Genomic DNA, 135312 nt, shown 5'->3' with positions numbered 1-135312 from the left:
TTATATTTTGGTACATTGTGAGTTATATTTTGGACACTAGGAAAATAATTTTTGTTGCAAGGATATTTATTTATGGTGGTCGAAAAAAATGGGTAAAAAAAATGATAAATTGTTGTCCAAATTGTATGTGTTCAATGGATTTAACAGGTCATTTTCAGCCAGAAAATGTATACCTTATACACTTCCCATCAATAGTTTTGAGTTACATACGAGATGAACTATACTGCATAAAGCATGTTGCTGAGTGCATCCTTAAATAAACAATGTTCTTGGCTCAGAAGCTGATCATAGTTTTGTCGCAGAAATATACCCCACTTACCTGCAAATCTTTATAAAACTGTTACACATTGGTCAATGCTCCCTGATAATTGACTGCAACTGGAAAATTATCGAAGCTGGCAAGCTTTGAGTCCACATTTGATCTGTAAAACTTTATTCACAATTTGGCCTTGACTAACTGGGGATCTGATCATAGATGGTACAAAGTCCCATTTGATCTGCAGACATAACTTAATAGAAACACATTGAACACATGATTATGCTTTAATGGTTATCTGGCCCTACCAATAGCTGAGTGCGAGGACCTGATTAAATTTCACAAAAGGGGCAAAATGGTCTACTTTTTGATGATTTTTTTGAAAAAAAGGGTCCAAACTTAGATGAAATTGGACAAGAGTGGTGAGATATTTATAAGTCTAATAAAGGCCAAAGGTCCATGGTAATTGACCAACAGTCAAAACCCAACTGCTAACCAAGTTGTCTCATAAATCAAAATTAGACATGTTACTTTTTACACAATTTTCAATTTCATGGGACTTCACCTGGCCTTGACTAATTGAGGATCAAAGGTGGTAGCTATGTCCCATTTGATCTGCAATGTACTTAAAAATCTAAATTTTGCAAGTAGCGGGCCTTTGACGAGTCAAGTTAGCCATAAGTCCCCATTTGACGTGCAAACTTTAGTTTACACAATGTGGATGCTTCCTCATCAGCTGGAACTAGCCAACTGAGGACCTCGATCATCACAGTTGGCTCTTAAATCCAAACATTATACATAGCGGTCCTTTGACGAGTCATCATGGCCCTGATCAACTGGTGAGCCAAGTAAAGTTGACCAAAAGTGCCCATTTGACCTACAAACTTAACTTTCACACAATGTACACATGCGGATGCTTCCTGGTAATCGGACCCAAGCCAACTGAGGACCTGATCAAAATTGCCCATAAGTCACTAGTTGATTGCAAAACATTACATACTGGCCTATTTAACTGGGGAGCCAAGCAAAGTTGGCCTAAAGTCCCTATTTGACCTGCAAACTTTATTTTACATAGTGTACACATGTGGATGCTTCCTTGTCATGGTCTAAGCCAACTGAGGACCTGATCACAGTTGGCTCTTAATTCCCAGTTGATATGGAAAACATTATACATCTAGTCCTATCACGAGTCCTATCAACCATGAACCTAATCTAGGGGAAGTGAGCAAAGTTGGAGTTTGACCTGTAAACCTTTATGCACATTGTTACACATGTGATGCTCACTGACGTTGACCATCTGGTGATATGGGAGCTGATAAAATTGACCTGTAAGTCATCATTTAAACTGCAAAACGTTAACCTGGCAAACTGGGGCTTATCAAACAACTTTAGCACAAAAGTTCCCATTTGCCTTACAATCTTCTATACAGTATACATACTGTTAGACACAAGTCTACTCCCTGGCCCTGACCAACTGGGCAGGTAATTAAGTTTTTCCTATTAAGTTCCCATTTGACTTGCAGAACCATACACTGCTTTACACACAGTATGCTTCCTGGCCATGGAGTTAACTGTTAACCTATATAAAGGTGCACCTCTTCCAAAGCACAGCCCTTCATCAAGGAAACCAGTAAGTGGGTTATATGAATAAGAAGCAACCACATTTTACGCATGTCAGTACCTGAAAAGATTTCATCCAAAATTGCGGAGTGTGATGAACATGATTAATTTCACTCATAACAGGTTGAAAATTCACTAAAAATCCAGTGGATTTGTCTTTCTAATTTGGTTTCTAATGAAATCTTTGACTGTTGTCCACCTTTTAGTACGACCCTTCAGGTCTGCATCCATCTTGCAGTACTTCATTATTTTTCTTTACCGGGCAGTTGGCGTGAGCGTAGTTCTTCTTTAAAGTGTCTGTGTATTGCTTGTTTTTCTTCAGCTGTCCAAGATTGTCTGATACTCCTTTTCTTTCTGCTGGCACCACGGTCACTTTCCTTGTTTGCAACTTGGTCACTCTTCTTTCTGCTTTGCTGCGGCATGCTCATACCTTTAATAGTGAATTAGACAAATAAGTAGGGAAACACAATTAATGTTTCAGGTTCAATGACAGATTTTAAAAAACTTAACCAAATGCAGAAGATGGTAGCTGAGAGAAGAGTGGAATGGTTATATTTTGATTTTTTTTTAAAGTTACAATTTACATTACTTTTAGCTAGTTCTTCATTTAAAGCTGTCTGCATTAGGAGTGCCATTTAGCCAGAATTCAAACTAAGCGAATGCTAAAATTCAAATAGTGACACAAGGATAATCACCTGTTGAGGGCATCTGGAATAATCAAAGTAAGGATAAACTAGATGGAACTTCGACTGCGCGCATTCGAAAATGATGCCTCCGTCATAGAGCAAGTTTACAAACCAAAACAGAAGAAATTTTTCAAATTCGAATTTCATTGTAATCCATTAACAGGTTCTCAGAATATCGTGATTACAAGCAATTTCTCATATACATATATGACCCTTTGATCTTTGACCTCATGACCCTAAAATCTACTCAGTTCATTGGCTCTGCAAGATGTCCTGAATTAAATAGTAATCCATCTGTCAGTTCTAATGATAAAGCTGTTTTTGCATACATAATGAGCCCATGACATTTGACCTTTGACCTCATGACCCATAAATCTACTCAGTTCATTGGCTCTGCAAGATACATACATGACCTAAGTTTGGCAGGAATCCATCAATCGGTTCTTGAGATAACGCGATCACGAGCTGTTTTTCATACATAATGAGCCCTGTGACCTTTGACCTTTGACCTTGTGACCCCAAAATCTTATCAGTCCATCGGCTCTGCAAGATACATACATGACCAAAGTTTGGCAGGAATCCATCAATCGGTTCTTCAGATAACGCGATCACGAGAACGGGACGGACGGACGGACGGACGGACAACCCGAAAACATAATGCCTCCGGCTACTTCGTAACGGAGGCCTAACAAAGGATATAACAAAGTAATTCATTCACACCTTCATTTTCTTTGTCTGACATCTCATCCATCAAAACAGCATCATCGGGCCTGTTCACTTCGTTGTCAGGATCATCATCAACATCTGGATCTATGTTGCATTCTGAAAAACAAAAACAAACACAGATTTAACAAGAGCAGGTGAAAAATAACATACATGTACATTATAATCTTTGCAAGGGTAAGTTCATAGCAGACAGCTGTGGATAGTCATCCCTGTTTTGCTTTTCATGTAAACAGCACAGCTGGTACCACAACTACTCTTCAATACAAAGTGTATTTAGAGAGACAATTCTGCAAGTGTCATCATTTTTTTAAAACACATGAGTATCCAAAATATATCAAAATATGCAAATTAGCTCATTAAATGTCATGATTATGCAAATAATGCAATGAAAAGCATCACACAACATCTTGGCACCTCAGTCTGTCACCCTACCAGGTTTCAAATGAATCAGGTATAGCGTTTAGCCTGCAGAGCATTTTTTTTAAGGTTAACCTAAATTGCATTGCAAATAAGCTAATTGAAATTCATGAATATGCAAATAATACAGCTCAAAGCAACACATGATATTGTGGCACCTCACTCTATCACCCTACCAAGTTAGAAGTAAATCGGGCATAGCGTTTAACCTGCGGATCATCCTACCAAGTTTTGGAGTAAATCAAGCATAGCGTTTAGCCTGCGGAGCATTTTTAGAAGGGTTAACCGAAAACGTTAACCGAATCGGTTAATGGAAAGACGGACATAGATAATTTGGATTAGTATGTGCCACCATGAACGTTCAGTAAGGCGACACAAAAATCAAATCACATATTCAAGTATTTGAAATGTTGGCAGCTTCCCATATATTGTATCTCGGATCAATTCTTATTAAAACTGGAGGTACTAATGAAGACATCCCAGTTTGCTTACCAAAAGCATGGAACTTCACAAACTGAAGGATATAGCAAGCATACAAAACTAAGGAAATTATACAATATAAAAACTGTGTTGTATGAGAGTGAAATGAATGATTGAGATGTAACATAAAAGTTTTCTGGCCTAATGTAATCTCAAACTAGAAACCGTTATGATCTCACTAACCAATCAGATATCACTTCAGATAAAAGTAGAAGGAAATGAAAATGGTATGGCATATTCTCAGCCATTCTATCTAGCACAAAACATAAAAAATAGTCATACCTTCATCTGCATCTACACGAACATCATCCAACGTCTTTCCTGCCATTGCCTTTAGGTCTCCCTTCTCCATGCTGAAGAGTACTTTAGAAATCTTTGCTACTTGCAGTGACGCATCTGGCAGGCGGTAGTAGGCTCTGTGGGTTCTTATGTCATGGCCCATGAAGGTGGCTAAAATGTCCACTTCATTATCCTTCAAATTCATGATCTGAGAGCTGATAGCAATGTGCTTCCTGAGTTTTGTCAATCTAAGCTGATCTGGATACTTTGCTCCACACTTTTGGGCATGATTTCGCACTGTATCAGTTGCTCTCAAGTGGCCTCTTCCATCGGGGTTTGCAAACAAGTAGGGATTTCCATCATTGACTACTTGTGACCTTTTCTCCATCAACAAGTCAATGCTGCCTTTCATGTCATCTGTTAGCAAAACGGGTACAGTGTTATTGCATTTCCCATTAATCTCCACCCTCCATACCACATTGCACAACGCCTTTTCCCATTTGGTTAGGCCTTCACCAAATATTCCACCTTCTCCTTTTGTGATACACTTGTAATCACTGAGGGGCATCTTTGAAACTTCTCCCGGACGCTTCCTGTTGAAAACACACACCTGGGTCAGGGTAACCTCAGCCAACTGTTTCCATCTGTCAAGGGTCTCATCACTACTGCAGCTGTTCAGCTTCTGTTTTCCCTCTTTTGTTTCTTTTCTCACATAATTGGACAGTGCAACAACATCTGTTGTCAAAGGAAGCAGCCTTGATGTATTTCTCTTGTTTACTTTTAATGTACGCAGTGCATGTGTGCTTACTTCTGCTTCCCACTTGAGAGTATATGATTTGATGAACTGTTTGCATTTCTTTTCCAAACCAGCATCTGCTTGCAACAGAGCATTTCCCATAAGGACTTTGGCAGCCGTCACCAGTGTATATCCGACTTTCAGTGCCAGGCTAGGTGTTGTGTACAAATGTGTATCCTCATTAAATCCTGCAGCCTTCCTAGTTGCAGCTATGACCTCATTAAATTTGGTAGGACAAATCAAATCTACTAATGAAGCCGATGGGTGATCATTCAATTTTCTGTACTCACGAACCAGTCGTGCAAGTTCACGCAATTTTTGCCGTATATATGAATACTGGTCTTTGTCATGCCCATGCTTCAATGTCAGCCTCTCTGCTACTTGCTGCATTAATCTATCTGATTTCACAACTCTCAATATATCATCATCGACTCCCATTGATAATATCATGTGCACCTTTGGGCTTACTCCTGATGGGCCTGGAAGCATCATTCTACCAGTTTGAACATGTAAGGTTCTTTTTTCTTCTTGGGTGGTTCACAGGTCTCATCCTCATCCTCAACATCTGGTCGCAATTTACATCTATGAACATGCCTGTACAAATCATCCTTGGAATAGAAAGCATAACAATGACTACATGGCAAATATTCTTCTGGATCCACATCATATTTCGGTCTGTATGCAACAATCAAGGTACCTTTATTTTCTTGAAGGACTTTGACATTGTGACGATAGTTTCCGTAATTTCTCATTTTAGCTAGCAAGTTTGCCTTTTCTTTCATGTCTTTAGTTGCAATCCATTGCTGAACCTCAGTCTCGTTGACATGTTGTGGTGTAAGCAGATGCCTCGGCAGTTTCTTTTGTGGTTGACTACAAAATTTACAGTACTGAGGTTTGTCCCACTTTCTACAGTTGTTGTTTGAAGTGGTCATCACATTAATACTGCAACTGGAGCTTGAGACTTTTGCACTTTGAACACTTGCAGAGGCATGGGCAGGTGAGGTATTAGGTACTGAATGGTCAACAGGCATGGCTTCACTCTCCTTATTATCACTGACAGAAACTGCCACAGAGTTACTTTGACGTCCACGTACAAACCGAAATGGAATGAAATCAGCCTCATCACTGCTACTACCTTCTGGATCAGATTCGGCTTCATAATCACTATCGGAATCATCTCCAGATGGTTCAGATGCGACAGGAGTGTCGTCATCTCCAGATGGTTCAGATGCGACAGGAGTGTCGTCATCTCCAGATGGTTCAGATGCGACAGGAGTGTTGTCATCTCCAGATGGTTCAGATGCGACAGGAGTGACGTCATCTCCAGATGGTTCAGATGCGACAGGAGTGTCGCCATCTCCAGATGGTTCAGATGCGATAGGAGTGTCGTCATCTCCAGATGGTTCAGATGCGACAGGAGTGTCGTCATCTCCAGATGGTTCAGATGCGACAGGAGTGTCGTCATCTCCAGATGGTTCAGATGCGACAGGAGTGTCGTCATCTCCAGATGGTTCAGATGCGACAGGAGTGTCGTCATCTCCAGATGGTTCAGATGCGACAGGAGTGTTGTCATCTCCAGATGGTTCAGATGCGACAGGAGTGTTGTCATCTCCAGATGGTTCAGATGCGACAGGAGTGTCGTCATCTCCAGATGGTTCAGATGCGACAGGAGTGTCGTCATCTCCAGATGGTTCAGATGCGACAGGAGTGTTGTCATCTCCAGATGGTTCAGATGCGACAGGAGTGTTGTCATCTCCAGATGGTTCAGATGCGACAGGAGTGTCGTCATCACCGGTCCAGTGAACATTTGAGCCAGATGGTGCAGCATCCAGAACTCCCACCTGAAATTATCGGAAACGGAAACAATTCATGAGTTTAGAAATTAAGAATTAGCCATAATATGCAAAAGTTTTGCATGCATTTCAATTTCGCGAGCAAGACAATTCACAATTTTTTTTAAATGCATTTTCGAACATCAATTGGTAATATTAACAAATCGCTAAATTTGAATGCCACTACAATGGCCAATTGCCACTATCCATGGTGTGTAATTCCAAACTCAATCAAAGACATAAAACTTTGATTCTGTAGTAAGATGAGATTCATTTTTAAACAAGTCAACGCAAAGCGTAGCATCCCTCGCAGGGTACAAATGGCCTATATACGTCAGAACAAGTTACCTCCATTGGACTATATTATTATATTTCTAGGCAAGGATTTTCACATATATAATTACCGGTAGGTGTTTTTGCATATTTAATGAGCTATGACCTTTCACCTTTGACCTACATACTCAGAAATCGAAATTAGGCTGTACATGTATTTTGATACCATGTACCTTCATATCAAATTTCATTAAAATCCGTCAAACATTACTCAAGTTATCGAATGGAAACCAGATTTGCATATTTAATGAGCTATGACCTTTGACCTACATACTCCGAAATCGAACTTAGACTTTGTTTTAATACCATGAACCTTCATATCAAATTTCATTAAAATTCGTCAAACATTACTCAAGTTATCGAATGGAAACCAGATTTGCATATTTAATGAGCTATGACCTTTGACCTAGGTACATACTCCGAAATCGAACTTAGCCTGTATTTTGATATCATGTACCTTCATATCAAATTCCATTAAAATTTGTCAAACATTACTGAAGTTATCGATCGGAAACCAAATTTGTTACGAACGGACGCACGCACGGACGGACGCACGCATGGAAGGAAGGACGGACGGCAGCGTTACTATATCCCCTCCGACTTCGTCGGCGAGGGGATAATAAAAGTTTTATTTTTTTTTAAACCAAAAAGTGCGACAAAAGGCAGATTTTGGCACTTTTGGTCACAATAAAAAAAAAAAAACTTACATAAAAATATCAAGATGAAGAATCTACAAACTAACGGTAGGTAAGAATGACCACAATTTTGACCAAGTTGTGGTAATTCTGACCAATAAATTGCGTAGCTATTGAGCAGCACTTTTGGTCAAATTTGAGGTCAGATATGGAACTTATGACTTCTTTCCTTTCCCCAAAAATTGTACTTTCATGATCTTTGCATAATGTTTTGCACACTTTGAACGTTGGCACCCCCCTTTAACATATTTAAACTGATTTTTTGTCGTACAGTGGAATCTCTTTTACACAAAATCGAGCTAAAACATGACATTTATTTTTAACTGTCAAGGTACCTTTATTTACCACTAATCTATGAGACAGGGCATCTAAAGATCTTAAATTGATTTTTAAATTATCAAAATGAGCAGAAATAGAATTTACTTGAGCCCGGGGTCAATTAACGTACTCTCCTATCCCACCTTGGCCTCGCAAGTCGTTTTTGGCTTGCACCTTCTCATTTTTTAACCGATTTTTTAAAGAAAGGTGTCGAAATGCTTGGTATGATATGCCCTCTAAATGAGCAGAAACCTTAAGGATTTTGACCCCCTGTATAGCCCACCACTATTATAAAGTGCACCTACTTCTGAAATCTGTAATGCACTTGAAGTATCTGCTTGGCCGAAATCGAACTTAGCCTGTATTTTATATCATGTACCTTGATATCAAATTTCATTAAATTCTGTCAAACATTACTGAAGTTATACAGTAGGCTTGCGGTTGCACCATGTGAGAGAGAGAGGATTGAAGTTATCGATTGGAAACCAAAATTGTTATAGGAAGGACGGACGGACAGCAGCGTTACTATATCCCCTCCGACTTTGTCGGCGAGGGGATAATAAAGCATTACTACAAGATATCAAGAATCCAAGAAATATAATTCAGCATCATACAAAGGTAGGACATGTAAACATGATACAGCTGAACCTCGGAGCGGAACCTCTTTAACACAAAATCAGTAGGACCACAATATTTTGTTTGTGTTATAAGGATTTTGTGTTATCCACTTAAAATTGCATACAAAATACATGGTTCGGCCAGATATTTACTTTGTGCTATCAGGGTTTTTGTGTCAACAGATTTTGTTTTTATAAAAAGGTTTCACAATTCACATTGTACATCGCATTTTCCCCTTTTTCATGACATTTGGGCTTTGATCACATATCTTGCAGGGAGGGTCAGGTGAAAAGTTTATAGATTATTTTTGGCTAATTACGTTGCAAATTCAATAACCAGAACGTCAATGATGTAGCGCTCATCCGCATCTCGCAACAACAAATATCATAAATTTTATGTGGTACACTTTTGAACTGGTCAAAAAATAAAAATTTGATGCCCTGGAAGGGTTTGTGATTTTTAAATTATTTTTGGAATAAATTTGGCAAACCAAATCAAAATCGGTCAAGAAATGAGGGAGAAGAAGCAATTTTTGTTATTTTTGGAATAAATTTGCATAAATTACCATAAATATTAATGGAGAACAATTTCAAAATTCTGTGTAGAAGTTTAGTGTACCAAAGTTAGCTCTACGATATAAAGCAAACCAAATCAAAATCGGTCGAAATATGAAGGAGAAGCAATTTTTGTTATTTTTGGAATAAATTTGCATAAATTACCATAATTAATTAATGGAGAACAATTTCAAAATTCTGTGTATAATTTTAGTGTTCCAAATTTAGCTCTACCAAATAAGGCAAACCAAATCAAAATCGGTCAAGAAATGAGGGAGAAGCAATTTTTGTTATTTTTGGAATAAATTTGCATAAATTACCATAATTAATTAATGGAGAACAATTTCAAAATTCTGTGTAGAAATTTAGTGTACCAAAGTTAGCTCTACCAGATAAAGCAAACCAAATCAAAATCGGTCGAGAAATGAAGGAGAAGAAGCATTTTTTGTGATTTCGAATCAATTTGCATAAATTAGCATAGATAATGAATTTGACGATTCTGTGTCGAATTTTTAAATTCCCGTCCTAGCCCTATCATATGAAACAATCAGAATCAAAATCGGTTGAAAAATAACGAAGAAGAAGCATTTTGAAAACTGTAGACGGACGGACGAACGGACGACGGACGCCACGCCATGGCATAAGCTCATCGGGCCCTTTGGGCCGGATGAGCTAAAACAAGACTTTTAGAGTTATATAGACAATTAGAATTTTGACAATTCTATAGCGACAGAACATCACCATGTTTGAGTTTCTCTTGGACCCGAGAGAAAACACGCTGTAGGATATGGAGCAATGTAATGCACACACTAATGCATAACTGACATTTTGGAAATGAGGTTTTCTTGGGCATATCTACTACATGTATGTCATTAAGAGGTGGTCCAACTCAGGGAATATCCTTAAACATGACATTAATAATAACACTGCCCAATTATTATAAGGACCATTCTAATTAATGGTATAAACCTGTCGCTACGTACAGATGAAGATGAATTAGATGAAGGATAGCCTATGTGTCTAAGTATAAGATACAAATTAGAAAGAAATGGTACATACCGGTACCTGTCGCCATGGCATATCCAGCATCCCATAGTCGTACCTGATTTCTTCTCCAATTTTGATATTGGATAAAGTATACAAGCAGAGATGTATCATTCCTGAGAGAGAGAACTTCTTCATAATGGAGTTGGGTCTTTTGTGGCAGTCGTTGATATATCGAGCAAGGCAGGAGTTAGGGCATGTGGCGTCGATCCTTTTGACCAAAACATAAGGAAAGAAAGTAAATTTTGATAGATTTTCTTAAAATTATTTAAAGGGGTATTCACAGATTCTAACATGCTCTTATTTAGAACATTAATCAGCAGGTAAACACAATGAAACCTTGTTTAATACCAGTTGATTTCGATTTACATGTAGCATTTGTGAGTTAAGTAAACCCAAACTGTGTAAAAACACTGGACCACAGGTTATTATGTTTTACTACTCTTGAATACAAGAAAAACTCATACAAAGTGTTGTTCTGTCAACAAAAAAACAACAAAAATTTTACAAGTCGACCTTAGTATTTCTTGTTATTCAATGTTGTAGTGCACATTACAAAAGGTGTCATTGCTGGTCAATTTGGTCACGCTATCTTGGTTTTGAACCACTGACCGATCGCAACACAAAACCTAGATGGTATACCATAATTCAAACAGTTGCTTGACCCGAAACTTGAACCATTAATTAACCAATGGTTAGTTATATGCACTATGCAAGTGAATTTGTGATGTTCTTCATAATCAATAACAAATTGTGAGGATGTAGAATTCCATTTCACTGGTGATTTCTAACTGCTACTCCTTGCATTGAAAAATAACTTTCAATTATTCAAAAGTGGAGAGTCACACTCATTAAATTCATGTGTAATATATCCACATTTGCCTACACATTTTGATGCAAACCATTGATTGTTGATATTTGCCTAATTAGCTACACATTTTAATGCAAATCATTGATTGTTGAGATTGGCTTCTTGGCAGCTCCCAATGCTGAAATTGTGTTGAATCAACAACTGGCTATATAATAATAACAAGATTACTTTAAATTAGTTTAAAAACTTACAGCATATCTTTCCCATTATGTCTGTACTCAAACACATAGGTGTTATCAACATCATCTGTTTCAGCAGCTGTATCAGGTCTGTGTACCCCTCTATATTCCAATAAGAAATCGCCTTTGGAGAAATCTCTGGTTGCAAAGAGACCATAACCTGTGCAGAAGACAACACATGAAATCCTTATTTAATCCAAAGGTAGATTGGGGCAGAGCAGATATGAGTTATTCAGGTAATAACACTTCCTTATTTTGCCTGGGTGAAACCCGGCATAGATCTTATGCAGGGTGCAAAATAACCGAAGGCATCAAAGGCAATTGCCGTCGGTGCCACTACCAGTTGCCTTGATGCCCCAGAAGTTACCATATTGTTTTGCTATACTTTTAATATTTTTGCCTTCTAAATTGATGCGCCCTTTAATAACTGCCTTAAAATGGTGTGCCCTTCAGACTCCTTATTTTGCACCCTGATCTTATGCTATGAAGGGTGTTTAGTCTTCTCGATCTTCTCCTCCTTCTGAAGACTCTTTGTATAACCACCTCTAGCATAAAAATTGCAAAACTACAGAGCTCATACTGTAAAAGGATTTAATTTTGTGAGGGTATAAAATTCGCGAAATTAAATCCCTCGCAAAATTTACATTAAAACTAACAGTAAATTTTCTGTATTCGCAAATTTAAAACTCTCGCCAAATCCTGCTTTTTCTAAATTCGCGAAAAAAAAACAACCTATGAAATTAAATCCTTTTACAGTATTTGGCATACGCATAGCCCCTTGACCCCATGGGGCAAGGGGCACGGTCTACAGAGGGCAAAATGTCATCTATGCCGACCGCATTTTGGTATGCCAAGCTGGACACGTCAGCAACTTGCACACTCTAAGAGCACGGTTGGCATAGGACATTCTTCAAACACTTTGTCTAGCGGCTTAACATAAATGTATATAACTTGGATAAGAGTTTATAAACAAAATGTCATTAACCATTTTGTTCATTTAATTTTGGAGTTTAATTGAAGTGATTTCGGAGAGGACATTTTTTGACGGAATGCGTCACAAAATTTCAAATCAATGGAGCACATTACCAAATAACCAAATATATTCATGTTTTTTAGTTATTAACTACCGTGCTTCAGTTTCTATTATGGACTAGTAGGTGATACCTAAATGTTGATTTTGACAGAGTTTTATTCACACAAATATTAACATTCATGCACATACCAGTAGGTACATATTTTTGTTATTTATCAAAGATGTCAAACAGATCTTTGTACCTGTAGGTAGTGCTACTGGTGGCCTATAAGTTGGCATAATGGTAATACCATTTTTGAGGAAGTCCATATATTATTTTTATGGATCACATTGTGGACTTCAGCAACAGCGAAAAAAATACACGGGGGCTCGGGGTGAATTAGCCCCCGAAAGATGTACCCTGATTGTAAAACAACCCTTAACGTATACATTAGGGGACAAACCTAAACATAGATGTAAGGAAGCAAACCAAAACATGGACGGTGGAAACAAACCAACACATCGATGAAAGGAAGCAAAACTTATACATGTGTCAGGAAACAAACCAAAACAATGTAAGAAAACAAACCAAAACTAAAACATCAATTTAAGGGAGCAAACCTTCACGTCTGTGTTGGGGGACAAACCAAAACATGGATGTAAGGAAACAAACCAAAACATTGATATAAGGAAACAAACCAAAACATGGATGTCAGTAAACAAACCAAAACATGGATGTCAGTAAACAAACCAAAACATGGATGTAAGGAAACAAACTATGGATATAAGGAAACAAACTATGGAAATAAGGAAACAAACCAAAACATGGATGTCAGTAAACAAACCAAAACATGGATGTCAGTAAACAAACTAAAACATGGATGTAAGGAAACAAACTATGGATATAAGGAAACAAACTATGGAAATAAGGAAACAAACCAAAACATGGATGTCAGTAAACAAACCAAAACATGGATGTCAGTAAACAAACTAAAACATGGATGTAAGGAAACAAACTATGGATATAAGGAAACAAACTATGGAAATAAGGAAACAAATTATGGATATAAGGAAACAAACCAAAACATGGATGTCAGTAAACAAACCAAAGCATTGATATAAGGAAACAAACCAAAACACAGATCTAAGTAAAGTTGGCCAAAAGTCCCCATTTGACCTACAAACTTCAGTTTACACAATGTACACATGAGGATGCGTCGATCCTGGTCATCTGACCATGGACCTATTACGGATGGACATTCATCGTTTTCTTAACAAATTCATTGTGATTGTCTACGTCAATGTCGTCTCAATAACATTCCGTAAATGTTTCTTCACTTTGATCTCATCATGGTCGCCGCCAAAAAGCCGGGACAGAATCAAGATAGTGATTTTACACATGTTAATCTACATGCGCAGAAGATAATAACTCGCCTAAATCATGGAAAATCGATGTGCAGTTCTGGCCTATAATCGGAAATTGTTATTCCATATACTGTGTTCTATTTTTGAAAAACATGTTGATATTACCAGATAGGTTTTGTTTGGATTGTTTGTGATTTAAAATCCCGTTTTCCCCAATTTCCTCATAATATTCCAGAATTATAACACACGGGGCTTATAAAGATCATAGCCTTCTAATTGTTTTATAGGGTCATGGGTGTGTGCGAAAGTGTGCGAATCAGTAATAATACATTTCATATCACCAAAATCGTCTGCTTTTCAACTTTGCTGCTCCCCATTGGGGATGTTTTTATTGAAGACATACTCTTACAGAGCACACCATCCAAACAAAACCCAAGAGAGGGAAACTGCTCCTTTGTCAATGCCCGAAAATGCTTACGCAGTCGTTATTGTTAAAACAGCCGAATGTTCTCATTAAGATGCACATAATCAGAAGGCGGTGACTATCATTGGATCAAAGAAAGAATCACGTTGAATGTCCATCCGTAATAGGTCCATGATCTGACCCAAGCCAACTGTGGACCTGATTAAAATTGCCCATAAGTCAATAATTGATATGCAAAACATTACACATTGGCCTATCATGGCATATAAGTTTACCTGGAAACAGAGCAAACCTTGGCCTAAAGTCTCTATTTGACTTGCAAACTTTAGTTTACACAATTTACACATATGACTGCGTCTTTATCATCTGGTCCTAGCAAACTGAGGACCTGATCACAGTTGGCTCTTAAGTCCCCAGTTGATATGCAAAAATAAAAATATGGCCACAAAGCAGCAAAAAAATAGAAAAAAAAGTGGGCTAAAAATGCAATAAAAAAAGGAATTTCCACGAGCGCATAATAATAATAATAATATTAAGCTTTTATATAGCGCTTAAATACAAATGTCTCTAAGCGCTTTACAAATATACTATTAGCCCGGTCATAGGATTCAGTGCTTGCCCGCACACACTGTGCACGATCTCCACTCCCTGGGGAGCATTCCAGCCAGGCGTTACTTGATGCTCAAAAAACTGTTTGACAAACAATGACGGCCGCATCCTACTGCTGGGTACCCATTTAACACCTGGGTGGAGAGTAGCAAGTGCAGGTTAATATCTTGCCAAAGGATATTAGTGCATCTCCAGTCAAGCGCCTTAAACCACTCGACCACGACACTCCCGCATAACTTTTTTAGACTAAACCAAAAAACAAACAAAAATGCATAGCGCTTTGGGTTTTGAACCTGTGGAACTTGAGACGAACCTCTTTTTTTTTTGCCTAAAAAAACAACGCATCAATGAAGATTCAGAGAACTTCCAAAAAACACGAAGAAATTAGGAAACAAACCAAAATAACGAAGTTTTGGAACCAAACCAAAACATATATGAAGTTTTAGGAAATTAACAAACCAAAATATAGATGAAGATGAAAATGGCATTAAAGGGACAATGCCAGTGATAAAAAAATACCAATGTATTGGTTGATGTATTTCTTCTGAAACCCTGACTGATCCTGTGATATTTGACACCACTTCTTTGCCACTTGCTCTGGGGAAACCCGCCTTCTTGATCGTTCCTGTATAATACATGCAAGTCAATGATTTGATGAGGTATTGATTCAAGTCAAGATTAACTGCAACCAAGATAGAGATCTTCGATATGATCTACATGTACACCTACATGTACTTTCAACATGCAAAAGTTTCAGAAATTTCTCACAGATGTAATGCTGATATTGCCTGGACTTCATCTATTCTATGGACTATTGCCATACTGACCTGAGTAGACCCATGTTCAATTATAATCCCACCTTAGAAGCTCTTTGCTGGAAGACAATTCTAGTTACAAGCAGTTTTTGCTATTATTACTGTTTTGGTAGTTTCTCTTGTGATTATGCTTCAGTTCATTTGCAGATCTTTGTTAATCACACACCTCATTTGACACTTGAAAATATCTGGAATTCATTTACGTCAGAAAAGGCTGACATTTTGATGCTTGTGTTTTTTTTTGTTAGGATCAAAATGGGATTTTGATCCCACCCTCTAAATTCAAGTTCATTCCAGTGTAAATTTAGGTGGGACTATAATGGGGTTAGTACAGTATTTAGTAACATCCAAAGTGATGGGACAGCAGAACTCTAATGAAACTGAATCATATTTAATCAGCTTTTTGAAAGCAATTTCTCAGTAATACAGCAGGAGATCAAAATGGCAATGTTTCATCACCAGTCAGTATAAGTTTATCAAATAAACAGAAAGCTTAAGGTAACGGACTAAACTACCCAAAGCATATGGTCGTTCGTCAAAGCCTAACAGTACTTATAGTTTCAGTGAAACTTTCTGTGAAAGATTTAAAGGGCGGTGACAACAAATTTAAATATTACAGTTATACTTTTGCAAGTCATATGGTTCTTAAAATAATTAAAGTGAAGAGCATTAAAATGTTGGTCAGTCATGAAATGCTCTATACATTTCAATACCTATAATTAAAAATAATAAAGCAGATGTTTGAAGTGCATGTTATGCATTCTATACACCAACCCGTCGAGCGTTTACTGTATTTGGCCCTCTGTTGACGGAACCACAACTGAATCAGCACGGTACATTTTGATTCTGCAAATTAATACGTGATTGCACATTGCAATAGATCAATTGTGTTGTATTATGTATGCATCAATCCCATGAAAGGATATGAACCCCCTCTCTCGGGACACAGCAGTTTGACAGCGGGGACACCACAGTAATAATGGCTTGGCCGGATTGGTGTAAACAAAAGGAATACACACTTAGTTGTCATTAAACCTTCACACTAGACCATGCTTATCATATTTTGTTTGTGACTGAATGACCAATAGGGTAGAGCATTTCCTTAAAGAGAAGGTTGAGTTCTGGGAAGAGGTAAAATATAATTTGTGAGCGTTATCATTGTGGAAGAACATCAGATTAAACATGTTCCCTGAAAAGCATGGCTCTTCAAATGCCTTCATATTCTAAATATGACATAAAATACGTAAAAATCGGGGGGTAGGTTTTTTTCGCCATGTGCTCGTGTAGTCCCATATACATCATTCTGTGTACAGTGATTGTAACTTTGCCAAGCTTTGGCCAAATGTCTCATCATTTTGATGATTCCAGAACCTTGCAATACACACGAATACTTATATACTAGATGATCAACCTTTTCTGATAGATTCCACACCGTTTCTTTCACAATGCAATCACATGACCAGAACTCAACTTTATCTTTAAGGGAGCATGTTATTCAAAAATATTTTCTAGAATAATAAATGTGACCCAACGCGGGTAAATGAGGCTGATGATGATGTGCGTTGACCAACTTCAGATTTTGTTAATACCTGTAATGCATTCTCCACAAGTCTAGGATCATTTTGATACCAAAATCATTAATTTATTACATTCCTTTCCAGAGTTATGATAAATTTCAGATTGCTTTTCTGGAATGCCTTGAATTGGAAATTCAAAGTTATGTGCTCTTGAGAGTTAAAGGGGCATTTGACAATATCTTCATATTTTTATCTTGGGTTTATCAACTGATTACACTCAAAATGTGATGAAATTCAAAAATCTATGAAGAAAAAAAAGCACAAACATGACAACCCCCCCTGGAAAATGAAGAAAATCCACATTTTGGTAAAAGCACACTGGGGATGAGGCTAATTGACATTTTCACGTCGTAGTCGCTTTAACACTTTTAAATACCTAAACGATCATTTTTAAAAGCGTACATCTTTTAATGGTCAAGGATTACAACAGATGGTGCAGAATTCAGCACCCTTGTAATTAATTGGTGTCGACTCCGATAAATAGAAAAATGAAAGAAAAGTTGTAATTCTCGGGAAAGGAATTGGAGATGCAAGTCAAATTTGGCATATATTCATTTCACATGATATAAACACATTAAATCAAAATAACATGTTGTTATAATTCAAAATGATTAAATTATGCCGACATCCACCTCATTTGACTGTGTCGAGTCACAAATGATTGACAAAATTATGCAGAAATCACTTTTGGCCTTTAATTTCAAAACAAGCAGTGTACAAAATCCCATTTATCATAAATGCTCCCTTAAGTAATGCATCTCAAGAGCATGTAGCCTCACCCCATGATTGTACATAGCAGACTTGAGTTATAGCATGTCCCTGCAAATTGTTTTTCAATTCATATGGTAATTATTTTCAAACAAATGTTCAATGAATACAAAAACAAACTTACCATGATTTCGAACAAGTTACAGGAAGTATCTGCAACAAGAAAATAGAAAATAAATATCACTGTGGATTCTGGGGTGATGAGAACCTCAGTTGGCTAGGACCAGATGTTGAGGAAGCATCGTGTACTAGAGCCATACGAAACACCCAGAAACCCCGAATGTCCCCGGACCGACCTGGACCAAAACCCAAGTCGGGTAAGGATTTTTAGTCAAATTTACAGTCCTGTCCGGGTCGGGGCAAACATTTTCGGGGCAGTCCATGGGCGGGTTGAATTTGCATTCGGGTAAATTTTGATTTTTAAACAAAATTAGTCCAAACTCAATATAACCACCCCAAAACTAAATAAAAACCATCAGCATTTCACAATGGATGTATTCCGTTGAAATTGTTGTAATTTATTTTTTTGTTGAATATGCTTATTTCAGAATAAAAACTGCCTATTACAGAATGTAAATTGTGATTTTACGCATAATTTTCAAAATAGACATACGTTTACGGGCCGTGACAAAAATCAGGGGTGTGATTGAGGGTTGGAAAAAAATCCAGGAAGATCCAAATATAGAGCGAAGCGAGCATCCTCACCGCCGGGGTCCAGGAAAGGGGTAACCCCACCCCTTTTATGGATTTTACTAGACATTTGGAGAGGCTTTAAACACTTTTAAGAGAAAGAAATTAAAAAATCAACACCAACAAAATCCACAAAAACAAAAATCAAATTTCAAAATCCAGAAAACCAGAGAAATCACACCCCTGCAAAAATGCCCGGTCCAGTCCGGTCTGGTCCAAGAAAAAAACTTTCTGGGTAGGGTGAAAAATTACGGGTCGGGGCTGATGAAACTGGGGTAGTGCCGGGTCGGGGTAGAAGAAAGTCTTGCCCCGCAGGGCACTAATGTGTACATTGTGTAAACTAAAGTTTACAGGTAAAATGGGAACTTTAGGCCAACTTTACTCAGCTCACCAGTTCATCAGGACCATGATGACTCGTCAAAGGACCACTAAGTAATATATTTGTATTTAATGTTTTGCTTAGCAACAGTAAAGTTGGTCAAAAGTCTCCATTTGACATGCAAACTTCAGTTTACACAATGTACACGTGAGGATGCTTCCTGGTCATCTGACCCAAGCCAACTGAGGACCTGATTAAAATTGCCCATAAGTCACCACTTGATATGCAAAACAGTATGATTTGCCAATCATGGCCTATATAATAATAACTCTACTGGGGAACCTAGCAAAGTTGGTTGGCCAAGTCCCCATTTGACCTGCAAACTTTAGTACACAATTAACACATGTTGATGCTTCCTCATCATCTGGTCCTAGCAAACTGAGGACCTCATCACAGTTGGCTAGTAAGGCCCAAGTTGATATGCAAAACATTATACCAGGGCTTTTCAACAACCGCGGGCTGCAATCGTGTGAACCAGGTTCAAGGGGAAATATCTTTGTGCAACTTATTTTCAAGCCAAATGTATTTTTTGCCATTTTCTGTCATAAAAAGGGGGCATGCATACGAGTAGTATTGCAAATACCAAAAATACATGGATGTCGATTTAATGAACATGAAATTTGCATATTATTGATTGATAGCTTTAAAACTATTTTGTCATGAAGGTCTCGCGGGCTGCACAAAATGGTCCCGAGGGCCGCAGGTTGAAAAGCCCTGCATTATACATAGCGGTCCTTTGACGAGTCATCATGCCCTGATCAACTGATGAGCCAAGTAAAGTTGGCCAAAAGTCCCCATTTGACCTACAAACTTCAGTTTACACAATTTACACGTGAGGATGCTTCCTGGTCATCTGACCCAAGCCAACTGTGGACCTGATTATAATTGCCCATAAGTCAATAATTGATATGCAAAACATTACACATTGGCCTATCATGGCATATAAGTTTACCTGGAAACAGAGCAAACATTGGCCTAAAGTATTTGACTTGCAAACTTTAGTTTACACAATTTACACATATGAACGTGTTCTTATCATCTGGTCCTAGCAAACTGAGGACCTGATCACAGTTGGCTCCTAAGTCCCAAGTTGATATGCAAAACATTACCGGTATACATAGCGGTGATCAACTGGTAAGCCTAATAAAGTTAGCCTAAAGTCTCCATTTGACTATAAACGTTACACAATGTTCACATAAGGAAGCTTCCTAGTCATCTGACTGCCAGTGCATTGATGCTCAAGGTAGGATCTAGAAACACACCTTAAGGATCCCTAATACTGTGAAATAGGTGGCACTTTTGACACTTTAAATTTAAATTTAAATATAATATTTGGAAAACAGAAAATCTGTTTAATTCTCATTTAACAACAAATCATAATGGTGTGATTTTCTACAGGACCTGGAATTAGCCCCACTCAAAAAAGCAACTCAAAGATAGCTGACAAGACACTACTATTGCATGATTACTTTCTATTCTGATACATGATCAATAAAGCTGCACTTGGGAAGTTGGGTCTCTTTGCACTCATTTCAGATAATGTCCTTCAAGATCAGCTCTGAAGGTCAGGGAAAGTTCATTCCTTATGACCTGATATTAGCCACACTCAAAAGGCAACTGAAATTTTAAGATAGAAGATGACAACAAAATACTTAATACTATCACATAATTACATGTATATGCTTGTGATTAATTGACTAATTAGTAAATTTTACCATGGGCTTTAATTGGCAGATTTTCTTTTCTAATCAATACACACATCCACTGCCACGTGTAAGGAATTCTGTGCAAAAGTAACCATAGCTGATGGAGCCACCTTAAAATGTAATAAACACATATTTTCATTCCACTGCCTATGTTTAGCCCCACTCAAAATACAAAGCAACTCAAATTCAAAGATCGAAGATGACAACAAGACACTCACTATTTTATGATTACTTTCTATTCTGATACATGATCTATAAAGTTGCGCTTGGTCTCTAGCTTGCCACAATCTTCGCACTCATTTCTAATATGCCCCTTCAAGATCAGCTCTGAAGGTCAGGGAAAGTTCATTCCGCATGACCTGATAGTAGCCACACTCAAAAGGCAACTGAAATTTTAAGATAGAAGATGACAACAAGATACTTAATATCACATAATTATATTCTATCTATTACTTGTATGTGATCAATAAAGCATTTGTAAGCGTCTCACTCCAGTTTTCGCACTTATTTAATTGCAATTTCAAAATCAGCTTTGATGCATTTGTAGGAACGTCAAAACATATATATGCAGCTTAAAAATTAGTTTTAAAAAAATGGAGTATGGTACACATACTTTTTCAGTGATTTGATAAAACCTAATGATTATTTGACAAATTAGTAAATATTATCATGAGCTTTAATTGGCAGATTTTCTTTTCTTATCAACACACATCCACTGCCACGTGTTAGGAATTCGGTGCAAAAGTAACCATAGCTGATGGAGCCACCTTAAAATGTAATAAACACATATTTTCATTCCACTGCCTATGTTTAGCCCCACTCAAAATACAAAGCAACTCAAATTCAAAGATCGAAGATGACAACAAGACACTCACTATTTTATGATTACTTTCTATTCTGATACATGATCTATAAAGTTGCGCTTGGTCTCTAGCTTGCCACAATCTTCGCACTCATTTCTAATATGCCCCTTCAAGATCAGCTCTGAAGGTCAGGGAAAGTTCATTCCGCATGACCTGATAGTAGCCACACTCAAAAGGCAACTGAAATTTTAAGATAAAAGATGACAACAAGATACTTAATATCACATAATTATATTCTATCTATTACTTGTATGTGATCAATAAAGCATTTGTAAGCGTCTCACTCCAGTTTTCGCACTTATTTAATTGCAATTTCAAAATCAGCTTTGATGCATTTGTAGGAACGTCAAAACATATATATGCAGCTTAAAAATTAGTTTTAAAAAAATGGAGTATGGTACACATACTTTTTCAGTGATTTGATAAAACCTAATGATTATTTGACAAATAAGTAAATATTATCATGAGCTTTAATTGGCAGATTTTCTTTTCTTATCAATACACACATCCACTGCCACGTGTTAGGAATTCTGTGCAAAAGTAACCATAGCTTATGGAGCTGCCTTAAAATGAAATAAACACATATTTTCATTCCACTGCCTATGTTTAGCCCCACTCAAAATACAAAGCAACTCAAATTCAAAGATCGAAGATGACAACAAGACACTCACTATTTTATGATTACTTTCTATTCTGATACATGATCTATAAAGTTGCGCTTGGTCTCTAGCTTGCCACAATCTTCGCACTCATTTCTAATATGCCCCTTCAAGATCAGCTCTGAAGGTCAGGGAAAGTTCATTCCGCATGACCTGATAGTAGCCACACTCAAAAGGCAACTGAAATTTTAAGATAGAAGATGACAACAAGATACTTAATATCACATAATTATATTCTATCTATTACTTGTATGTGATCAATAAAGCATTTGTAAGCGTCTCACTCCAGTTTTCGCACTTATTTAATTGCAATTTCAAAATCAGCTTTGATGCATTTGTAGGAACGTCAAAACATATATATGCAGCTTAAAAATTAGTTTTAAAAAAATGGAGTATGGTACACATACTTTTTCAGTGATTTGATAAAACCTAATGATTATTTGACAAATTAGTAAATATTATCATGAGCTTTAATTGGCAGATTTTCTTTTCTTATCAACACACATCCACTGCCACGTGTTAGGAATTCGGTGCAAAAGTAACCATAGCTGATGGAGCCACCTTAAAATGTAATAAACACATATTTTCATTCCACTGCCTATGTTTAGCCCCACTCAAAATACAAAGCAACTCAAATTCAAAGATCGAAGATGACAACAAGACACTCACTATTTTATGATTACTTTCTATTCTGATACATGATCTATAAAGTTGCGCTTGGTCTCTAGCTTGCCACAATCTTCGCACTCATTTCTAATATGCCCCTTCAAGATCAGCTCTGAAGGTCAGGGAAAGTTCATTCCGCATGACCTGATAGTAGCCACACTCAAAAGGCAACTGAAATTTTAAGATAGAAGATGACAACAAGATACTTAATATCACATAATTATATTCTATCTATTACTTGTATGTGATCAATAAAGCATTTGTAAGCGTCTCACTCCAGTTTTCGCACTTATTTAATTGCAATTTCAAAATCAGCTTTGATGCATTTGTAGGAACGTCAAAACATATATATGCAGCTTAAAAATTAGTTTTAAAAAAATGGAGTATGGTACACATACTTTTTCAGTGATTTGATAAAACCTAATGATTATTTGACAAATTAGTAAATATTATCATGAGCTTTAATTGGCAGATTTTCTTTTCTTATCAACACACATCCACTGCCACGTGTTAGGAATTCGGTGCAAAAGTAACCATAGCTGATGGAGCCACCTTAAAATGTAATAAACACATATTTTCATTCCACTGCCTATGTTTAGCCCCACTCAAAATACAAAGCAACTCAAATTCAAAGATCGAAGATGACAACAAGACACTCACTATTTTATGATTACTTTCTATTCTGATACATGATCTATAAAGTTGCGCTTGGTCTCTAGCTTGCCACAATCTTCGCACTCATTTCTAATATGCCCCTTCAAGATCAGCTCTGAAGGTCAGGGAAAGTTCATTCCGCATGACCTGATAGTAGCCACACTCAAAAGGCAACTGAAATTTTAAGATAAAAGATGACAACAAGATACTTAATATCACATAATTATATTCTATCTATTACTTGTATGTGATCAATAAAGCATTTGTAAGCGTCTCACTCCAGTTTTCGCACTTATTTAATTGCAATTTCAAAATCAGCTTTGATGCATTTGTAGGAACGTCAAAACATATATATGCAGCTTAAAAATTAGTTTTAAAAAAATGGAGTATGGTACACATACTTTTTCAGTGATTTGATAAAACCTAATGATTATTTGACAAATAAGTAAATATTATCATGAGCTTTAATTGGCAGATTTTCTTTTCTTATCAATACACACATCCACTGCCACGTGTTAGGAATTCTGTGCAAAAGTAACCATAGCTTATGGAGCTGCCTTAAAATGAAATAAACACATATTTTCATTCCACTGCCTATGTTTAGCCCCACTCAAAATACAAAGCAACTCAAATTCAAAGATCGAAGATGACAACAAGACACTCACTATTTTATGATTACTTTCTATTCTGATACATGATCTATAAAGTTGCGCTTGGTCTCTAGCTTGCCACAATCTTCGCACTCATTTCTAATATGCCCCTTCAAGATCAGCTCTGAAGGTCAGGGAAAGTTCATTCCGCATGACCTGATAGTAGCCACACTCAAAAGGCAACTGAAATTTTAAGATAGAAGATGACAACAAGATACTTAATATCACATAATTATATTCTATCTATTACTTGTATGTGATCAATAAAGCATTTGTAAGCGTCTCACTCCAGTTTTCGCACTTATTTAATTGCAATTTCAAAATCAGCTTTGATGCATTTGTAGGAACGTCAAAACATATATATGCAGCTTAAAAATTAGTTTTAAAAAAATGGAGTATGGTACACATACTTTTTCAGTGATTTGATAAAACCTAATGATTATTTGACAAATTAGTAAATATTATCATGAGCTTTAATTGGCAGATTTTCTTTTCTTATCAACACACATCCACTGCCACGTGTTAGGAATTCGGTGCAAAAGTAACCATAGCTGATGGAGCCACCTTAAAATGTAATAAACACATATTTTCATTCCACTGCCTATGTTTAGCCCCACTCAAAATACAAAGCAACTCAAATTCAAAGATCGAAGATGACAACAAGACACTCACTATTTTATGATTACTTTCTATTCTGATACATGATCTATAAAGTTGCGCTTGGTCTCTAGCTTGCCACAATCTTCGCACTCATTTCTAATATGCCCCTTCAAGATCAGCTCTGAAGGTCAGGGAAAGTTCATTCCGCATGACCTGATAGTAGCCACACTCAAAAGGCAACTGAAATTTTAAGATAGAAGATGACAACAAGATACTTAATATCACATAATTATATTCTATCTATTACTTGTATGTGATCAATAAAGCATTTGTAAGCGTCTCACTCCAGTTTTCGCACTTATTTAATTGCAATTTCAAAATCAGCTTTGATGCATTTGTAGGAACGTCAAAACATATATATGCAGCTTAAAAATTAGTTTTAAAAAAATGGAGTATGGTACACATACTTTTTCAGTGATTTGATAAAACCTAATGATTATTTGACAAATAAGTAAATATTATCATGAGCTTTAATTGGCAGATTTTCTTTTCTTATCAATACACACATCCACTGCCACGTGTTAGGAATTCTGTGCAAAAGTAACCATAGCTTATGGAGCTGCCTTAAAATGAAATAAACACATATTTTCATTCCACTGCCTATGTTTAGCCCCACTCAAAATACAAAGCAACTCAAATTCAAAGATCGAAGATGACAACAAGACACTCACTATTTTATGATTACTTTCTATTCTGATACATGATCTATAAAGTTGCGCTTGGTCTCTAGCTTGCCACAATCTTCGCACTCATTTCTAATATGCCCCTTCAAGATCAGCTCTGAAGGTCAGGGAAAGTTCATTCCGCATGACCTGATAGTAGCCACACTCAAAAGGCAACTGAAATTTTAAGATAAAAGATGACAACAAGATACTTAATATCACATAATTATATTCTATCTATTACTTGTATGTGATCAATAAAGCATTTGTAAGCGTCTCACTCCAGTTTTCGCACTTATTTAATTGCAATTTCAAAATCAGCTTTGATGCATTTGTAGGAACGTCAAAACATATATATGCAGCTTAAAAATTAGTTTTAAAAAAATGGAGTATGGTACACATACTTTTTCAGTGATTTGATAAAACCTAATGATTATTTGACAAATAAGTAAATATTATCATGAGCTTTAATTGGCAGATTTTCTTTTCTTATCAATACACACATCCACTGCCACGTGTTAGGAATTCTGTGCAAAAGTAACCATAGCTTATGGAGCTGCCTTAAAATGAAATAAACACATATTTTCATTCCACTGCCTATGTTTAGCCCCACTCAAAATACAAAGCAACTCAAATTCAAAGATCGAAGATGACAACAAGACACTCACTATTTTATGATTACTTTCTATTCTGATACATGATCTATAAAGTTGCGCTTGGTCTCTAGCTTGCCACAATCTTCGCACTCATTTCTAATATGCCCCTTCAAGATCAGCTCTGAAGGTCAGGGAAAGTTCATTCCGCATGACCTGATAGTAGCCACACTCAAAAGGCAACTGAAATTTTAAGATAGAAGATGACAACAAGATACTAGAACACATAATTATGTTCTATCTACATGTATTACACATGATCACTAAAGCATTTGTAAGCGTCTCTCCTCAGTCTTCGCACTCATTTAGTTGCAATTTCAAGATCGGCTTAAAAGCAGCCTCAGATACATTTGTAGGAACGTCAAAACATGCAGCTTATAAATATTAATATAAATTATACTTTTTCATTGACTTGATAAAACCTGATAATATTACTAATTAGTATTACCATGGGGCTTTAATTGGCAGATTTTCTTCTTTGCCACTTGTAAGGATATATTATGTGCAACTAACCATAGCTTATGGAGCTGCCTTAAAATGAAATAAACACATATTTTCATTCCACTGCCTACCCTAGTCAAAATGGGCTCTGGAAAAATATATTTTTTTCCTATTTTTCACTATTTATTTCCTATTTTTATGTGAATGTACCCTATTTAAACACTATTTTTTATTAAAAATAGATTAAAAATAGCATATGACAGCCTATTTTTTTTGTATTTCTAGGAATTGGTGGTTTGATAACTATTTTTTACCTATTTCTTCCTATTTTTTTACTATGTTTTTGGACTTGGATTTTTTTCTGCCATTTTCTTCCTATTTTTTACCTATTTCTTACTATTTTTTCCCTATTCTTTTCGACTTAGTTTTTTTGTCACCAGATTTTGTCCTATTTTTTCACTATGTTTCTGGACTTTGATTTTTTCACCCATTTTCTTCCTATTTTTTAACTATGTTTTGGGACTTAGATTTTTTCTGCCATTTTCTTCCTATTTTTTTACTATGTTTTTGGACTTAAATTTTTCTCTGCCATTTTCTTCCTATTTTTTTACTATGTTTCTGGACTTTGATTTTTCTTACTCATTTTCTTTCTATTTTTTTACTATGTTTTTGTACTTAGATTTTTCTCTGGCATTTTCTTCCTATTTTTTTACTATGTTTTTGGACTTATATTTTCTCTGCCATTTTCTTCCTATTTTTTTACTATGTTTTTGGACTTGGATTTTTCTCTGCCATTTTCTTCCTATTTTTTTACTATGTTTTTGGACTTAGATTTTCTTACTCATTTTCTTCCTATTTTTTTACTATGTTTCTGGACTTTGATTTTCTTACTCATTTTCTTCCTATTTTTTTACTATGTTTCTGGACTTAGATTTTCTTACTCATTTTCTTCTTATTTTTTTACTATGTTTTTGGACTTATATTTTTCTCTGCCATTTTCTTCCTATTTTTTTACTATGTTTTTGGACTTAGATTTTTCTCTGCCATTTTCTTCCTATTTTTTTACTATGTTTTTGGACTTCAATTTTCTCACCCATTTTCTTCCTATTTTTTTAGGGTTAGGGACTTAATTTTTTTATCACCATTTTTTCCCTATATTTTGTTTACTATGTTCACAGACTTAATGGATTTTGTCACCTTTTTGCTTTTAATATAGGCCGATATTTGATTTTTAAGGTTGTTGAAACTTGTTTACACTTTATAAATATATATTTGCACAATTCAAAACATATTTCACAATATAACTATAATGTTAACAAAAATTGCGATATTTCGTCTTTTAAAATGAAAAAATAAATAAATTCAAAGAAGATTTGGACAAATTACTGGCCCTCCTTAGAACTCAACTCTTCCTTTAAGGGAGCATAATTATTTCGTAGGCCTGTGAACATTTTAAGGGAGCATAAATATATCGTATAGGCCTGTGAACATTTAATCAAGAATTAAGAATGTTTTAATTTTATCTTTAAATGAAATGACTATCGATTTTGAATATTTCAAGTAAAAAAGTATGTAATTAGCAAAAGAATTAGCTTACTACTATAGTGTTATAGTGACTAGAACTTATCCAATTGGATGTAATTGTAACAATTTTCCCCATAATAAATACAAAGGTGAAAGGGTACTCTTCAAAAATGTTGAATCATAATGAAACACAACTAAATGTGTGCTGCCATCTAGTGGTAGAAAGCGAATAGGCCAACCGGTAGTTTATTTTCAAATTCAAATCTGCACTCAGACTCTGTGATGATCAGCTCAACGGCGCATATTTCAATCATTACTTTGCCATTTCGCCAGACTTGTCTTCCTGTAAAACCCACAGTATGGGTAATAAGGGGTAGATTTACACCAGGAAAGGACAATTTCAAGAGTAATTCCAGGGCAAGACTTGAAAGAACAAAATGAAGGATCGAATTTATTACCAAGATTAGGCCTACAGTCCCACACTAGCACTCTTGTGTTGGAGAAATACGATCAACTTGCTTTGCACTACATGCACTGGACTGCTACTGCTAGCTGCTGGAGCTACTTTAAAGATCTTCATTTTGAAGGTGAGTAATAAAATTACACACAATTCAATACGAAATTGAGTTTGCTTTCTGTACAATTAAATTAGGAAATTGGTTAAGTAGACCTAAATCTTGATTTTGTAAATTTATTTGGTTCATGAAAAAATCCAAACCATCATCAAACTGATCACAGTTGACGAAGATCGTAGATTATATTCCCTAGTAGTATGTCTACATAATTTACATAGTCACCTATATATCTGTGTTTACGTAAGGCTTTTCATTGGAAGTGAACAATCAAACATGACGAATCTCATTAAAGAATGGAATTAGCGTATTATAGTAGGTCTACTCATTCACAAATATATTTGAGCAAATTAACGCAGTGCAGTGTAGGCTAGATTCCGCCACATGCGCGTGCTGGCTGCATGGTAGTTGGTAAGACATGTGAACGCATGAGGATATATAGCATCTCCATTGAACACATGGCACAGGATCTGCACTCGTTTTGAATGAATTGCAATTCTTTACACTTTTTACAGCCAGGTAGAAATTTCATAAGCCAATAAATCATCCTAAATCATACGTGCAAGATTTTCTTGCATATTTTTAACAGAAATTGAATGGCAAAGTTGATTCTTAGAAGCCGTACATTTGTATGTCACATACACTGTATATATTATGTGTGTTATGATTTTTTTTCCATCACAATCCCGCATTCAATTGGCTGTGCAGATCCTGCATGCACATGTAGGTGTATTGCATCATGCATGACCATATAGTTGCAAAGTATAGCTCATCATTCAATCATCATAATTCATACATGTAAGTAGTCAAGCATCTATCATGTCATGAATTTGTGAAGGATGCAAGTAACTGTAGTTCTTACATGAATTTCATTTGTACAGTGTACATTCCACGTTCAACTCTTAAATTTTCCTAGATTTGATTTGAAAGCATAATAGAATACTACAACCTGCTTATTTTTTTTTTACTTATTATTTTTTCTTCTTCAGGGTATCTTAGCTTCGGCTGCTGGAAAGTCATCAACTTGGACTGTGTGGCACTGGCACCCTTGTCTTCTAGAGTACATGTACATACAGTCTTAATTTGTTAGACTGAACTGTCCAACACACATCTAGGAAATGCAAGACATGGGTGAAAGTATTAGAATCATACATGGTTAATGACTTATTGTTCATCTGTAATTAATGGAAAGCATTTCAAAATGATGCCAATAATGCCGTCCAACAAACATTCAGCAAGTACTTCCAGGTTGCCTCGCCCTGTCACAATCAAACATGTGTTCGCGGTCGGAATGAATCTGAGACATAAATCTTCAATACACAGCTTAATTTTTACCAAGGCAATCTTAACAAACACAAATTGAATTACCTCACGGCGTAATTACATATATACATGTATTGATGTATATATATATATATATATTCTATATCTGCGTATGAATATTTTTGTATAACTTTGTTTCACTATACTCTTTGCCATGTCAGCTCACGTGTACTATGTAGTTGATGCCAGTATTATGTAACACTTTATAGATGTGTATTCATGTAACAGTAATAAAGCTTTGTCTTAGTATTCATTTAACGTTTTAAAGACATCTGAAGACTATTCATGTTTGACATCCTTATGACACTTGACAGATAGACCAAGTTGCCAGTGCTATTAACACTTTTTACATTGTTATAGATGTGAACTATACCTTTGCCTTCACATGTTTTCATTTATAGACATTTTTAAAGATTTTGTTTAGACTGTTGAAACTTGCCAGATAGCCTTGCTACTTGTATCATGTAACACTTTATAGTCATGTATAAGCTGTTCAATACTGGTTCACATCCTGTATATATGCTAGTATTTTATTAGCCAAAAATGTGAAAATTCATTTTTTTTTTTAAATTCTAATATCTTACATTCAGATTAGATTTACATTATAATAGTTTCGTTTACACAACTAATACATATATATATATGTGAACCCAATATCTGCAATTTTTACCAGTGATTATATAGGGAACAATTTAATGAAGAAGAAAAAGATATATTTTTTTTCTTTCTTGCGTTTATGTTTACAAAGACCTAGTACTACCTTTGCGTAATATTTGTATCATTTATAAGACGGGTATATGCCAATCGGTTTGCCAAAGATACATAATATTTACCGGCCGTTCTTACCTCTAAATCCAAAATTTTCTATATGAAATGCTGCTCAAGTTTTGTAAGTGTGACTTTTGTAAATATGTTTTAATAGTTTGTGGACTGTTTGTTTAGTATTCTCATTCACCATATGGGTGTACATTGCATGTGATATTTTATGTAATAAAGTGTTCTAACGTTTCAAACTGAAATAAAAATGTGTTTGCATTTTATTTATCTTGTACATCTGGCAGCAGAAAAATAGGATAGAAATATTTTAGTGTATTTATTTTCCCCCTATTTTATTCCTATTTTAGTTTTTACTCGGGTAATATGTGGACGGGGATTCGACTAATCCAATTATTTTGTACATGTGCGCATGACATGCACCTACATGCATATATTGTACAACAAGGTGCTACAAAGTAGAACTTGACAGAGATTTAATTGCTACCAAACAATTATACAGTACACCAATCATTCAATTAATATTCCATTTTTTTTAAAATAGATTTTAAATATATTTGGTTTGTAAAAAAAAATATGTTAGAAATATATTTCAGAAAAAAATATGTCTGAAATATATTTATAAACTATTTTTATTTCAACGCTATTTAAGTCTCCTATTTTTTTCCTATTTTTGTTCCAAAACTATGCTATTTGAAATAGCTTTTTTGGGTATTTTTAGGGGACGAGAAAAATAGGAAAAAAATATATTTCAAAACTATTTGTGGCTTTATTTTTTTCCTATTTTTTGTTCCAAAACTATAGCAATTAAATAGCTTTTTGGGGGGATGAGAAAAATAGGAAAAAAATATATTTCAAAACTATTTGTGGCTTTATTTTTTTCCTATTTTTAGGGGACGAGAAAAATAGGAAAAAAATATATTTCAAAACTATTTGTGGCTTTATTTTTTTCCTATTTTTTGTTCCAAAACTATAGCAATTAAATAGCTTTTTTGGGGGATGAGAAAAATAGGAAAAAAATATATTTCAAAACTATTTGTGGCTTTATTTTTTTCCTATTTTTAGGGGACGAGAAAAATAGGAAAAAAATATATTTCAAAACTATTTGTGGCTTTATTTTTTTCCTATTTTTTGTTCCAAAACTATAGCAATTAAATAGCTTTTTTGGGGATGAGAAAAATAGGAAAAAAATATATTTTTGCATTTATTTTTTCCCTATTTTTTTTCTATTTTTTTCCTATTTATTTTTTACTAGGGTATGTTTAGCCCCACTCAAAATACAAAGCAACTCAAATTCAACGATCGAAGATGACAACAAGACACTCACTATTTTATGATTACTTTCTATTCTGATACATGATCTATAAAGTTGCGCTTGGTCTCTAGCTTGCCACAATCTTCGCACTCATTTCTAACAAGTAACCTTCAAGATCAGCTCTGAAGGTCAGAGAAAGTTCATTCCGCATGACCTGATAGTAGCCACACTCAAAAGGCAACTGAAATTTTAAGATAGAAGATGACAACAAGATACTAGCTATGTTCTATCTACATGTATTACACATGATCACTAAAGCATTTGTAAGCGTCTCTCCTCAGTCTTCGCACTCATTTAGTTGCAATTTCAAGATCGGCTTAAAAGCAGCCTCAGATACATTTGTAGGAACGTCAAAACATGCAGCTTAAATATTAATAGAAATTATACTTGTTCATTGACTTGATAAAACCTGATAATATTACTAATTAGTATTACCATGGGGCTTTAATTGGCAGATTTTCTTCTTTGCCACTTGTAAGGATATATGTGCAACTAACCATAGCTTATGGAGCTGCCTTAAAATGAAATAAACACATATTTTCATTCCACTGCCTATGTTTAGCCCCACTCAAAACACAAAGCAACTCAAATTCGCTGGCTTTGGGGATTTTCACCAAACTCTTTTATGAAATGTGCACAAGATCATGTGACCTCAAACACTCTGTCTGTCGCGGTGGAGAAAGAAAAAGTTCAACATTTTGAATTTTCTCGCTTTCCGCGGCGTCTGTGTCGCTGGCATTTTTTTCGGAGACGCTGAAGTCACCAAAGCCTTCGTGAAAGCCTCAGCGGCGTCTCCCACTGGCGTAAAAAACGCCTGAGTATAATCCTGGCTTAACAAAGCTCAGTGTACTTCAGTATCTTGCCAGTCTTATCACATTTTAGATACCACTAGTGAAGACCAGGAAATGTTTGTACCGCATGATATTATCCCCACTCAAAAAGTAGAAAAAATGTGGAAGATGACAACAAGATATTAATAAATGATCACTTATTTGTTAAGTGTCATATTCCTCAGTCTTCGTGCTAATACAGTATGGATGATCAGCTGACAGGCGACACATTTTTAAGCAATATTTATAGCATTTGAGAATTTGTCCACTAATGTGAATGGTCAGTAAATTCCAAAATACACACCTTAAATTATTGTTGTTCATCTTTTCATATCGACTCCCATCTGATTAAGCATCTGACCTCTTTTTCCATATTCTATCACGTTTAATCTTCTCTTGACAAGAGTCAATTGTTTATACAGCAATCTGTGTTCATTCCACTTTGTCATCAAAATGTCATTTGATACTTTTTTAGGGATTTCACCTCGCAAAATTGCAGCTGTTGTTGAAGAGGCTTTACTGGTGCAAATTGATTTTGCAGTATTCACACAAATCTGTCCACGAGTTGATGGAAGTGATGCTGATGTCCATGTAGTTAGAGTATGGCGCTGAAGCCTGGAACCCCCACACTTCTGGTGCTGCCGAAGGTCTGGAAAGGGTACAGAAAACAGCTGCTCGCTTTGTCTTCCGCGACTACCGAAGATCCACGTCAGCTACAGGGCTTGTTTCCCAGCTGGGATGGGATAAACTGCACACACGTCGTCTTCTAGCACAAAGCACCATGCTCTTTAAAATACACCACCAGCTAGTCAACATTTGTCTTCCTCACCTCATAACCAAAGCTACATACATCAGCAGAAGAGACCACACACTCAAGCTCTCTGTTCCTGAGGCAACAATCGACTCCTACAAGTACTCATTTTACCCCCGCACCATTCGCATCTGGAATCAACTACCATTCACTGCAGTTACTGCCCCAACAGTTGCTGCTTTCCAGATGACCGCCCTCCCTGTCATCAGAGGGTTGGAACCTCCTGTAGGTTCCAGAATGCTGTAAACCATATAGCAGCATGATTATTTTTACTTGCACGTCACTATTTTATTGTATAAAGCAATTGTACACCCTTTTGTTGTCTGCACCTTCACCTGCTGTCACAACACATCCCATCCCAGTATAGCTTGGAAAAGCTGCTTCAGGGATTACCTCATCAAGTATCAAGTATCAAGTAGGAAATAGAGACGACGATGATGATGAGAGGGTATGGCTGTGACTGTTAGAATGGCTGTTATCTTCAGTAACAATATGGCTTCTTGTTGCCGGGCTATCAACTTGAATGTGACTTGTGTGATTATCTTCCTGAGCTAATTTCACTTCTCTGATTTTTACCTTTCTTCTCTTTAGGTATGCTCTTCTGTTCTCTTTGCTGTGCCTACCCATTAGGCCTATTTACCATTCAGTATCCTATTAACATGCTCAGGGGTGTACCAGGCCTGTCCGCTCTAAGGGGCAAATTTCCCGATCTCTGGCAAACTTTCCCAGTCAGGGGGGGGGGGGGTCAAAAGGCTAATTATTCCCTGTCAGAGTGCTATCAAATCCTGAAATAGACAAGATATAATAAATTGTTGAAAATTTAGTGAGCATTTGGTAACACAGGGGAAATCGAACAGTGATTTTTTTTACAGGCCTTCATTTCTAAAAAAATCAGGAGCTCTGTTGATCTCTCTCCTTAGTTTACTAAGGTGCTGAACAAGGAGCTCTATCTTTGCACATCTGTATTTCAAGTAGTACTAAAGAGCTCAGTATGTAAATCGAGGTCCTGAAATGTTGTTAAGGAGAGCTAGAGCTCTGGTGCTCAAAATATTGAGATCCTCAAATGTGAAGGTCAGGGTAAACCATTTTAAACCAACAACAAGTTCTATTCTGAATTTGAACTTGGCAAATTTTTCCAAAAAAAATTTGAAGGTGAAATTAAAAATGTCATGGCCGAGGAAAAATAAAGGGTGCTACTGAAGGGTTCACACAACAATTATGCTCTCCATAGACGTGTTACCTATTAAACGTGTTATAAGGGGTTGACATTTCTGACTGAGCATAAGTCAAGTTACATTTACATGTACCTCTCGTGTTGAGAACTGAATTTGACATTCTTAAATGATCGAGAGACATTTTTACACAATATATCTGAATACGACATGACATTTGCACTGTCCAGGCCGACGCTTACCCGTGCCCGGGAGCTAGCGCTAGCATGGTATCGTGGGTAAAAATGTTTCCAGCTCAATCACTGTCAACTCACCACTCAGAAACTGGGACCAAATGTCCGGATTTCTGTTTGGACTCGGAGGTCAAGTCATCTTTGGTTTTAAAAACAGCATTGTTTACAATTATTATTATTGAATCAGCGCCTTCAACTGGAACTCAAGGTAAAATAAGTTGAGTTTTCGGTATACTTCTAGTCTTCTACCATAGTATGGTGGTAATTTTTTTTTTAAAATAATTTTTATTATAAAAGAAAACACGGCGTCCGACTATTTGACTGTAAGCCTGGAAGTGTACTCGAGTACCTCATTACACGGTTATTCACAGCCTTACAGTACACGCGAGGTTTCTTTAGATTGGTGCCGCCTCTGTGCAACGAGCTGCTTGCGGCGAGTTCACAGGGCGCACCATCTGGAAAAACCGAGCGTACACTGCATTTACATTACGCACAACAGGGTCAAGTGCGTTATTTGTTTTATAAAATACCGACACATGAAAATCAAAACAAACAAAAGTTTAGAGTCTACGAGAGTTATATCTAGAGTATATTATGTTCATGTTGGTTCTAGAAAATGGAAAGATAAGACCCTGCGGCCTTGCAGGCTTACCAAAAAGTCCACGGGATTCCACTTGCCTTGAGTAAAAATAAAATCCATACATCAGACAGCTGAAATTCATGGCTTCATTATAGAATCCATAAGTCAAAACAGCTAGGCCTAACTCCAAGGCAAAAGTTAACAAAAAATTGTTTTCTAATAATACTCCGCTCCCCGCTTTAGATCTATATCTAGCTAGATACGCGTACGCTGCGCTAGATATCGATTTCTTATCGTGCAATATGACTTTTATATAATTGCTAGGGTCTAATTATTAAGTTGGATTAAGCCTCACACTTTGAGTTTGATTTAGCACAGAATATCACGGACCTCCTCGATCGCTGCGATAATTTAATAGCGCCGCCAAGCAGTATATTCTACTAGAATCTAGGTCTAGGCCTACGCCTTTTTTTTCAACGAGGACGTCCGCATTTGGGAGGTGCATTCCACGGTTTGAAGGTGTGTAGATCTAGTTCTAGATCTAGACTAGATCTAGAATCTATATCTAATGAACGTCCACGTTTGCCTGTAAACACAAACGCTGATTATATTTATTACCTACATCTAGATCTAGATCATACTCATAGATGTCTAGACTCTACTATCTCTAGACTAGTTCTAGATCTAGTCTAAACTCTAGAGCTAGGGAGTAGATCTAGAGACAGAGTCTAGGCCCTTTTTGGAAGTTAAATTAAACTTGTTTCGGAATTAGCCTAGATCTAGACCTAGATTTAGATCTAGCTCCGTTGAAAGTTAGGCCTACTGATCGTCATGACCATCATGCTACACCATAATTAAAGAACTCACCCTAGAACAAGTTGTAACCCCGTTGTCCAGTAATGTCTACTGCACTACATAAAAACCCGTTTTCCATCACAACCATGTGCAAAAGAATGTAACTCTCATGATCAAAAACAAACAACCACAACAGATCTTCCAATTCCATGCAACAGTATACAATACGGGAGCTGTCGCATACATTTAGGATGAAAAGAGCCTCTTCAATTCCGGAAAAAATGAATACTCCATGCAAATGGGACGTCATTTTCTTTGTCCATACTCATGATCTAGATCTAGTCATGCATAGATCTAGGCCTAATCGGTCCTGGTCTAAAATGCATGGATGCTACGTAGGAGTACCACGTTGCCGTTGGGCCGTTATAGAGGTCTATAGACTAGTCTAATTATTTGTTTTTAGTAAATAAGCCTATGGCCTGCCGTCAACCCTGGGTTGTGATCTCGTCCAAGTTAATGTAATTAAAACAAGTACATGCATAAAATACTTACTCACCTCTCTCTGTTGTTGTCAGTTGTTCAGTGCAGCTAGCTTTTCCAATCGTGGACGTGGCCACGTCCACGCGCATACTGCACGGCCACTGTACTAGCTACCGAAATTGCCGCGAAAAACCTGGGGCGCGCGAAAGATGCCCGACCGCGGACTGGCCTCGAAGAACCACTAGAGGGCTTTAGGGTCTCCTCTATCGTGTCAGGCGGTGAAATATGACACACAGCAGATCCTTTACACACTTTATGTATGATTTAGCACAGGATACCGCGGACTTCCTTGGATCGATGCGATAATTTAATTCGGACACACCAAACACTATCTAATCCCTTTGCTTCAGTTTTTTTTCACCGAGGACGTCCGCATTTGGCGAGTGTCCACGGTTTGAAGGTGTGTATTATAATGAACGTCCACGTTTGCCTGGAAACACAAACGCACACACATACACTCACACCCTCGTTTCCCCTTTCTTCTCTTTGTGTGCGTTCGTTCGTAGGCTGGATTTCAGAGAAGGAAAACCCTGGAAAAACGCAACACCATGAACACATATTGTTACCTTGTTTACGCAGCTGGGCTTATGATTAAAAGTAAATAATTATGATCAATGGTAGATCTGTAAAGCGTATAGATGAGAAACATGTCCTTGTAAATATATTCTGCATGAAGAGGAGAATTTTTGTGGAAGCTTGTCCTAAAAGGTTTGAATAAACTGGAACCAACCAACCTTATACTTGAAAATGAAATAAAAGAATACTATGATATCATACTTTAGTTTTCTTTAATTCTCACCAACTTACCACCTATAACCGAAAAATTCCGATAACAATTATGAATCCATCATTGAATGAATTATTAATTAATACAAATATGACTATCATATTTATTTATTTCTTGTCCTTTTGACTCTATTTTGCCTTAAACATCTCAACATTTTGTTCATCTTATTTTTGTTCTGCTTTTATTGAACTTATTACAAGGGTTGGATCGCACTTTGGACTTGCTGAACTAGATTTTGCCACAAGTTTAATAATAATAATTGTGATTTATAATTATAGCGAATAATAATCATCGATGACAATCCTCTATGCGCTGTACATTATTATATTCATACAACTTACATTATTAGGCCTACATACAAATTATAGATAATTACATTACATTCAAATGATATTCTACTACCTCAAATAATAATTTCTTTGAAAATAGATTTTGACAGCAGTCTTAAACATTGCAAGTGAGTTAGTTTTTCTTATTTCTAAATTTTGTAGAGAATTCCAGAGTACAGGAGCGGAGACCGTCTGTCACGGTATGTTTGTTAGTCCCTTTTAGTAGGCTTATAAAACAGAAAGAAGACATTGCGAGGATGATTTCAGGTTGCGCTTTGGTGTGTACTGACGAACGAGTGTTGAGAGGGCGTAATTCTGAGCTTTAAACCATAAAATTAATATCTCAAAAAGTGCACGTTTTTCAACTGGTAACCAATAGAGATCTAACAATATATTTTGTTATACATCTAACAATATAGGTTAAATTGGGTATCTATCAAGCGAGGGCCTGTTATGAGCCTTGCTGCTGTGTTCTGGATTCTCTGAAGATGATTCGATTGCTTTTGTGGTAGACCATTATAAAAGAGCATTACAATTATCAACATGGAATATGATTACGGAGTGAACAAGGATTGCAATAGATTTATGATTAAGATAATTCCTTATCTGTCCAATTTTTCAAATGGCCGAGACAGCTGATTAACAACTCTTGGTGATGTGATCTGACATTGACAGATGCCTGTATGTCCTGCTGTCCATGATAAATGAAATTTAGCATGTCAATGGTATTGGCCTGTTATTCATTTTGCGTACAGCCACAAAATCACACAAATTGTAGATTCTGGAAAGGGAAAACATGGACATTGATCGTGTTGGATGGATGTTCATATGTTCGTGTATTTACCAGGTGGAATTCTGTATTTTCAGGGTGGTTCACTCTTTATCTGAATCCCGTTGTGTACCCGTTTTGTAAGTGTGGGTTATACAAAAATGGATGCGTTTATGCGTGTATGTAGGTATGCCTCGTGTGTCATTAATGGGTATCCTATTTCATATTTTTCTTAATGCTTTATTTTATTTCAATGTAGGCCTACATTCAATTTAGTTAATGTGAATAGGAAAGGAAAGAATCATTGATGTTGCTGGTCGTAATAAAATTATAGCTATTATGGCATGATGTTTTTTCCTGATTACTCTCATACTGCATTGTCTCATTTTCCTTGTGTTGAGAACTCAAAAAACAAAGTTGTCTTTTTTTTTCGTTTTCTAGAATAACATAAAACTAAGCAAATTTTTTTCGTGTTAAAGGTACACTGTCCCATTTGCAGGCCAACAAAATGAAAAGGTTAAATTACAACGGCATTTGAAATATAATACTAATTTAGAACTTCCCTAAAAAAAGGGGGGGGGGGCTTGAAAATGTCTCTATTCGCGAGATTGACAACCTTGACCACTTCAAAGCTAAACTCAAAACTCACATCTTCCTTCAGACATTTAAATGCTAACTTTATTGGAGGAGCTCGCGCCTTTGAATGTTTTTGAAACAGATAAATGGCGCCATACAAATACTGTGAATCATCGTCATATGACAGTGAAGTCTAGCAAGTAAACGGGTTTCCTTGCATAATTTGAATATTTGGACACTGCTAACGTTTAAATTTCACAGATAGGACATATACATGACATATTCATAATTCCTGCAAATGTCTACATAATTTGATGTTGGCTGCAAAAGGGACATAGTATCTTTAAGGAATGTGTAATTCAAGATAGAAATAATGACTTTCTTACCCCGTGGCTACTTTAATGAATTAGATAATGTCTAGAGCAAAACAGACTATAGTTAAACATTGAACATCAAGATATGCATTATTTAAAGAAAAATAAATCACAGTATTCATCTGTCCTTTGACAATGTTTTGTCAATGTATCACCGAAATATTGCGTCAGGAAGGAAGAAGATTAGTATGCGATATTAAAGTTATGTCCTCCGAATTATTTTTAACATTTTCCATGAGGAAATAAGATATTTCATGTTAAAGAAACCTTTTGCACCCGAGACTGGAAGTAAAGTGTGTCTACAATAGTGTTTTAGCGTTTGGGCAGGCGCGGATCCAGAGGGAGGCCGAGCGGGCCTTGCCCCCGCCCCCCCCCCCCCGCAAAAGAGAGAGAGAGAGAGAGAGAGAGAGAGAGAGAGAGAGAGAGAGAGAAGGAAAAGAAGGGAAAGGGAAAGAGGAGAGAAAGGGAAATAAAGAAGAGGAAGAAGACAAGAAAGGGGAAGGGGATCGGGGGCCGAAAGGGCCTTGCCTCCCCGCCCCGCCCCAAATTAAAACAATAAGAGAGAATGAAGGAAAGGGAAAGAAAAAAGGAAAGGAGGAAATAGAGGGAAGGAAAAAAGAGGAAGATGAAAAGAAAAGAAGGCCAAAAGGCACTTGGCTCCCCCAAGCCCGGCTAAAAAAAAGAGAGAGAAGGAAGGGAAACGGAAAGAGGAGAGCTAAAAGGGAACAAAAAAAAAAGGAAGAAGAAAAGAAAAGGGTGAAAAGAAGGGGGAGATCAGTTGCGGTTGATCCCGCCAACAACGTGTGGATCGGGGGCGAAAGGCCCTTGCCTCCCCCCCCCCCAACAAACCTAACAGAGAGAGAACGAAGGGAAGGGAAAGGGAAAGAGGAGGGAAAGGGAAAGAAGAAGAAAGGTAAGGTAGATCAGTTGCGATTTTGTATGCGTTTGTTGGAAAATGACAAATTCCTAAATTTACAGTCAGGCAAAAAATATGCTTATTGACATGTCAGTGCCCGCGGAACGGCGGGGATCGGGAGCCTCGAGTTCCTCCCTCCCCCCCCCCCTACATTTTTTTTGAAAAAGTATATTAAACAGAAATAAAAAGAAAGAGAGCAAGAAAGAAAAAAAAAGTGAACTGCCAGTGTCACAAAATAATGAGGTATCAAAATATGCTAATCTGACCGTGATTAAATGCCTAAAACCCCTGGGCTTCGGGGGCGGAGCCCCCTGAACCCCACGCCAATTAGCGACGTGTCACAATAAGGTATCAAAATATGCTGGGCCCATGCCAAATAATGTCCTGCCAGTGTCACACATAATTATAAGGTATCAAAAAATGCTCATCTGACCGTAATAAAACGCCCCTGAGCTTCAGAGGGCTCTGCCCCCTGGACCCAACCAAGGGCCCTAAGGCGGGCTCTTGATACTCATCTGACCGTAATGTAATGCCCAAATTCCTTGAGCTTCTGGGGGCTCCGCCCCCTGAACCCCACGCCAATTAGCGATCTGTCACACTAAGGTATCAAAATATGATCATCTGACCGTAATTAATTGCCTAAAACCCTTGAACTTCCAGGGCTCTCTTCCCTGGACCCCGCTTAGGGTCCCAAAGCGGACCTTGGATGCTAATCTGACGTTTATTCAGCGCCTAAAACCTCTGAGCTTCCGGGGGCTCCGCTCCCTCGACCCCACCAGGGGCCCGCCGTAGGGCTTCTGAACCCCACGCCAATTAGTGACCTGTCACAATAAGGTATCAAAATATGCTGGGCCCCATGCCAAAAAAATGTCCTGCCAGTGTCACAAAATAATAAGGTATCAAAAAATGCTCATCTGACCGTAATTAAACGCCTAAAACCCCTGAGCTTCCGAGGGCGGACAAGGTATCAAAATATGCTCATCTTACCGCAGGCGCGTAGCCAGGGGAGGGGGGCGGTGGGGGCGGTCGCCCAAACAAAATGCCGGCCCCAAAAAAAAAAAAAAAAAAATCGTTAACAGAATCGTCTAACGGCTTTTGACTAATTCCATCACATGTTCGTCAAAAGGGTGGATTTTGAAAAATGACATTCGGAAAAAACTAAGTTTGAATGTTCCTTTTTTTTTTTCTTTTTTTTTTCTTTAAGTACATCTGCACCTGGTAATCATAAGGGAAAATCAAATTCTTCCCGAAAATCAGGAGTAAAAAAAAAAGATTTTGTATTGCCCTTTGCGCCCAACCTAAAAATCTTGAAATCAACGGTGGAGTTTTAAAAAAAAATATAAGGTTTAATGAATAAAAAAAGTATGTATTCAAGCATTCAAAACTGAGAAATATCAGCTCAAAGAGGAAGGGGGGAAAAAGACCGCCCCAAAATATGACCGACCGTCCCATGTTTTGGCACCTAAGGGGCAATAAAACTTCTTCTTTTTTTAGGCCTCATTGTTTACATTCAATTTGAGAAGTGCAAGCCCTCATCAGATTGTCTCCCAGATCACTGTCAAGACTCATCCCTGCTCATGATGTACAACTTGCAATGGACTATAAGTATTAAGTGACAAGAACACCACATAACTTAAATTTTAGACCAGACGTTAGTAACTACATGTAAGTGCTAACGTCATATTCGCTCGTCGTCAGAGCCTTTGCATGAGGTTAATCATGAAATCATTCAAGCAAATTAAGTGTTGAGTGCTGGTGTGATCTTGATAACTTGACCAGTATAACGACACTCTTTTATGTGCTATGTTGTTCAGTTCTTGTTGACTGACAGTCTCTGGAACCCTATCTGTGCAAATCGGTGATGAACTCCATGACCAGGATGGACCTCTGCTGCACTATGAAGGATTATGAGCTCATTGGAAGTGAGGCACCCTAACCTTCCCCATGGTAGTCTGCTGTTCTGCAGCACATCTCCAAGACATTTCAGATCCTGTTAACTGACAGTCTCTGCCGTTTCCATTCTGTGTAACTTTGTGATAAACTTCAGGATGTACATCTGTAGTCTAGACTCCTTTGAATCATGAGTTCGTTGGAAGCCAGGGACGTTCTGCAGCACATCTCCAAGACATTTCAGATCCTGTTAACTGACAGTCTCTGCTGTTTCCATTCTGTGTAACTTTGTGATAAACTCCAGGATGTACATCTGTAGTCTAGACTCCTTTGAATCATGAGTTCGTTGGAAGCCAGGGACGTTCTGCAGCACATCTCCAAGACATTTCAGATCCTGTTAACTGACAGTCTCTGCCGTTTCCATTTTGTGTAACTTTGTGATAAACTCCAGGATGTACATCTGTAGTCTAGACTCCTTTGAATCATGAGTTCGTTGGAAGCCAGGGACGTTCTGCAGCACATCTCCAAGACATTTCAGATCCTGTTAACTGACAGTCTCTGCTGTTTCCATTCTGTGTAACTTTGTGATAAACTCCAGGATGTACATCTGTAGTCTAGACTCCTTTGAATCATGAGTTTGTTGGAAGCCAGGGACTCCAGCCTTCTCAAGGGTTGTCTGTTGCTCTGTAGCACATCTACAAGGCATTTCAGATCATGTTAACTGACAGTCTCTGCTGTTTCCATTCTGTGTAACTTTGTGATAAACTCCAGGATGTACATCTGTAGTCTAGACTCCTTTGAATCATGAGTTCGTTGGAAGCCAGGGACTCCAGCCCTCTCAAGGGTTGTTTGTTGCTCTGCAGCACAGGTATCTAGCTCTATCAAGATCCTCTCATCCATTCTCTTCTGTTCCTCAGACATCTTCTTATCCAGTGCCTGTTGGGAAATTTTAAGAAAAAGTTATGATAGTAAGCAAATAATCACCATCGTTGAAAGTGATGGGACAAACTATCACTTCCGAGGCGATCTGGATGTAGCTGTCTTTCCGGAGCGAAGCTGAGGAAAGATAGCATATAGTACATTCAGATCGCCAAGGAAGTGATAGTTTGCCATCGCCTGAAACCAAAAGGTGATTATTTGCTTTATATTCCACATCGGAAACATTTCACTTCTTCCGTCATTTTAGAGCAACACATCATCAATTAACAGCTAGGAAACGGTGTACGATACGTACACAAGAAAGTGCATTGCACTGTGTAGATAGTACTACTATCTACACAGTGCAACAAACTTTTCTTCTCCCATCAATGATAGGCGAACTATCTATCATCACATGATTTACTTTTGACCAATCGTAGTGCAAGATTCTTTGTATGTGGAATATAATGACAATTATAATATAACCAGATTTGTTAGTACCGGTATCTTTTCCCAGAGGAAAAAAGTGCTTGTATCACCCTGGCTTAATAAACTTACATGATAAGGTGCTCAAGCATTCCAAGAAATACTTCCTACTGGTAAGGACAAAAATTGAAATTTGAAAATTGCTTGTACCAACTACACAACCATGCGTCCTGTTTTCATGAATTTGATATCAAAACATTCCCATGTTTAGGCTAAGATCTTCAGACGACCGAGGCAGTAACCTTTACATTTCAAATGAAACACTACACACCTCTTTCTCCTTCTCATTGGCAATCTTGGTGCGTGGTACATTGTGAGGTTTGCTCAGGCAATCCTGAATGGCTGCTTGGTGTCTCTTCTGCATCTGATACTTCTGGGCTGAAAGCAATTAAACATACTATTTACCATACTATTTACCATTCACAATGACCTGTGAAAATGTAATTTAAAGTCCTGTCAGCAGCAAAAAGATATTGAAACAAGTATGCCTCCTCAGTGAAGTTTATTTCCTAATCAAGCATTTGTTATTCTTGTCATAGAATATATAAAGACAAGAATATCATTCAAAGAAATGGTTTTCCTGAGTATGAATTACAATAAGAACAATACATCATGGATTCAGGAGCTAAGATTTCTACAAGTACTTTCAAGTGTGGTAAACTATGCAAGACAAACTCTAAGAAGAAATGTTGATCTGTAGTTTGAACTAGTTGATTCCCTCAGACCATCCCCTTTGGTGCTGCAATTCCACTACACTCAATTATTGTTTAAAGTCAATGAGTGACATTCTCATAAGTTAAGCCGGGACTAAGTCCAGACTAAACAAGAATTTTAGTTCACACTTCTATGAAATGCTAGGTTTCATCTTCCTCCTTCAATATTCATGACAAAGATAATCTACCAAAGACTTTGTTGAAATTCAGTTCATACTCATATTATCTTTTTCTTCCCATTTCATTGCAAAATTAATTTCTGGACACTTTTGATGGAAGGATTAAAATGATCTGTATAGGGTAAATGAGTTGGCAACAGGCACTCCATAAAAGTGTGGACTAACTTAGTAGGCGCTACTGAAATACCACCCTATGGGTTAATCGTATTCTCCTTACATTTATGACTACTGTGAAGCCTTGCTCTCTGTTCCATCAGCTTTCTCTCCATCATCTGTTGTATCTCAGAGAGATGTTGTACAATCTCAAACACAGTGCCATCCAATAGAGACAGAGCAAGATTGGATAGGGTCGTGTATAGCAGAAGCTGCTGGAAATTCCTGTTCATGAGAAAAGTAAGAAAATGTTGTTAAGTATTACTTGTGTCAAGTAATGTAAAATAATTATTTTTGCAGCACCATATAACTCAAATAGTGACAGCCCATTGAAATATAATGAGAGTTCTAAACTGTCAACAATCATGAATTCCTAAACTGTGTCGCACAAGTAAACAAAATACGTATAACTTACGATGATTTAAAAGACATGGGTAAAGATGTAAGATTAAACGATTCTATTCCAATTTTTGATTCTGACTTTGATAAACAATATGTAAATGATTGCAAATTTTATTTTTATGATGAATTCAAAGAGTCTATAGATCCAAATTTAGTACAATTTAGTGCTATACACTTTAACTCGAGAAATATGGCCAAAAAATTTGATCAAATTTCTGCTTACCTTAGCAGCCTTTCTTTAAATTTTACGGCTATTGGTATAACAGAGACCTGGCTGAATTCAGAAAACGAAAATTGTTACATGTTGGATGGATATAACTTCATTAATAATAATAGAAAAGTCGGTAGGGGAGGAGGCGTGGGAATATTTGTAGATGAAAAGTTGTGTTATCGATTGCGGGATGACCTGAATCCCACGTGTTCTTCATGTGATACTGTATTTGTTGAAATTAATATACCTCGAGTAAAAAGTAAAGTAATTGGTGTAATCTACAGACCACCGAAACCCAACTTAGATCAATATATGACATATTTTGATAAATTATTGCAAGAACCTTCCAAGGAAAATAAACAAATCTATCTCCTTGAAGACTATAATATTGATTTATTGAAAATTACTTCAAATAGTATTGTAGTAGTGTAGTAGACTTTATTGGATAACTTGTATTATTACTCTAATGAACATAATTGCGTCACACGGCTTTTACATTCAAATTAACCTACCAACCCGTGTAACCAACTCATCTCTTTCTATTATTGATAACATATTGACGAATGATAATAATATTACTCCAGGTGTTTGGTGTTCTTCAATTACTGATCACATGCCAATTTGCTGCTATAAGAGAGGTGTCTATAAAAATGATTCAGAACAATCCTATACTTACAGGAAAATCATTACAGGAAAGAAAAAAAAATTGTTGAATTAAGTAACGTTGATTGGGGTGACGTACTAAGGTGTATGGATGCTGATAAAGCTTATACTTTGTTTATGAACTAATTCCTCAAATTGTATGATAACAATTTTCCTCTTATATCAACAAAAAAAGAGAAGAAAAAATAAGAAACCGTGGGTTACCAATAAAATATTGAAATTTATTAAGAAAAAGAATAAATGTTTAAAAATATTTTGTCAAACTACATGGACAAGTGATGGGAGAATATTTTTAAAAAAATAGAAAAAAAGTTATGAATGCCGTTCGTAGAGCTCGTCAAGAATATCATAAGAACTTGTTGCGATTGAATCGAAATAGTATTAAAAAGACCTGGAAAACAATTAATGAATTATTGGGCGAAAAGAAAAGTCAAATTCCAATTTTTGTCAATGTAACGGAAAATTATTTACTGAGCCTATTGAAATAACAAATCAGTTCAATAATTATTGTATTAACTTTGAAAAAAAACTGTTTATTGACGCAGTACCACAATCTATTCATTCTTCTCATTTTTATTGTCGAACAAGTGTTGTTGATTCCATCTTTTTATCACCTGTACAAAATTACCCATATATTAATTTGGTTAGAGTTTAAAGTGTTGTCTACAATTTCGCCCCAAAGGTAATTTGCTGGGGTTTTTTTTTAAATAAAGGGCTAGGTTTCTCACTCCCATGGTAATTGATTCTTATTAAAGATATTTCTTCAGTTTGTGAACATCAATCTAAGGATGTTAACCATATTCCAACATGTATGTGCTCGTGCAAATAATCCACTTTATACAGATACGAGAGGGCTCTTCTTACTGTATATGTAATTCGTTTGATTTTTAAAAGCAATTTCCAACAAGTGTAAGAAGTTATTTTTTTGTGTTGACTGCAAGGTTGCGTCGATACGCAACATACATATTGATTTGTAATTATAACTGCTGTATGTAATTGACATAATGCATATGTTTTTGTTATTCTTGGCGGGTTTTTTTCTTGTTTCATTTATTTTTATAATGTCTGTGCTAAAGCATGTCCTGTATGTGCAACTGCGAATGATATTTTGAACAATCATACAAAGTTGGAGTTCTTTTTTTTAATGTTCCATTGATAATATTTTCGGTAATATCAAATAATCTGTTGCATGATTCAGTACGCATAATAAGGAGGAAATGGAAAGGTTGAAAATCTTATATTTTTCATTGTTCACATTTGAGCGTAAAGTTGGGTTTGTAAGTGTTCATGGTGTTCCGAAGGGTCATCCAGCTTGATATACATGTAACCCCCTCTATTTTAGCTCTCTATTACGCTTTCTCTCTCTCTCTCTGTATGGGATAATGCGTATACATTATGACGGGAAATAGGCCTCAAGTGTGCTGGGGAACAGAAACAAGAAAGAGAAAACGGGGAACTCGGGGGAAAACCGAGAAAATGCAGACAAAGAATATCGAAAATAGGAATCCATAAACATATCTATTGATATGGAGCTACTCCTATTGAAGAGTCGGTCACGGTGGGTGATGTTATTTGGCACTACTTCTTGATTCTTTTGTAAAAAATTGAACTCCTTCTTGTTCCCTTCTTTTATTGGAAGGGGGCGTCTTCGTTTTAAATTCTAATTCGCAGTAGATGTATATATGAATATGAATAATATATATATATATATTATGACATTCGATCAGATCGTATAGAATAGGAATATCGCTATATCATAACTGATTTCAATTGTTTTCTTGCTATCAAATTTTCTTTTCTGTGTATTCTTCTTCCACAACTTAAAATAAGGAATATTATGTACGCCTCCCAAACTTAAACTGGTACACTTTATTTCTTCTATTGGCGACACTATCTTCACATTAGTTTCGGTTCTTGTCTTAAACGCCTCATAAATTGCGAAGCATCTCGGTCTGCTATCCATATTAAACAATGATATTCTGACATCTGTTAATTCAAAAATCTAAATGTAAAATCTCGCACCAAAGGCTCCATAGCTCTGCCATCCACACAATCTTTCCGTTGTTGTGATACTCTCCCATTGATCTGAAGACTTATGTTGTGTCTTCATCTCTTAGTACCTGGCTCTCAAAACTTCAAGTCCAATGCATCAATGTAAGTTAAATCCAAAGACCCGATACTACTTGGCAATGCAGGAGAATGAAATGTATTTATGTTCTTCATATTTTGCAATTTATGATTCTTATGATATATTATTTGGATGCTTGCGAATGAATTTCCCTTGATGTTATTCTTAATTGTTACTGCATAAAAACAAACCCATTATTATATATATATATATATATATATATATATATATATATATATATCTATAAATATGTGTTTGTCCGAGTCAGCTCCATATTATCAGCCTCTCCCAAATGTTTAAAATTCCAATGCATTGTTAATGACCTTATATCATACAATGCGATTTCCTTTTAATCCAAGTCAGTCCCATAAAATGTGGCCACCTCAATATTTGTACACACTTGCACAGCGCCCTCTTCATATCCATGTTTAAGTTCAATGTCCTGCTTGAACCACAACATGTACATGTATTCAAACTCGCGCATCGATCTCGCTGCCTGAATGTAAGCTGATATAATGTTGATAGGCATATTTCATCACAATTTTCGCGCTCATACTAATGAACTCTTTCTCGCAAATAATGTTTTGAAGATTCATGACTTATTTTCCTATAACTTGGGTATATTTATGTATACACTAGAAAAAAATGAATTGCCACAAGTTCTCTCAAATATGTTTAACAATAATACTAAATTTCATAGTTACCCCACGAGAATAGCAAAATGTTATCACCTACCAAAGCCAAGAACGCAATTTTCCAGCAGGATTGTCACTTTCACTGGCCCAAAATATTGGAATGCCCTTCCTGGCACATTACAAGAAAAGCCCTCATTAAGTGGTTTCAAAAATGCCCTCAAGCACTTTTTGTTGCAAACGAATCACAATAAGTAGTTCCCCTCTCCCTCTCTGTCTCTTTCTTTGTCTCCCTCAACCCCCTCTTTCTGTCTTCTTTTTATCTTCCTGCATGTCTTCCCCCTTTTCTGTTTTTCACTCTCTCATTCTTATATTCTTCATTTATCATCGTCATCTTGTCATTCTGCTAATGTTTCTGATTTGTTTTTGTCTCGTTAATTGTTTGTTTTTCTATTGTCTGTCATTTTTTTTTTTTTGGATTCCGTAATTTTTCTTCAAAATTTAGTTATAAATGTATAAAGTATAATTATTATTGTGCGAACCTACATCTAACAAGCTTTGCTTTCAAGTAGGTTCGTTTTTTTCATTTCTTTTAATTAAATCATTTTGCATTACAATGACTAAAAAACAATGTCAAAGATATTTCAATGCTTATTTCTGTTATACCATTACGTTTATTATTGTTTTGTTATTGTTTATATTATGTGAAAAAGAAATGGAAAATAAATTCGCTCTGTATAGAGCTATTATATATATTTCAAATTTTAAGTTGGGGAGGGGTGAGCTGCAACCACCACATCCCACCCCGCCACATCGTAAAGCTTTTAGTATAAGATGTAATGGGTTTCTCATATGGTTCTTTTTATTCTACTGATGGATAAAGAGCTACACTGATTAGCAGATCAAAAGTATAATATTGTTTAATAGAGATGAGAATTCGGTGTAAACAGCTACCAAATCTAACTGTTTATAAGTGCACCTAATCATTGCTGCCGAACAAAGTTTGACAATATTTAGTCTGAAGCAAAATAGCGAAACTTTGCTATTCCTTTGGTAGATTCTTTTGTAACAAATTGAACTCCTCCTTTTTTCTTTTCTTTTTTCATTGGAAAGAGGGCGTTTGCGTTATTAATGCTTGTACGCAGTAGACGTATAGAGGAATATGAAAAATAATATATACAAATATATATTATTAATCAGATCGTATGAATATATCTGTATATCATTAATGATTTCAACTGTTTTCTTGCTAAATTTCCTTTTCTGTGTATTCTTCTTCCACAACTAAAAATAGGGAATATTATGCACGCCTTCTAAACTTAAACTAGCTGTTACACTTTATTTTTCTAGGCGACACTATCTTTTCATTAGTTTTGTTCTAGTCTTGAACGCCTTTTGAATTGCGAAGCAACTCGTTCTGCAATTCATATTAAACAATGATATTCTGAAATCGTTTAATTCAAATATCTAAATGTAAAATCCCGCACCCAAAGGCTCCATAGCTCTGCCATCCACACATCTTTCCATTGTTGTGATACTCTCCCATTGATCTGAAGACTGATGTTGTGTCTTCATCTCTTAAGACATGGCTCTCAAAACTTCAAGTCCAATGCATTAATGTGAGTTAAATCCAAAGACCCGATACTAATTGGCAATGCAGGAGAATAACATGTATTTACATGTATGTTTTTCATATTTTGCAATTCATGATTCTTACGATATACTATTTGGAAACTTGCGAATGAATTTCCCTTGATGTTATTCTTAATTGTTACTGAATAAAAACAAACCAATTATTATTCTATTATGTGTGTGTTTGTCCGAGTCAGCTCCATATTATCAGCCTCTCCCAAATGTTTAAAATTCCAATGCATTGTTAATGATCTTATATCATACAATGCGATTTCCTTTTAATCCAAGTCAGTCCCATAAAATGTGGCCACCTCAATATTTGTACACACTTGCACAGCGCCGTCTTCAAATCTATGTTTAAGTTCAATGTCCTGCTTGAGCCACAACTATGTATTCAAACTCGCGCATCGATCTCGCTGCCTGAATATAAGCTGATATAAAGTTGATAGGCATATTTCAAATTTTAATTTGGGGAGGGGAGAGCTGCAACCATCACATCCCACCCCGCCACATCGTAAAGCTTTTAGTATAAGCTGTAATGGGTTTCTCATATGGTTCTTTTTATTATACTGATGGATAAAGAGCTACACTGATTAGCAGATCAAAAGTATAATATTGTTTAATAGAGATGAGAGAACAGCTACCAAATCTAACTGACTCCAACCGATTTAGACGGACTGTTAATAGCTGCAACCTAATCATTGCTGCCGAACAACTTTTTATTTTGTCTTAAGCAAATGGCGAAACTTTGATATTCCTTTGGTAGTTCACCAACAATCACGTTTATTTATTTATGATTTCTTTCAACAGGGAAATTTCATTCAGTTCCACTGGAAGCCAGTGGATCTGCTTTTCACGAAAGTTCTAGATAAAACGATGACAGTATAAAAACATAAGTATAATAATACAACATTTAAAAATTGTACATAAATGTAAAATATCTAATTAAACATATATCTTTTTAAAAATAATACTATTTTATAGTTAATAACCTATTCACTGATATCGGGCGTGCATACATTAAAAAATGAATTGAAGACTTGCCCGAGGTTTACAAGACATACATGTAACAACACTTACATTACATGATAATTTTCGTCTATATACTGTAGAAGGCAATGAACTTTGAAGTGGAATAATTGATAGGGGTTCTACCATCCATGCCATGAACTTAAATACAATAATGTCCTAAACTGGTTTATTGTTGCAGTATTCCTCTCTCTCTCTCTCTCTCTCTCTCTCTCTCTTTCTCTTCCCCTCTCTCTCTGTACCTCTCTTTTCCCTTCCCCTCTATCTCTCTCTCTCTCTCTCTGTATCGGATGATAAAAAGGAGGAGAAAACTGGGAACTCGGGGTAAAAACGAGAAAATGCGAAAAAAGAATATAGAAGATACGAATCCATAAATATATCTATTGATAATGAGCTAATCCTATTGATGAGTCGATCACGGTTTAGTGATGTTATTTTGGCACAACTTCTCGATTCTTTTGTAACAAATTGAACTCTTTCTTTTTTTCTTTTCTTTTTATTGGAAAGAAGGCGTTTTCGTTATCAATTCTAGTAGGCAGTAGATGTGTAGATGAATATGAAAAAAATAATATATAAAAATACATATTATTGATCAGATCGTATGAATATCTCTATATCATGAATGATTTCAACTGTTTTCTTGCTAAATTTCTTTTTTTGTGTATTCTTCTTCCCCCAACTAAAAATAAGGAATATTATGCACGCCTTCCAAACTTAAACTGGTACACTTTATTGTTTATGTTTAATGAATAGAATGGTATGGGCAAGAAAAGAAGAATGATTAATAATTCTTATTGCACGTTTTTGTAATTTAAACAATCTATCTTGATGAATTAAAGCAGCATTGCCCCCAGACAATAAGAGCATAAAGTAAGGGTACACAATTGCATAGTATATCATTTTGAGAAAACTTTTAGGGACAGATTTCAATCTGAACATGACAGTAATACTCTTAGACAATTTGTTGCAGATGTCACCAATAAGATTTGACCAAGAGAGGTCATCATCAATAATAACACCTAAGAACATTGCTGAAGAAACTCTCTGAATATTTACAATACCAAGTTTAATTGTTATTCAATCTTTAGTTTCTTCTTTGTTATACATAGATTGACATCATTATCTTTTTAACGTTTTATATCGAATCATCTGCTGTAATCTACTGAGCATCTTTGATAGCGAAAAAATATGTTTCAAATCCGAAATAATTAAAATTACAATTTACACTTAGAATGGTTTGTAAAAGAGTTCTCGTTATGTTTAATATTCTCATGATAATTTTAACGTGGAAGCTTACCGTTTGCTCAATTCTCTGCTATGTCACAAATACACGATAAAAGTGGGGCCTTCAATCTTTCCCCTCATCAGCAGTGTTGACCGTGTTAACTGAATGTATCCCAGCTCCCAAGGTTCACGTGTATCTTGTTCAAATTTCAGTCAAAGTAACAGGTAACAACTCACTTGAAAGGTTAGTTCTTGAACGTGTGATGAAGAAACAAAATGAGGTTGAAATAATTATCTTGCGCACGATCAGAAACAGGAGGGGTGATGTTCTTATAGTGGCAAATCCACTATTGGCACTATATATCGAAACACGCAATGCATATTCGCCCAAGAAAATATTCTCAATACAGATTCCGTTTGCAGAAATATGTTATTATCCATAATCCGAGTCCCATGTTTAACCCAAGATATAATGAAAAGCACAGCGGTGCAATCTACTTAGTACAGAAAGGTACGTGGTGTACAGTGTGTAAGTGTGTGTGTGCGTGTATGTGTGCGTGTATGTGTATGTTTTATCTGGGAGAGTACTATAGATTGGGCAGCTTAACAGCGACAGAGAAAGAGAGCAAAATAGAAAGAGAGAGAGAGAGAGAGCGGGGGAGAGGGGGGGGGGGGGGGGGGGCGATAAAAAGCAAAAAAGAAGGAGAGGCAACGCAGGGATTTGGGAATCTGATCCCAGTTATTGGTAATTTGCCGTCCCAATTATTATGAATGAAGAATAAATACAAGTAAATGCCAATATTTGTTGGTCCTATCATGGACCTCGACTGTCAACTTCAACTGTGGTGTGTTCTTCTTCTTCTTCTTCTTGATTTGTTTTTGTTTGGCAATCGGTCACAGTTGACTATTTTTGCCACACACTATTTTTATGAATTATTTATATATATACATATGTACAATTTCATGTCATAAATGACTATTTTTAGGATTCTTTCTCTTTCCATCCTCTTTCCTTCCTCTTTTTTTCTTTTTAGACTCTATAACTTTTTTTAGAGAGAAAATTCAATAAATTAATAATTTTGGAAAGAGACGACGGCCTAGCAAGTTGTATGTACGTACTTGTGTTTATGCGCACGTGCGCGTTCAAATATCACCTCACGTATGCACATGTGTACTTCGCACTTACCCCCACCCTTTTCAAAATGTCATCTTACCAGTCTTTGAGGTATATTTCGCAGACTTTCGGTTTTAACCTAGGTCACTCCGGCATAGGTGAGGGGGTGCCAGCTAGCATGTGATGTTGGAGGTGATCATCGAATTGTTAGAAAAAGTAAAAGGTCAAATTAGTTACAAGTATTGTGGGCTTTATTGGTGCAAGAAAAAGGAAAAGAGAAGATAAGAAAAAAGAAGAAAAAAACAAAAAAACAAAAAAACAAAAAAACACATCAACAACAATTTAATGGTTTTGATACAGCCGCTTTGTTCTTAAAACAAAGCGAACTATTGCTTTTTGTTTAACTATTTCTGAAAGTTTAAGTAGTGTCATGATTTCCTGTGGATGTGATAAATCAGTTTCTACGAGTAACATAGCTCTTTCTATTATGTACTTTGGGCATTCAGTGAGAAAGTGGTTTACAGTTTCAGTACGTCCTATGCAGTTATTGCAATGGCCTGTCGAGTGTATATTCAATCTGAAGAGATCTAAGTTCAAACCTATCACTCCTATTCTTAATCTATGGAGAATACTTTCTTCAAATCTGTTCAACTTACATTCATATGGTTGATTTACTGTAGGCAGTATATGTCTAAGAGAGCTATCAGAATTCTTCCATCTGTCTTGCCAGAGTTTTATATACTTGCTGGTAATAATACTCTTTATTTCAGAAAAGGATAATTTATTACAAATTTCAATGTTATTTTGTAAAGCAGATTTTGCATAAAAATCTGCCATTTCATTTCCGTGTACACCACAATGGCTAGGAATCCATTCTAAGTGTATGTGTTTTCCTTGATACGATAATTTTGTACTTAATGTAATAATTTCAGTTACAAATGTAATATCTTTTTCATCCTTTATGGCGAGCAGGGCGCTTACGGAATCACAAAAAATAACAATGCCAACATACACATTAATGTTCTCTAGCCAATTAAGCGCCAGGACGATTGCAGCCAATTCGGCTCTGAAAGATGAGGTGTGATCCGCCAATCGTTTGGCTTGTTGAAAGGAGAATGCTGGTACATAAAAAGAAGCAGAACTTATTCCAAAACTTGGAACCTTTGACCCATCTGTATAGATGTGTAGTTGTATTGGCCATTTGGTACTGATCAATTCTAAACTGCGTTGACGTAAATAAGATGGGTTTTCATGTTTGTTCACTATTTCGCTTAATTCTATCGACACTTTTGGAGCATTAATTTTCCAAGGGGGGAAACTAGGTATAGTGTAAGGTTCGATAGTACAATGTTTCATTAGTTCTGTTCTGCATCCAAATGGCTTGTTATTCTTTTGGAGCTTCAAAAGTTCCATTTGCCAGCTGGGCTTAACGTTTAATATGACAGGGTGATCTCGATGCATTTCAATCTTTTGTCTGAATCTGTCCGCCAGCATCTGTCTTCTTAAGTCTTAGGGCATTTCACCTAGTTCAACTTGTAGTGAATCTAATGATGTAAGAGGAAGAGCTCCCGCACAAATTCTCAAGGCTTGATATTGAATTTTATTTATTTATTTATTTATTTATTTCGGTTTAAAAAGACATATAAATATACATGATTCAAAGGTCCAAGGACCAAAACTGTTCATGTTTACAAATTATACAATACGGTTATAAATAAAGTAAATATACAATATTGAGCCAAACGAAAGGTATGACAAGTACAATACGAAATAAAGATGACAAAAATAATTCAATTCCATCAATACAATACCAAAATAAACTAAGAGAAAATAGGGTCAGGATCATCAAATTACTAAACTGATATATGGTAATGGTAGCAGATAAACAGACAAAAATAATGTTGAGCAACCAAACAATCAAAGAAAAAAGGGGGAAAAAAATTTGAAGATAGGCAACGATAAAAGCCTTAAAACCTGAATTAACATAATTACGTTTGAGTTGATAAGATAACCACACAGAAATATATAAATTACAAATTGGAATCGACTTTAAAAATTAGTTATACAATGCCATTATTAAAATATAACTTACACCAAATTGTGAATGTGTCAATTAAAAGATTCTGAGGAATAAGGCAAGAGGGAGAGAGAGATAGAGAGAGAGAGAGAGAAATATGATAGAGATAGAGATAGATAGAGAGAGAGAGAGAGAGAGAGAGAGAGAATCAAGGCTTATTAATTGCACGAACAAGAGAAGGAACAGCAGAATTTTGATATCGGCTAGTCCTGCACCTAGGAATGACCAAACCATGATTATTACGGAGGGGGCGAAAATTGGGCAAGGAATCTTTAGATGGTGGAAGTAAGTCTCTGTGTCGGGACGTCAGTAACGAGTGGGCAAACTTAGCATCAAGCTCTATTCTTCTTGCTTGAAGGGAGGGCAGATTTAGACTCTCTAGCCTTTCATCATAGGTGAGAGGGGTGAAACCGAGAATGATCTTGGTCACACGTCTCTGAACTCTCTCAACTTTCTCAGACTGTTGACAAGTGATTGAAGAAGACCAGACAGGTGAGGCATACTCTAGAATGGGACGGATATGGGATGCGTAAATGGTAACTAGATCACTACAGGATGCGTTGTATTTCTTCAAGATACACAACATAAACAATCGTCTCGAAGCTTTTTGAACGACGAGATCAATTTGTTGACCCCACTTCATATTACATTGCAAAGTAACTCCTAACAGTGACAGGTGTGTGACTTCCTGAAGAACAGAATCGCCGATCTTGATTTCAGGGAAAGGTGGAGGGTTTCGCATGAAGCATATATTAAGGATCTTACATTTTGACGGTTTAGGCGTCATGTGATTTGTGCTGGACCATTGGGTTAGCTGGGAGACCTGATCTTGCAATTGTGATTGCTGAGTATGTTTTCTGAATTCTGCTAGGGTAAGGTCGTCAACATATTTCCATCTATTTGGGGTGAAATCTGCAGCATCATTGATCATGATCAGAAAAAGGATTGGGCCAAGCTTGGTGCCCTGTGGGACACCACATGTTATGGATTGAACTATGCCACCAAGGCGGACAGTTTGGGATCTGTTACTCAGGAAGTCACACACAACGGAAATGATAGATTTACTGACACCCATATTTATCATCTTAGTTACTAAAACGGTATGATCGATAGCATCAAATGCTTTGGCATAGTCAACTGTGCAAATTGATGCAATCGTTCCCGATTTGTCAGTTTCACGCAAAATACAATCAACCAGGCTGAGGAGGTAATGTACAGTGGAAGAGCCTCTGACACTGCCAAACTGACGGGGGTCTATATGATCGGCAATATCACGTCTAATCCACTCCACAAGAAACTCCTCAAAGACACGAGCAAAGACTGGTGTTACAGAGATAGGACGTAACTGATCCAGAGAATTGCATGGGTTTACTTTAGGAATCGGAATGATGTTACCGATTTTCCAATACTCTGGAAACATACCCGATTGTAGACAGGAATTGAAAATGATAGATAATGGTACAGATAATTCGACAGCAAACTCACGAACAAGTCTCAAAGGAATATCATTAGTATGAGATGACTTTGAGATCTTCAGTTTCTTCAATTTATTGTACACTTGGTAAGGTTGGATTTCCGGTGGTGAATCAGCTGGCAAGTACGCCGGAAGAGACTTGCGATCCAGGGGTGGCAGGGAGGAACAGACATTCGCAAAGTGGGAGTTTATCCAGTCAGCCTGCTCGGCGGGTGCCATATGAGATCCAGTTAGCTTATTTGATGTCTTTTTTACACTAGTAATGTTACGGATCTCCTTGTACCATTTCCCAGGTTGTGATTTCTTCAGGTGTGACACCTTTCCAAGGAAGAATTTGCTCTTGGTAGCTTTAATTTCCCGCTCTACTTGCTTTCTGAGTTGGCTATAACGTGGAAGGTTTCCTGATTGATAGGCAGCTTGGCGTTGGTCGATCAGAGAACGAATACGATTGTTCATCCAAGGCTTATCATCTTCTCTCCGTACAAATGTATCTGAGGGAAGCATCTCTCATAAGCCGTGGTTAGCTCAGCTTGAAATGATACCTGCATATCAGCAGCATTTTCAAGATCAAGTAGCCAACTCCAATCTACAGAGGTCAGCCACTGGCCAAAGGACCTGATAGAAGAATCTCTAATGGGGCGGATTGATATCTTCTGTCGCTTCGGTTTGGGAATAGTGGCCTTCGGAGAAACAATGATCGTTCTATGATCACTGTTACGAATCGGGTTGATGACTGCTGGTCGGTTGTAATCATCAGCGATATTTGTCAGGACCTTGTCTAAGACGTTGTCGCCTCTCGTAGGTTTGTCAACAATCTGGGAAAAATCGATTTCGGATGCTAGAGAATCGGTATCCATGTCATTGAAATCTCCCAAGTGGAGTCAAGTGATTTCTTTATACTTTGAGCCGCACTGTCATAGGCTTCACAACCAAAATCTAATAACGATCTAATCAATGCTCTATATACCATTAGCAGGGATTTCGAGGAGCTTCCCCATGTAGTCCCAGTAAGGCACCTAAGAATGTTCAGTTTCTTTTTACATCTAAGGACTACGGCATCTATGTGCGTCTTCCATGAAAGTCTTTTGTCAAATATAAGTCCTAGGAAATGCTTCTTTGATTGGAATAAAAGTGCGTCGTTGTTTAATTTCAGTTCTGGGTATTTTGCTTTATTGTTTTTAGTAAATAACACTGGAAAGGATTTACTCTGTGAAAGGCGAAAGCCCCATTTAGTAAACCATTCAGTCAATGTGTTCAGATAGCACTGTATTCTGTTTGAAATAATTTCTATGTTATTACCTGACATCCAGATGACACAGTCATCAGCATAAATAGATGTGGTGATTAATTCATCTGTTGGAATATCACTCATCATGATATTATACAATATAGGACTTAAGACACTCCCCTGGGGGAGGCTGTTGTACATTTCATATAATTTTGATTCTTCTTTACCAATCTTTACTTGGAAAGTCCGCTCTTTCAGATAGTTATAGAGAAACTCGAGCATATTACCTGTAATACCATGTACTGATAGTTTGTAAATAAGGCCTTTGATACAAAGTCTATCATACGCCTTTTCAATATCGAGAAATATTGCTAATGTATATTCACCAACATTAATGCTTCTTTGGGTGGCATTCTCTAAAAGTACAATGTTGTCCGTGACCCCACGTTTACTACGAAAGCCAGTCATGAGGGGAGGAAGTATATTGTTCTTTTCTACATACCATTGGAGTCTATTCTTCACAATCCGTTCTAGTATCTTGGCAAAACATGAGGAAAGTGCTATGGGTCGGTACGACGATACCTTTTGGGGGTCTTTATTCTGTTTTAACACAGGTATTAGGATAGAGTGTTTCAGACTGGGAGGTATGCTACCCGTATCCCATATCAAGTTCATAGACTGTAGCATAATGTATAGTCTGCTAGCACAGACTCTAATTTGACACTCTGCCAAAACCCTAAAGTCTTGAGCAGAGCCTAGATGTATCGGTCTCTGGCTGTATAAAACAACAGCTTAACCCTGAAAAGGCCGGGCTATTTGAGGTCTTAGTACGGCCGGGGGGGGGGGGCATTATGGCCGCCCCTTAAGATCTCGGCCGCGTAGCGGCTGATCACCGCGAAAATTTGCACGCATGTCAAGTGAAGTGTATAGAATAATATGATAATTTCATTTTTTTGAAAAATTCACTCATTTGCATATATATGGTAATGTATGCAAATAAAGTCATATAAATCGCATTTTTACCCATAAATCATATATTATTCATATTTAAAGGTAATACAAAGTTTTGGGAAATTTTGAAAATTGGGTGGATAGTGAATCTTTACAATTTTGATATATTTGGATGCCCCTGTGGATGTATTATAAGCACTAAAAAAATTAGTCCCTAAAACACTTCAGTTTTCGAGAAAAATTGAATATAAAAATTTACCGGTGCTCCCGGTAAATTTTGATAAATTTCAAATGGCGCCTATGGCCGTGCAATGGTAGCTGCGACCATGAAAATCTCAGAATATGTAGTTGTGATATACAATTTCCAAACGGGAATAGCTAATCGGTCGATTTTAGTAAAGAAACATTGTTTCATAGCTAAATTAATATGTTGACCTTGAGAGGGAGCTATACAACATAAAGAGTTTATTATTTATAATTTCATAACTTTAGACTCGATTTCAACCGCGACAACGATCAATGAATATTGTAGGAACGCATATGCTTCCAATATGTTAATTGGAACCAAATTCATGACCCCATACCAAAACTTTGTAATACCTTTAAGCATTCTTTTTCACTACATATATTCATTAGACCATTCTGAATAATAATACAACACAAATATTCGGAAGAGCCAGCTTATTCCTTATGTTATCCCTTGTTTTGATAATTTCTTATGTATTTCATTGTTTGTTTAACTTATGTATTTCATTGTTTTTGTTGTTTTATTTTATTTCTTACTCCAATTCAACTATTTTGACTCCCAAAACAACCACCTAAACTTTAAACAAGACCCAATAACCCATTTTGATCTGTTTTTAGGAAAAATGACTTTTCCATATGTTTTGTACAAAAATCACGAAAATGAGCGATTTTCGGGCTGACATGCAAAGACAAAAGATCACGTGACCTTGTAACCGTAGGTCCGATTTTCAAAAAAATTCTTTTAAAAGTTGCATAAGACTCGAAAGAAAAAAGTCAGCGACCGGCGGGGCGCCATCCATATGCGTTCCCGAGCAATCAGAAAATCGTGGAGGGGGGGGGGGGGCATAATGCCCCCCCGGCCTTATTAGGGTTAAGTGCAGTGCATATTGTAGTCTCATTTTGCAGTCAGTGTTACGTACAACAACAAGGGTTTGTTCGTGTGAACTGGAAAACTTACGGAATAATATTATTTAGACTTTCCCAGAATCATACAGCTTTACAGGCACATGTTTTTCGAGGGGGCTTACACCCTTTGCCTCAATATCAAATGTTCCAGGTTATAAAATATTGCGGTCGAGCCGAAAAAACATCTTGATGTGGTAAGACTTTTATTTAATTATCTGTGATAAGATACAGACTTGCAAACTCGCGCATCGATCTCTCTGCCTCAATATAGGCTGACATACTATTGATAGGAATATTTCAAATTGTAGGATGGGGAGGGGGAGCTGTAACCACCACACCCTGCCCCCGACCCTTCGTAAAGCTTTTAGTATAATCTTGTCATTTTACGGGTTTCTCATATGGGTTTCTCATATGGTTCTCTTTAATTTACAAATGGATAAAGAACTATACTGACTAGCAGATCAAAAGAATATTATTGTTTAATGTAGATGTGAATTCGGTGTAAACAGCTACCAAATCTTACTGACTCCAACCGATTTAGACGGACTGTTAATAAGTGCAACCTAATCATTGCTGCCCAACAACTTTTGACAATATTTGCCTTAATCAAAATAGCGAAACTTTGCTGACCGTACCTTTTGCAGTTCATCAACAATCACGTTAATCACCTATTCACTGATATCATGCGTGCATATATTAAAAAATAAATAAAATACTTGCCCAAGGTTTACAAGGCATAACAACATATATATCACATGGAAGATTTCGTCCATATATAGATGGCAATAAACTTTAAAGTGAAATAATTGATAGGGGTTCTGCTGTTCATTTCCCATGAACTGAAATACATTAGATGGCCTAAATTGGTTTATTGTTGCAGTATTCGTCTCTCTCTCTCTCTCTCTCTCTCTCTCTCTCTTCCCCTCTCTTTTTAGCTCTCTATTACGATTCCTCTCTCTCTCTCTCTTCATGGGATATTGCGTATACATTATGATGGGAAATAGGCCTGAAGTGAGCTGGGGAACAGACAAAAGAAAGAGAAAACGGGGAACTCGGGGGAAAACCGAGAACATGCGGACAAAGAATATCGCAGTTAGAAATCCATAAACTAGCTATTGATATGGAGCTACTCCTATTGAAGAGTCGCTCACGGTGGGTGATGTTATTTGACACAACTTCTCGATTCTTTTGTAAACAAATTGAACTCCTCCTTTTTCCCTTCTTTTATTGGAAAAGGGGGCGTTTTCGTTCTAATACGCAGTAGATGTATAGATGAATATGAAGAAGAAAAAAATATATATATGACATTCGATCAGATTGTAAAGAGTAGGAATATCGATATATCATAACTGATTTCAACTGTTTTCTTTCTATCAAATTTCCTTTTCTGTGTATTCTTCTTCCGCAACTTAAAATGAGGAATATTATGTACGCCTCCAAAACTTAAACTGGTACACTTTATTTCTTCTATAGGCGACACTATCTTTACATTAGTTTTGTTCTAGTCTTGAACGCCTCACGAATTGCGAAGCAACTCGGTCTGCAATTCATATTAAACAATGATATTCTGACATCGTTTAATTCAAATATCTAAATGTAAAATCTCGCATCCAAAGGCTCCATAGCTCTGCCATCCACACATCTTGCCGTTGTTGTGATACTCTCCCATTGATCTCAAGACTGATGTTGTGTCTTCATCTCTTAAGACATGGCTCTCAAAACTTCAAGTCCAATGCATTAATATGAGTTAAAATAAATCCAAAGACCCGATATTAATTGGCTATGCAAGAGAATGACATGTATTTATGTTTTTCATACTTTGCAATTTATGATCCCTACGATATATTATTCGGATCCTTGCAAATCAATTTCCCTTGATGTTATTCTTAAGTGTTACTGAATAAAAACAAACCCATTATTATATTGTTATTTTTATTTCTTCCAAGTCAGCTCCATATTATCAGCCACCCCCAAATGTTGAAAATTGGAATGCATTATAAAAGACCTTATATCATACAATGCGATTTCCTTTTAATCCAAGTCAGTCCCATAAAATGTGGCCAACCTCAATATGTTTAATATGTATACACTTGCATAGCGCCCTCTTCATATCCATGTTCAATGTCCTGCTTGAGCAACGACACGTATTCACTTCTTTTATATTATCTAGAGCAATATAGGCCTTTGTATGAACATAATGATAGTTGTCTCACTCCTTTCTTTTCTAATTTTAAGGTTAACACTAATGTTTTTAATTATACTTACAAATTATTGTCCGTTGAATCTATAACAGACGACAGATTATAGCTATTATTAATCGTTTTCCTTTCTCGGCATCCATGTGACTCTTTTGTTTGGCTCCGCTATTCACTTTTTTCTTGATTTTGTTTATGCTGAATAGATAATTATTGTAATAATAATAAGAATATTAATCATCATCATCATCATCATCACCTTTCTCATCTGTAATTTCTTTCTACTATTAAGTATTATACATTAGCCCTATTTTAGTAAAACATTTACCCTATTTCCATATGCATATACAAAGAAATATACAAGACACTCTTTGAAAATAAAAGAATAAAAACCTTTATAATCGTCGAATTGTTTCAGATTAAGATTTTATTGTACTGTTCATATACATGAAAGGTGCCCATTCTGTCATAATATGTCATCATAATATTTAACCAAATATTGACACAAAACATATTCTTTACTATGATTGTGAAAACATTACCCAGGATAGATGCGAGCAACCCTTGAGACTTTAGAGCATTTAAAAGTATCATTAAAACTCAAAACATATTATCTTACAATATGAGTCAATGAATTCATGATAACACTTATACAGTTATGTCATTAGCAATACTTGGTAAATATAATGAAATATATGTAAATCAGAAGAGGTTTACTATGTCATACAAAAATGAATGCTAGAAATCAAATCCTTCATCAATTTTACATATCGTCACATTGGTAATCACTATATGCAGTGTCTATTCAATTCAATTTAATTCAATTCAATTTAATTCAATTTGTATTTGTCCAAGTTAAAAACATGGAAATGTTACACGGGATTTTGTTTGTACAAGCAATACAAACACATATGTAAACAACAAAAACAGTAATAATCGGAATACATGAATGATAAATATATATGTAGACGTCGACATCTTAGACATTAAAAAGTAGAATAACCAATAGCATGAGCACTAATAGAGAGTAAACGGGGAAAGGTGTGATAGAGAAAGAAGGACAGCAGATCGAGGTGAGAGAGAAGGAAATGAGTCAGAAGAAGGAGAAGGATAAAGAGAGAAAGGGAAAGAGGGCTGATGCGAGGTAAAGAACAGAGAAGTAGGAACGGGTGTAAGAAGAAAAAGAGAATATCATGAAATGATAAAGGTAATACACAAAAAGATAATGAACTCCCATTATGAAATTAGTTAACACATTCGTATATTAACATGGAAGTGCAAAAGAAGACAATTAAGAAAAGGATAATGTAATAAGAAAGAACCGGGAAATTAGAAGGAAAGGAAAGTGGGGGGGGGGGGGGGGGGGGGTAAGAGGACACATTTTTTTTTTTTTTTGGTCTCGAAATTTGAAAATTTGAGATTTTGCTCCGTTGGGGGGGGGGGGGGTAAGGTCACCTGTTTCAGGTCAGCCATGGGGATAATTTTTTTTTTTTTTTTTTTTTTTTTTTTAATAAAAAACAAAACAAAACAAACAAACAAACTAAAAACTAAAAGGGGGGGTTTTAGGGGGATTTTTTTTTTTTTTTTTTTTTTTTTTTTTTTTTTGGGGGGGGGGGGGGGGGTTTTACACACATTAAATTACCAAAGGGGGGGTTTAACCCCCCAAACCCCCCCCCCCCCCCTGTGTACGCGCCTGCATGTAGGCATACCACAACAATCGATTTAAGATCGATGGGGATAATGAATAATACAGTGGCCTACAGTCAATGGGATACAGGGGTATATCCCACGAGCTACAGAGCATATAACCATGGACCTAATACATTAGGTCCATGCAGTGGCGTACGCAGGATTTTTTTAAGGGGGAGGGGGGGGGGGTAACCTAAAAAAGGGGTGGGGGTTTGGTAAAAAAATACACATATAATACACACATAACAAAAACTCAAGGGGGGTTAACCCCCCCCCCCCCCCCCCCCCCCCCCTGCGTACGCGCCTGGGTCCATGATATCACATATCGCATCCTTACCGGGTACCTATCTTAAAACACCTGGGTGGGGAGGAGTAATGTAGATTAAATGCCTTGCTCATTGATATGAGTGTCGTGCAGGGCCTCGAACACAAGATGTTTACATTTCCAGTCAAGTGATGAAACCACTCGACTACGACACCTCTATGATGATGATGGAAAAAGAAGCAAAGAAATTCCGTAAATTAAAAAAAAGAATGTTAATTGCGCTGGTCCATGATTGATAAAACTCGATAATGAGGAGAGAGAAAGAGAGACAGCTATAGAGAAGAGGGTTATAGGCCTATATATCTGAATTAGAGACTGGAGTAACAATTATTGAATTAAACAGTTATAGAATTAATTTTATTTCAATAAGGTGGACAAACGTCTGACTATTAAATACAAAGTTCAAAATAGTATATTTCTCGGATCAGAAGGGGTTTCATTAAACAACATAACAATAAGGATCTATTTATACAGCGCATTATACTGCCGGTTAAGTCCCTTTGCGCTGTATATGGTCATGCATAATAATTGTATTCCGAAAACTAATTACAACAACAAATATAGCCATGCTCATTAAAATACACCAAACTACATATAAATTGGAACATACGCAATAAACTAACAGATAGAAACATAAAGTAGACAAATTTAAGGCACATTATATTATTTACGTTGAAATGTCATGCAAACATTCTTGTCACTTTAAGTTACAATACACAAATGAGGATGAATATAATTCATCACGTTTAAATTCAAGATAATGGTTTCTCACATATATAGTTAGTTAGTCATGCATGCAACAAAATAGACCTACATTGTAAAGTAACGACGAACGACATTCTTTATAATCTAATCAATATATATAAAATACTCAAGTTTCAGTAAACAATATTTTGCTGATACCGAATGCAATACTTGATATTGATAATCATGTTAATCAATACAAATACTTATAGTAATACCGCCACAACATCAACATCGTCAACAAGACCACAACAATAACAACAAAATCAACTACTACTGCTACTATTACTAGTGATAAATTGTGCTTTGGAATATTTTCGCAAAATGCGGTAATGTCTCAGTGCGCTATACAATGAACAATACAAATATTAGTTCCATAAATACAGAAATATATTAAGCTGAATGCCACATGATTTACTCTTAATAATGTTCTTGCATTGCATGTAATAGTGTACAATCACTAGTTGAACTTGTAGAAAAACAGCTGATTGGATATTTAGAATTAGTATGCATTTATACAGCCTCAATTTATAAGTGTCAGTAATTTATAACTTGCGTTGCAAAGACACTTCTTTGTACAGGCACATACAATTTGGCTACGTTATTTACAAATTATCAACAGACAAAATTACCAACTCAAATATATCAGACAAGATTGTTTTCCCTTTCAAAATGAAAATCATAAATCATAAGAAAACTTTTATGTGATACATGCAACAGTTCATACACAAGAGATATTGGATAAAATAATATTATTTACCACTGTATATACGAGCTACAATTGTTATTGTTAATTTGTGATAACTCGAGAAACTATACCACTTGTTGATTTTCTTGTTAAATATTTGTTTTATGTATTGTGAAACAAAATGTTCATATATATATGAATGAAATTTACGAATAAAATTCATTTTCAAATTCAAATACATACAGTATTTTGTTTGTGAATTAAAACTGGTCTTCATTGGCCTTTTTGGAAGGGTAATGTATTTCCTTCATTTCCCATATGTGGATATGTGGATCAAAAGGTTTAACCTTCTTGCGCTTGTAGGGAATCACATTAGGCCTGGTGCTGAAATTATCGTCAATTTAAGAAATCTTTTTTTTTTAATCGATCTATATTTTTGGTTTAAATTATCAAGCACAAAGACATTAGGCCTGCAATTAAGTTAGCAAATTTAATGACCTTGTCCAATACTGTGTTTTCGAGAAATAGGGTACTTATATAGTATGATTAGGCCTACCTGGCTTAGAAAAGGGTTCAAATAGAAACGGTCACCATGTTTTTTTCGACTTTTTGTAGGTTTGTTTATTTGGTTCGTTCGTTTATTCTTTTTGTTCTTTGTATATGTTCATTTTATTTTGTGTTTGTCATTACTGTTATATTCTGTATTTATACATTTAATTACATTTCAACAAATTAATTACATTTCAACAAATTAATGTCATTTGTTCATGTTTGCCGTGTTTATAGTCTCTCATTTATAGCATCCATTTCGGTTCTGACATGGCTTAACTGTTTTTACATAAAACGTAATAATAAATAATGAAAGACAATTGATTCTAATATGGTACTGACATCATTTTGGCAATGTCTGTTGCACACGAGGTTTTGTTTAGATTGCTTTAACCGAGCTTTAACCGAGCTAGGTGATTCAGTTAGGATATAACACCCTTAATTCGAAGAGAGGTTTGCACTGTTTGATTTGCATTAACTTTTCGGTACGATATAACTCTCTTATGATACGTCAATGCCTACCCCAGTCGCTGACGCAGTCATACTCTAGGCAAATTCCGCATCGTGTACATTCTCTACATAGCAGATGTGGTAACTAAAGCTCTGCCAGTTGCACAATTCAAATTCGAATAGAAATATTACTGTATTTTTTCTTATAATGAATATTTTTCCGTCATATTTTTAAGAAATGTTCAATCATGATATTTTACAAGTTTTTAGATTTTCACCGTGTAAATCCACGTAACACCCTTTAAAGTATATTAAATGCATGAACACTGAGAGTAACATTATGAAGGGAATTCAAAATCACAATCACAAGAGCTGCAATACCGATGTAAAGCATACACATCCGTCTATATCATATGAATGTCAACGTGATTCAGTGGATGAATACTGAAATCGATTGCATGACAATTGTAAAAGAAAAAGTCCGATGATGTGTTTGAGGCACTTTTCATTTCAGCCCACATTTCCTGTTCGCGTGCAAAGATTGTCTGCTCCGTCTGATTCGTCAGATCGAGTGTGGTGCCAGCTCTATGATTACTCACTGAAATCATCTCTAAAGTGATGGAGAGAGAGAGAGAGAGAGAGAGAAAGAGAGAGAGAGAGAGAGAAAGAGAGAGAGAGAGAGAAAGAGAGAGAAGTGTAAATGTGTGCATCAACATACAAACAGCGCTACATTAAATAATAATAACATAGAGCAGTAAAAGGAGGGCAAAGAAGAGAGATTGAATATCACACAGCTTTACGTCAAAAAGAACCATCTTTACTATTTTAATTTGAATTAAATTGAACTTATTTTCTTTTACAACATGTAAATGGGCAATATCTGTTATTCAGTTAATTAATACGTAGAAAACATGCGCGAATAATGTAACAAAATAAGCCAACATGGAATATGAAAAATAGTATAAATACCTTCAGTTTATCACTTCGCTAATCCAGTAACCTAAGCCTATTATTCAATTGGCACCTTTGAACATTCATGATTGCACATTTCCAAAGAAATATTAATCTACCCGCACGCCATTTGTCAATTCTTTGTTACATTTTGCATATAATAATTGATGAGAGACTATGAGTGGTACATAGTGTCAGTTCCTTTCATTCTCGATGAAAACAGAGATAAACAATTAAACATAATAACTAACACTTATTTCTAGATGTCTATTACAGCATTTTGTTAATGTGAAACGATACTTCTACAACCAGGGTCTGAAAATCAGACTATTACTTAGGTGATTGCAATCACTTATGTTGATTCGACAATAGTCGTTATTTTACCACCAAAAACCATTTTCAAACCTTTTCTTTTTGAGGGAAGTCTTTAATATTAAGTATTGTTTTTCAAATGCTGTTGGAATTCAACCTTTTCATTTGTTTGACCTGCTAATGGGACATGTAGTACCTTAAAGAGCATTGCAAGCCTGGAAGTAAGAGTTTGAGAGAAGGACGTGGTTTGCCATGCTCCACCTCCACCTCCATGACCTGATCTTTATTGCACGCAATTATGACATCATCCACGCCCGCATCTGACCCGCATCGTATGAATCTACCAGTATCAAAATAGACGCAATACAGCATTTCTCCTTTCGTGCTTCTCGTGATTTTTCGTATTGTTTTAATTTGATTCTACAAGATGGAAATGCTCATTAATAATTTAAAAGACCAAATGCCCCAATTTTACGATTTTCTTTCATGATAGACTATTGTTAAATGACTAATCTCACTCATGAGCGAATGGTATGAAACTAAATGCAAATCATCTTTAAAAGGAATAATTTATGTTTATTTTGAGATATGAAAGATAAGTACTATTCAATTATTTAATTTGAAAATTCTTAAAATAAATAGTGTATACTTTTTTTCGGGGGGGGGGGGGGCTTGAGTGTATTATGGATAGGAAAACGGATGGGAGAAAGAACGAGAGAGAGAGAGAGAAAAAGAGAGAGAGAGAGAGAGAGAGAGAGAGAGAGAGAAAGAGAGAAGAAGAGAGGGGTAAAAGAAATGAAACATATCAAAGTACTCTTTTAACAAATGACATAATGTCTCACCTGATAATCTTCAGATGTTTGAGGTTGTGAGGTGATCTGAAAGTTTGTAAGATTAGTTCCATCTTACTGTTGCCAATGTCAAGATCGCTGAATGTCACCTTGACAAGCTGAGGGGAGATAATCAGGAGGGCATTGGGTAGTGAAGTGGGCTCCTCGTGGAAACCAGCCGGTCGCCATCCATCCACACGTGTTTGAATGGTCAGTTCTGTTGCTCCTGGTAGATGGATCCTCTGGATGACGTCACAGTTGATCGTCCTCCGTACCTGTATAGTGATCTTCTTCACACTGTCAAACATCGAACCACAATCCTGCCATCCTTCTAGTGTGTCAGTATCCACTGTCAGCTCAGCCAGGGTGGGGCTCGTGTTAAAACTCTGGACGTGATAATGTACATACAAAAAGAGGAAATTAAAGTGCACTAGCAAATGTTCGATTGATGGTAAATATTGAATTGCGTTTTTAAGTTTCATGAAGAAAAGCGACAAAAATCATGAAAATGGATTATGCTAGCCTCATGTGTATTGTAGAATATAAACAAGGATTTTAAGAAGACATGAGCGGAACAAATGCGAGAAAGGTTTTGCAATTGCCAGTATAAGTTGCATGATAGTCAAAGTTATAAGAAATAAAAAAAAATTTGCTTTCATGCAATACAATTGTACATGTTTATCATTCATAATTTCCCAATAGTAATATGTTAAAGGCAAGTACAGTTTATAGATTCAATGAAACGAAGACCAGTCTAATTTAGCCATACATTAGGATGAACACCTTCTGAATAATTTACAATCAGTTAAATGAAATGCAAGTATTCCGTACTCCGTATATGCAATATTCAAATAAAATGTAACTGGCATGCCATACATGTATAAGAGTCTGAAATAGTAATTTTGAAAATGATTTTTAAAAAATCAAATGTTATATCATGATTAGTACATTAAACCTTTGTCGATGTATATAGTAAGAGTTAATTTATCATAGTACTTGAATTGTGATGCACAGTGGGCCATTTAAGAATGTCCGATGTCAAATTTTGCTGCAGGATTAACAGATATTTAATATGAAACATGTCTACAGGTACTAATATACCACCATATAATTTAGCGTTTGAAGTAATGTCTTGTCTCAACAGATTCGTATTTGCAGGTGTTATAATGCATAGGCATACCGTGAGGAAGGCGGGCGAAGTAGCCGCGTCCCCCATTGAAGAAAAATATAGGCGAAACAAGACATTGTATGGGTGTAACACCTTTTTGCTCCTTGCCATTATGGTCATGTCGAAATGATGATGCATGTTTTACATGATTTATATGAAATAACAATTCATTTAAACACCCAAATGCATTATAACACCTGAGAATAAGAATATAGTTATATATATTAACGCAATCTGTACTGCCTTTTCTTTCACCAATGATATAGTTACATGTTATTCCTTTCCTTTTAAAGGTGTCACATTTCGATATTTTTTTTTATTTGAATCCCTTTGGAAAACATTTCGCTTTAGTTGAATGTTCCACTACATTAACATCCGTAAATGATTAAACGATTGAAAATTTTAATGAATATCAATAAAACAGATAAAGCTAACAAATAAAGATGATTATTTGTAGGGCTTCGTAATGCAGTGGCAGATCAGATTGGTGACAATCAACAACAACAACAAAAGGGGGAGGGGTCATTATATTTCTCAGATGCCCTCGTACTCTTTAAAGTCCCTCTTCGTACTGAATTATGTATTATACTTGTTCTGTTTTGTATCTTGTTAATCGTTTGATTTAAATGTCGTATTTTTTTTGTTTTTTATTGCCCATTGACTCTTTTTTTTATACATATTGTATGAATTGATGTTGGAATATGGAAATAAATGATTTAAATTCAATTGAAAGTGTTGGGAGCCACAAATTCGACAAAAATATGATGGCAAAATTTCACTTGAATCATATCATAATGTGAAAAAGGACTTCTGCAAAGATCCCCCCCCCCCACAAAAAAAAAATGTATTTGAACATAAATATGATAAAAGAATACATAATTTTGGTTTTCTGTTGTACTGCTGTATTCTTTTATCAATATTTATGACATCCTCTTTTACATTATGATACAATTTAAGTGAAATATTTCCATCAAATTGTTGGGGCCCCCAACACTTCAGAGGGGCTTCAATTATCTGACCAGCAACCAAAAGTACGTCTTTCCTTCGTAATTTAATGGGTCTATTTACTTTGAGTTTATTTTTTTGTAAGCGCTATGGAGTTTTGTATTTATCTTTTCTAAATATTCGATACGTAGTAAGATGGAGAGAAAAAGCAAGGCTTATGACAGTTAAGTGCCGTTGTGGGTGGAGAGGGGGGGGGGGGGGGGGGGTAAATTGCATAATTAAGGACCCATTCTTATTTTGTATAATTATGCCAGATAGGGTTTTGCCGAAGGAGGGGGGAGGGGGGCGTTTGTCCCTATTCTCGATCCGCCATTATTCACCCCGTGGAGTGATCACGTGGTGCCAAAGTTATCATTGCTGACACACAGCGTCTTGTAAACTCTGGAAAAGGAGCTGTTTGAATTCGATTATTATTATTATTACTATTATTGTTATTATTAATATTTTAATTATTATTGATTATCCTCTGAGAAACACATCTCCAATGAAAAGGGTTTCAATCTGTCGTGCAAACTTATTACAGGCCCTTGGTGTATATTTTTATATGGTTTATCACCAGTTTAACCTGGCTGCATTGATACAATGTTATGCGTAATGTTGACATTTCAACAGCCCCTCCTAGATATAGTTTTGAAAGAACTAATTAAAGTGATAAATTCTTGTTCATCATAGAAACCGTCCATTGCCATTTTTTAATATATTTGGATGAAGTATAGCTGTGAAAAATATTGTTTTTACTATCAATCTTTAATATTACGTTTGTCTGTTTTTGTATTTGACAGAAAGTTTACTTTTCGCATCAACTTCCCGAAACTTTCAGCTTTTCCTACCTGCTTCCTTTTCACGGTGTAGTACTTTGAACAGTAAAATCGTACAATTTCGTTTGACTATATAGGAAAGAGTACACCTCCTGTATAACAAAAACATGTAGTGATTTGCTAAGAGTCCGAAGAAAAAATTCAAATCAATACCTTTGCAGATGATGCCATCGATGACGATGTTGAGTAGAAGTCATCGTGATACTGACCCATGAGAGTCAGGTCCTTCAGATGAGTCATCTTACAGATGAACTGAGCGAGATCACGTGATGCAGAGGGACGTTCACTGAGATCAGCAGAGTAGATGTAAAGAGTCTCAATCTGTTATGATAGCAACATTATGTTTAATGAATACTAATAACAACCAAATAAAACTATATTCAAGAATCAACAATTCATTAAAAATTATATTAATATCATTGCCGTATAGTAACATTGTGTTAGATAAACTCCTAACACAATATCATTTATTTTGGGTATGATATACAAATCTTGACACCTGAAATTATTACCACTTTCAATAGTTCTTGGCTTCTTTTGAGACCGATTCAATGGTGTTTATTCATACATGTAACTGATAGATAATGACAGAGATGATTAGTTTGTTTTTGATTGATCCCATCGAGACTGTAGGCATTGCGGATAAAGTAAATTATAATATTTTCTAGATCATGTTGACCTGCTGACTGAGGGAGTAGTTAGGAAATATGAATGAAGGACTTGGCTCATGATCTAAAGTCTTACAGAACAAAAGAGAAGAAGTCAACGCAAAGCGTAGCACCCCCTCGCCGGGTACAATTTCCTTAATTGAGCAATTTTTTGCATATTTAATGAGCTGTGACCTTTGAGCTTTGACGTATGTATTCAACAACATTACTTACGTTTTTGGATTAAAAACAAACATTTTGCGTATATTTAAGTAGTCATTTTCGCATATTTAATAATAATAATAATAATAACCTAGGCTTCTATAGCGCATTTCATCTTCGAAGAAAATAACAATGCGCTTTACAATATTAATACAACAAAATTACACAAAACTACTAATTCACGAACTAAAGAAATATCAAAATAAGGACAAGATTAATAATAATCAATCATTATAAACATCAATTACAGAGAAATGAAGGCAAAGTACAGTAATGTAATTAAATTTTGATGAATACAATAATACAGACAAATGGCATTAGAAAGCGTTTTTAAAGAAGTAGGTTTTCAGTTGAGATTGAAAGAAAATTAAGTCTATGATGGTTCGGAAGGTAGTGGGTAGAGAGTTCCTTTGACCTACATACTCCGAAATCAAACATAGGCTGTATTTTAATACTATGTGCCTTCATATCCAATTTCATTAAAATCCGATAAACATTACTAAAGTTATCAAACGGAAACCAGATTTGTTACGGAAGGACAGAAGGAAGGACGTGCGACAGCTTTACTACATGTATATCGCCTCCGATCTCGTCGACGAGGGGTTTAATAAAACAAGAAGGCATAACGGTCACAAACCAGTCCTCAACCAAACTACTCTACATGGAAAACGTGTGCTTTTAATCGAGGAAAAATCAGAACACCCTTTTTATGTTATCGACATCATTATATGGATCCATGGTTGTAAGAGAAGAGGGGATTTCATCTCGCGGTCACATGATCCGGTAATTTTACTGACCCTACTACGTTTAAACGTCGGAATGATGAGGGGTGGTGGGGGGGAGCGATCCATATACTGGATGTCAAGTCTTAATCTGTTATAATAGTTACATTGTATTGGATAAACAAGTGCTAACATTACATCAGATTCAGTTGCCATCCTCATTATTTTACAAATTATACGATATTCTGAAATTTGATTTAGTAAAATATATTGAAAAAATGTGAAATAAAAAGTACATGGAAAACTTTCCAGTTTCCAAAGGGTTTCAGATATAATTCAAAAGGGGACAAAGAGATTCGATTTTTCATTTGTTTAGGTTTTTAAATTTAAATATTTAGTCTCATCAGCATTCGCAGTTAAAATAGTTGTCTCTCCATCAGCAGTTCCAAAGCACCCCGAAGAGTCATATGAAATTTAAAATATGGTTTATATTATTCACTATAGATCTTAAAATCTTCCCTCTGATTTTGTATTATGACAGATATTCACTTTTCGCATCCACTTCCTGAAACGATAAATTGTTCCTACCTGCTTATTCTTAACGGTGTACCAATAGGGAGAGTAAAATTGTACTCTTTCGTATGACTATATAGGAAAGAGTCCTTGAATATACGATCAATTCAATACCTTTGCAGATGATGCCATCGATGACGCTGTTGAGTAGAAGTCATCGTGACACTGACCGCGGAGTCTCAGGTCCTTCAGATGAGTCATCTTACAGATGAACTGAGCGAGATCACGTGATGCAGAGGGACGTTCATAGAGATCATCAGAGCCGATGAGAAGAGTCTCAATCTGTTATGATAGCAACATTATGTTAAATGGATACTAATAACAACCAAATAAACTATATTCAAGAATCAAGAATTTGTTTTAAATTGTAATAATATCGCTGCCACAATAATAAAATAAAAAATCTTAACACAATAACGTTAATTTTGTTTATGATATACAAGTCTTAACACCTGAAACTATTACTAATTTCAGTAGTTCCTGGATTCTTTTGAGACCAAGGTAATGACGTTTATTCATAACTGATAGATAATGACAGAGGGGATCAATAGGTTTTAGATTGACCCAATCGGTACTCTGGGTATTACGGATAAAAGTAATGGTAATATTTTCTAGATCATATGGACCTGTTGATTGAGGGATTAGTGGGTAAATATGAATAAAGGACTTGGCTCGTGATCATAAGTCTTACAGAAGAAAAGAGAATAAAACAAACGGCAGAGCAGTCACAAACCAGTCCTCAACCACTCTACTCTACATGGAAACGTGTGCTGTTAATCGAGGGTAAATCAGAACACCCTGATTATGTTATTGACGACATTATGTGGTGGATCCATGATTGTAAGAGAAGAGGGGATTTTATCCCCCGGTCATATGATCCGGTAATTTTACTGACCCTATATACCATTAAACGTCAGAATAAGTTAGGGCTGGTGGATGGGAAGGGGGTGATCCATATACTGGATGCCAAGTATTAATCTGTTATAATAGTTACATTGTGTTAGATACACAATTGCTGACATTGCACTATTTAAATTTTGTTACACCTTACGTCATGATACAGTACCCATCCTCATTAATTTACATAAGCAATACATTATTCTGACATCTGATTTAAATAGTAATTTGAAAAATTAATTTTACATAGCAGAAAAGTGTGAAAACAAATATACATAGATCACCTTGCAATATCCAAAGGGTTTCAGAAATAATACAAACGGGAATGAAGAGATTCGATTGTTCATATTGCAGGTTTTTAAATTTAAATATTTAGTCTCATCAGTATTCACAATTGAAATAGCTGTCTCACCATTAGCAATTCCGTAGCACTTCGAATTGTCATATGACATGTATATTATGCACTTTTAATCTAATAATTTTCATTCTGTTTTTATATTATGACAGAAAGTTTACTTTTATCATCCACTTTCAGAAACGATCAATTTTTCGTACCAGCTCTTAACGTTGTACCAATAGGGAGAGTAAAATTGTACACTTGCGTTAGCAACAAGCAGAATTGACAAAAGACTTAACTCCGTTTCGTCGACAAACAGTCATGCATGACGTCTTTCATCTAAGGCTGATTGTCAATGAAACGGAGTCAAGTCTTTTGTCAATTCTGCTTGTTGCTACGGCAGGAAGCCAGTGAAAACGAATTCGTTTGATAAAATTATGGAAATGCAAGCACTACTTTAAACAAACAGAACTTTGTCATTCCTTGCTCATTTTTTTTCTGATTGAGGTGTCATATGAAAGGGCAGTAACTCACTTTTCTAGAAATGTGATTTTCCCTTTGAAATTCAGATACCGTCCGCCGAATGACTTTTTGGTTTCCTCTCTTCAAATTCATTTGAATCACTCATGCGTGAAATATAATAATATTAATTATATATGTGACCAAGTTATGATAAAACATCGATAATTACCGGTTTCGTTTTTTCTGGGACGCACTGTATAGGAAAAAGTACACCTCTAGTATATCCAAAACATGTAGTGATTTGTTGAGAGCCCTGAAATATACGATCAAATCAATACCTTTGCGGATAATGGCATCGATGAAGATGTTGAGAAGAAGTCATCGTGAAACTGACCGCGGAGTGTCAGGTCCTTCAGATGAGCTATCTTACAGATGAACTGAGCGAGATCACGTGATGCAGAGGGACGTTCACTGAGATCAGCAGAGTAGATCTTAAGAGTCTCAATCTGTTATGATAGCAACATTATGTTGAATGAATACTAATAACAACCAAATAAAACTTATTCGAGAATAAACAATTCATTGCAAATTATATTAATATCGTTGCCGTAGTGAAAACTCTTAACACAATATCGTTTATTTTGTTTTAGATGTACAAGTCTTGACACCTGCAATTAAAACTAATTTCAATAGTGCATGGCTTCTTTTGAGACCGATTCAATGGTGTTTATTCATAACTGATAGATAATGACAGAGGTGATTAGTTTGTTTTTGATTGATCCCATCGAGACTGTAGGCATTGCGGATAAAGTAAATGATAATACTTTCTAGATCATATTGACCTGTTGACTGAGGGAGTAGTGGGTAAATATGAATGAAGGACTTGGCTCATATCATCTAAATTCTAACAGAAAAAAAAAAGAAGTCAACGCAAATCGTATATCATCCCCTCGCTGGGTACAATTTCCTTAATTGAGCAATTTTTGCATATTTAATGGCTGTGACCTTTGAGCTTTGACGTATGTATACTCCGAAATCGAAAGGACGTGCGGCAGCTTTACTACATGTATATCGCCTCCGACTTCGTCGACGAGGGGTTTTATAAAACAAGGGCGCGTTCATGCTTCACTTTTTCTGCCCAGAATCAGGCATCTGTTACGCGTTTAGTTTAAAACACTGTTGCGTTCATGCTTACTTTTGTAGAATCACCGAAAAACGGCGATCACGATCGCCGATCGTAAACTCACAAAAAGATGCGTTTACAATTTGTAAACGCGTTTAAATGGGGTCAACGCACTGACCTCTAGTGGGTCTACGCATGGACCATGGTCTACATAGCATGCGCATTTCAAGGTTGCGAATCCAGCTGCTAGGCCAATTAAGGCCACCAAGGGAGAATTGCCTGGAGAAGTGAGCATGAACAGTACACCGTGGAGCTAGATTACGATGAGCGTTTACGACGAGCGTTACAAATCGCTCATTCTACCTTCAAAATCAAGCATGAACGCGCCCCAAGAAGGCATAACGGTCACAAACCAGTCCTCAACCACTCTACTCTACATGGAAAACGTGTGCTTTTAATCGAGGAAAAATCAGAACACCCTAAATATGTTATCGACAACATTAAAGTGGTGGATCCATGATTGTAAGAGAAGAGGAGATTTCATCCCACGTCCATATGATCCGGTAATTTCACTGATCCTACTGCATGTAAACGTCGGAATGAGTGAGGGGGGCCTGGGGGTTGGTCCAGGGGTTTCTCTAAAGGGTTGGTGTTGGATGCGACACCCGGCCCCCCCCCCCACATGTCAGGATATTATCTGTAAAATTAAGCTGTCGTCGGGGGAAAAGAGAAAAGGAGGGGGAGGAAGAGAAAAGGAGGAGGGAAAAGAGAGAGAAAAGGAAAGAAAAAATGAAAAAAAGAAAAAGGAAAAGAAAGGAAAGAGAAGAGAAGAAAGAAAGAGAAAAAAGAAAAGATGGAGGAGAGGAAAGAGAGGGAAAAAAAAGAAGAAGAAAAGGAAAGAAGAAAAAAAGAGAAAAAGGAAACAAAAGAAACGGGGGATGAAAGAGAGGAGAGAGAGGGGGAGGTAAGAGACTGCGAAGGGAGGAGTGGGAGTAAAAGAGGTAGGAGGGTTGTTGGGTGTAATTGTCTCGACGAGGGAGCAAGAAAGGCACGCATAAATATGTTGCTGTGTCGGGTCAGCTGTGTCGGTATTCTTGCTCGATCCTTGTGTACAGGGGCGTCTCCAAAGGGGGTGTGGGGGTGCGACACACCCCCCCCCCCCCAAACTGTCAGGATATTGTCGGTAAAATAGCGCTGCCGTCGGGAAAAAAGAGAAAAAGGGGGAGGGGAAAAAGAGAGGGAAAGGGAAAGAAAAAAAAGAAAAGGAAAGAAAAGGAAAAGAAAAGAAAGAAAGGGAAGAAAGGAAAAAAAGGAAAAGAAAGGAAAAGGAAGGAAAGAAAAGATATGAAAAAGAGAAAAAAGAAAAGAGGGAGGAGAGGAAAGAAACGAAAAGAAAGAAAATGAAAAATAGAAGAAAAGGGAAACAAAAGAAACGGGGGATGAAAGAGAGGAGAGAGGGGAGGTAAAAGCCTGAGAGAGGAGGAGTGGGAGTGGGAGTAAAAGAGAGAGGGGGTTGTTGGGTGGAGTCGTCTCGTCGAGGGAGCAAGAAAGACACGGGTAAATACGTTGCTGTGTCGGGTCAGCTGTGTCGGTATTCTTGCTCGATCCTCGTGTACTATATAAATGCAGAAGTTTGAAGTCGGTGAGATGTATTGTCGGTCGGCCGACAAGTTTTTTCCCCTACGAACTGTGACTTTTTATCCTCTGTGACGACTTCGAGAGTGACTACAACTACTATACTTTTTTCTCGAAGTTTCACTTTCCTATAATATCAGCTAAAGAAATCAGAGGTTTAAAATTTTCTGGAAAACTAAATTCAAACTAGGATTAAGAGTCAACAACGGTACGACGGATCGTCTTCCTTTCTCTATATTTTGATGAAACGCAAAAAACTTCCGCGCTTCGCGCGGGAGGTGAAAACTTCATTTAGACGAGTCGAGAGCGGTATACAACGAATCATCTTCTTCCTCTAATAAATTAAGGAAACGTCTAAGCTTCCACGATTCGCGCGATAGGGGAAAACTGAATTCAGGCAAAATAGGGCATATTAAGAGTCGAAAACGGTACAACGAATCGTCTGCTTTCTCTAATAAATTAAGGGAACGTCAAAGCTTCCGCGCTTCGCGCGAGAGGTGGGGGGGGGGGGAACTGAATTAGATAAATAGGGCTTAATAATAGTCGAAAACGGTGCAACGAATCTTCTTCTTTCTATAATAATTAAATCAAACGTCTAAGCTTTTCACGCGGGAGGGGGAAACTTCATTCAGACAAGGATTAAGATTAGACCGCGGTTCAACGAATCGTCTACTTTCTCTAATAATTTAATGGAACGTCAAAACTTCCGCGCTTCGGGCAGGAGATGGAGAACTGAATTCAGGTGAGGATTAAGACTTGAGAACAGTACACTGAATCGTCTGCTTTTTCTCATAATTTAATGAAACGTCAAAGCTTCTGCGGGGAGGGGGAGAAACTGTATTCAGACAAGGATTAATAGTCGAGAACGGTACAGCAAATCGTCTTCTTTTTATAAAATTTAATGAAACGTCAAAGCTTTCGCGTATCGCGCGAGGGGGGGGTGACTTCTTTCAGACAAGCAGGCACGTAGCCAGAGTTTGATATTTTTGGGGGCACATACATGTAATCGATCGAGATTTTTTTTTTAAAGGGTCTAAAAAAGTTCAACCGATCTTGGAATTTTTTGGGGGACACGTGCCCCCCCCCCCCCCCCCCCCCCCCGTGGCTACGTGCCTGCAGACAAGGATTAACAGTCGGGAGGCCTATTACCCACCCCTTCTTATGAGCGCGCTTCGTTTGCTCACTACCGCCCCTCCCTTAAATAAGATCCTAGCTCCGCGCCTGCATTAATATATATATAGCTATGATGCTGACTAAGTTGAACGAAATAATTCGTATATTTATGTCGTCGAGGAAAATGACCATTGCGCTTACGCAGATACTATAGATAGTTTTTTTAAGAATTTCCGAATTGAGTATTAAGGGGGATAATGTATTCCATATAATGGGACCAACGAACCGAGTTGAACTGTCTCTTAACGGGATGGTTGGGTTGTGAACTACTTAGAACAAGTTGCGAACTAGTAAGAATGGTTTGGACTGCTTGGAAATGTCAAATTTACCCGATCTGAACTTGATATGAACTGACTGTGGACGGGGTACAGACAAGTTGTATTGTGGACTGTTGATGAACAAACTAGGATCGTATTATAGACATTAGTCCAGTCCGAGCCCGTCCATGAAGTCCTTAAAAAGATCGTAAACAGTTGATATTACGTTCAGCTCCGTTCACACACAGTTTGAGCCCGTTTAGCAACATTAATTTTTAGAGAACGTAGTGAGAACTAGTTTGGTGCGATGGGGCCTTCAAAGTCTGACTATCCGATTAACGCGACAATTTCTTGCCTCACCTCTTTACCGTAATGAGCAATACATTTGTCCCTAATATGCATTTGATGAAAACAAATACACTGTCGCTCATAAAGGTGGAATTTTTTTTTTTATCCCAATTTACGGAATTATTTTTAAAAATAATTTAAAAATAATAGATCTAGATAATAGTATACATTCTCAGATTTTATTGAATAATAATTTGCCAATATGTGTTTTGCGTGACTGCTAAAGCATGTGGATGCTACTATGCTTATCAACTAGGGGACCTATGCCCTTAAGTCATAAATGACAGTAATGAGGATTAATGCCCCACAAAACGGCACTAATATAGCACTTCGACACGGTTTTGATCCTGGGGCCTCACAGTTACAAGGCCATTCCTTTGTCACTGAACCATGACTGTACGCAGCGGGGGCTAGGGTAGGGGGCAGTTTCCATCAATTAAAAAAAAAACAGAAAATGCAATAATTTTTCAATAATTTATTGCATTTTACCCCGGTACCCAACATAACAAATTCTTTTGTGTGCCCATGCCTTGAGCCATAATGCACGGCCGTCCAGAGGTTTTTTTTATGTTGGGGACCGGGGTAAAATGCAATAAATTATTGAAAATTTATTGCATTTTCTGTTTTTTATTTTATTTATGGAAACTGCCCCCTACCCTAGGCCCCCGCTGAGTACAGTCATGGTTCAGTGACAAAACAATGGCCTCGTAAATGTGAGGCCCCAGGATCAAAACCGTGTCGATGTCCTATATTAGTGCCCTTCTGTGGGGCATTAATCCTCATTACTGTCATTTATGACTTGAGGGCGTCTAGGTCCCCTAGTTAATAAGCATAGTAGCATACATAGCAGTCCCGCAAAACACACATTGGCAAATTATTATTCAATAAAATCTGAGAATGTATACTATTATCTAGATCTATTATTTTTAAATAATTTTTTTAATAATTCCATAAAGTGGGGTAAAACTAAAATATTCCACCTTGATGAGCGACAGTGTAATATAGCGCAAATCAATGAATTATGCAGTATTTTCAATTCAATGCATTTTTCAGAAGACTCTATATTCTTGTCTCTAAACATGTCTGGATTTTTGAAAACATTACAATGGAGAAATAACTTCCTTTATAAGATGTAAACATATTCAATTTATAACTATTACGTATTACATAGGAGTGTCATGGTCGAGTGGTTTAAAGCACTTGCTACTCTACACCCAGGTGTTAAAATGGGAACCCGGTAGGATGCGACCGTCATTGTTGGTCAAACAGTTTTGAGCGTTTAAAAAGCAGCGTGTCCACACACAAAACAATTAATCCCGAAACTCTATAACGAAACGTCGTATAAAGAATCATCGTATAAATTTCAGGGTGTCCACACACAAAAAACGTCGTATAAAGAAGCATCCTATAAATTCCAGGATGGCCTCACACAGACGAAAGTAATCCTGAAACTCTACAGCGAAATGTCGATAGGTGCGCAGTTTGCTACTGCGATCATGAAATGGAAGCTGAAATGAGAGGTCAGGTCTCCTTTCGCTGGAGGTCACGTTAAGCCCCGCCCAGTTATACCGTTCTAGTTCGACTAGTTATACTACTTACGTCCACACACAACACATTCCGTGATTAGGCGTGATTAGGCGTGATAAGTTATACGTCGTATAACGAAACGCATGTTTGGGCATTGTTTCGTTATACGACGTTTCGTTATACGACGTATAGTTAGTAAGCGACCACACACAATTTCATCGTATAACTATCCCGAAACGGTATAACTAATCACGCCTAATCACGGAAAAATGTGTGTGTGGACACGGGGAAGTATTTAATGCCTGGCTGGAATGCTCCCCAGGGAGTAGAGATTGTGTACACATTGGCCCGAATTCACAAAGGAGGTTTGTCGACAAACCTTAGTTTTCGTACGTCATGACGCGTTTTTACGCGTTTTTTACAAACCTGGTTTGTAAAAACGCGTCGAAACGCGTCATATGACGCACGAAAACCAAGGTTTGTCGACAGACCTCCTTTGTGAATTCGGGCCAGTGTGTGCGAGCAAGTAATGAATCATTTCAAAATGGTCAGACTAAACCTTTTTTAATGTAGAAACCTTTTATAATTGTTTATTATTATGAAATTGTTGATTTTGAATTATGATAATTGTATGCATTAAAACAGATATTTTAGAACTATTACCATGATTTCTACAACCAAACACAACCATTCTTTCCCAAGGAAGAATTATCTGTCTCCACTACTCATAAACTGCTGATATATATTGGGAAGATTTCATTTTATTTTTGAGCGTCTATTACAAAAAATTAGTATGCATTCTCAAGTATTTTTTTTGTTGTAATGAATTTCTAACATTGATTTGAAAACGAATAATAACAATTTGATATCAATTCACATATCCCTGTTATGAAGAGATTAATGTTAATCTCTATTCGCAATTCCACCGATTCGTGAATGATAGCACATGTTAGTGAAATGCACATCTAATTGTTATGTCACATCTGACGGGTATATCCAAGTATGACGAACATGGTATCAAAATGTGCGTAAGACCTGAGAGAAGAGGCATGAAAGGACAATGCGAAATGCAAAGCGGTTACGACATAACGGAAATGACGATAGAGGGCGTCCCAGCCCCCGTATACATTAAGGCCCGAATTCACAAAGGAGGTTTTACGACAAACCGAGGTTTATGTACGTCATATCAGGGGCGGCGATTTCTGTTCATGACCGGGGGGGACGAAATGCGAAATTTTTTACACGGATGTTATGCGAGGGAGCGTAGCGACCGAGCGAGAATTTTTTTGCAACTTTACTAGTCTAAATGCTGCACTCTTCGGTCCTCCGGAGCCTAAAAGTGTGTTGCAGTCATTATTCAGTATATGCTATACAATTTTTGGTGCACTTTTTCAAATTTTCCGGGGGGGAAGATCCCCCCCTAAAAAAATTGAGGGGGGACGTGTCCCCCCGTCCCCCCGGGATCGCCGCCCCTGCGTCATATGACGCGTTTTGACGCGTTTTTTACAAACCTGGTTTGTAAATAACAAAAGGAGGTTTGTCGAAACAAACGGAGGTTTGTCGACAAACCTCCTTTGTGAATTCGGGCCTAAGTGTTCATTTGATATGATTCACATGTTATGACCTTTGTGGTAATTTATTTGTGATAAAACCTAGTTAAAATAATTTGAGATTGGGTCATTGAAATAATTATAAATACCCTAAACAGATATTTTGACAACAAAACCAAATACATTGTGATGGGGTAGGTAAAACAACGTCTCCACCCCATCGGAATTTCAGAGAGAGAAATATATTTGTTATTGTTGTTGAATATTTTTATTTGTTTTTTACATGCGTGCCATAGACGTTTAAACATTTAAATTTGTTTTTCTATATTAAACAAATTTCTGTTTCCCAGTATTTTCCTAAATTATTTCAATCCTGACTGAATTTGGCATTCATTTTTTTAAAGAATGATGTACCAAATAAACGACAACGTGGATGATACAAAGATTTATACTGACCTTGGAATCGACTGCTTTATTTCCAAGCACCGAGTAGAAGACATCATGCATAGTACTATCGATCTCCACAGATCTCAGTGATCGTGATGAGCAGATGAATTCAGCCAGGTCCTCTGAAGCCGTCCGTCCACATGGCTTCTCAATACTCAGGTCATCCTGCAATGAACATGTACACAAATAATATTGTGAGGCTAGAAACATAAACCATCAACATAATACTATATTATCCTGATTAATCACCTGCTTTGATAATGATTTTGTAATAAGTTTGTTTTCTTCTTCAATTTTCAGTTTGGTTCTTATTATGTTTTTATAATCTATATGTATGAACGTCAAATAATATAATAATAACATTATGCATTTTAAAGGAATTTTTCTGATCCAATCAAAAATACAATTTTCTGGGTTCAGTACGCGTCTCATTATAATTCAAAGTAGCGTTTTATCATATTGGTTTATTTATTTATTTATTTATTCGGTCTTCTTTAAAATACAGGGTAGTCCTTTCAGAGCCACAAGGCCTGCTTTACAAAGGAGCCCTGTAGGCGAGTGACAAAGTAAATGGTAAAAATTACAACAACAAAAAATTAAAAACATATACACAATACATGATACACAGTTATTTACTACTAGATATAAAAAAAAAAAACAGAATACGTTTTAGTTTGAAAAAATCAACCTACATAAAATTCATGCTTGGATTTAAATGAGCCAAATAAAGCAAGGGAATATAATTATACAGTGTGTGTCAAAAAAAGTTGACACCTAGAAAATTGCTAATTGTTTTAAAAATCATCTATGAGCAGTAAATTAGTATACATATTATGAAAGAGTGTTTTATCCCGAATCATTTAGTTGTTAATGTGATGTTTGAATAAAACAATTGGGATTTGGATTTGGGTAATAATTCGGTCTTTGCAGATCCAAATAACATCCCTAACAAATTTAATCATGCCACACATATCAAATAAAGAATATCAAACAACATGTGTGTGGGTGTGTGTGACTTTGCCCTTTGCAAAAAGCATAGCAATACGTTTCATTCGATACATTCAATCCATTCTCTCATTCCGCTAATCCCAACATAATACATACTGTAGGCATCACTCTGGCGCAAGTCCAATTTTGCACTCTCGCAAGCAATGCCTCCTGTTTATCCAAGCGTGAACACATTCCACACAAAAATGATACCAAATGATTTGGGATAAAACACTCTTTCATAAGATGTATAATAATTTACTGTTCATAGATGATGTTTGAAATAATTAGCAATTTTTTAGGTGTAAACTTTTTGTTTGACTCACACGGTATTTATGAATTAAACGAAACAAGTTTACTTAAATTGATATACTTGCACTGGTACGATAAAATCAAACAAAATTTAAAACACACTAAAAGATAAGAAAATTTCAAATCAGACTGAAGAGTTTAAATAAAAGTGTGGCTAAAAAGAAAACGGCAGATTAAAGTGGATTGCACAAAAGAAAGTATAAGCACACAATGGATAGTTTTACGAGACTAAAATATATTTATACAATCAAACAAGCAAAAGAACAAACACAATGTGTCAAACGAAAGACAGTCTAAGCACACAGTGGTCAGCTTAACGTTTGAATAGTAAACACGTGAAAATCCTATTGGGATTCGTGATAATAAAAGCGTTATATTATTAAACAAGGTTTTATTGCATATACATTCAAGACGGGTTGTACTGCAGTAACAATAAATCAGAACTCGTATTTACAGAATAAAGTCCTAATGATAATTAATCCTTGTTAATAGTAATTTTTTGAATATGATGATCCGACTTGTATCCATGCCAGATCCATAGAAGTTGCTTTAATTTAAACATGCTCCTGATTTAAATAAAATGTATTCTATCAAGCGTTCGGGTGAATTTGGGTGACGAGAGTTTGTAAAGTATGCATTGCCTTATTAGTGCGTGTCGGGGTTCAAAGCATCGTTAGTATACACAGTATAATTACAGTCCTGTGTTCAAACCAAACGACGTCATCCTTTTAAAGTCTGAGAGAATGAAATTCAAATCAAATAGAAACTCTATCACTCAAAAAAGATCAAACAAAGATGAAATGTATACGTTGCTACAATTCGACGTTGAATATTTTCCTTACCACTTCACGATGGTTCATGATGAAAGTATGCCCTGATATTGTGTGTGCCTTCATCCTTGTGGTGATCTTCAGTGTCTTTCTGGACGTAGTCGATAGATGATCCGCCACGGCTTTGGCCACTTCTTGGTCTTGGCTCTCGTATGCTACATCTACGATGAAGTCATCACGAATAAGGCCGTGTGGGCGCTCTTTGTTCGACGCCATGAGACGAGATACGATATCCAAGCCGACCCCCTTCTGCTGGGCCGAGGTGAAGTACAGTAGGTACCGGTATTCCACTGCGTTCAGTATGATATTCGCTATCAACCTGTCATACTCATTACGGTTTGAGTTGTAAAGAGATGCAAGATACATTCCTGATAGATACTCCTGGAAGAGCTTATGGGGAAACTGCACCGATTGGACCACTGAATTCGGATTATTTCTCCTATCTCGCCTCGGAAGAATTTTCTTCTCTCTGGTGAGTACACCAACTTTACAACCTACATCGATGGACTCTGGATAGCACTGAAACTCTTCTTCTGTGAATACTAACCGTCTCTCGAGAAGTCCCTGGAAGGCAATGCGGCCGATGTGAATCAGGTGTGGACGAATATCTGAACAATAATCCCCTAATTTGCCTTCAACAATACCTGAAGATGGAATGTGCTTTGATAGGTGATGATCAACCAAAAAGTCAATCATCTGATTGAAGAGCTGGGAAAATGTTTGCAGCTTGGACATTGCCTCTCGGCGCTCTCCATCAAACTCTTTCCACATGATACACAGCATGGTTGTGTATATGGGGTATGGAGCCATGTTCTCTCTGATCACATCGTTGTTCGATATGAATCGGTTCAGATCTTCAGAGGAAGCTGCGTCTGGATGAAAGAACTTGGTGATGTAAGAAGAGAGGTTTTCAGCAGAGAACCCTTCTACAGCAATGAAAGCAAACACCTTTCTGAGATCGGCATTCTTCCTAATCTCATCTGATCTCCATTGTCTCGATGTGATTAGTACTGTCCCTGACTTGAACAGATGATTAAGAGTGATCAGGGCGATTTGCTGATTGCTGTCAAGATCGACAGCAAACTCATCTAGGCCGTCCAAGACAAGAAAGACGTCTTTCGGATTCGAGAGGATGTGCTTGTCTAGCTGTTTGGCTGTGACGGGATTGTTGTCAGAAAGATACGACTTCACTATCTCTCCAACAGTCCTGCCCTCTGTCTTGCGAAGGAGGATGACAAGAACCAGTTTGAAATCTTGGTAACCTTTCCCGTGGATCCAATCCCAAGCGATCTTGGCGCAAAAAGTGGTCTTCCCTACACCACCTTCACCTTCTACCAACAAGCGTTTGGGAAAGCTTCCGTTGACCTTGGTCCTGAGGAGGTTGTCGTAAAGAAGCGGTGTCTTGACTTTGGTACCTTTGTCTTCTTCCATCAACGTTAGATTGGTGAATATACGTTTAAATTCAAGAACAAGTTCGCTGTTCAGTGGATCGGCTTGAATCTGACATAGATGAATTACCAAATAGTGTTTGACCTCTTCAGCAACCTGTTGGATTTCCTCCTCTGTCATGGACGGTATGTGATCACCAACCTGACCTGTGATGAGAATGGTGAAGAACGTTGTCTTTAGAATGACTAGAAAAATATGACCAGTGTTTAATATCACACAACATCAGTACAAGCATCAGCAGCAACAACAACAACGGGGGGAAATTTTGTAGCACAGTATCGTATCATCAGAATAATTAACTTAAAAGGATTAATTAGGTCAATGCTAGAATGTCAATCCCTTTGGTCTTAAAGTGAGGTTTGGAGCAATCTTATCCTGCGCAAAGTGTCATATACAATGTGCATGATCTTGTACGTTTCATAACTAAACAAGTTATAACGATTGTCTTCTTTTAAAGGTACGCTCCTGGTTTGGTAGGCATACCATTCATCACGTTGCCTGTGTACGCATGTATATTCCCCGTGTCCACACACACAATTTTCATCGTTTAGCTATCCCGTGTGTGTACGCTTACTAGCGATATGTCGTATTTGAAACGTCGTATAACGGAACGCGGGTCTGGGCATCGTTTTGAACTAGAACTCGATGAATAATCACGGGCTGGGCTTAACGTGACCGCACTCAAAAGGAGACATGACCTCAAATTTCCGCTTCCGTTTCACGACCGCAGTAGCTAACCCCCTGTCCACACACAACATTTTCCGTGATTATGCGTGATTAGCTATTCCGTTTCGCGATAGTGATACCGTTTTGCGATAGTTTTACGATGGAAATTGTGTGTGTGGACGCTCACTAACGATACGTCATATAACGAAACTAGTCAAACGAAACGCAGGTTTGGGCATCGTTTCGAACTAATCACGCCTAATCACGGAAGGTGTTGTGTGTGGACGGAACTAGTGTAACTAGTGTAACTAACTGGGCGGGGCTTAACGTGACCTCGAGCGAAAGGAGACCAGACCTCTCATTTCCGCTACCATTTCATGATCGCAGTAGCAAACTGCGCACCTATACGACATTTCGCTGTAGGGTTTCAGGATAACTTTCTTCTGTGTGTGGACATCCTGGAATTTATACGATGATTATTTATACGACGTTTCTTGTGTGTGGACACTCTGAAATGTATACGATGATTCTTTATACGACGTTTCGTTATAGAGTTTCGGGATAAATTGTTTTGTATGTGGACACGCTGTAACTGCGCACATATACCAAGTTTCGCTGTATAGAGTTTCGGATACTTGTTCTTGTGTGTGTGGACGCCCGGTTCGCTATACGATGATTCTTTATACGACGTTTCTTTATAGAGTTTCGGGGAAATTCTTTTTGTGTGTGGACGCGCTGTATGTGTAATACTGTACCTTTCTGTACGCTATCAGCAAGCTGCACCAGCTTAATGCTTTGTAACGTAACCACCAACGTCTCCCTCGCCTCGCTTTCACGTACTCTCTTCCGCCATTCGTAAAGCATCTTATAGGTGGCATACAGAGTATTGCCCATCTGATCTTTCTCAAACCGACTTAATTCAGCCTCAGTGAATCCTAAAGCTAGTCCGACCTTCCTGAAATCTGATGGATCCATACTGTCAGCAAGGAGATATAGTTCGAGGTCGGTCAGGTTCCCAAGTCTAAATCATTAGACAAAAGAAAGAAGAAAAAGCATACACAGCTTACATATATTTGTAAGGTTTTATAATCAAAGGTCTTTCCTTTGATTATCATCTCGAGTGAATACCCTTGTTTGGATTGCAATAAAATATTACATAGAATGCAAGCACTCCAAAAAATTGCAAAATATGAACCTGTTAACATAACGGAAATACGCGAAACTTGGTTTAATTCCAATTATTATTTTTTACCAACAAACTCTTTAGCCCGTATTCTGCCGAAATTCAGACCTCACGGTGGGTTAAAGCTTTAGTTTATAATCGGGTTTAGAATGGAAATAAGTCTGAAGTTTAATGAAGTTTATCTTTAAACGTGATCTCCTATCAAGGGTCGGGCCAATTAACAGAATAAGGACCAAAGTCGCTCTTTCATTGTGCTTACTTATCATTCGGGCCAGGGTTTTGTTCTACATCCCCGGATCTCATTAGAAGTATGTTGGTCATGTCTGGACAGTCATTCCCTTTAATTGCATCTGCTTCACCACTGGTTGTCCCTGATCCGAGGACCGGATAGATCTGGAATTCATGATACTCCGTTACTTCCTAAGGATGAAGAGAAAATTACGAATAGATGACACAATTTTAACTCTGAAAACTATCTACATGTCATACTGAGATAACATTATTGTGCCACAATGTCATTCTGGCGGGGATGTTTATATCAATGGTTTCTAGTTTATTCTTAAATCCATAATAGGACAATGATTAGCGCAGGCAGATGATAGAAGGGTGTACATGTAGCCATTGGACAAGGTGCATGGACGATTCATGATATTCTGTTACTTATGGACAAAAGACATTATTTGAAGGAAAAAAGGAGAATCACGGGAGTATAAGAATTCTGTGAAAGGGTTAAGGGAAATTTAACCACTATTTACGGTTGCCACAAACTTCAAAATTATACTTTTCACAGCAAAATCAAATAAGCTGTCCTTTATAATACATCTTTGTTAGCTCCAATTTTCCTAGTTACATGTTTTGGTTAAAACCCCGTTTACAAAAAGAATTGTTTTATACAGTTTTTATTTCGATTTAAAGTTCGCATGTTTTTCTCACTGTTTTTGTTTTCTTTCTTTGTTTTCATGTGAGTAGTGAGGTTCTAGGAAATGCATATTAATCATACCATGATAGATGATGTGTTTTGGTCGGTATTTCTCGTTATATTTAGCCTGTGTTTAGGTGATAGGTCCTCTATCCCAGACGGTGCAGAGTCAGTTTCCTCCTTGTCTCGATTGATACGATCTGTCTCACCATGAACGTATGCAGGTACATGTGAGTGCGACTCTGATGTGCCAACTTCAGGTTTGTCAGTTTTTCCTATTTGGGCGGATTTCGGGGTGTATTCATGTGACATGAGATTAATGGCTTTGTCTTTATTATCCAATTCGTCTTCTACACAGGGTTGGGGAACTGGAATTGTCACGTCAGTGGAATCAGGGACAGGGTTGGTCTCTTTTTCAATTGAAGAACCACTGTGTTGAGCACATGAAGACTCAGAGTGAGAGACATCGTTATGACCGGGATTATTTACATCGCATGTGGATCCACTCTCCTTGACAGTATCACACTTTGGGCTGTCAGATTGTGAGAGAGTCGGTGAGCTTGCGTTACCTTTGCCATTGTTGACGTCACGTGAAGGCCCTGTTTGAGCAGAAGATGCAGACTGACGGGCCGTGTTGCTTGGAGATCTATTCGCACCGGGAGAAGAGCCAGTGCGAGATGAGATGTTACACTCCGGATTGTTGTTTTCTTTAGGTGGCTCAGCATTCTTGTGTTTTTTAATTAAGTTGTGGAGTTTCCTCCAAAAGTAGTGGTAGTCATATTCTTTCCTCCGACGGTGCATAAACGTGCCAATCCTGACACGCCATTCACCAAGAGACACAGGCATGGTGACATCAGGGTACTGTGTTATTCAAGAGGGAAAAAAAAGATTAATGCAGAGTTAGTTCATGAGACGGGCAACATGACTTTGTAGAAGAAAATAGTGCCAAATCTTCAGAAGATCCAGGACAGTCTCACTCCTGACTTAACTCCACCTGATCCTGTCACGTCAGCATCCCTCGAGACGATTCAACCTACCACCTCCGATGAGATACAATCACTGCTTCATAGATTGCCAGCTAAGTCGTGTAAACTAGACCCTGTCTATACTGTTCTCGTTAAGGATTGCTCCTCTTCATTTGCATCTGTTATCTCACAGATTGTCAACTTAAGTATTGTTCAAGCATGCGTACCTTCTGTTCTTAAAACGGCACACATTCTTCCTTTACTGAAGAAACCCAATCTTGATTCTGAATTACTAAGTAATTACCGTCCAGTTTCTAATCTCCCGTTTTTATTTAAAATACTTGAGAGGGTGGTGTTCTCTAGGTTAAATGATTACTGTCTCGATAATGACCTCCTTGACCCATTTCAATCTGCATACCGTCCCCACCACAGTGTAGAAACCCTCCTTGTTAATGTATCCAATTTTATACTCCAGGAGATGGATGGCGGAAAAGTAACTGCTATGGTACTCCTTGATTTGTCTTCCGCCTTTGACACTGTTAACCACACTGTTCTGGTGAATACCCTCATGTCACTCGGTATTAAAGGTCAAGCCCTGGAATGGTTTAAATCATACCTGTCATGCCATTCTCAAGCTGTCTTGATAAACGGCTACCTTTCAGATTTTGTACCACTTACATGCGGAGTTCCACAAGGCTCTGTGGGCGGGCCCACGCTTTTTTCGTTATATTTAACGGGTTTGAAGAGTATTTTTCATCGCCATTCTCTCTCTTATCATGTTTATGCTGATGATATTCAAATATATACTTCTTTCAAACCCAATCAGAGCAATGCAGCCAGCGCTATCCATAACATTGAGACTTGTGTACAAGATGTTCATAATTGGTTAAACTCACATTCACTGAAATTAAATCTCGCCAAATGCGAATTTATAATGTATGGTTCTGAGACTCAGTTAGAGAAGATTTCTTCCATCACTTCAATTACTCTTGCTGGACATGAAATTACCCTATCTAATGTATGTCGCAACCTTGGTGTGTTTCTCGACTCAAACATGAAAATGTCTACTCAAATTCAATATGTCTCAAAATCAGTACGTTATCAGTTACGCAATTTGGGTTTTATTCGTAAATATCTTAACCGTGGTGCCACCGAGAAAATTACTCATGCTTTGATTTCTTCTCGCTTGGATTTTGGTAATGGCCTTTTGTTTAGTTCGCCTCACAACCTACTCGCAAAATTACAAAGATTACAGAATGCTGCTGCTCGTGTCGTGACCCTGTCCAACAAGTACAGTCACATCACACCAGTCCTCAAATCACTCCATTGGTTGCCCGTAGAAAAACGTGTTGTTTTCAAGATTATTTTGCTATTATTTCACTGTATACATGGCTCTGCTCCGCAGTATAACATCGGCTTGATTAAGCATTACTTTCCTTCTAGACAGCTACGTTCTCAAAACTCTGGCTTACTTGTTACTCCTAGGGTTAAAACAAAGTGGGGGGAACGAACCTTCGCTCATGCTGGGCCTTCGTTATGGAATACTCTCCCTCAATGGGTTAAGAATAGCAGTTCTGCTGAGGTGTTAAAAAACAATCTTAAGAAATATCTGTTTAATTTAGCTTATAATTGATTACCATTACCTTTCATGTCTGTACCTTTCTTATCGCACTTTGTATAAATGTATCAAGTATGTATTTCATCTTTTGCACAAGCTGCGCCTTGAGCATTTGACTGTCAAGTGGATTTGGCGCCTTATAAATCATATGTATTATTATTATTAACATGCCATGTATGGAATATGTATTAATTTTAAATTACATAATATCTCATCTTTTGAAGTCAATTTAATGATGGTGCTTTATAATGCAAATTTACACAGCTCTAAATTATGTAATCGCCTCCAGACAAATATACCACCGGTTATGGTTATTTTAGATGTTTCTGGGGCCGGATGTAAGTCCAGGGTATCCATCCAAAAAGCTATATGGCAGACGCTGTATATTTTCGAATGCATTTTTTCAGACAAAGACAGAGTAAGACCGAGTTACAAAGGAAGATATTGTATACTGGAGAGTGGTATGTATTATGTGCCCGCGTTGTGCGCGTGTTGTGGTTGTGCGTGCAGTGGCGGATCCAGCCCCCCCCCCCCCCCCCCCCCCCGCCTGGGGGAAAAAGGGGAGGAAGGGGGCGGGGAACAAACAAAAAAGGAAAAAAAAGAAGGGAAAAAAAGGGGAAAGATTTTTTTTTGAAAAAAAGTGTTTGAAAAAAAGGTCCCCCCCCCCTCTCCCAAGCCACTGAACGAAATATCTGACGAAGTAATTTTTCCAATTTCCGGGGCCAAAAAAGAAAATGTGGAGAGAAAGGGAAAGAAAAAAAAGAGAAAGAAGAAAGGTAGGGGAGATCAGTTGCGATTTTTCCGCCAACAAAGTGTAGATCGGGGGGCGGGGCACTGGCGTACTGATCGGGGAGGGGGTTTATTTCTGATTCCATAACCGTTACGGTGGTTTACACATAATGCTGAAATGACATAATTTTCCGAGATTTTTCCTCATTTTTTAGTAAATTATACATTTGTATGCGTTTGTTGTAAAATGACAAATAGCCAGGCAAGAAATATGCTTCTTGAGATGCCTACATGTCAGGGCCCGCGGGACGGCGGGGACGGGGAGCTTCTAGCTCCCTCCCCCCCCCCCACACACACACACTTTTGACAAAGTATAGAAAGAAAAAGAGCAAGAAAGAAAGAATAGTTAACTGCCAGTGTCACAAAAAAATAAGGTATCAACAAATCCTCATCTGACCGTAATTAAACTCCTAAAACCCTTGAGCTTCGGGGGGCGGAGCCCGCTGGACCCCACGTCAATCAGTGTCCTGCTAGTGTCACAAATAAGGTATCAAAATATGTTCATCTGACCGTAATCAAATGCCTAAAACCCCTGAGATTCCGGGGTTCCCGCACCCTCGACACCACCAGGGCAATAAGGCGGACCCCTGGATTCTAATATGACGGTAATTTAATGCCTAAAACCCCTGAGCTTCTGGGGGCTCCACCCGCTGGACCTCACGTCAAGCAGTGTCTTGCCAGTGTCACAAATAAGGTATAAAAATATGTTCATCTGACCGTAACCAAATGCCTAAAACCCCTGAGATTCCGCGGTTTCCGCGCCCTCGACCCCACTAAGGCCCTAAGGCGGACCCCTGGATTCTAATATGACGGTAATAAATTTAATGCCTAAAACCCCTGAGCTTCTGGGGGCTCCGCCCGCTGGACCTCACGCCAATCAGTGTCCTGCCTGTGTCACAAATAAGGTATAAAAATTATGTTCATCTGACCGTAATCAAATGCCTAAAACCCCTGAGATTCCGGGGTTCCCGCACCCTCGACACCACCAGGGCAATAAGGCGGACCCCTGGATTCTAATATGACGGTAATTTAATGCCTAAAACCCCTGAGCTTCTGGGGGCTCCACCCGCTGGACCTCACGTCAAGCAGTGTCTTGCCAGTGTCACAAATAAGGTATAAAAATATGTTCATCTGACCGTAACCAAATGCCTAAAACCCCTGAGATTCCGCGGTTTCCGCGCCCTCGACCCCACTAAGGCCCTAAGGCGGACCCCTGGATTCTAATATGACGGTAATAAATTTAATGCCTAAAACCCCTGAGCTTCTGGGGGCTCCGCCCGCTGGACCTCACGCCAATCAGTGTCCTGCCTGTGTCACAAATAAGGTATAAAAATTATGTTCATCTGACCGTAATCAAACGCATAAAACCCCTGAGACTCAGGGGTTTCCGCACCCTCGACCCCATCAGGGCCCCTAACGCGGGCCCCTGAATGCTTATCTGACCGTTATTTATTGCCCTAATCCCCTGAGTTTCCGGGAGCGGACAAGGTATCAAAACATGTTCATCTGACCGCAAACGCGTAGCCATCGGGGCGGTGGCCCCCCCCCCCCAAAAAAAAAAAAAAAAAAAAAAAAAAAAAACACCGGCCAAAAAGGAGAGGAGAGAAGAAAAAAAAGAGGACGTAGGTAGAAAAAGGAGCAGACAAAAAACATTTTTGAAATTCAGACAAGGATTAAGAGTCGAGAACGGTACAACGAACCGTCTTCTTTCTCCAATGATTTAATGAAACGTAAAAGCTGCCGCGCAGGAGGGGGGAGGAGAGACCGAATTCAGACAAGAATTAAGAGTCGAGAATGGTAATACGAATCGTCTTCTTTCTCTAATGATTTAATGAAACGTAAAAGCTTCCGCACTTCGCGCAGGTGGGGGGGGGGGGGGACTGAATTCAGACGAGGATTAAGAGTCGAGAACGGTACAACAAAACGCCTTCTTTCTATAATGACTCAATGAAACGTAAAAGCTTCCGTGCCTCGCGGGGGGGAACTGAATTTAGACGAGGATTATTTTCTAGAACGGTACAACGAATCGTCTTGTTTTTCTAATAATTAAATGAAATGTCAAAGCTTCCGCGCTTCGCGCAGGAAGTGGGGGGGGGACTGCATTTAGACAAGGATTAAGAGTCGCGAACGGTACAACGAATCGTCTTCTTTCTCTAATGATTTAATGAAACGTAACAGCTTCCGCGCTTCGCGCGGGAGGGGGGAACTGAATTCAGACGAGGATTATTTTCGAGAACGGTACAACGAATCGTCTTTTTTCTCTGATAATTTAATGAAACGTCAAAGCTTCGGCGCTTTACGGAGGAGGGAGGGGGAAATCGCCCCTCCCTGCACCCCCTCCCCCCCCCCCCCCCCCCACTACGTCAATGCTGGTCACCATTACCGATATTTGGCTCGCATAATTTCAAATTTGGGCCCCCCCCCCCCCTTAAGAAATCCTGGATCCGCGCCTGTGTGCGTAAGCGTGTCTGTGCATGCAACACAAGGAAAAATCGAAGACGTGGATACTTCCCATACAAATGGGAAACAGAAAACGCAAAATAATCAGAATCATTGTCAGTAGAGACATGGCCCCAACGGAAAGTGCAGTTATCTGCGTTTGGTTCATTTGGAAGAAAATTCCTGTGTCTTTGTTTTGACGCACGTGGCACGTGGAGCGATAGTACTCCATCCAAAAATCGGAAGAGCAATTAACGAACATCGCACAGGCTTCTTGTGGTGGTCTTAAAGAGCAGTGTGGCGCCGGACACAGATATACGCGCAACCGTAGCCCACCTTAAACTAACTAAATTTCAAGAGAAGCAGAGAAATCAGACAAACCAATCAAAAAAAGTTTGAGCAAAATCAGATAACTAATAAGAAAGTTATGAACTTTTAATGACATGGAAAACTCTGAAAATCAAAAGACAAATTGGCAAATTACTCATGAGTCTGTGTGACGTCATTGCCTCACTATCTGCTAATTTATGGTTTTCTTTATATTGATAACATATAGGAAACATAATTCCTAACTAAAAGGTTGACCCTTTTTTGATAATTAAAGATATGAAATATATTCGTTACTAAACATTATACAATACACAAATCAAGACAACAAACATACATACAAACAAACAAATAAAATATGTCTTGAATTCAAATGATCATTGCAATTAACCCAAAAGAAATTTCCTATAACTACATTTGAATGCATTTACACTAGCAGAATTATGTATGTAATGAGGAAAAGTATTGCACAGAAACGGTCCTTGGAAAAAAAATATTATGGTTTGGTTTCTTACTGTACAAGTCAATGGTAAATGAAAATTTTGAGCATTTCTAGTATTATAACTATGAATATTAGTATAAGCAATTCGGGAATGGAATCAGGAAGAAGAGTGTAATGATAAATACATTAAAAAAACATCTACTTGTAATAAATATTCATCCCTATATTGCAACATGTTTAATGAGTAAAATATTTGATTGGTACGGGCAAGAAAAGAAGAATGAGTGATAATTATTATTGAACGTTTTTTGTAATTTAAACAATATATCTGGGTGAATGAAAGCAGCATTTCCCCAGACAATAATATAAGTAAAGGTACACAATTGCATAGTATATCATTTGAGACTACTTTTAGGGAGAAATTTCAACCTGAACATGACACCAATACTTCCAGACAATTTGTTGCAAATGTCACCACTATGATTAGAACAAGAGAGGTTATCATCAATAATAACACCCACAAAATTTGCTGAAGAAACTCTCCGATTATTTACTTGACCGACCCGCAACTGCAAAATTACATGCCTTTGTATCCTCCCACCTTGAATATTGTAATTCGTTTTTTTCCCGGTCTTCCTCATTCATACCTACTTCCACTTCAAAGAATTCAGAATACTGCTGCAAGGCTTGATACTCTATCGAGAAAATTTGAGCACATAACCCCAATATTTGCTGAATTTTATACGAAGATATAACGCACGAACAGAGCTCTCCTGTTTTCTTCAGTTTTCTTCAGTTTGCGACCAATTTTATCAACTAATATCTACGATTATCAATATTTGGTGTTCTTTATTGCCCTGTAAACATCTTCACTGTTATTTTAGTTTGGATTTTGGTGATGGATATGGACTTCTTGCCTGTTTTATTTTTAAACGATTTGGAGAGCATATAGCCGAGCAACATTCATCATAGTCCCATGTGCATGGATGTTTTTTTACGTTATCATCGCCGGATCTTACCGACATCCTGAATTGGTAATCTTGCTTTACCTTTTATTCTTGCCTGAATTATTAACTAATTCATTTTATTCAGTGAGATTAAACGTGATCCTGAAAAATTTATAAAACTAAGCCCATCTCCAAATTGAAGACTAATACGTGTTATGGATCCCCTGGCTCTGCGATCATTTCAGATGTAAAATGCCAAAACAAGCAACCATTTCTAGTATAAACATCATCTTGTCTCATTTACTAAAAAATGATATCACTACTGCGGTACTCGACGATGAACTGGTGGATTATCTCACATGTGAATTGGGATCCATATATCTTCACTTAAACTCGGATATTGCCCGTCATTATAGTATTTTAGCCGTAAAAAATGGCCGCCATGACATTGACAGTGCTAAAGTACATGAGCCGATTCTCCATGACAACGGTTGTCAAACGGATTCCTTGTCAAACAGATCCATTGATCATGGCAGCCATGATGTGCTTAAAGCTGATAATCACAGTGTACCACCGAGTCAGCAACAAAGCCAATCGGAAGTTTGTACTCATTCCATCCATCTAATTGAGCCCCAACTATCACAATTGAAGGCTCAGATAGTGTCTATAGGAAAGACCGTTGATGCCCTCATTCAAAACACCACATCAGTGAATCTTGACAATGCAGAGGGGGCAGCAACGCACGACCAGGGGCGTCGCCAAAGGGGGGTGTGGGGGGTGCGACACCCCCCACCTGTCAGGATATTGTCGGTAAAATTGCGCTGCCGTCGGGAAAAAAAGAGAAAAGGGGGAGGGAAAAAAAGAGAGGAAAAGGGAAAGAAAAGAAAAAAGAAAAGGAAAAGAAAAGGAAAAGAAAAGAAAGAAAGGAAAAGAAAGAAAAGGAAGGAAAGAAAGGAAAAGAAAGGAAAGAAAAGAGAAGAAAAAAAGAGAGGGAGGAGAGGAAAGAAAGGAAAAGAAAGAAAAGAAAGAAAAGGAAAAAAAGAAGAAAAAAGAGAGAAAAGTGAAACAAAAGAAACGGGGGATGAAAGAGAGGAGAGAGAGGAGAGGTAAGAGCCTGAGAGAGGAGGAGTGGGTGTAAAAGAGAGAGGGGTTGTTGGGTTGAGTCGTCTCGCCGAGGGAGCAAAAAAGACACGGGTAAATATGTTGCTGTGTCGGGGACAGCTGTGTCGGTATTCTTGCTCAATCCTCGTGTAGGCCTACTATATCAATGCATAAGTTTGAAGTCGGTGAGATGTATATTGTCGGTCGGCCGACAAGTTTTTTCCCCTTCGAACTGTGACTGTTTATCCGCTGTGACGACTTCGAGAGTGGCTACAACTACAATACTTGTATTTTCTCGAAGTTTCACTTTCCTATAATATCAGCTAAAGAAATCAGAGGTTTAAAATTTTCGGGGAAACTAAATTCAAACAAGGATTAAGAGTCAACAACGGTACGACGAATCGTCTTACTTTCTCTATATTTTGATGAAACGCAAAAAACTTCCGCGCTTCGCGCGGGAGGGGAAAACTTCATTTAGACGAGTCGAAAACAGTTCAACGAATCATCTGCTTTCACTAATAATTTAAGGAAACATCATAGCTTCCGCGCTTCGCGCGAGAGGGAGAAACTGAATTCAGATAAATAAAGCTTATTAAGAGTCGAAAACGGTGCAACGAATCGTCTTCTTTCTCTAATAATTTAATGAAACGTCAAAGCTTCCGCGCTTCGCGGTAAAGGTGGAAACTGAATTCAGACAAATAGGGCTTATTAAGAGTCGAAAACGGTACAACGAATCATCTGCTTTCTCTAATAATTTAAGGAAACCTCAAAGCTTCCGCGCTTCGCGCGAGAGGGGAAACTGAATTCAGATAAATAGGGATAAATAAGAGTCGAAAACGGTGCAACGAATCGTCTTCTTTCTCTAATAATTTAATGAAACGTCAAAACTTCCGCGCTTCGCGCGGGAGGGGGAAACTTCATTCAGACAATGATTAAGAGACGAGCACGATACAACGAATCGTCTTCTTTCTCTAATAATTTAATGAAACGTCAAAACTTCCGCGCTTTGCGCGGGAGGGAGAAACTTCATTCAGACAAGGATTAAGAGACGAGCACGGTTCAACGAATCGTCTACTTTCTCTAATAATTTAATGAAACGTCAAAACTTCCGCGCTTCGCGCGGGAGAACTGAATCAGATAAGGATTAAGAGTCGAGAACAGTACAACGAATCGTCTGCTTTTTCTCATAATTTAATGAAACGTCAAAGCTTCCGCGCTTTGCGCGGGAGGGGGAGAAACTGAATTCAGATAAGGATGAACAGTCGAGAACGGTACAATAAATCGTCTTCTTTTCCTAATAATTCAACGGAACGTCTAAGCTTCCGCGCTCCGCGCGGGAGGCCTATCACCCACACCCCCTAATGAGCGCGCAAAAGTGATTCGCTTACTCACCATCGCCCCTCCCTAAAATAAGATCCTAGCTCCGCGCCTGTATTAAAATATATAGCTATGATGCTGACTAAGTTGACGAAATAATTCGTATATTTTATGTCGTCGAGGAAAATGACCATTTGCGCATACGCATGTACTATAGATAATCCATAGGAAAAACAATTTAGCCTTCGGCTCCGGGTTTATAGCGCTAAATTTGTAGATATTGGGACATTTAATTTTGTCGGTAATTGGTGGCTAGTTTTGTCGGTAATCGTTGGCCTCTACACCCCCCCCCCCCCCCCCCCCCCACTGAAAAAGGTCTAGCGACGCCCCTGCGCACGACCCCCTTGCAGTAAACAATGCCTCGTTAAATGACACTATCCAAAACTCCACATCAGTGAATCTTGATAATGCTGAGAGAATAGCCACACACGATCCCGTTGCACTGAACATTGCCTCGTTAAATGACCCTGTTCAGACAACTAATTGCCCAAGTGGTATGTCATTTGATCAGCAGTTAGCCGACTATCACAGTAAAAAGAAGCAACAACATACAGAAATGATGGCCAACTCAAATCCGCCCGATTTAGTACAAATTACCGAGGCTTCCCCCAACAAAGTGGATGTTTTGTTCATAGGAGATTCAATGATTAAGAACATCCAACCATCTAAAATGTCTCAATGGATCAATGTGAAATGCAAATCTTTCCCTGGTGCGAAAATACAGGACGTATCGGAGAGCGTCTATAATCTTTCCAAGGATAACGCACCTAAGGAAGTAATACTACATCTTGGATCAAACAACCTACATTCAGATGATGAGGTCCAAATCGTTACTAAGATCTCGTCACTTTGTGAAGAAATTGTGACGAAGACCGAAGAGTGCAATCACTCTATCAAGCATCATACATCGTCACCCAGAGACACAAAGCCAGCGGAAGAAGGTCGATGCGGTTAACGTACAGCTGAAACTTCTGAACAATGAGAGAGGTTGGAAGTTGGTTGACAACAGCGCCATCTATCCCGATATCCACCTACAGGCCGATGGAGTTATCGAACTAGCGAAAAACATCATACGCCACCTACGTCAGAACTCATCACAACTAGTTGATCATCATTTCCCAGATTATCGCCGCACCAACCATCAGCGGAAAGCAAAGGATCGGATCTTCCCCCGCGACTGGATGGACTCCCTGAACACAGCAAGGAGGCTACTGAACCCGAGTTCGTAGTAGACATCAATGATGTTCATCAACAACGATTAACTTTGACTAACTCTGACGATTTCGATGATAGCAATGAGTTCTCAAAGTCAGTTAATATGAATTGTAGTCTTTGTAAGCATAAATCTTGTAGCAAAAATATACTACTTACGGATGGTAAAGCCCCTCCATTGTCTAAAGGAACGAAATTCCTTCTGTTAAACATTCGCGGACTTGTGAACAAAGTTGACTCTCTTCGTTACATATTGTCGGATAACAAAATTGACCTGCTATGTTTAAACGAAACTTTTTGTGACGATACAATCGGTGATAACGAACTTCTCATAGAAGGCCTACGTATTGAACGTAGAGATAGAAACCGTTCAGGCGGAGGCGTTGCTGTTTATATTGCAGAATCATTGACTTATTTCAGGAGAAACGAATTCGAGGACTCCTCCCTTGAAATCATTTGTCTGCAAGTTCAACTGCCATTTCAAAAGAGTATTATTGTATTTTGTATATACAGTGCGTCCCAGAAAAAACGAAACCGAGAAATATCGATGTTTTATCATAACTTAATCACAACCATAATTAATGAATGATACATATTTGGAAAGCTTAGAGTCTCCTCTTTCAGTTGATGCTATTTCACGCATGAGTGATTAAAAGAAATTTGAAGGAAGGAAACCAAAAAGTAATTTGGCGGGCGGTATCTGAATTTCAAAGAAATTTCTAGAAAGTTCGCTTTCTGCTCTTTCATATGATAACTCAATCAAGAAAAATGAGCCAGGAATAACAAAGTTCTGTTTGTTTAAAGTAGCCCTTACATTTTCATAATTTTAACAAACGAATTCGTTTTCACTGGGTGCCTGCCGTAGCAAAAAGCAGATTTGACAAAAGACTTAACTCCGTTTCGTTGACAATCAGCCATGCATGAAGACTCTCGTCTACGGCTGATTGTCAACGCAACGGAATAGATGCAGAGTCGGTTTCATTATGTATCCTTCTACATGTCTTACAAGGCGATTGTGGTGATATTATAATCAAACTAGATGTATTGAAATATCTCCAAGCAACGAAATACTCCCTCCTCTAAGAAAACATGAATAATGACAATCTTGTCAAGCTATTGTAAGAAGCTTACATGACTAATGACATCGCGGACAGGGTTTCACTTTTTTTTTAAATACTAAAAGTGTTCCCCTTGTTTAAGAAAGGAGATGTTAATTCCATGACTAATTACCGTCCGATATCTAAACTGCCAGCTGTCAGTAAACTTATAGAAAGAATGGTTCACAAGCACCTTTATGACTTTTTAATTCTTAATGATGTATTAACAGAAGTACAGTTTGGGTTCAGACCCGGTCACTCGACAGCCTCAGCACTTGGTGCATCGTTTGGACTGTAAGGTATACCAGGGAGATTTGTATTTTCCTGCAGTACAACGTATAGCAGGAAAATGTTGTATATGCGGATCCTTTTAATGATTACGTAATGGAAGTGGCGAGGCGGTATGGTTTGAATAACTTAGGCAGGTGAAAGTTATTGTATTGAGAAGGAAAGGAATTTTCAGAAAGGCATAGAGAGGGAAGTGGGCGTGGTAGCCATTCTAGCTTTGCACCTACATCAGTACGAGAATACACCCGACGCGGTGGCCTGTACTTATAGCGCGCGAACACATCACACCCAATGGCATACACCCGGTACCCTGCAACACAGTGGAACATTCTAAGAAATTAAAAAATTATCTACAAAATGGACCTCTTGAATCATCTGAGAAGTAACTAACCCTATTCTGATGACTTCAATGAATGTCAAGATAACAATGGCTGCTTTTCCATCCAAAATTAAAACTAGTTTGCAATTAGAAATAGTCAATTTCTCGATAATTTCACAAAATATATTTGCCGCCGCATTCAATATGACGTCATTGACAGCTGATTGGCTAGTTTGGTAGTGACGTCGAACGAGCTATGTTTGTGCTGCAGTGATCGAGCGAGCGAAAATGAGACAATCGGAGCAATATGTGTCACTCTGTGTTAAATATGTACGACTATGTGGTAAACCACGTGATTTGAACCCCACACTGTGACAATACTGTGAACACATAGTTTACACATTGTTCAGTAGTTTGAAGTTTGAAGTTTGAAGTTTTATTTATTCCACATTTTACATAGAAAAACAGTTTATATTCTTTTCTTTTCTATACAGGCGTATATTATTATAAGAATAGATTTCACACAAGAAAAAAAAAATAAAGATTTCAAATCAAATATAATGTACGGAAAATAAGTACGAAATTTCGAAACATGTATATATATAACAGGCTAGGTAGAACAATGTAAAATGTGGGGAGCCTAAATGAAAAGCATAGCTCGTATGTGAATAGGCTCCCATACTGAGTAACACGATATAGTAGGTCTGGATTTAAAAGCTATTTATAGGAAGCGAAAACGGAGTAGTATGGTATGAGTTTCTAAAGACGTACAAGGAGAGTGAATTTGAGAAGAAACGAAAAATAGAAATAAAGAGTAAAGAGAATAATATGATAGTGATAAGTAGGAGAAGGTGAAGAAGGGAAGAAAGAGGAAAAAGAGGAATACGAAAAAGAAGTAGAAGAATAAGAGAAAGCAAATTGATGAAATCAATGGCATTGTAAAATAACAAAAAACAAAGTCTGTATAACCACCTGTACGACCACCTGTACGATCCAGCGCGACATCAACATTACTTTCATACATACTTACTTAAAAGGAAACACCTGAGCTTTCGTTTAAATAAATTAATGGAGGGGCTTTCAACTAGTTCATTATTCAGGCTGTTCCAGAACTTGGGTCCAGTAAAAATAATTGTTTTGTTAGCAAAAACGGTGCGAGTTCGAGGGAGATGAAAATGGTTTGACTGTCTAGTAGGGTAAGAATGTATAGTATTATTGCGTTGAAAAAGGGGGACGAAAGCATCTGGTAAATTATCTTTTGATAGTTCATACATAAATATTCAAATATAATATAAGTGCAAGTCAGATATTTTAAGAATATTACAAATATAGAAAAGCATATTTGTATGGGCAAGAAAACCAACATTATTTATTATTCTAACAGCCCGTCTTTGTACAACATTAACTTTGTCCATAAAGGTTATAGAGCTATTTCCCCATGCGAGTATACAATAATTAAGATAAGGCAAGATCAAGGTAGAAGAGAGCGTGACATGAGGAGGTACAAAAGGTTTCAACTTATTCATTACACCGGAGTACCTTGACAACAGCTTACATAAACAGTTGATGTGAACTTTCCATGTTAGTTTACTGTCTATGTAGACACCTAAGAATTTGGTTGATTCAACCTGGTTGATAGTTACGTTATTGATTTTGATATGAACTGGTAAGGATGATACACAATTACTGAATAGCATGAAATATGTTTTATTCATATTAAGCGACAATTTATTTGCTTGGATCCATTTAAAAACGCAATTCAATTCGGTGTTTACAGTGTTTAGAAGTGTTTCTGGGTTTTTGTGAGAACAAAATAAATTGGAGTCAGCCGCGAAAAGAATAAATGATAAGATTTCAGAAGAGTTTTTGAGATCATTGATGTATAAAATAAAAAGGAGCGGACCTAATAAGGACCCTGCCCGGCCCCCACTCAGTGTTATTTAGGGTACGCATATGCGTGTTCCAACCGACCCCCCCCCCCTTTTCAGCAAAAGTCCGGTGTGTAAAGTCAATACGGCTCGACCTTTTTCTTTTGTATACGAGCCTTTTTCAGCACCCCCCCCCCCCCCCCTTTTCAGCAAAAGTCCGGTGTGTAAAGTCCATACGGGTAGACCTTTTTCTTTTGTTACGAAAAGGACATTTTGGCAACACGCATGCGGTCATTTCGAAACCTGAGTGGGGGGGGGGGGGCCGGGGGACCCTGTGGTAAATATGTGTCACTCTGTGTTAAATATGACCGATCATGTAGTAAACCAAACCCCACACTGTGACAATACTGTGAACACAGAGTTTACACAAAGTGCAGTACATACCACCCTGTGGTAGGTATGTGTCACTCTGTGCTAAATGTGTACGACTATGTGGTAAACCACGTGATATGAACCTCACACTGTGACAATACTGTGAACACAGAGTTAACACAAGGTTCAATACATATACCACTGTGGTAAATATGTGGTACTCTGTTTTTAGTATGTAAGTTTACGTGGATAATATGTGGTAAACCACATGGTCTGAAACTCCACACTGTGACAACGATGTGAACACATAATGTTCACACAGTTTACACATAGTTGGCTATTACCATTTTTTGGTCAATTTAGAGATTTTCTGAAAAATCAGAGGCTGGAATATTAAAGTAGAGGTGTATTGAAAGGCTATGTTAGTTGGGTTAGAGTGGCCCTTTAAGACACCTTCGATCATCATCAACCTTGCAGTAAACTCTTGGACCTCGTACTGTTACAAAATATGGCGATCGAGCTTTTTCAGTGATTGCCCCTATCCTTTGGAATAAATTACCAGCGCATATTCATAATACTCATTCTCTTGACCAGTTTAAGTCCTTGCTGAAAACGCACCTTTTTAATTCATAAATTATATTATACACGGGCGCAGTTGTGAGTCGGTCCTAGGAGGTGTACACCATCTTGTTCCTTGTTTGTTTGATCTTTTGTTTGATCTCATTTTCATTTTTATTATTATATATGCATGTTCTATTGAATAAAGAACAGATTTATAATTTGTGTGTTTATTATGAATTTTGGTTGGTAATTTTTAGTCAGACAATGGTGCGCTTAGAAACATCCGTATTAAGCGCCTAATAAATGTTGTGTATTATTATTATTATTATTTACATTACCAAGTTTGATTGTTATTGAATCTTTATTTAGTTTCTTCTTTTTTTATACGTACACTGTGGCTCATATAGATGGAATATTTTTGTTTTACCCCAATTTATGGAATTATTTTTAAAATGATTTAAAAATAATAGATCTAGATAAAAGTATACATTCTCAGATTTTATTGATTAATAATTTGCAAATGTGTGTTTTGCGTGACTGCTAGAGCATGTGTATGCTATAATTGCGTGACTAATACAACACATCACATCGACACGGTTTTGATCCTGGGGCCTGTCAGGAAAGAAATTTATTTGTTTCGCTCTCTGGTCTGGAGTGTTCTTTGTTAAAGTCAGGTGAAGATGTTAAGGTCAGATGTTTTCTTTTCAGGCCAAGATGTATTGTTCCCTATGAATAGGCCTGGGGGAAGTCATTAATTCAGTGTACATGTTTTATCTGTTGTTTAGCACACATTTAGGAAGCCTCTTTTTAATACAAGTATTTTCCTTTGTAAGATCATTTCCTCTCCAAATATTTGTAGTCATGTTTTTAGAATTTACTTAGTAACCGTAGGGTATATTAAGAGGTGGATTTTCTGAAATCGAGGAGAACCACCTAAGCTATAATAGACTAAACGTCATGTTAGTCGGCAGTTAAAGTCAATATCTGAGGGTAATTCCACGTCGGGACGAGAGGCTAGCTCAACTGCCACCCGGTTCTCCATATCTTTCGTCGGGGGCTAGCTCTTGTCTGGGATCGGGACACACACCATCGTATCTCAGTCTGCGGAGGCCAAGAATCCGGAGCGACTACCGGGGCCAAGTGGAGCAAAGACACCGTCTGCGGAGGCCAGGGCCAAGTGGACGACACGAGCTGTGACCGGCGTCGATGTCAGACGGGAAACTACCCATCCAGAATTATTTTTGTTAAAGATAAGTTTATTTACATACTGTATTATTGTTGAAGCCAAAACAAAGTCTGTGAAACAGGAGAAATGATTGGAAATTAAACATTACAATTTAACTTTAATTAACAAGCTCTATTTCCCTTTATTTTGTGTGTCCGTAGCAATAATAAAAAATAAAAAAAAGTCTCTCACGTGACAATTTGGAGGTCCCACCGAGACATTGCTACTTATAAATAATTTCAAAAAGGGAATTAGATATTTCTCCCCCTCTTTTCCCCGCATACGAATTTGATGTGTAATTGATGTTTGGGGTTGAAATACAGGTTAAAAGAAATTATCAATGCTAGGTTGATAAAAGCAATAATGTCAAGAGTTTAGTGGATTCTCCCCAAGGTTAAGCCCTTGGTAACGCCTATAGGCTAGGATAGTGCTTAGGCGGGTTGTGCATTATGCATGATATTTTGCTCGATTAGAGATTCCAGGTTTGAACTACTATAGGCTTTGAATGTTCATGTTGTGAAGTTGACCGGTGTTTCGCATGGTTGAAATTTGTGTTCTCGTTAGGAGAAATTCTAGTGTGCTTGTTAGAAGGCACTAGGGGTTAATTGTCTGGTGTGAAGCGGACCGGTGTTTCGCATGGTTGAATTAATTGTATGCTCATTGGGAGATACATTCTAGTGTGCTTGTTAGAAGGCACTAGGGGTTGGCATTTGTTGCCGGTGTTAAAGCCTAGGTTTTTGTAGTTTTGGAATCGTTGTTTAGTCGCTATGGCTAGTGTCGAGCAAATTAAAGAGTTTTCTACTTTAGGTAGGGAAATAGGTCTTAGTGGAGGCGGGTTGAGTAGTTTCGTTTCTGAACGCTGTCAGGCGGTAGAAAGAGAAAGAGAGCGTGAACATGAGCTCAAGTTAGCACAGTTGCGTAAGGATGAAGGAAATAATGTAGCTCAGTTAGGTGGGGTTAAACTTGTTGTCGGTCAATTTGATGATGCCCACGATAAATTTGATGCTTACATTACCAAGTTTGAAATGATCCTGAAAAGTCAAAAAATCCCTAATGACGTGTGGGTACTACATCTAATCTCTAATTTGAAAGGGAAGGCCTTAGATGTAGTGAATAGGATGAGTACAGATGATCGCCAGAAATATACCGTGGTTAAGAGTGAGTTAATGCAATCTTATAATCTCACTGAGGAGGGGTATAGGCGTAGTTTCAGATCTGTTAGGCCTTTGAATTCAGAACGCCCAAAACAGTTTGCTAATCGGATGAAAGGTCATTTTGATAATTGGATAGGTGCGTCTAAGATAGACAATAGTAGGGCTGCTTTTGAGGATCTGATGTTGCGAGAGCAATTTTTGATTGATTGTCCAAAAGAGGTTGCTAGGTTCATCGGGGAACGGAAATGCACGAAGTTTGACGAGGCAGTGGAGTGTGCAGAGGTTTATGTTAGTGCACACGGACCTCATGTTTTCTTTGGTGGAGAGGAATCCGAAAGAAGCCGATCAGATCCGGAAGGGGGTAGTAAGGGCCCTAATCAAGTAGATAAGACTAATGCAAAATTGGGCGAGGTTCAAGCTAGGGCAAAGAAAGTGGAAGGTAGTAAGCCCTTCCAAAAGAAGGGGTGTTATATGTGTGGGAATCCCAATCACATGAAGAGGGAGTGTCCCCTGTTAGTGAAGTCTATGGCGGCTCAGGGTATGATGTTGTTAGGGGGTGATGAAGTCCCCGGGGTAGATGCTGTTCATAATAAGCCTAATGAGGGTGAGATTGAATCTGAGGCCGTAGAGTTGACAGCAGCTTGCATTGCTGAGTGGGTGGTCGATAGTGAAGTCATTGAAGAGGTTGGAATGGCTTACGATGATATTGAGGCGATGGTCAATGATATGCCTGTCGTGTCTGGGAGGTTGATGCCTGGGAATGTTCCCGTTTCCGTGCTACGCGATTCAGGTTGTAGTACTTGTGTTGTGAGAGAAGCGTTAGTTAGGAAAGAGCAATTCACAGGTCGTCATGTTAGAGTCAGGTTAATTGATGAAACGATAAGGCGTTTCCCCTTGGCAAGAATCGTTGTTGATTCGCCTTATTTCGAAGGAGAGGTTGTGGCAGTGTGTATGCCTAAATGTTTGAATGATGTAATCATTGGTAATGTGAGAGGGGCTCGTCCACCAAAAGAGCCTAATATCCATTGGGTTCCTAAGGCTGACATAGAGGTCACGCCGGAGGTCGTGCCGGAGGTCACTGGTTTGGAAGATTCGAAGTTGGAGAGAGAATTTTCAGATGAGTTGAAGTCTACCGCTGAGGGCGTTGGTTCTGATGAGGGCGGTATTAGATTACAAGCTGTTCAGACCAGGGCTGACCTCATGAGCAGACTATTGTAAAATATAGTGAAATTGTTGTAAAGGCGAATAACCAAACAAGGAAAAATTTATAATGATCCATTTTATTTGTATGTGTTTATGCTGTATAGCAAATGACTACTGAAGCTTTCTCATTTCTTTCAGGAAAACAGGAACCAGCAAATCGCGGTCGCCGTTATGTTTAGTTGGTTAAGCTTTAGTTACGTTAAGGAAACATTGTCTGTTAGGGCTTAGTTGTAAATTAGTATAGGTTAGTTTAGGGCCGTTAGGATGTAGTTAGGTTGCTTTAAGATTGTGAACGTAGTTTAAGAAACAAGCTTCATGATTTTATGATAAAAAAATACATATACCATAATCAAGACAAGCATGAAAAGTTGTTATCGGTTGAATGTTATATGCAAGAAATGAATCAATATAGTGCATTTCAGATGACAGTTTGGTTATAGTGAATATAGAAAAGTTGCTTAATAACTGCAAAAGTAAATTCAGAGTGCAAACATAGATTGAGCAATCTGAATTTATATTGCCCGTTTCATAATCTCTTGTCTTTTTAATATGCTTATACTTTTTAGAAAATGATCAAACAAAATAATGATACATATTTCATACCAGGAGTATGATTTCCTAATCATATTCAAAAGAAAATGTAAGCCATGTTTTTCATGGAGAGACAGAACTCATAGCATAACAGTCAAACTTGCTTTAAACACGGGTTTGGATGCTGTGGTTTATAGTTCTTTGGTTTTTATACATACATGTACTGTAAAAAAAAAGAGAATTGAATCATTAGTGTTTCCAGTAGGATATGTATGTTATATTCTTATTCTTAAAAAGCTTTTCAAATAAATGTTTTTATAGTGGATATAAGTTAGATCCCCTAATTATATCTTAAGGTTGGGGATATTGTCAGGAAAGAAATTTATTTGTTTCGCTCTCTGGTCTGGAGTGTTCTTTGTTAAAGTCAGGTGAAGATGTTAAGGTCAGATGTTTTCTTTTCAGGCCAAGATGTATTGTTCCCTATGAATAGGCCTGGGGGAAGTCATTAATTCAGTGTACATGTTTTATCTGTTGTTTAGCACACATTTAGGAAGCCTCTTTTTAATACAAGTATTTTCCTTTGAAAGATCATTTCCTCTCCAAATATTTGTAGTCATGTTTTTAGAATTTACTTAGTAACCGCAGGGTATATTAAGAGGTGGATTTTCTGAAATCGAGGAGAACCACCTAAGCTATAATAGACTAAACGTCATGTTAGTCGGCAGTTAAAGTCAATATCTGAGGGTAATTCCACGTCGGGACGAGAGGCTAGCTCAACTGCCACCCGGTTCTCCATATCTTTCGTCGGGGGCTAGCTCTTGTCTGGGATCGGGACACACACCATCGTATCTCAGTCTGCGGAGGCCAAGAATCCGGAGCGACTACCGGGGCCAAGTGGAGCAAAGACACCGTCTGCGGAGGCCAGGGCCAAGTGGACGACACGAGCTGTGACCGGCGTCGATGTCAGACGGGAAACTACCCATCCAGAATTATTTTTGTTAAAGATAAGTTTATTTACATACTGTATTATTGTTGAAGCCAAAACAAAGTCTGTGAAACAGGAGAAATGATTGGAAATTAAACATTACAATTTAACTTTAATTAACAAGCTCTATTTCCCTTTATTTTATGTGTCCGTAGCAATCATAAAAAATTAAAAAAAAGTCTCTCACGTGACAGGGCCTCACAGTTACAAGGCCATTGCTTTGTCACTGAACCATGACTGTACGTAGTGGGGGCTAGGGTAGGGGGCAGTTTCCATAAATAAACAAAAAAACAGAAAATGCAATAATTTTTCAATAATTTATTGCATTTTACCCCGGTTCCCAACATAACAAAATCTTCTGTGTGCCCATGCCTTGAGCCACAATGCATGGCTCATAACTGTTGTCGGTTACGTTTATAGTACCTTTCGCTAAGTTTCGTCTTGTTTTGGAAGGAAAACATTCATAAAAGGACACATTTTGTGAAAATATCATCGTCAGAGAGATATCAGAGAGACATCAATGTATTGATTTGGAAATTAACTGGAAATTTTACTCGATTGGAAAGATACTCACTCCGGAAAAGTGTTTTGAGTTTGTGCTGTTGCATTGCGATTACACTCCGTTCGAATGATTGGATATCACCATAGTCCCACCTGTGTAATCATTGAAACTACACTCCCAAATGGGGAATATTGACGTCATTGAAACTGAGATAGGCCGATGAAATGCTGATATTGGTGAGAAAGTTATTTGACAATATATTCTTTTTCTACTTGAACTATGAACGTATACCGTGAAATATGGCTAAGCAACTTAAGATGAACACATGTAAGAGTATACCAGGACATCCGAACTTTAAATACAAGTTGCCCAAATATATTACCAAATCAAGCTTATCAATAGCTATTTCCCACCTTCGCATCTCGTACCTTACCCAAGGAAGGGACACTAATGAAACTGAATTCATTGAATGTGAATTGTGCCGCATTCTCCCAAATTTAGAGGAAAATATCTCCAAACACTTTGCCCTGACAGTTGGTATTAATGAAAACTTATTATCTGATGTTTACATTGGAAACGAGGAAGAAGACAGCCATGTTGAACAAGATGATAGTTTGACCAATAAGCCGCAAACAATAGAATGCCCGATAGAGATCGACGTTCATGAAAGCCCTCTATGCATTTGGTGTGGATCGCCTACAGAGAGCGATTATGATAAGCCCCTGTGTGAACGATGCGTGGCAATTCCAGAGAGACTGGATGCTATTGAATGCCAACTATCCTTAATCGACATCAAAAAGAGTGTCCAAGTTAATCCAACTCCAGAATCGAGTAGTGAAAAGTTTGAATGCGAGAACATAATCAAGCGGAACATGGATAATGAGAAGAGCTCCTCTAATGTTAGTGAATGTCAACCGAAAGCGAAAGAGAAAGAGATAAACACTGACCCTCCTACCCGGGAACGAGAGGTAAATGACCCCGTAGCCACCGACAGCAGAGAAACAGTGAACGAGCATGAGCCTCAGAAAACAATTGAAAATCTACAGATGGGAACAAATGGAAATGACCAAACTCCGAACAAAACCACAATAACACTGACTCATCAACTTCAAGACTATAAGAATAAACAGAGTAAACTCTTCAAGAGCAAACAAAAGGCTGAAGTATTGTTAATCGGAGACTCAATGCTTCGTAGAATAAACCCCTTAAAACTGTCTCGCTCCAAACGAATATCCTGTAAAACACTCCCCGGAGCGAAAGCTGAAGACATATGTGAAATTGCAACACAAATTGCCAAAGATCAAGCAGTTTCAGAAGTCATCATTCACGTCGGGACAAATAGTCTAAGAGACAGTCAACCCGATGTGATAGCTACAATGATTGAATCTACAGGATTACACCTCATTAGATCCTGTCCATCGGTACAGATTATAACTATCAGCTCCATTGTACCTAGAAATGAGGGATCTACAGTAGATATGAAGCTACAAGAGACCAACGATCGCCTGTATGGTCTCAAGGCAAAGCATGGATGGCGCTACATAGACAACGCAAACATCAACTCCAAGTACCATATTGGATATGATGGTGTCCATTTAAACGACGAAGGTGTGAGGATGTTTGCACGGAATCTCATCGGCCACGTACGAGGTATCCGCCAGCCTCGTTATCGGGAGACTTCGGTTGGTCTTTACCATGCCTTTGACCAGGATTTCCCAGAATTAACAACTTCGAGAACGACATATCCACTCTACAGGCAAATGAATGATGATCTACAACATACGATGACAGCTGCTGAATATGATGATGATGGTCACTATGATTCCCTACCACATCAGAGTTTGGCTCATCAGTATCCTCTCTACAGTGATGCAGTGAAGCGTGACGAATACCATCGACAAGGCTCCTCCAGCACATACTTTGGATGTTACAACTGTGGTGAATACAACCATTCTCGATCAACCTGCCGATATGATACGGTAATACAATGTCACAAGTGTAATAACTACGGCCATAAAGCTAAATACTGTTCAGAAATAAACCAAATTTAACATAATGGCCAAGAAGTGTGCGCCGATAATAACACTCTTCAGTTAAACGACCATGTAGTCCATAATATCCTAGATTTGAAGCAAATGACTGAATTTTCTTTTATTCGTAGTGATGACAACAATGAAGAAGACACTAATGACGACGATATCAGCGATTTTGATGGTAATATTGAAACTGGCTTCGATGACAACGAGGCAAACTTCAGTGAAGAAATAGAATTAGACTTTGACGATGGAGGTGACTTCGATGAAATTGATGCCAGTGAATCCGATTTTGCTGACAAAAACGAAATAGACATTAATATTGGCAATGTATATGACTCTGATTTAGATACTTGTACATGTAGTCCGGGAACGGAAAAAACCAAATTGTTGCCTAAAAATATTAAAGATAATTGTCTGAGAATAAAAAAGAAGCATGGAATAAGAATAGCTCAATTAAACATTAGAACTCTGTTATCTAATATTGACAATCTTCAATTGATGGTTAATGATTTTAAATTTGATCTTATTGCATTAAATGAAACAAGATTAAGCAGTGAAATAAAGGACGTGCAAATAGGTATACATGATTACTGTATTTATAGGAAAGACCGTAATAAGAATGGCGGAGGGGTTGCAATATACGTTAATGAAAATAAACTTAGCCACAAACTAAGATCAGATCTTCTGGTAAATGATATCGAACTTGTTGCTGTTGAAGTGAAGCAACCTATGTCTTCACCTATGATCGTTTTAGCTTGGTATAGACCCCCTGGAACAAGTATCGAACTATTTAAAGCCATTGAGAATATTTTGTTAAAAATTGACGAGGAACGAAAGGATATCATATTTTTAGGAGATTTCAATTGCAATATACTTGCAGACCCTTTATCGTGCTACACAAAACGATTACTTGAAATTTGCCAAAATTATTCTCTAAGCCAAATGATCAAAGAACCCACGAGGGTAACACCGCTTTCATCTACCCTTATTGATTTAATTTATACTTCTAACTGTGAGAAAGTGGTTGAAAGTGGCGTCATTCATTTAGGAATAAGTGACCACTCACTTGTATATATTGTATGGGGTCGAGTTCGCAAATCATTTCCTAACCATGTTTATAGGACATATAGAACTTATAAGAATTTCAATGTAAATGACTTTTGTGACGATCTAGGAAACATTGATTGGCAAAGTGTTTTTACATGTACTGATGCCGATTCTTCGCTACATGAATTCCAGACAAAGTTTTCAACATTATGTAATTTACATGCTCCGGTCAGAAAAAGTCGTGTAAAAAAAGATCGGAAACCCTGGATAAATGCTGAAATAATTAATCTTATTCATGAAAGGGATAAGTTGAAAGAAACTGCAACGCGAAATAATACTCGTGAGAATTGGAAAGCATTCCGAAAAAGCAAGAATCACGTTATTTATAGTATAAGAACGAACAAAAGAAAAACATTTCAAAAGAATATTAAAGACTCGCAGGGTAATGTTAAGAAAACATGGAAAAATCTTAACATGCTGATACCACGCAAGAATAAAAATGTGAAAATTCAATATTTAAAAATTGATGGAGAAGAAATTCATGACACGAAAACAATTTCACAAAAATTGAATGAATTCTTTGTCAAAATAGGTCCTTCACTTGCTAGTGTCATTCAATGTACGAGGCACATAAATGCAATCAATAATGTTATGCTATTCTCACCGCATACGCTGACAAATATCTTTCAAATTATCCCAGTAACCATAGATGAAGTGAAAAAACAATTGTTGAAACTATCAAATGACAAAGCAATGGGATGTGATATGATACCGATGAAACTGATTAAGCTGGCAATTTCCAGTATTAATGAACCTTTAACACATGTTATAAATACCTCTATTACTACTGGATGTGTCCCTATCGAATGGAAAAAGGCAAGAGTAAGTGCTTTACATAAAGGTGGAACAAATGAACCCACAAATTTTAGACCGATATCGATACTGCCAATACTTTCGAAAGTACTAGAACGGGTAGTGTTCGATCAGTTATATGACTATCTGAATAGTAATAATCTAATCAATGTATATCAATCTGGCTTCCGGCCACTGCACTCAACAGCCACTGCATTGCTGAATTCGACAGATGAATGGCTGAAAAGCTTCGAACAAGGCAAAGTGGTGTGCTCTGTAATGATAGATTTGAAGAAAGCCTTCGACACAGTTGATTTTGATTTACTAATTGAAAAATTAAAATATTATGGTATTGGACAACACACACTTAATTGGTTCACAAGTTATCTGTATGAGAGATACCAAAAAACCACAGTCCATGGTATATCATCTGAGTTTTTACCTATTCAATCTGGAATTCCACAAGGGTCCATCCTTGGACCTCTTCTCTTTATTATGCACATCAACGATTTACCCTTAGTACTAAAAAATTGTAAAATAAATATGTATGCTGATGACACTATTTTATATTATGCTAGTAATGACTTTTCTGAACTGGAAAACAAAGTAAACGAAGATTTAGTAAATGTGAAAAAATGGCTTGATGTCAATAAGTTAAGTTTAAATATAAATAAAACAGAATACATTGTACTAGGAACAAAAAATCGTCTTAAACTAGCACGTAATACAAATTTGAATATTAACATAGATGGAACCCCTCTGAAAAGAGTTACTACATGCAAACATTTGGGAGTGATTGTGGATGAAACTTTATCATGGACAGACCATATTAAATCTGTACAAAAGAAATGTAGTAGTGGATTGTATATGTTAAAATCAATACGTAATATTGTTGGTAAAGATACATTGAAATTAGTATATAATGCATTGATTTTATCCCACCTCTCCTATTGTGATGTAATATGGGGAAACTGTGGAAAGTGCCTTCAAAATGATCTCCAGAAACTTCAAAATCGGGCAGCTCGAATAATAAATGATACCCCTTGGGATTCATCGGGAAGCTACAACCTTAATAAACTTGGATGGGATACGCTTGAACAGAAAAGGAAGGAAAATATCGCTTTAATGACTTTCAATATACTTAATAAAAAAGCTCCTTCTTATTTAATTGATAAATTTTCGTTCAGAGAAAGACCACATAATACGAGAAGTGGCAATCTATGTATTAAGACAATCCAGCCTAAAACGGATAGTACCAAACGCACATTTGTGTACAGAGGCGCTTGCCTATGGAACTCACTACCACACGAAGTGCAAGCTGCACAAACCAAGTACAGTTTCACAACAGGTCTCAAAAGAATAACAAATTTATAATAATATACAATATACTATGCTCAAATATGTCTATGAACTTTCGAATGTTTCCTTTTTATTTTTGATGTGTCCATTTTTGTGTTGTTTGAATTTATATTGTTGTGTATGCATCTGCTCAGGTATTTTTAAATTTCCATATGATGTAATATAATTTCATTTCATTTTATCCGAAAATGATTAAATAATATATCTTTTATCTGCTGTGCTTGTTATTCTAATTCACTTTTAAGTGTTTTTTTACTGACTTAAATAAAATAAAATTGTAATCATATCCTTAATTGTAATAATGCAGTATCTTGACCAGCCACATTTGATTTTTTTTTTTTTTAATATTTTTTTTTTTTTTTTTTTAATACATCATTTCTGGCAGTTTATATGCACTAGTAACAATTTGTATTACCTATTTTAATTTGAATTATATTTACAGTACTCTTGTTTGGACACTCATGATTATTGTTATCAATATACATATACTTTTTCGGCAGTACTATTCTATCGTTATATTGTTAGATATTTATCTTGATTATTTATTGTTTGTTTTAAATATGTCATTGATGTACCATTATCATTTTTATGTTAATTCGATGTATTTACATTGTGTCACACGGCCCCAATGGAAATCAGTCTTGTAACTGTTTGGGCTTTTTTAACCGTGTATAAATAAAGATATCAATTCAATTCAAAAATTCAATTCAAATTCAATTCAAATTCAATTCAATTCAAGTGCCCTTTTGTGGGGCATTAATCCTCATTACTGTCATTTATGACTTAAGGGCGTAGGTCCCCTATTTGATAAGCATAGTAGCATACACATGCTCTAGCAGTCACGCAAAACACACATTGTCAAATTATTATTCAATACAATCTGAGAATGTATAATATTATGTAGATCTATTATTTTTAAATTATTTGTAAAATAATTCCATAAATTGGGGTAAAACAAAAATATTCCAACTTTATGAGCGACAGTGTATATTGACCTCATTATTTTTTTAACATGTTATATTGAATCATCTACTCTAATGAGTTGAGCATCTTTAATAGCGAAAACAAAAATATATTTCAAATCCAAAATAACGAAAATTACAACTTACACTTACAATTTTTGTAAAAGAGTTCTCGTTATGTTTAATACTCTCATTAAAATTTTAACGTGGAAGCTTACCGTTTGCTTAATTCTCTGCTATGTCAAAAAGTACACGATGAAACGGGCCTCTTTTCCCTCATCAGCAGTGTTGACTGTGTTTAATAACTAAATGCATCCCAGCTACCAAGGTTCACGTGTATCTTGATCAATTTTCAGTCAAAGTAACAGGTAACAACTCACTTGAAAGGTTTGTTCTTGAACGTGTGATGAAGAAACACTATGGCCCGAATTCACAAAGGAGGTTTGTCGACAAACTTAGGTTTATGTGCGTCATTTGACGCATTTCGATGCGTTTCGACCAAGGTGACTTAGATAATGGAAAGCACAGCGGTGCATAAATCTACTTAGACTTAGTACAGAGAGGTGGTGTAGTGTGTGTGTGTGTGTGTATTATCTCTTGGCGTACTCCAAAACGAAACCTTCCACATAAAATGTCATCGTCATCGTCATATAGCCATGACAGCATATATTTCAATGCATATGTATTGCTTATAGTCAGTCGGTAAAGACTATTTGTTATGCAAATCATATACTTCGCCCGGGCTAGCTGTATGGAAATAGTCTTATTCATGCGTAGGCAATTTACCCCGGGGTAAAGGTCGTGTTAAGAGCCAGACGGGGTAAATATGGTGAGGTAGGTGTAAAGGGCGGAGTAGTGACCGTCTGATCATGAATGATGGTCGCGTTAGCTACGCCTACCTTTACCCAGAGGTGGCGCTCCAGGGGGGAAGGGGACAGTGCCCCCCCCCCCCCACTTGTTCAAGTACCCACAAAAGTGCCCTTTTTAAATAGGAAATGTGCCCCTTTCCCTTCTCATAAATACCCCTTTTCATCTATAAAAACAGTTCCCTTTCATTCTCATAAGTACCCCTTTTCATCTCTTGTAAATGACGCTATTCAATTCTGAGAGATACTCGTTTTACTTTGACAAGTGTCCCTTCCCTTTTTTATAATTACCGCTTTTCATCTTTGATATTGTGCACCGTTTATGTTAACATGTGCCTCTTTTTCTTTTTAATAAGAGCCACTTCCCCCTTCTCATAAAAGCCCTCTTTCACCTCCGATAAATGCCCTTAAAATCTGATCGGTGCCCCTTTTCTTTCAACAAATGCACATTTCCCTTTATCATTAGTGCCCCTTTTTCATTCTCAAAAGTGCCTCTTTTCATGTATGGTCAGTGCCCCTTTTCACCTCTGATAATTACTCTTTTAACAATCATATGTGCCCCTTTTCCTTTCTAATAAGGAACCTATCCTTCTTTTTTATAAATGCTCCTTTTCACTTCTTATAAATGCCCCTATCAAAATCTGATGGGTGCCTCTTTTCCGACCGTAATTGAATGTGGTGGTGGTTATTTTACCTGACTTCTAAGAGAGCATAAATGCTTGTAAGTAAGCAACCAGACGGCCGACGGCTTTAGGTCCTCTCCGAGGGACCTGGTAATGAGGATTAATGCCATATGACCGCGTCACACTGTCCCGAAGTTGACATAAGATGGACACAACATGAAGGAAATTTGAACTTCGCACGAAGATGGCCCCGAACTTGGTCAACAGCCAACCAACAGCCGAAGCAAGTACGATACCTACAGAAGGTCACACGATGGCACCCGAACCACACACGAAGGCAACACGAAGATGTGAACTTGTAACAAGAAGTGTACCGCAGGCCACACGAAGGCCACACAATGGTTACACGACGTCGTATCGAGAGTACGATGCGTTCCAACTAGGTCACGAAGGCGTCACGTGACCTCCCGATGGTATAAAACCTTCGACCGATGGTGGGAAAGTCAATTGCTGATCGGAAATTAATGATGCTCAAAGCAGGGGCGTCGGAGTGACCTCCAAATTGGGGAACGGGACCAACAAAAAAGGGCACTTTCTGAAAAAAGGGGCGCCTACAAAGGGAAATCTCAAAGCGAAAATATACAATTGGTTAGACATTGTTATATACCCCTACATTTTGGTTACATTAACTGGGATGCCTTCAATATTTATTTCTCTTTATACATCATACAAGATATTGTGTAAGCATCATACTTTGCAGTTGGGTGTGATGGTCTGAATATTCATATGCGATCGAGGAAAGATTTGTGAGGTCGCAGTGCAGAAAATTACATCTTATAAACAGAACAAAACCCAATCATGTTGGGATTATACTCACCTTCTCATAACGGAAGACCGAAAAGACCTTTGATAAGTAACATAATTATATCATCTGTGAATGCGAGTGAGTGTAGCAAGCGAGTTTTGGGGGAAATTGCTCTTAGTCACTTTAAATTAGGGGCACGTTTAAAAAGAAAAGAAAACGGGACACTTATCGAAAAGGATAAGACATCTATATCTTATACCTGAAAAGAAGCACTCATTAAAAAATGCATTTATGAGAATGGTAAATTTATTTTTTATTTATTTAAAATGGTTTATTTCATTCAAAAACATTCGCGGCCCGAGAGCCGAATTGCAGTTTCTTTTACAAAGTATACATCAGTGACAGAGTAAAATTACACGTAAAACATTATGCATGGTAAAATTATGGTAGTAAAATTGCAATTCTTTTGTACATATGATATATAATTGTAATTGTGCTTTAACGACCTTGGCAAATTGCTTGGTACATGTACAGAAATTCGAATTGTATTACCATATTTGCAATAAAATTATATATTGAAATTATACAATATATGAATAGTAATACATTTTTTATATTAAAAAAAAAAAAAAGATTAAATGTTTTGGTTGGAAAATGCATAGCCAGATGGGTAAGGTATGGTTATGGTGTTTTCTTCAATAACAGAAACAGAGACAACAACAGAAACCAAATCCAGTAATTATAAAATCAAATAGATGCTACAATGATTTAAACAATTATACATTGTAGTTAAAATGCAGAAAATTTTGTATTTGGGCCAATTTAGTAAAAGGTACATGTAGAATATTGCATAAAAATAAGATAAGTTTCGCATAAAAAACATGGATAAAAGGTTGCCATTGTAATATTCGATATAATGTGCATCATCTTGGGAATTGTTAAAAAGTCAAACAGAATTTTTGTACAATTAAATCTGATTTAGTTTAAAAAAGTAAAATTCTATAGTAACATTATTCAAAAATGCATTCACATGTCACCCTTTTATATAGGAAGTTATATCAGAGAAATAGACAGAGAGAGATGGAGAAAGAGAGAAAGAATGAGAGTGAGAAAAGTAAGAGAGAGGGGGGAGGGTGGGAGAGAGATAGGGAGAGAAAGAGAGATAGAGAGAGAGGAGAGAGAGAGAGAGAGAGAGAGAGAGAGCGAGAGAGAAAGAGTGAGAGAGAGAGAGGGAGGGGAGACAAAGAGTGAGAGTAACAAGACAGAGAGCTAGAGAACAAGAAAGCCATGAAGAGGGTCTCCTCGCTCCGCAGCACAGCACTGACATAGAGGAGAAAATAGGGGTAATGAGAGAGTGAAAGTAGTAGAGAACAATGAATGTGTTCGTCGAAGGTGAAACTAGTAATTATTCAGTACTATGAGCGTTTAACAATCCGACTAGATATGGCAACGGACTGTTTCTATACCGAGTCGTTTTGCATGACATTTCAGTGAGCTTGCTTTTATTTCTCAGATTTCGAGAATGGGAGTCCCCACGTGTTTGGGGTAGCCAATGACTAAACTTTGACCCAGGCTCGAGCAGCTTCTTTGCAAATTTGAGGCACAGACATTCTCTGCGGTCACTCAAAGAGGACACTTTACACAGTTGAAGAGCGTTTTGATACGAGACAAAACGTGGCCCTAACATGAGGCGGCACGCTCGCTTTTGAATTCTCTCTATTTGTTCATTTTGTTTGGCAGACAAGCCGGAGTTCCAAACGGGCGCACAATATTCCAACACTGGCCTTATGTATGAACAGTAAATGAGCACTAGATCATCTAAGGGCAATCGAAATTTAGTGAGAACTCTCAGCATATGCAGCCTCATGTTTGCCTTCTTAACAATTTCATTGACATGAGAAGTCCATTTTAGATCTTTTTGGATGAAAACCCCTAGTAATTTGACACAATCTACTCGGCTAATGTCATGTCCATCAATTTGGATGACAGGCGGTGGGGGTGGTTCACGCATGAAAGTTACTGTCATCACAGAACACTTTTTGTGGTTCAGTTTCATGTTGTTGTCTACAGTCCATTCTTGTAGGTTGCTCACGCTTGACTGGATATTCGGTGGCGATGGGGATTTCCTACAATCTAGCATGGTTAGGTCATCCACATATTTCCAGTAAGACGACGGTGACCTCCGGCATGCCTCGTTGATGATAGCCAGGAAGATAATAGGACCGAGTCTAGTCCCTTGTGGAGCCCCTGCAGAAACTTCCAGCCAATCAGAGAGCGTCGTTCGATATTTGACGCTCTGTTGTCGTTTGGTGAGAAAGTTCGCTATCCATGCTACAGCACTCGGACGGACGTTCATCTGGAGCAGTTTGAGGACAGCTATATTGTGGTCATTCCTATCGAAAGCTTTACTGAAGTCCGTTGTCACCATTGTAGTAATGATTTTGGGCTTGTCAGCGTTGCTGTGGATCATTTGTAGGAGATCAATCAAGTAGTGAGAGGTGGATACAGCCCTCATGTTCCCGAATTGTGCTGGGTCTATGTTGTTCTCCATGTCGCTGAAAGTCCACTTAGCAATGAACTTTTCGGCTATCTTGGCAAAATGATCAGTCAAAGATACTGGTCTGAGGTTATCGATAGATGCTCGAGATGTCTTGGGAATGGGAACAACATGCGCTCTCTTCCAACGCTCTGGTACAATGGACTGACTAAAAGATGCGTTTAGAATATCAGTAAGCGGAGAGCAAAGCTCATATTAGAGAATTTCTTGACAAGTCTGGCCGAAATGCCGTCCGGTCCAGGAGCTTTCCGTTGTTTTATGGCTTTCAACTCGCGATAAACTTCCCATGGTTGAACAAGGGGAAGTGGTTGGTCAGCCGGTAGATATGACGGCAAACTAGAAGGGTCCAATCTAGGAATGTCGTTTGCAATGTTCACGAAGAAGTTGTTGATCTTATTCGCCGTTGCATCGAAGTCAGTAGGAAAAGTCCCTTCGATGCGAATACATATCGCAAAAACAGATATATATCCAAAATCATCACGATGTCCAGGGCAACGTTGGTTTCTGCCCAAATAGCTATGCAAAGTCGTAACACATTTGACGAAAAAGTAAAATTCTAGGTGAAAAAAAATCAGAAGTCTGAGTAAAAATATAAGTGTAGGCGTCAGCATAATGGGCATTTGTCGACGGAGTTGGGGCACCCATCATATTTTGATATAGGCATTCATACGAGTTGAAAATGGGCATTTATGAAAAGGGGATAGGTCCCTTATTAGAAAGGAAAAGAGGCATGTTTCATTGTTAAAAAGGAAATTGTCAGAGATGTAAAGGGGCATTTATCGCCCCTGAAAAGAGGCACTGAACAGATATGAAAAGGGGTACTTATGAGAATGAAAAGAGACACTTTTAATTGGTGTAAAAGGGGCACCTCTCAAATTTTAATAGAGCAATTATCAGAGGTGAAGGGTCAAAATTGAAATGGGGACTTATTGAAGGAAAAGGGGCAAGTGTCAAAATAAAAGGGGTACTTATCATTGGGAGAAAAGTAATAGGGGCACATTTTAAGGTAAAATGTGCCCTTTTCCTACGTAAAAAAAGGGCACTTCTTACGAAGTTATAGGGGCACTTTTCCTACGTAAGAAAGGGCACTTTTGGGGTACTTGAGAAAGCCTCTGGCTATGAGGATGGCTTTTTATATTCATTTATTCATTCATTCAATATGGTTTATTTCACATAAAACTTTCATCGCGGCGTTCAGCCGAATTACACACGTTTACAAACAAAATTAATAACAAATAATGTCCACAAGCAATGAAGGAGATGACGAAGGATTCCCCGGAAGTGAACCAAACCAACCTAAAGACTGTAGAAACATTCCCCCCAAACAAACAAAATCTTAGAAGATTTATTTTCAGAAAAAATAGTTCCAGGAATATCCATGGCTCTATTATAAAGCTGACATTGGTGCAGTTGTTTGCTTTGGCTGTGAAAGGACCAATGTTATGGGAATCTCAACATTGTCCAAGAAGAGAGATCCAGCCTTCGTTACAGATGGATTTAATAATTGGAAGAAGGCTACTGAGAGGTTCGACAGGCACTAGGCTTCAGAATCTCACAGATTTGCGGTTGCTCAGTTGAAGGCCCAAAAGAAACCACCAATTGACAGCCAGCTGAAGAGACAAATCCAAGAACAACAAGATGCTGCTCGTCACTCATTAGTAAAGATCTTCACCTCATTAAGGTACTCCTGCGACAGGGGTTGCCATTTCACAGAAGAAAGGCAGATGAAGGCAACCTGGAGCAATTACTCAAAATGATTTCTGATGGTGATCCTCAATTAAGTTCTTATTTAACACAAACAACAAACTTCATTTCCCCCAACATCTCAAGAAGAGGTTATTAAAATCATGGCACACAAGGTCGGCCGAGAAGTTGCCAAAGAGATCAGAGAGGATGGCATTTTCGGGATCATGGTAGATGGTACACAGGATATATCCGGAATGGAGCAAGAAGCAATATGTTTTTTCATTTACTAATGAGAACTCTGTTTTTTTTAGATCTCCTTACACAGAATATGGGGTTTTCACGATGAATGTTGTTTGGAGACATCAATATTCATAACATGTATGTTTCTATCACCAGGAAGTAAAGAATTTTCTGTCTACATGAACCTTTCCTGGTTGCTTATTAATGCATTTGCCCACTGGTAACAAAATACTTTCACAAGTTGATATCCCTCACCATTGGATTTTTTTTTGGTAACGTCTAAATTTCGTATAAAAATAGATAATATCAGTCTGGTAGGCCTACACTGCAAGCAAGAGTCAGGACTAACATTTAGCATGTTATTAATTTTATTACCACTCTTATATTCTCTGAAATGTTATCTTTATTGAGGGTGACTTGAAAAAGTTAATAACTTGGAAGGGAGGGGTGCAACCTGCCACACGTTTCTACCTCTTGGTTGCTTTGATCCATTGCCGAAAATATTTTTGGCACCTATTATCCCCCCCAACCAAGGATACAAATCGACACCAATGATTCAAATTAAATTATTATGATCGATGGTAGAGATTAGTGGAGCGTGAATGAAAAGCATGTCCATGTAATATACATTCTGAAGAGGAGAAGGGGAAGCTTGTCCCAAAAGGTTTACATAAACTGGAACCAACCAACCTTAGACTTGAAAATGAAATAAAAGAATATGATATCATACTTTAGTGTTGTTTTTTTAATTCTCACCAACATACCTGCACCTATACACGAAAATTCCGATAACAGGTCAATTTGAACCATCATTGAATGAATTAAGTAATGCGAATATGACTATCATATGTATTCATTTCTTGTCCTATTGACTCTATTTTGCCTTAATATAATATCTCAAACATTTTGTTTATCATAATTCTCAGCTTTTATACAATTGAACTTATTCAATGGATCGCACTTTGAACTTGCTGAGCTAGATTTTGCCACAAGTTTAGCACGTCAATGGTATTGGCCCGTTATTCATTTTGCGTACAGCCACCATATCACACAAATTGTGGATTCTGGTAAAGGTAAACATGGACATTGATCGTGTTGTATGGATATTCATAATATGTTTGTTTACTTATTAGGTGGAAGTTTGTATTTTCAGGGTGGTTCAATCTGTATCTGAATCCCGTTGTGTACCCTAGTGTGGTTTATTAAAAAAAAGGATCATGGCGTGTATGGTTGTATGTGGGTATGCATCGTGCGTCATTATGGGTATCCTATTTCATACCAAAAAGCTTTTGTTTTATTTCCATGTACATTCAATTTTGTAAATGTGAATAGGAAAAGAAAGAATCATTGATGTTGCTGGTCGATATAAACTATAGCTATTATGGCATGATGTTTTTCCTGGTTACTCTTTTACTGCATTGTCCGACTCATTCTCCTTGTGTTGAGAACTCAAAAAACATTTTTCGTTTTCTAGAATAACATAAAACTAACAATTTTTTTCGTGTTAAGGAATGTGTCATTCAAAATAGAAATAATGCCTTTTTGCCCTGTGGCTACTTTAATGAATTAGAAAATGTCTAGTTAATGAGCAAAACAGACTATAGTTAAACATTGAACATCAAGATATGCATTATTGAAAGAAAAATTAATCACAGTATTCATCTGTCCATTGACATTTTTTGTCAATGTATCACCGAATTATTGCATCAGGGAGGAAAAAGATTAGTATGCTTTATCGAAATTATGTCTTCATACTTATTTTTTAACATTTTCCATGATCTTACGCAAGGAGATGTTTCATCTGAAAGAAACATATGTACCTGAGACTGGAAGTGAAGTGTGTTTGATAGTGCTTTTAATGTTTTGGGCCCCGGCACTCAAAGATAAATTAGCAATTGTTTGCTATTTTGGAGTTGACAATGATTTTACAGTGATTTGATTTAACGATTGATCAATCAATCGTACAATCAATTGCTAATTTTTGAGATACAGGTCCCTAGAGTTTGTATCAGTTAACAGAATCGTCTAACAACCTTTGACTAATTCCATCACATGTTCGGCAAAAGGGTGGATCTTGAAAAATCACATTTATTTAGGACAAAACTGACTGTTTTACTGGTTCTTGGTTGCCTTCATTTTTCATGGAAGATAATGGTTGAAATGTTTATTGTCCAGCTCTTTAAGGACAATTAGGATTTATTTCGGGAAAAAAAGGAATTGTGAATTTGATAGAGAGGTCTTTTTACAAACAAATTCGATCTCCCGCTGAAGCAGTGTTATTTTGTCAAAAGGGTGTACAGCCAGAAGCCCACCCCTTTTTAACACTACCATATTATTTGATTTGATTTGATTTATTTACTTTTGTTTGATTTTCTTTTTCTTTTGCATTTTTTTTAAATATGTAACAAACAAAACGTTGCAAATTGTACACAATCATGACAATGACAATCGAAAACATCAAACAGGAGGATTGACAAAGTAAGCAAAGCTTGATAGCATGACTACAGTCAATGGATACATAATGATACAGATATGGAGGAAACCATATTGGTAAAAGGGGAAAAGAGAGAGAGAGAGAGAGAGAAATAAAGAAGAACAAAAGAAATAGGGGGTGAATGTAGTAGTTGGATTTCAATTTGATATATAAAGATAAAACAAAGAAGATGCACATTTGAATAATGGTTGGCCAACTTGGGATATACTACTAGAATAAGAAGACTCGCGAGGTTTCTGGACATTATGATTAAGAACGTGATATCAGCGAGCTGTTTATAAAGATTGTAAACCTTGGCCTGCGAGTCGAAGCCTTGAAATGTTTGTATACAAAACAGTGTTTAGTCAGTATCCCAAGTTGCGAAAAGGGTGTATCTAAACACACAACCGATGTATTCTCCCCGGGAAGAAGTTTTATTCTTTTTAGTCTTAAATTTCAGCTCTGACAATAATTTTAGAAACTATCTGATTATTTTGTATAAAGGATTATGCTGTCCAAGTAACAGTACTGCTATTCCCAATGAATTTCGTACTAATTTTGTTCACATTTCATAATTCAAGTATGCAATAATACATTAATAATTTTTGCATAAAGTTCTAACAATTACAGTTGCACGGCACGGTAGTTTTAACAACGTATATGACATAGTAAAACGCAATTTGTGAACAATTTTATTGAACTGGAAATCTTTGTTACCAATTAAAAGTTTCTTTCATATGACAGACCACATATACAGTACAATAAATTTATCTTGAAATAATGTTTCATAATCTATAACATTGGAGCACTTGCAAAAAGTTGTAACTCGACATGAAAATCGTTTGAATTGTATTGTAATTATATAACTCGAAACTAAATTTCAAACAAAATAATCAGCTAGTTTCTTATCAAAAGGGATAGTTGAGTTTGGGTATAGAGGGCGCTACACAAAATAATTTGTTGTGAGATAATGAAAAACTGAGTGTTAAATTTAAAGGGGAATGCAATTTAAATGACAAAATCATCTTTATTTGATCAAAATCGGTTCAGAGACACCCGAAATATCCGTAAATATAACAATTTGTAATAGTTGTGGGGCCCCACGAATATTCGCTAATTTTGAATCAGCCGTTGAAAGAACGATAGCGCCTTATACGTTTCAATTAACGGTCACGGTATTGTGTTGAAAGTTAGGCTGAATTGGTATGATCGGATTTAATCTAAACTTCACACATTTGGGGGTCTAAAATTGCCTTCATAGCAATTTTAGGTCCTAAAAGGACACTAAGGAAAGTCATAAATAAGAAGAGCAATAACCATGCATGCACTTGATCTCCCAGTTCATTCCACCCCCCCCCCCCAAGTCTTTCTCCCTCTTCCTCTCTCCTTCACTTTTCCTGTCCCTCTCCCTTTATGAACAGGTAACCTTCTCTTCAAATGCCCCCCCCCCCCTCTCTCTCTCTCTCTCTCTCTTTCTCTATTTGTTAATGATTCCCTCTTCTTTTTTTCATAAGACAAATTTTCAACTTGATATCAACACAGCAAAAGTTGATCTGTTTGTTCAATGCAAGATTTATTCATCCGACATGTTTTCCCTCTATAGTATTCATTCCAGACGTAATTTAAATTCAAGCCTAGAAGTATGCTGATGGTTGTTTTCAGCTCTTATAAATAATATTGCACTCTGCTTGTTTAATGTCTTATTTGTTCAAAATCACAATAACAGTTGCATCACATAGTTAAAGTAATCAAAGCAGCAGTGCCAAAACTAAGTTGAGAAATATCTTTTTAATACAAAAAAACATATATCACATGAATTGAAAGTTTCATATTTCTCCTAATATCAGATTTGTACTTTTTGAGAGAGATCAAACATTTTTAGAATTAATCCATCCACAATGAAGGTTATCATAACTTTAAAATATGCACAAATGTCATGGATGATCAAAATGTTTAATATAATAAAAAATAATAAATATGTTACTTATAAAGCATTTACCACCGAAGTCTCTAAGCACTATTACAAAACAAAATAGACTGATAAACAATTACATATTAAACAAAACAAAAAAGTGCAAATAAACCTATAAATTACAATACATATGAAATACACATTGGGAACAGAGATAGTAAATCATCAAAAGCAAGAGACATCCAAAGTTAATTACATGCAGTCCTTGCACACTTCTTATTCTACATTGAGCAGCTTTGTAAATGTCATGGCTGCAGTCCAGAAAGAAATAAGCTAATCCAGCATGTGACCATAACACTCGCTAGTAATTAACACTCACATTTCTTGGCCTCAAACCAACCACCATGTCATGGAGACATAACTGAGTTTTCCAGTTACCACATGTACACATGACATGGAGAGTCTTGTAGTAATGTAATGATAAAAGTCAGCCAGCAACCATATTTTGCCAAGTCACCAAATTGATATTGTCTGTGGCAAAATATCTTTAAGTTGAAAATAAACTTTGCATCAGTATTAAATTGGATATTTCCCAAATCTAATTTTTTAAAATATTTAATTTTTGTGTCAATGTGAGTCAATAACAATAAAATATATCTCTTAAACATAAAAACAATAGAATTGAAAAAAGTTCAAAAAGCATATATGAGAAACATGAAAGAGATACAGAAGTAGATTCTTCAGAACATGTTGAATACCTCATCCAGCCCAAGTCTGGTTTATTGGCCCAGGGTCTTCGTCTACATTTATTGCCATTACCATTTTCATACCTGAAAACCTATGCATAGATGAAAACATTTCTTGAAAAGCTAAATGGAGAAATACATGTATTAGGGGAACAAGTCCCTAAGACTTGGAGCATATAACAGTTGCAACAACAGCAGAAAAAAAGAATAGAAGCAGTGAGTTATTTGGCTTTGGGAAGCTATCAAAATAGCTCTGGTAAACTGACAAAGAACTCTGGTAACACATGTACATCAATTACTTACTTAAATATCACTGTATGGGAATCGCACTTATACAACACCTAATCCTAAAAGAGCTCCCACAAGGATTTTTTTTTTTTTTAACTAAGCCACAGTGTATGCAAAATTTACTCACAACTAATCAAATTAATTGACTTCAGTGTATTTAAATATAAATGGTTATAATAATTTTGATGATTGCAGCCCTGCAGCTACCATCTATCTGTAAGATAACAATATCAATAAGCCATGGTTAAAAAACATATTATTCTTCATGATTCGTTCCAGTTTCCATATGGGATTAACAATTAAGATTGTATGTTGACAAACCTTTTCAAATTATGAAAATCGCTGGCATCAGCATCAACTTGGAATCTACTGGGGTGACATTGTAACAGAGATTACTGTATCATTAAACTGAAAGCAGACTCTACATGTATCTCCACAATATTCTCCTTAGTGCAGGAAGTACATCTGCACCTGGTAATCATAATGGAAAATCAAATTCTTCCCGAAAATCATTGTTAACATTCAATTCCAGAAGTGTAAGCCCATTTCAGGTAGTTTCCCAGATCACTGTCTAGACTTATCCATGTCCATGATTTACAACTGGCAATGGACTATGAGTATTCAGTGACAAGAACACCACATAACTTAAATTTTAGCCCATATTGTCAATATAGTACCTAAGTGCTAACGTCATATTCGCTCGTCGTCAATGTTACTGGTTCCAAACAACAGAGCCTTTGCATGAGGTTCATCATGAAATCATTCAAGCAATAGCGTGTAGCAGGGCAAACTAAGTCTTTGGTGCTGGTGTGATCACCACGCCATTGTTTGGCACAACATTGTTGGGAACCAGCAACCTTGGCAGCTTGGCCAGTATGACGACACACTTTGATGTAATATGTTGTTCATATCTTGTTGACTGACAGTCTCTGGAACTCTATTCTGTGCAAATCGGTGATGAACTCCACGACCAGGACGAACCTTTGCTGCACTATGAAGGATTATGAGTTCATTGGAAGCAAGGCTCCATAACCTTCTTCATGGTAGTCTGTTGCTCTGTGCACATCTACAGGACATTTCAGATCATGTTAACTGACAGTCTCTGCCGTTTCCATTATGTGTAACTTTGTGATAAACTCCAGGATGTACATCTGTAGTCTAGACTCCTTTGAATCATGAGTTCGTTGGAAGCCAGGGACTCCAGCCTTCTCAAGGGTTGTCTGTTGCTCAGCAGCACAGGTATCTAGCTCTATCAAGATCCTCTCATCCATTCTCTTCTGTTCCTCAGACATCTTCTTATCCAGTGCCTGTTGGGAAATTTTAAAGAAAAAGTTATGATAGTAACAATTATAATATAACCAGATTTGTTATTATTTTCTATATAAGGTTTCCAAGTGGTACAATAAATCAGTGTATTCAATATCTTACCCGGATGACTGACCAATATTGTTTTTGTATTGCTCAGTCATCCGTGAACTTCAACTATAGCTATCATGGCGATATGACACAAAAACAAAGCCATATTTACAGAGGTAAGTCAACTTTTGTTATTTCTGTAGTCCGACTAATATAGATAATAAACATAATATTGTATGGCTTTGTTTTCGTGTGATACAACAATATATTGCTCTCGCTAAGACAATATTAGACTAGCCTTTGACTCGTCCAATATTGTCATAGCTCGAGCAATATATTCTTGTATCACACTCAAGGCCATCTAATATTAAAGAAGTATCTTTTTTTAAACAAACTCCCATGGTAAGGTGCTCAAGCATTCAAGGAAATACTTCCTACTAGTTAGGACAAAAATTGCATATTGCTTGTACAAACTATACAACCATGCGTCCTGTTTTCATGAATTTGATATCAAAATATGCCCATGTTTAGGCTAAGATCTTCAGTAGACCGAGGCAGTAAGCTTTAAATTTCAAATGAAACACTAACACACCTCTTTCTCTTTCTCATTGGCAATCTTGGTTCGTGGTATATTGTGAGGTTTGCTCTGGCAATCATGCATGGCTGCTTGGTGTCTCTACTGCATCTGATACTTCTGGGCTGAAAGCAGATTTGAAATACAGAAAGGGAACAATTGTCACAATAGAACATACTATTTACCATTCACAATGACCTGTGAAAATGTCATTTAAAGTTCTGTCAGCAGCAAAATGACATTGAAACAAGTATGCCTCCTCAGTGGAGTATTTTTTTTTTAATCAAGCATTTATTATTCTTGTCATAGAATACATTAAGACAAGAATGTTATTCAAAGAAATGGATTTCCTCAATATGAATTACTACAAGGACAATGCATCAGACTGGATTCAAGTGCTAAGATACTACAAGTACTTTCAAGTGTGGCAAACTATGCAAGACAAACTCTAAGAAGAAATGTTGATGTATAGTTTGAACTAAAGGTAGTTGGTTCCCTCAGACCATCCCCTTTGGTGCTGCAATTCCACTACACTCAATTATTGTTTAAAGTCAATGGGTGACATTCTCATAAGTTAAGCCGGGACTAAGTCCAGACTAAACAAGAATTTTAGTTTACACTTCTATGGAATGCTAGGTTTCATCTTCCTCCTTCAATATTCATGACAAAGATAATCTACCAAAGACTTTGTTGAAATTCAGTTCATACTCATATTATCTTTTTCTTCCCATTTCATTGCAAAATTAACTTTTTGGACACTTTTGATGGAAGGATTAAAATAATCTGTATAGGGCAAATGAGTTGGCAACAGGCACTCCACAAAAGTGTGGACTAACTTAGTACGCGCTAACTTAGTACGCGCTACTGGAATACCAGCCAATGGGTTAATCGTATTCTCCTTACATTTATGACTATTGTGAAGCCTTGCTCTCTGTTCCATCAGCTTTCTCTCCATCATCTGTTGTATCTCAGAGAGATGTTGTACAATCTCAAACACAGTGCCATCCAATAGAGACAGAGCAAGATTTGATAGGGTCGTGTATGGCAGAAGCTGCTGGAAATTCCTGTTCATCAGAAAAGTAAGAAAATGTTGTTAAGTATTACTTGTATCAGGTAATGTAAAATAATCTTTTTAATAACCACCAATATTGACAGCCCATTGATATATAATGAGAGTTCTAAACAATACACAACAAGGATCCTAATTTCCATATTCACCTGTGAAATTACAACATTTTCCATAACATACACTGTCGCTCATAAAGGTGGAATATTTTTGTTTAACCCCAATTTACGGAATTATTTTTAAAAATAATTTAAAAATAATAGATCTAGATAATGGTATACATTCTCGAATTTTATCGAATAATAATTTGCCAATGTGTGTTTTGCGTGACTGCTGAAGCATGTGTATGCTACTATGCTTATCAACTAGGGGACCTACGCCTTTAAGTCATAAATGAAAGTAATGAGGATTAATGCCCCACAAAAGGGCACTAATATAGCACATCGACACGGTTTTGATCCTGGGGCCTCACAGTTACGAGGCCATTGCTTTGTCACTGAACCATAACTGTACGCAGCGGGGGCTAGGGTAGGGGGCAGTTTCCATAAATAAATTAAAAAATTAAAAAAAATGCAATAAATTTTCAATAATTTATTGCATTTTACCCTGGTCCCCAACATAAAAAATTATCTGGATGGCCATGCATTATGGCTCATGGCATGGGCACACAGAAGATATGTTAATGTTGGGAACCGGGGTAAAATGCAATAAATTATTGAAAAATTATTGCATTTTCTGTGTTTTTTTATATTTATGGAAACATGTTCTGGTTTAAACCCCGTTTACAAAAAGAATTATTTTATACAGTTTTTATTCCGATTTATTGTTCGCATGTTTGTCTCACTGTTTTGATTCTTTGATGTTTTTATGTGAGTAGTGAGGTTCTAGGAAATGCATATCAATCATACCTTAATGGATGATGTTCTTTGGTCGGTATTATTTGTTGCATCTATCCTGTGTTTAGGTGATAGGTCCAATGATTGGTCTTCTATCCCCGACGGTGCAGAGTCTGATGTTTGCTCCTTGTCTCAATTGGTACGATCTGTCTCGCCACGAACGTCTGCAGGTACATGTGAGTGCGACTCTGATGTGTCAACTTTAGGTTTGTCTGTTTTACTT

General features: G+C 37.2%; 3 protein-coding genes and 1 long non-coding RNA gene across 4 annotated transcripts; 2 read left to right on the top strand and 2 right to left on the bottom strand.

The window, feature by feature from the left end:
• Window positions 1–1059: 1059 nt before the first annotated feature.
• LOC105446500 lies at window positions 1060–6527 on the bottom strand. The gene is made up of 3 exons (XM_030995120.1): window positions 4468–6527; window positions 3283–3384; window positions 1060–2306 (listed from the first exon to the last, which is right to left on the bottom strand). Exons 1-3 carry the CDS (start codon window positions 5750–5752, stop codon window positions 2122–2124), a joined length of 1572 nt encoding a protein of 523 aa, XP_030850980.1. The 5' UTR covers window positions 5753–6527; the 3' UTR covers window positions 1060–2121.
• A 21745-nt stretch (window positions 6528–28272) lies between these two features.
• On the top strand, window positions 28273–31395 carry LOC115928127. The gene is made up of 2 exons (XR_004065905.1): window positions 28273–29068; window positions 30043–31395. It is a non-coding gene; the product is annotated as an uncharacterized LOC115928127 (long non-coding RNA).
• Window positions 31396–63015: 31620 nt separating this feature from the next.
• LOC105438949 lies at window positions 63016–99028 on the bottom strand. The gene is made up of 13 exons (XM_030995047.1): window positions 99023–99028; window positions 92765–92941; window positions 91505–92284; window positions 90764–90924; window positions 90077–90342; window positions 87219–88801; window positions 85087–85242; window positions 77356–77523; window positions 75463–75603; window positions 73363–73478; window positions 70179–70550; window positions 69533–69676; window positions 63016–63154 (listed from the first exon to the last, which is right to left on the bottom strand). The coding sequence occupies exons 1-13, from the start codon at window positions 99026–99028 to the stop codon at window positions 63016–63018; spliced, it is 4209 nt and encodes a 1402-aa protein (XP_030850907.1).
• Window positions 99029–107759: 8731 nt separating this feature from the next.
• LOC115928193 lies at window positions 107760–112359 on the top strand. The gene is made up of 2 exons (XM_030995112.1): window positions 107760–110625; window positions 111937–112359. Exons 1-2 carry the CDS (start codon window positions 109138–109140, stop codon window positions 111985–111987), a joined length of 1539 nt encoding a protein of 512 aa, XP_030850972.1. The 5' UTR covers window positions 107760–109137; the 3' UTR covers window positions 111988–112359.
• The last annotated feature ends 22953 nt before the right edge of the window (window positions 112360–135312 follow it).

Source organism: Strongylocentrotus purpuratus, unplaced genomic scaffold (genome assembly GCF_000002235.5).
Source record: "Strongylocentrotus purpuratus isolate Spur 01 unplaced genomic scaffold, Spur_5.0 spur5_scaffold_21, whole genome shotgun sequence".
Taxonomy (NCBI): Eukaryota; Metazoa; Echinodermata; class Echinoidea; order Camarodonta; family Strongylocentrotidae; genus Strongylocentrotus; species Strongylocentrotus purpuratus.
The sequence above is the reverse complement of the archived record's forward strand: the minus strand, read 5'-3'. Positions and strand labels throughout refer to the sequence as shown.

Excerpts from the sequence above, each read along its gene's own strand:
- LOC105446500 (XM_030995120.1), bottom strand. The coding sequence starts at position 5,752 with ATGATGCTTCCAGGCCCATCAGGAGTAAGCCCAAAGGTGCACATGATA. Across the intron at positions 3,385-4,467 it reads TCGTGTAGATGCAGATGAAG|AATGCAACATAGATCCAGAT; the intron begins GTATGACTATTT and ends TTTGTTTTTCAG. Across the intron at positions 2,307-3,282 it reads GTCAGACAAAGAAAATGAAG|GTATGAGCATGCCGCAGCAA; the intron begins GTGTGAATGAAT and ends TCACTATTAAAG.
- LOC105438949 (XM_030995047.1), bottom strand. Across the intron at positions 90,925-91,504 it reads AAAACACATCATCTATCATG|GAAGTAACGGAGTATCATGA; the intron begins GTATGATTAATA and ends CTTCATCCTTAG. Across the intron at positions 88,802-90,076 it reads TGCTGATAGCGTACAGAAAG|GTCAGGTTGGTGATCACATA; the intron begins GTACAGTATTAC and ends TTCTCATCACAG.
- LOC115928193 (XM_030995112.1), top strand. The coding sequence starts at position 109,138 with ATGGCTAGTGTCGAGCAAATTAAAGAGTTTTCTACTTTAGGTAGGGAA. Across the intron at positions 110,626-111,936 it reads GTTTGGAAGATTCGAAGTTG|GAGAACCACCTAAGCTATAA; the intron begins GAGAGAGAATTT and ends TCTGAAATCGAG.